Source organism: Dermacentor silvarum, chromosome 1 (genome assembly GCF_013339745.2).
Source record: "Dermacentor silvarum isolate Dsil-2018 chromosome 1, BIME_Dsil_1.4, whole genome shotgun sequence".
Classification (NCBI taxonomy): domain Eukaryota; kingdom Metazoa; phylum Arthropoda; class Arachnida; order Ixodida; family Ixodidae; genus Dermacentor; species Dermacentor silvarum.
In genome coordinates this window covers 117,848,746-117,992,924 of record NC_051154.1, presented here as the reverse complement: position 1 = coordinate 117,992,924, position 144,179 = coordinate 117,848,746, and the positions used below count along the sequence as shown (strand labels likewise).

Sequence of the window (144,179 nt, the reverse complement as noted above, 5' to 3'; positions counted from 1 at the left end):
GTAACGCCGTTCCTCTTTTTTTAAATCGTGCTGCGTGATAGCTGGGACACCCTGTATAGTGTGTGTGTGAGTGTATGATGGTGTACAGTAAGCTAACGCTGAGCAGACTCTGCGAAAAATCTACAACATAGCGGGGAGATGGCGTGGCAATTTCAAAGTGAGCTTCGCAGTGTTTTTTTTTTTTTTTTTTTTTCTGAATCATTTCCGACTTAGCAAGCCGTGGCAATTGTGGCATATTCTGAATTCAATATGTGTAATATGTTGATGATAAATCTTTACTCGAGATAGCTTGGCTTGAAGGCCTATATATTTGATTGTTTGTTCTAACAGCTTCTTTTTTTTTTAATCGCATAGAGCGTACAACGCAATTGAGCCTCTTCATGTGGATTACCTGGAGAGTGCAGCTTTACTTGAACGACAAATCGTAATGCCCAGGTAGCTCCTTAAAAATATTTACTCACTGTAACTTTCTTATTATTCGCTTTAGGGTGCATGTCGCCATTCTTAATTGAATACGAGCAGCAGGGAAGTCATGTTTGCTTAGCAGAAACTGGCACCAGATTAGAGATAACCGTCCTTAGCGTGTGCTACAAAATAAATTGGCATTCCAGTTAAGTGGTTTCTCAAGAGCTTCCTTCGAACAGTTCGGGATGATTTGAGCCAGTGAATGTTTTAACAGATTTCGGGGACGAATATCTGGAAAGTGGTGCTAGACTTTGATTCCTGCTAAGCAGACATGGCTTCCCCGCCGCCCGGCTTCAATTTAGCAATTGCGACGTGTACTTTAAAGCGAATAAACAGAAAGTTGATTAGTGAATCTTCTTCATTAGCTACCTGAAGATTGCGATTTCGTATGCAGGTAATTTCCGCCTCTCTCAGAAATCCACCTGAAGAGGCACAACCGTGCTCTGTGGAGGTGTCTTTTTTTTTTTCTGTTCGAACTGAAAAAGACGTGATATAGAGATAGCGGGCTTAAGAGGGGAAAAAATAAAGAAAAAAATGCGCATGTAATATATTAATATAGGTTACCTTTATGTTTGTCCTTGGGTACCCTCTAAGCGTTTCAAGTCAGTGAGGTTATTTCTAAAACGAGGGCACTCGTATGTGGATTGCACGCTGAGTGCTAAGTGAAGTCATGGCTCCAAAACAACCTTGGGGGCCCCTTCTAAACGTGTACGCACAACTGCATAAATACGGCGGCGGAAGCGTAGGCGGACTTGAGTGGCAGTTAAGTAGTCTAAAAATATTTACTGTGCCAACTATACCATGCCATTAAACGAGTGGGGTTGCCCCTACAGTCCTACTATCGATGCCCGCGTTCATTCCTTCTTTAATATCCAGCCTTATTCGAAATTCTGGTCGTTTCCTTGTAGCGCGTGGGTCAGACCGCGACCTCAAAGTTCTCGACCTGAACATTCATGACTCGGAAGAGCAGTTCATGAAATCGGATGCCTGCAGGTACATGTCTCGCAGCCAGCTTTGGCCACAAGCCGTGTGGCAGTCTTGCCAAAGGCTGTACCGTCTGCTGCAAAGGAAACTGAGCACGAACGTACAAACGTGATTTTTTTTTTTTTTTTGGGGGGGGGGGGGTGATTGGCCAAGTGGTGACTTTTTACCTTCTTACTGCTGCAGAGCAACACCGCCGCGAAGCTTTTCTCCCTCTCTTGTGCTCGGTACTCGACGTAAGGTATGAAGGCGCTCCGTTAATGTAACCGTCGTTTATCACTTCCAAGCCGCGGTCTAACCTCGCAGTTCAATGCCGGTATTTGTGCACGCTTAGGCATCTCTGTGGCGGTAACTTCGACCTACAACTACACCATGAGCGGTTCTTTACTTGAATGAGTTGAAATGTTGCAACATGATGCAACCGGTTGCACCCATATAGTACATTCGCACTCAGGTGAACAGAGAAGTAAAGTTGGCAACGATAGCTTGCAACTGCGCCGTTTTTAGCACATCGAATGTCTACGCAGTCACGCCATAAAGTAAGGAACCAGTAGAGCGTCGACTGTTTCAGTAGCTGTGCTGTCGAAGGGTGCTTTCGGCGTGGCGGAGGCGAGTGCACTGGTTCTTTTCTCCGTCTTTCGCTGTTCCTTGCTGCAGCCACCACTCTCTCTGAGATGCACCCACCTCCTTTCTCTCTAAGGCGCTGAGGATCGGTTGCCCGGGACACAAGCCCTGCATTTCGTTTATAAGTATATACCACTTCCGATATATCGCACCAGGCAAGAATTATGCAAAAATAAAAATAAATAAACGGCCTGTTGACGAAAATAAGCGGTGGAGCGAGTGGTACGACAGGGGAATCGCAAGTGCATCACAGCGACAGGGGTGGTTGCTGCAAGGAACGGTAAAGTAGAACAGATAGTCTTGTATTTACCGTGCAGAAAAATCCATCCGAAGCTATATACTACTGGAACGGTCGACGAACTCGCTTTAAATTTCATATCACACGTGACCACGTTGCTTACTTTTGCCCAGGCTTGCTGACTCGTGCTCTGAGGAGGAAATCTTTGCAATCTTATGGCGCCTTCCAGTGAGCGAACAGAAGCAGCAATGACTGTTCCGGAAGTGTCTGCTGGTCTCAGCTCCGGCTTCCGCGGTGCTGCCGATACTTGTGCGAGCCTTCGGATAGCGCTTTTTTCGAGCAGTTCTATACGTGTTCCTGCTAGCCCACTGATAAATGCCAATAGGTTAGAAAGCCAGCGCACATATAGGGTCGAAATTGGTTAGCAAAAACATGCTCTCGTGGCGTTGTCAGTAGTTCTCTGATTGTCGTATTTTCGACATGGGAAAGCATACTTGAGCCAACACCGCAGAAACCACGCCAGCTGAGTTCAGAATCCTCGTCACGTCCATTACCGAAACACCTGTTCCCGTGGAATAAATAAACTAAGTCGCGCCAAGAAAAAAAAAAAGGAATGTCGTGTTTTGCCGATAATTTGTCCAGTGGCCACCGCAGAAGTACCTTTTGGACTCTGCGAGAGCGTATGCAAAACTCGCCTTTACAAGGTTACAACAACATGTTGTAGGGGAAGTGACTTTTTCAACAGTGCTCCGGTTAATTCCTCCTAGACGGCTTTACAGTTACACTCTTTGCACGCGTGCTTTATCATGCAGTCTGCACGAGGCGCGTTAGCTGAGCAGCACCGCAAGGGCAAAATGTTCATATACTAAGACAGCCTGGCGCTTTCAACAAAGCGGAGCCTGTTATGGTGCACGCGTGTAGACCAAATTTGCGAAGGGGCGAGACTCCACATCAGAGGAATCGGCACTAACCATGCTGACAGATTAGCGCCGCGGTCGGCCGCTACCTTTTCCGGTGTTTAGTGAACAGCGGAAACACGTGAGCCATCAGAGCGTACCGAATAAAACGTCGTTACATAGAGGAATGGCCCTTGTGACCCGAGAACGCATCTCATACCGACGATTGAGTGCGGGCCGACGCTTATCGATAAAGGAGACGCCTTTTACGGAGCCCGTGAAGCGGGAAAGGGGGCGGGAAAACGACTCGCTGGCTTCATTCTACTTATTGTCTGCGAGGCGCTGCCGACCTTTGAATGGTCCGTTTCCGCGTACCGTTAAGGATTCCCCTATACCTGAATGGCGCAGCATCATCTTGCAAGCGACGTTCATATCGGTGGCTAACCTCCCCTTTCCCCAAATCCCCGAGATGCGTGCATGCGGAGGAACACCTCCCTTGCAGGGTAGCCTATAAATACCGGCGTTTCGCTGATTGTCTGGAATCATATCCGCGTGGCCGCCCCCTCGGAGTAAGTCCCCGCGGCCGGTGCTAGCCGCGATGAAGTAAGCAGGCAGCGGTGGCCCGGCCGCGTCACGCACTTCCTGCTCACGAGACTTGTTGCGCTCGAAAAGAGTCGTGAGTACGATTTCTAAAAACAGACGCCATTGTCCGGTGGGCCGTGTCACTTCCGCGTTTGCGGGAAGCTGGACGGGGCCCGCGAGCGCCGCCTCTCCGCCCGCACTGCACGGGCTCTTGCATAATTACTGGCCAATTTCCTCTTTTGAAGAACACTCGCTAAGAGCCGCCGCCTTGTTCGCGCTCGTATAAGCGGCAACAGGGCCCCCGTCACGTGGTCCGCAATGACTCGGCCACCACGTCGACACCCCGACAGGTTCGCGCGCGACAGACTCAGCGGCCGCTCGACGCGCACGGCAGCGCGCGCGTCCACAGAGTGTCACTGTGCCCGTCGATCAAGCTGGCGTCGGTTCTTTTTGATGGCAGTAAACACGACACACATTTTTGACGTCGTTTCGGCACCGTTTCGACATATCACAATGCAGCCAAGTAAAGCATAAGAACTTTATTTTTGATGTGGAAACAATTATGGTCTGACAGGTTCAATTTGCGATAAGCTTTACATTCGATCTTAATAAAGGAAAATGGAAATTAACGTGGAAGAAAACACATACTTGAAGAAAAAAACAGCGCAAGAGAGACGAGGGCGAAAAGAAGACAGGTATAACAGACGGGCGCTACCTGTATCTGTCTTCTTTTCGTCCTCGTCTCTTTTGTGCTGTTTTTTCTTCAAGTATGTTACACCAACTCGCCTACATCAATCTCCTGCTGCTTCAAAAAAAGAAAAAAAAAAGACAACTTGCCGCCTGATTCTTCGGGTTCTATGCATGGCAAGATGCCTTGCGAGATTTTATTGGCTACTTGCTTTTTCCTATATGTATATACCTTATAGTAAGTTCATGTACTGCGTGACGCCTGATGCTCAAAACGAACAGAACATTTTTGTCTCGTTTCTATTACTTTATTAGACAGCCGTCGACCCAGTAATTATGTTATGGAGCTTCGATTCCCTGAATTAAAGCGCGACAAATAATCACTGACATTACCTTCCATTGAGCCCAGTTCAACATGCGCGCCAAGTGCAGTGCGGCTTCGGACGCGAAAAAGGAGACTCACAACGTCACCGAAACCTGTTGACGCGGTCTCGTAGTACTATATCGATACCACTGACGCGTACACGCACACTATGGCCGTGCTGTCGAAAACAGCGTCCATTCGGCACTCGACGGTCTTTCGGCGACAAGGTCAATACGACCTTCAACCGCCACGCTGAGCTGGCTGGTGGACTCTTGTTTGCGATACCATGTAACCGCAACCACCACATTCGGTAAAGTGATGAGTCTCTCTTTTCACGTGCGAAGCCGTGCTGCGCTTGACGCGCGTTTTAAGTTGTGGCGATCTCGAGTAATTGAGGCTTCGTACCGTATATGCAGTCGATAGCTACCTAAAAAATAAATTAAAAAATTGGGTAGGCTGTATCAGGGACGCAGCCGCAGTGGGGTATATATGTGAAACGTCTTGTGCGTGCTGCAGAGCGTGTAATGGCTATAGGGTATAGAAACGACGTAACCAAATACAAAGTTGCATTTATTCACGCATTAGAACTCTTACCTGCCTTACTTATGTTACAGCTAGCGAGGTGCCTTACGGTCTAATGCTGCAATCGTGCTCGCGCCCTATTCGTAGTGGGCCCGTTTGTTTTCCAGAGGGTGTTTGGGCACTACAGGGAAAATAAATGACCCCCCCCCCCCTCCCACCTATGGTTTCCCTGCGCCGCTCGAGCCCACCGCACTCGTAGATGGTTGGGGCTCCTGCGTTCCGCCGTGACGGTCAAAGGGGTTGCATGTCCCCCTGTCTTGCTGCCCGAGTCTCTTCACGCCATTTCTGGAGCCTATACGTGTCGAAAGCAGGGAGGCCATAGCCGAGCAAGCGTGAAATTTCTGCAAGAAATTGCTCACTTGTATGGACTCCTGATCAGCACCAGTATAAGTTTTATAATTAATGCCTACTATGGCTTAGTGAGCTCTCTCAAACGCGACCTTTCCTGCTCAGATGCAGCTCAGACGCTGCTCAGAAGCAGCGCAAACATAACGGCAACGCAAGACAAAGAAGTACATACGTAGAACACGCGCTGAGGTCAGCGCCCGTCCTGTGTACTTCTGTCTTGTGTTGCCCTTATTTTTGCGCTGCTTCTACTATGAAGGTAAACCAACTCGCCCAGTTTTACTCTGAACGACGAGCGCGAGGCTAAATCTTGTTCCGATCGCGTCATGCCTGCGCGACAACAACGCCATCTGTGCACGCGACACATGCATGACTGAGTAAAGGCTTCTCTCCTCTGCACAAGGATACCAAGCAAGTGTGTAGTGCGGTTGCAAAGATATGAGCGGTAATGCTATAACATGTTTTCGTTACATGCGGTTTTAGCTCTGACTGATTCTAAAGACGTTTCAGGTCAACAAAAGAAAAAAAAGTGCAAAAATATTTTCGTGTTAGTAGTCGATCCTTTAATGGCCGTTCCACATCCGCAGCCATGCTCATGAGTTGGCGCTGGCTAACACTCCCATGGCTAGGTTTACATGTGCACAAATACCCAAGAATTAGTACACAACTGGAGCGTCGCGAGCGTTATGCAGAGGTTGTGGATTCGGCTCCCACTGGAGGCACGTCGTCTTTTCTTACGAATGGAACTTGTCCACCTTATTCGATGCCTATTCGATATTGGCGAATGTTCGTTGTTCGTTTCTGTTCATATATCAGAGATAACAGCACTTATTGGAGTTTACGCTCCAATAACTACTGCTATTGCTATAATAACTACTGCTATAACAACTACTGCTACTACTGCTACTGTTGTTGCTGCTATCGTTTTCCCCTGCTTCTGTACTCACATTGTGTTAACTATTTAGCCATCTTCGCAATGCCGAAAAATGCTGAACTCTGTAAGCGAATGGACGAGTTGGAAGCTATATTCAAGCACAGGTTGAAAGAATTAGTCGACCGGCTTGTTGTTAGTATACAAACTAGGCTCCAAGACACAGGCTTAGACATCGGTGGAATGAGAACTGAATTTGGTCGCATGGACGACCGCCTAAAGCTTCTAAACGATGTAGTCGTGTCAGCCCGAACTCAACAGCTTGAGCTGTCTGCGGCAATCCGCGCTCTCAAAGCAGAAAACGAGGCCCTTCAAAGGAAAGTCGCTGACCTTGAGCAATACTCAAGATTAAATAACTTGGAAATAAAGGGGGTGCCCTACACTCAGGGAGAGGATTGTACTGCAATCCTGACTGCCATCGGCAACAAAATCAACTGTACAGTCTCAGCCACTGATGTTGACACAGCGCATCGCGTACCAGCAATGTCTGGTCACAAGAATATAATCGTGCGTTTTTGCTCTCGAACAAAAAAGACTGAATTCATGAAGAAGGCGCGAAGGGCCCGAGTGAATACCCGGAGCGTAGGGTTTTCAGGAGAGAACACGCAGGCGATATTCGTCAATGAGCATCTATCGCCATACAATAAGCGCCTGTTTTCCAAGGCGCTTGCTTTAAAGAAGGACAAAGGTTGGCGGTTCATCTGGACCGAAAATTGTCAGATCAAGGTGCGGAAATCTCCCGACAGTCGGGTATTTTGCATCGCTTCTGATTCTGATCTATCTATTATTACCTAACCTTGCATAAACCTTCTAATTTTCAGTCTTTAAGTTGTATTCAATGGCTTCGTACTTTTTACCTGAAGAACTTGAGCCTTATTTTTCATTGCCCTGTCGTTCACTAATCCATTTCAATGCGCGCAGTCTGCAAAAAAACATGGATGGCATTACAAATTTTTATCTTCTACCCATCATAACCTCTCCGTTATTTGTGTTAGTGAAACCTGGCTCTGCGCATCTCACAATAATTTGTATAGTTTCCCTTCGTACTCTTCTGAATATTGCCACCGTGATAACAGTAATCATGGTGGCGCTGCTATTTTTGTATCCTCCGAGTTGCGTTTCCATAGGCGATTTGATTTGACACTCAATGTGGCGAACTGCGAATCTGTTTCGGTAGAATTTCATGATTCATTTTTTTCACAAGATAAGAAAAACCTAATAGTCGGTTGCATCTATCGTTCACTTTCATCATCTGTAAGCGCGTATTGCTTAGCATTACGCGCATTACACGATTTGCTGCATAAATTAACATTTCAGCAAAAAATGCCATTATCATGGGTGATATTAATATTAATCTTTTAGATACATCCAACTCGCTATGTAATGATTATGTTAGCTGCCTAAGCGGGTTTGGATATGAAAACCTAATTGCTCTTCCAACTCGCTGTCCCACAAATAAACAGGGTACGCTTATCGACCACATATTGTCTAATCTTCTTAGTAACCCTGACTGTGGTGTTGTCCAAGCTTTGATAACCGATCACTACCCAATATTCGTGCGCTTAACTTCTACTCCTGGCACTGCCGATGCAAGCTTCACCAGAAAGAAGTTGAATTCGTTAATATTCATTGAATTAATTACCACTTCAGACTGGTCCCCAGTAATGACATGCGATAATCATGAAACTGCCTATAACACATTTGCAAGAATAATTTCCAATGCTATTACAGATTCCACCGTAGTAACGAACTGTAAAAAAAAACGTTTTCAGCTCCTCGTAACCCGTGGTTATCCACCAGTTTGCTAAATTGTCTACGGAAAAAAGATAACCTTTACAGAAAAACCAAAAAACAGCCATTTAACACTGCACTTCACGAATGGTATAACAAATATTCAAATTTGTTAGGAAAACTGCTCAAGCAGGCTAAAACTTTGTACTATGAAAATGAAATTAAGTGTACCGGTAATGATGTAAAAAACAATGGAAAGTATTAAACAGTTTTTTTAGGGCGATCCAATCGTAATTCCGAAATAAACATCATACAATCGGAAGATCTTCTCCTTGATAATCCCTTGGATATTGCAAACTCGTTCATTAATTTCTTCTGTACAGATAATCAAGGGTGTGACGATCCATTTACCATGACTTACCCCCGTGTGCCTCATAGCTTTTTCCTTCATCCCGCAACGCCTCAAGAAATAATCAGTCATTTCCAATCTAAAAAACACAGGACCTGGTCTTGATAACTTCAGCCCATCTCTCATAAAGATGATAGCGTGCTTAATATCCGGAATATTTTGCCACATAGTCAACCTTATCTTTAAGACCGGAATTTTTCCAAGTTATTTGAAAAAGGCCAAAATAATCCCTGTTTTCAAGAAGGGAGATACACGTCTAATATCTAACTACCGCCCTATTGCCATACTTTCGTTCTTTAGTAAAATTGTCGAAAAACTAATCGTAATGCGCTTATCAAGTTATTTGTCAAAATTTCATATCCTGTCATCAAATCAATTTGGCTTTCGGGAGGGATACTCAACTGATTTAGCATTAATATTTCTAACAGATAAGATTCGGCAGGCAATTGACACTGGCAATTTTGCTGGTGCATTATTTATTGATCTTTCTAAAGCGTTCGACTCACTTGTTCATAACATACTTTTGCTAAATTGGATTCTATTGGTATAACTGGCCCAGCATTGCGATTATTACGGAACTATTTGCGCGATAGAGAGTACACTGTATCAATATCCGGTACTTGCTCACACCCTAAAACAGCTAACATTGGTGTGCCGCAAGAATCTATATTAGGACCTCTCTTGTTTTTAATATATATTAATGATCTCTCACAGTGCCTAAAGTCATCTGAATGTATTCTTTACGCCGACGACACCACTATCTTCTCCTCAGACAAAAGCCTTGATTTATTAATGTGCAAGCTTAACCACGACGCAGCAAACATTGTAACTTGGTGCCGACTAAACAGATTACACATTAATACTGCAAAATCTACCTTCGTCATTTTCACAGCTAAGCAAAAGCTTATCTCGGGGTCTCCATCGCTAACCTTTGCTTCCAGCAAACTTTATCCTACTGACAGTGTAGTGTTTCTTGGCGTCACATTAGATAAACACCTAAAATTTGATGAGCATGTTTTATCCTTAACCAAGAAGGCAGCTTATGGAATTAGAATATTAATTAAAGTTCGCAATTTCTTTAATCTGAAGACACTCATCTCTCTTTAATACGCTTTCATTCATACGTATATTAATTATTGCATATCCTCATGGGGAAACACGTATCCCGCTCATTTATCCCCACTGCAGCATACCCAAAATCACACGTAGCAGTTACACATCAGAAGCATCTTCATTGCTCAGTTCTAATGACATTTTATCAGTACAGAAACTAAATAAATACTCCCTTGGAATACTTGTCCATAAATCTGTAAACGGAAAGCTCCCGTTCCCGATAATTACTAACAGCCAATATCCTCAATTCCTCACTCCACATCTACCCGATTCGCTTCTACTAACAGCTATCTATTACCAAAACCTAGAAGTAGTAGATTACGGTAAATTCACTACTAATTTTTCAGCCACACAACTTTGGAACTCATTACCGTGTCATATTAAGATGATCTTTCATTTTTACACATTCAAATCAAGCCTCCGTGAATTTTTGCACTCAATGTAATCATTTCATGACTACCGTTTTATTATTAACTGATTTGTGTTATTAAAATTGTTTACGATGTTAGCTAATGACTTATTTAATACGGTGTTTGGTATGTTTGCATATAGCTGCTTGTATTCACATATCTACTCATTTTTAATGGGAGGTCCCCTGTACAATCTGTTGACTATGGGACCTCCCTCTGTATGTTTCTATAATCTCCATTTGTAACCTTACTATCATGCACAATAAAGAACTCTCAAGAAAGATCGATGCAAGTGACTGTGCTGCTGGAGAGCCCCGGGTGTTGTGCAGGTTCTTGTGTTCAATAATTCCCAATTATTCAACAAGGATACCGCAGCTTTTACACAGCCTCTGAATTTATTGTCTGTATTTATGAAAAGTAATAAATTATTTAGCCACTCTGGACCATGTTTACGTCCCTTAAAAACGGCGTGCGGTGCTGTAGTATTACATTCAGCTTCTTAAGAGAACACAACATTCCACGTGCATCTGGTGAATTGCTATCACTTTGTTTCATTACACTCAGGGCCGTGGTGCATCACATACGATCGCCTTTCAATTGTTACGTCATTTACACGCTTCTCAGTTGACAGGATGACCTGTTGTGAACGGCATTACATATGTATCAATTAATGTAACTACGTAAGCCTTCTGTTTTTTTTTACCAAACGCGCTCCACGCAATTTTATATTTCACTTTGATTAAAAATAAGAAAATATTTGATAATCGAATCTGCAGGCCATCTTTCGTACTCGATTCAATTCGGAAATTTCGCTATTCCAACACTCCTGCTTTTCTTTCACTTTTACTTCTTTTTTCCTTTATTAATAATGAGAGGTTTATCTCAGCTTCAATACTCATTCATTCATAATTAATTCTGAACTTTTTACCCCCCCCCCCCCCCAAAAAAAAATGTACAGTCGATTTCTCTGTGCCTCCCTTGGCTTCATTGTCTGTAGGCTTCATATGGCTGTAACATTTTGTCCGCCATTATACATTGCGCAACGTACGATGAAAACGTTGAAATATGTGGTCGCGACGCCACGTCAAAAATGCGCCACGTCGCAGCAAATGAATTCCATGGCGTTTCCACTTTAATGCGCTGATTACGTCCCTATTGCGCATCCGTGTATCATTGCCTCGGAACGAAAATACGGCATTGGACTACTTCTATAGTGCAAAACCGAATTTTGTAACTTATGCTCGAACGTATTATAAATGTTAGGTTACAAGGAATGCACCATCAACGGAATGCTTCGTCGGTGCTATCACGGTTTTTAAAATAAATCTTTGGAGAAAGGAGACGTAGATTGCTTGAAGAACAACGAGCGCTGCGTAAAACAAGTTTGCAGGTAGCGTATCGAAACTAGGACTGTGGATATCGGCGCTAGCGGCAAGCGTGTTGGAAGAAGGACTTGCGTACGTGTTGCTGCTGTATATCAGTGCCGCTTCATCTCGTTCCCCCCACGTGCAAGCTCAGATCTTGCGGAGATCCCTGACGACGGTAATCTAAATGTCACACATCACGCGGTGTATCTCGCGTGGCGACATTCTACTTTCATTCTTCCGTTCGGCCATATCAGTCTGCTAACCGATCGCCGAGACTTCTGGGTGAAAGGCAGGGGAAAAGACTCAGCTCCTGCAGTTTCCCAACGTGAACGTATACGGGTTTGCCCTCACTTTTACGATTTACAATTTCAGTGTATACAGTATACAAGAGAAATAAAATAATACGGCTCATATGCTTGTACAGAATTACACACGTCAGTTGGTATTAAAAGCTATCGTGCTCGCATTTGGGCAAGTCGTTGAAAAGTGTCATGCCGCATTTGCTTTTCCCTTGCTTTCTTCTTCTTTACCGATGCCGTCAAATTGGCATTAGTATGGATAAGAAAACATTTCGTGAAAAGGCCCGCCTCAGAGGTTTACAGCGCCGGTACATTCTCAATCTGCCTTCGCCCTGAGAGAACTGCATCGATGAAGGGAAAACGACGTGAGTGGAGGATATGTGTTTATTGATTCAACGGGTGGCTCACCCTCATTCGGGGGATGCAGTGAATATTTGATGCCGTTATGACGGCGGACAGACTGGCGTCGTGAATGAAGTCAAGGAAGGTCGCCATTGGTAGGCAACCTTCCGCCTTGACGCGCTGCCAGGAGAGGACACTGAATCAATAATGGGGCGGGGTTTGTGAGGTCTCATGTGTACAAAGGCAGCATTTCGTCTGGAAGGGCCCGGAATGTGACGGGGAAAGAATGACAGGGCATGGTTGACAACCTGTAGAAGAGAGTTCTTCCCCACTCCGTAGGAGTCCTGGACGGAGGACCCCTCCCCTTGACGCAAGCAGAAAGACAGACGCCAGCTTGCGTTCTTTTCTTTCGCTGAAATAAAAGTTAATTCCCCCTCCTCCTCCCCACGTGAGCTTCTAGTAGTTTCCTGAAGGCCCCAAGGTGTTGAGAAAACAAGTCCTAAGCGCCTGCTGCTTTCTATACCTTGATGGACACTTGTCGAACCTCCTCTGTTGTCAACCTCGGAGATTATCAGGCGGAAACCCTTGCCGGCTCAGGTAATCAGCTGTAGGCTTACAATATAGGCTCAAAGGGAGCCTACATAGTAACTCTGATCAGCTCTTTATAGCAACGCCAGCTGTCGAGCAAAATGTCGATTCCAAAAGGAAATACAAAGGTTCGCTTCTATCGAAGGTTGTTTATCGGCTCAGCCCATGTTCGGGCCATTACGTACCTGCGAGTATTGTTGTGGGTGCAAGATTGACCGACGGTGGCTCATATATGTTCCGTGCCTTTCAAACGCTTCACGTTACGTACTCGGCGCACAAAAAGCAAACGGAAGACGAAATTTTTTCGGGGGGGGCGACGCACTTGACCGAGGACGGATAGAGGGTGGCGGAGTGGGGCTGGGCAGGCCGCGTATGAACAAAGAAATTTCGAGAGTGGGGCACGTGCTCGGTATGCCCCTCCCCCTAGCTACGCCACTGTCCCTTCGATTTGGCTGCACTTTCCGAACCAGTTCTCGAGAGTAGTGTCGTGAGTGGTGCCGCACAATTTTACGGCGTGCGAGTGCAGCGCAGCAGCTCCTCGTGGGCTTGCGAATCAAGGAGTCAGTGCCGCCATGGCCTGCCGTCTTGTGCGGGCGGTTAAGCCTTTCGACATAGGAGTGCCAAGGGTATTTTCTTTTCGTTGTAACTTTAATCTCGACATGGCAGTACGTGGTGGCAACGAAGTGGTGACCATGATGCTAGTTTTTCGCCAGGAAACGCAACCCACGAGAAAGCCACTTGAACGAAATGAAGTTCACCAATTAATGTGTCCTGACAACTGTCTAGGTTTCGTGTAAATCTCCTCGCTATACCAGCTATCGGCTGACTGCTGTATTCAAAACGCGGGATACACTTCGGTGAAATCGCCGTCGCGCTGTCAAATCGAGGACGATACCCTCCCTGGATACCTAAACTAGTGCAGAAAGAGCAGCCAAATGAAAAGTTCTTGTGAGAAGTGAATTCGATTGGACTATATTTCGTGAACTAGTCCAGGATGTGCTATTTGTTTCGCCGCCTCCACGTCGTCATATCTGTTTCACACGTTGCAAAAAGTTTCGTGTAGAACGAATTCACCGCATTCCCATGCACTTGAAGGCGAGGCAGAGTAGACCTCGTGCAGGAGGCGCCTGGATCACTGTGAACGAGCACAGTACTAAATTTAATGAACTAAATGCAAGATAATTTGAATGGACTTCTAGTTCTATGCCATTACTAAATGTCACGAGCGAATGGGGCATTTAGTAATCGTATAACATTAGAACAGGCGCGATATGCATTTACAACACGTACCAATGTTTATTCCTGTGTGCAAAGTATAAATCTACGGGTCCAGTTATTTGCGAAGTTGCCGAGCCTGGTGGAATACTCCACAATAACTGATAACAATGAGTTTGAAGACTCCTGGCGAACGTTCAGGTGCGTCATGCGTGCCATTTTAGTGCCGTCTGATCGAAGTCAACGGAGAAAGCTTCATCGACGATAACAAGTTACCCACGGCAAAGACAGCCGACTCAGGCCACACATTTCGTTTATATATGAGCAGGTTTTGCAGGTGTGCGTTGCATTCGCGATTAGACAAAGTACCTACAATGTCACCAGAGAAAAGTACGCGGATGTAAACCCGTGTCACGCGCCTTAGCCTGCGACGATCAATCAGTATACAGTCACGCCCACTATAGAACTCCTTCGTGGCGCCAGTTCCCGCCACAAGAGAAGTGCGTTGTAATTGGACTTTATCTGAGAACAATCTTAAGTATCAGTGCATTTGCCATGGCGCTCTTTGGCCATACCTGGCCCCCCTTGCGCCACAAAACACCACACATCATCGACTATAAAGTGAGCAAGGTGCAGGATCATGCAGCGCTTGACTCACAAATAATGTGCATGGCGTTTTTGCCAGAAATCGTTATTTGAGATGTGCAACATCAGCGCTGTCCCAATGACTCATCAAGATAATAAGGCTGGCCACAATAGCTAAGCTGGTTGCATAATCGCTGTGCATAACATATACGAAAATAACTTGTTCTTGGGCAAGTTGTGCTTAAGGCTTGCTAAACATATTGTTCCTGGCGCAAAGTAGAAGCGCCATGAGGATGGCGCCTTTCTGTCTTTTTCCTTTTTCTTGCTCCCCTGCTTCATGTTCTACTTTGCGCCGGGAACAGTGTATTATATGCAAAATATACCGGGTGTTTCAGCGAACACTTTCAAACATTTTTAAAGGTTGCCTGTGGCAGATAGCACAATTCTAGTTCACGAGCTGGTCTGCTCGAAGTGGCGAACATTACTTGCACAAAAAAAATTTAATGCATAATCGACCAATTAACAAAAACTCACTAATAAAGTTTTTAACGAATTACCTTATGGCTCATATTGCAATTTACAAATTCTAGCGATTTCAGTCGGAAAGACAAACATGATCTATCGCATTGCGGCGACTGGATGATCGGCCGTTGTCCGTGCAGGTGCTACTTGAAGACCGTCCCCGTCGCTCGTCGGCCCACAAAGCTGTGAAGGCACGGTTGTCTTTCTTGAGGACGACTGGCCTATGTGAACGCCTTTGAATTGCTCAGGCCCTCCGCGTGCGAGCTTACCGCGTCCTTCCTCTCCCCCCTCTCTCTCTAGCTCATCTTTCTATTCCTTCTTTTCCATCCCCCAGAGTAGGGTAGCCAACCAGACGCATTTATAGTTCACATCCCTGCCTTCTCTCTTTATCCCCTCCTCCTCCTCCTACAAATTGAAGTTATACTTCAATGCATAAAACGAAGTTTTGTTAAGAAACTAACTGGAACGCCAATGTATTTCTCCGCAAATTTCGGGATTTCATATCTCGAAAGTGGTGTCATCCTGAAATTCGTTGCAAGTGGATCCACCTTGCGAACTCCACGGCTAGAATTTGTAAATTGCAATACGGGCCATAATATAATTAGTTAACAACTTAATTAGTGATTTTTGTTAATTAGCCGATTGTGCGTTTAAATTTTTTTTGCAAGAAATGTCCACCCCTTCGAGTAGACCAGCTCACGAACTAGAATTCTGCTATCTGCCACAGGCAACCTTTACAAATGTTTGGAAGTGTTCGCTGAAACACCCTGCATGTATATAGTCAAGCGCGACAACATGTGGCGGAGTGGTGCGATTGCATGCCGCTAGAAAATCGCAAGTTTCGTCGTATAAAGCTTCGCTCCATGAATTTCGTACCTTTTCTACTTCTATAAAGAAGAGGCTATACGTGCGACGCCATAAATTTGATGCCAATTAAGAAAACTTTCGCCGCCAATTGCTGGCGGTCACAATAAACCGATTCTTCAAAAAACAGCGACAAGGAAGGACACGACTCGACAGGCTGCCTGGCAGCCGGAGACAAAATAAAAGCTGAAAAAGAAATTGAGCCACGCGCAGATGGCCACGTGTACGGTTCCTATGTGGTGACGCTTGGCGCTGAAACGTCCCGCGCACAAGGTAGGTCACTTTTTAAAATTTGACACAGTGCCCAAGATATAGCGGCTAGCGCTCGCCATGTGCACTGAGCATTATATCTGCAGCCAGCTTCCGGGTGTGTATACGCCAGTTCTAATGGAATTGCCACGGCGACCTGGCTGGTCGTTGTGAAAGGCTCTTCGTAGGTTTCTTGCAAGATTTTCTAGACGACGATAAAGGGTTCGCACAAAGCGAGACTTCGCTTTAAGGAGGTGCGTCGAAACTGGGGCCGCTTATTCTGATTCCCATCTCCGCGGAGGCAATCGCTGAAGAACCCGGTCTGATTGGCCGCGGCAGTGGAAGCGGCAGAGTCTACTTTCTCGACAGAAAGTGCAAGCATGCACATCGCCGGCGCCCTTTCTCATAACATGACGATTGGCTGGGATCTTGCTTTTACGAGCAGTTCTAGCTTATGAACCCTTTTTTTGTGAATACGGGCGATGGCTTTCACTGTGGCCGCGAAGCAGAGCAGGTAGCTTCTACAAACCACTACACGGTCTCGAAGAGGAGCAGTTGGCATAACAAAATGCCACAATAATTCCGCTAGCATCACCCGCGAGGCAGCTGGGAACAGTCACAATTTAAACCGGACCGTTTGGGCACGATCGATGAAATCTTCCGGAGTCTCCCATGAAGTTATTTTATCCTCATTAATACGAACGTAATCCGTCGTGAGCATCGCCTCTTCGCATCAATAATCGTCATTCTTGTATTGGGAGCCGTCAATGCCGACATATCTGCAGAGTCGATTCCGATTGGTCTCATAGCAGGACCAATCAGCCAATAACTACACAGATGGGTGTGATTGTCATTGTATCACCCAATACGGCCACATTAATAATTTCCTATCATAATAATTCCCAGTCATTCAATAAGGCTTCCTCGCTTTTAGACAGCCTAGGGATTTATTGTCTCTATGTATAGGTGAAGCAATTCCATTTGACCGACGTTGCTATAAACCGACGTGAGGTGCCATAGTATTACACTTCGCCCCTTCAACGAACGGAGCATTTCATGTCCTGTGCCTCACCTATCTGCTCTGGGAGCAGCGTGAATTTTCAATTCACGGGACGAGGACCCTTACTGCGCTATACTCTCGTGCGCTGCTCTGGCTTCTCTGAAACACAGCACTTTGTGTGCATCTGGTCAGTATGTCGATATAATGAGTGGATATATTCACTCCAACTCACATGCCAATATTTCTCCACGCTATGTACTCATTCGCGTACCTGCTCGCGCCCACTCATACTCACCAAACCGCTCACACACATTGTCGCCTCCATCCACACTGGCCCCGCTCATACGCGCATCCACTCACCGGCACTCGCTCACTGTCAACTCACGTTCGCTCACACTCGCCGACAGTCACTCATGTTCATATTTATTTATTTATTTATTTATTTATTTATTTATTTATTTATTTATTTATTTATTTATTTATTTATTTATTTATTTATTTATTTATTTATTTATTTATTTATTTATTTATTTATTTATTTATTTATTTATTTATTTATTTATTTTAAAAGTCCTTACAGGCCTCGTGAGAGGTATTGGGTAAGGGGGGCATCACAAAAAAAGGAAAACAGCATGCATAATTGGTACATAATATACATACACGATTAATTGGCCTAATAATAATGAATGTTCATGAATTCCTGCGTACGCTGGATGATTACAGAAAAATAATTGTAGAGGTGACGGGCTTATTAGAGTATAAAATAAAAGGTACAGTTCGCATAAGAATAGGCAATTCAACGTCGTATACATAAGAATACAAAAATAGCAACCACAACAAAAAATAACAATATACCCATAAACGGAAGGATTACATCAGTATTGCATAAAAAATGTATTGGACTGGTGACGTTCTAATCAGAAAAAAAAGAAACATAGTAATACAAGAAAAAGAGCAAAGTGATCCCATAAACGAGAAAGCTAACAGAAGGCATATCACGAGGAAACATAAGAAGAAGGGGACACGCATTTTTGTCGAGATTACGCAATGAAATACGAGATGATGAGCTGGCGAAATTTGTCAGGATTTTTTTTTTTTTTGGAGACGATGGAATCAGCTCCAGTCACTCATGCTCATATCAGTCACTCATGCTCATATACTCACGTCCCCGTTCAGGCTCACGTCCACTCCCGCCCTTCCTCGCTCACTAACGCTTCATCTCACGCCTGTGGAATCAGTGTGGAGCGAGTATAAATACTCGTAAGTGAGTACCTATGATCTGGCCATCTGCTTGTTGCGTTACTGTCAATGTCATGGTGTGCCAGACATGATCACCTTCCAGTTGTCTCTCATGTACAAACTGGCTCACTCGATCGTCCAGTTGTGAATGTCGTTGTGTAAATCAAATAAAGTAAATAAGATGTTTAAAGCGAAGCTTTCTTTCCCTTGAGTCGCCATCTTTCTTCGCCCATCTACGAAAAGCAGGATTCCCTACGTAGACAACAATTATCAGACGACGTTGTTGAGAAATGTCCCGCACATGTAAGAACAATCTCCACACCCAAGTATCACATTCAGGAAACCAAGTCCTTGTAGGATCCGTGCGGGGCCTACTTAACCCCAAGCGGAACATGCACGAGTCCCGCTTGCTATAGAAGTGCTATACGTGAGACACGGTAACCGAAATGCCGCACAGATGACAGCAAGTCACTCGTCCTCTAGCGCATTCATTTGTTTTATTTTATTTATTTACAAGGTGACTATGTTATCAAATGGCTGCACAATTTGGGAGTACAAATTACACAGTTTCAAACGTCTCACACAACAAGGAATGATATGTTATACATAAATAGATAAGCAAGCATGAAACTCGAGCTACAGAAAAAAAGGTGCGAAACGAAGCTTATGCATGCTACACAGTTTCTATAGTTCACTCAATTCGAATCTCTAGCACAAGCCCCGATAACCCATGTGTGCGGTACAGGAGATAAAAATTTAAAAAAAAAATCGTCGGCATTTCCACTCCGGGAAGGTGGATGATAAGCGAAGCTTATCACAACAAATGGAGGGTATACGTTCTTCTTTCTGAGTTTTTACGTGCCAAAACCAGTTCTGATTATGAGGCACGCTGTAGTGGACGGCTCCGGATTAATTTTGACCACCTGGGGTTCTTTAACGTGCTCCACAACGCAAGCACACGGACATTTTTGCATTTCGCCTCCATCGAAAGGCGGCCGCCGCGGCCGGGATTCGATCCCGCGACCTCGTGCTCAGCTAGCAGCGCAACACCTTAGCTAACTGAGCCACCGCAGCGCTGAACGCAGGCAGTTTTTCCTTGATTAAAGATTCCTTACACGTTCCGCAAACTCTAAATTAACCAAGGTATTGTCCACTAGTAGCGTAATGTTCATGCAACACTTCCAAAGCATTGTGTCGCTGTTGGTCGGAGCCGATCACACTGATGAGGGACGAGTTGTTGTCGGACCACAAACGCTTGCGTTCGATTTCCCGAGTTTGCTCGGTGGCGTGGTTAGCAGCATCCGCTCGCCATTGCCGCTTGCGATTCTTCAAAATGAAATTGCTCGAAAATTAAATCTCCGTCACGTAAGACAATGAATGGCTCATAACCCCTTAAGCAGTGGCTCATGCCACAGTAAACGCGGCCTCCCCTTTACGACAGAAAAGTGAAATTCTACACAGTGCCCGGATTGTGGGGAGGTGTTTAGCACTCTAGCACATATATATGCTCTGGAAGTGTCCTGCGTTACGGGATACGTCACTCACCAGCGAACAGGACTGGGACGAGGCCATCTCAAGTACGGAACTCAAGTTCCAGTCCATGGCCGTCCAGAGGGCCCGTGAAAGAGCGGAGAGGCTTGGCCTCCCGATTCCGACATGGGAGCAGCCAGCGGCGAGCCGGAGGCCCCAGCGGGTCTCCACCGGCTAGTCCCTCAGGACCTCAATAAAAGTTCATTGTCTGTCTGTCTACGCTGGAATGATGAGCGGCAACGGAGCCAGCTGTGGAAGACGACGAACGCGGGAGCAGTGGCACGAGCGCGTTCGCGCGGTTGCGCCGAGGGGCGCCAACGTGCCAGCTGTCGAAGAAGACGACGCGATCAAGCGATGGCTGATGATGATAGTTTCTGCGAACAGACACGGACGTTCAGGCTAGACATAAACAAAAAGAAAAAGCACGTACTAATAAAAAGCACAAAACCACAGAAAGAGCTGAAAACTATAGGTAAGCAACAACACAGGGCAAGAATGATACGTGCGCTTCAAATTACAGAAGAAAGAGACATAAAGAAAGAAGCTGCCGGCCACGATGAAGGAAGATTACATACTTTGAAGCTGTGACACGAATGATGATACATGTGGTTGCTCAGCAATGTTTGCCGGAAATAAATTAAATTATGGGATTTTACGTGCCAAAACCACCATCTGATTATGAGGCACGCCGTAGTGGGGGGACTCCGGAATAATTTAGACCACCAGGGGTTACTTAACGTGCACCAAAATCTAAGTACACGGGTGTTCTCGCATTTCACCCCCATCGAATTGCGGCCGCCATGGCCGGGATTCGATCCCGCGACCTCGTGCTTAGCAGCCCAACACCGTATCTATAGCCACTAAGCAACCACGGCGCGTGATGTTTGCCGGAAGGCTGTTCCATTCGCGCACGCTTCATGGAAAAAAAAAAGTTCTGATAGGTCTTAGTCCGACATGCAAACTCTTTCAATTTTGTAGCGTTAGCTACACTGGCCTAGTCAAGCCCGTTTCGCGCGGCACATCAAGAGCCGTGCTGCGCATGCGCAAGGATCAGTGATGTCACACGGCTTGCGCACCGGAGCCACCGGAGCCGGCACCTCTCGCGCACTCCGCCGCCGCCGCGCGCGACTCACCGCCGCCGGTCTGCGCATTCCAGAGGAGTGACGTCGTAGCCGTGGTAGACGCACTGGCGCCGGCGCGCGCTCGCTGTGCAGTCGCTGTCTGACACTGCGCTGGAGCCGCTGCGCTTCTGTCTGGCGTTTGCCAGTGTGGTATAGCCATGGAGAAGGAGAGCGCAAATGCTGCTCAACAGCGCAGAAGAACGGAGAAGCTTGACTCATCGGATCCCGAAGTAGTTGCCTGGTAATTAGCGGTTGAGCGTAGGAGACAACCAGGAAAGCTAAGAATAATCAGCTGAACCTTTGCTAACGCTACGTATATCCTGGCATAGCCGAGCTAAGCCACTGCAACCTTTTTTAGAATGATATATAAGCACGCGTGTTCCGATGCATGGCGTCATCTTTGTATGAACGACTGTTTATACCAAGCTTATTATGGTAAAGAAGCAAATGCGTGTATTTGATTCTTTCACAGTATCGCCTATGCTGTGAAGAAGCAAGGTTCGCTTTTCTAATAAGGCGCTAGCTTACCGACGTTTGCCAGCTTTAAGACCTATAAATAACATGGACCAATTCCCTTTGAACTGCGTCTAGTTTCTCGATATTTGTGCGGGTGTTTGGATTCCAGATGACGGAGGCATATACTAAAACGGGGCGAATGAAGGTTTTATATGCCAACAGCTTTATTTATTGTGTCGACTGACGAAGCAATCTTTTCAATTGTCCTAGTTTCCGCGTAGGCTTACTTGTTATGAAGGTAATATGGTCATTCCACCGCAGATCGGACGTAATAATCAAGCATATATACCTATAACTGCTAACCTTTCAGAGGTATTTACCATTTATTGAATATGGAAAATACAATGGTACCTTTTATCTAATCATTGTCATAGTAACAGATTTCTTAGTATTTATAGTCATTTGCCATGTTGACCACCATTCTTGCATTTTAGTTAACGCCGAGCTTAATGAAGCCTGATCGTTAGAAGTCTGTATTTCCTGGTAGAGGATCCAGTCGTCAGCACATGTAGCTTAATTTTTGCGACTGTTTCCTGAAAAATATTATTATTGAATAATATGAAAAGTTGTGGCTCCAGGACTGAGCCCTACGGAATACCTGATTTGGCTGGTGCTGGCCGCGAGCTCGTGCTCCGGATAGACACATATTGGCAACGAGACGTTATAGATAAGCCTTTACCCATTAGAGTAGTGAAATGTTTTTCAATATGGGCCGTAGTGTTAGGTGTAAAACATGATCAAACTAGTTTTTCAAAATCTAAAAATATGATATCAATTTAACTTTGGTTCTCTATGACGGCAGAAAAGTCATGAATCGTCTCAAGTAGTTGGGTAACTGTCGAGAAGGTCTTACGGAAACCGTGCTGTCGCGGATCAATCTCGTCGTTCAACTGCAAGAAGCTGGACACATGTTTAAATACTATATGTTGTAGCAATGTTGAGAAAATGCACAGTAAAGATGTAGGAAGAAATAAGGACGGGTTTTCTGTTTTTGGTGTCGGAATAACTTCGGAGTGCTTCTAATCCAGCGGAAGTTCCGAACATTTCAATACGCGAGTTCAATTTACATCGTCAAATGGGAGTACTCAAGAGTTGTTATCGTGTTGACTGGAGTTTTTGAAGAATACACAAGAGCAACAACTTACGCCCGTGAGCAACTCAGAGTTCTGCACTTGGAACGGTGCAGTGTTTTATACGGCAGTTTTATGCGGTGCAATGCGTGCACGCCGCATACACTCCGCGCGTCGCCCGCGAGTTATGCATGGACAATACGACAGTATTATGCGTATATCCCTGTCACGCCTAGAATAAGCCTTACTGCAGAAAGGTCACGAGAAAACTAATGCATTATACATTACTTTAAAAAACAATAACCAATCGCCACTGAGCTTCATATACAAGGGTGTTCCAGCGAACACTTTCAAAATTTATTTAAGGTTGCCTGTGGCAGATAGCCCAATTCTACTTAATGAGGTGGTCTACTCGAAGAGGCGGACATTACTTGCTCAAAAAATTGAAATGCATAATCGACTCATCAACAAAAATTCACTAATTAAGTTTTTAACTAATTACCTGATGACCCATATTGCAATTAACTAATTGTAGCCGTGGAGTACGCAAGGCGGATCCACTTGGAATGAATTCTCAGGATGACACCAGTTTCGAGATATTAATTCCCGAACTTTGCGGAGAAATGCATTGGCGTTCCAGTTAATTGTGTGCTTCAATGCATAAAGCGAAGTTTTGTGAGCAACTAACTGGAAAGCCAATGCATTTCTCCGCAAAGTTTTTGAATTAATATCTCAAAACTGGTGTCATCCCGAGAATTCATTCCAAGTGGATCCGTCTTGCGAACTCCACGGCTACAATTTGTAAATTGCAATATGGGCCATCAGGTAATTAGTTAAAAACTTAATTAGTGAATTTATGTTAATTAATTATGCATTTCAATTTCTTGTGCAAGTAATGTCCGCCTCTTGGAGTAGACCAGCTCATGAACTAAAATTGTGCTATCTGCCACAGGCTATACCTTTAAGAATTTTTGAAAGTGTTCGCTGAAACACCCAGTGTAGCTTATAGTACCCATTCGGTTTCTCTATTCGTTTCACAAGTGCAGCATGCCGGCATCTGCACGTCACCTCTTGTGCGGACTTAGTGCAGAACGAGTTCACATGCAGCATTCCCTGCACTCGTGGGAAATGCAATGCAGAATTTCTGCAGGAACTGACAAGACTTTTTGCACGTTTATAAAACTATTTAAAATTATTTTAACTATTTTAAACTATTTTATTTGTGAACTATTTTAAAAAAGGCAAGGCGAATTGAGCTAGCAAGGACGATTATTGTTGTTGTGGGAGACAATGACAGCTCAAGAGGGTTTAACACATTCAGCAATATACTATATAGAGGCCGCGCGGCGGTGCACCTGGGGCCGAATTCGCAAAGATATTCGTTGTTGATGTTTGCCATTGGCAGGCCACCTTCGCTATGACAGCACGTCCAACACCACGATTGGCTGTCACCTGCTATTACGAACACATTTGGCGTAAGAACCTTTGTAAATACGGGCCCTGAATCGAGGGCAGACCAGAATTCCGTTTCGAGCACGTGGTGCGGAAGCCCGCGCGTTCATATGCGCCGAACGATAGAACCTTTGTGCGATATTGCTGACAGAAACGCTCAGCCTTGACAATATTACAGCCTTCAGGCTATTATTTTGTCCCAAAACAGCATCCGCCATCGTTCTTTGGTGCACTTCCTTTAAATATATAACGCATTGTGCATAGAGTCCTGGTGCTTTCCTGTCATGAAATTCTATGGTAGCCCTTAGCGTGCCTGACAGAAAATACACCCGGCCTGCAAGCAGATTCAGAAAAAGGAATTAAATGTCCACAAGAATAATGTCGAGTTGTGTGCGACGGAATTACACACGCACATCTACGAGTGCAGGCTTTCTTCGCAGAGGTGTTGCGAGAACAACCCCGCGGTCTTTTCGACGGTGCACAAAGTGGTTAACGAAATGACATTCATGGTGTTTCATGCCACCTGAAACCAAATTATTCTGTGCCCTCTGTGTGCTTGACGCGTCCCATACACAGTTACGTAAACATCGCCATTGGGTATCTTGAGTTGGGTTGGTACTGCATTGCGCAAACACGTGAATGTGCATATTTCCGACAAGTGTAAAGCACAGGCGGCAGTGATGACTTACAAACCATATCATTCAACTCATGACTTTCCATTCGAAGTTCAACACCCCTGATATAATCACTCACTACGCCAGTTATCCAATGAAACGACCAATACATATCTCGTGCACAGGATGGGCAGCCACTTCACTTTATTACCTTAACGACCCCTTGATAGGGGTATTACCTGAGGAGTGGGAATACATCAGTACATAATTTGCATATAACATAATTGAACATGCAAACAAGAACAGCAGATCGAAAGAAATGGGAAAAAACTACATGAACTTAAGTGTTAAATACCTAAGTACAAATACATAGACCCAAATAATACAAACTAAAATTGCACGAGCCAATAAGTGCATTAACACAAGTCAATTTCATAGTGAAAAGTGCGCAGTGACACTCTCCACAAACGTACAAGGGCAAATGATTCGACCACGCACGCCTCAACGGACAGCGGCGACAGACACGTGCGCTAAACCAAACAAAAGGAATCCCGTCAGGTCGCGGAAGACCGCCGTAAATAAAGACAGAGCGCCGACCAAGTTAAACTTGTTTAAGAACAAATGTTCAGGCTGTCCAACGGAGCCGAAACCTCTGCTATTGGCAAGCGCTGTTCTCGTTTTACTCAAACTGCACCTCTTGCATGTAGCACTCGCTTTCGAGACGCGAAAACAGCTGCCGTCGAAGGTATTTTGTGACCAGTCTCGAAAGCCTGGCTCGCATGTATCAATCTAGGCGTCGAGCATATCTATTGCTGCCTTCACCGTCGTGAGGCGGGACAAGAAAGGCAGCCGCCGTTCCGTCTCCCCAAGGGTGTCCGCTTTCTTCGTGATCGCACACTTGCATCTCTTGCGCCCATTGTGAAGTTGGCCGGAGCGGCGCGTGAGGTGTGTCGAGACAGCGTGGACGCGTTTCTCTTTTCTGCCCGCGGAATGTGCCTCGAGTGTTCGCCGCGATTCTGCAGCAAGGAGCCACTGCTGTCCGTCCACGTTTGTAGCGGGCCATCGAACGTTCCGCCACAGTTGTCGCGAACTGGCTCGTTCGGCCCACAGGCCGCCGCTGCGATGGAGTTCAAGCGAGAAAGGCGTTTCACATATCACCGTTAAGTATACGCTATGGCAACCGCATTGAGGCGAAAACGCTCCGCTATTGTGCATTTTTGTACTTTGAGAATGGAAGCAATCGTCACACACACACACACACACACACACACACACACACACACACACACACACACACACACACACACACACACACACACACACACACACACACACACACACACACACACATATATATATATATATATATATATATATATATATATATATTGCGAGACAGCTGTTCAATCTCGACGGTTTATTATGCCGGCCACGCGCTGAAGCGAATGCCGCTGGCCATGATGATGAGTATATACAGATGAAGAAGATGAAGGGCTAATATAATGCTCACAATATATATATATATATATATATATATATATATATATATATATTGTTACGATACCATCAACAGATACTCAAGAGACGAGCCGCCGAGAAATATGATCAAGTGTCTGGGCTCTTGGCGCGAGCGCGTCTGCCTGGCGGTCTGGCTCCAGTGTAAATACAGTGTAAATAGTCTCTTTTGTCTCTGTCGTTCCACACGTAACAATATATTAACCAATGTAAGCGTCTCCATCTTTCTCTCTCTATCTCTCTCTCTATAGAGGGCACACGTCGCAATACGTCATGTGCTTGCGATCGAAAGCGTCAAAAGTTTTGACGACAGTTCAGTGGACATAATAATGTCTCTTTTCCTACAGCGCACTACTATACAGTGGCAACGGGCATCAGTAAACTGTGATAATCACTGACTAAGTAATTATTTATTAGGTGCTAATAACTTCCTAATCATTATTTTGGGCACTTGTTTCAATTGCAGAAATGAAGTCGGTCAGTGATCGAGGCATGTCCTCTGAGACCAGTTCCGAGATATTCGTCCTCAATATCTGTCACAAAATGCATTAGTGTTCTACTTAGCTTTGTCTCGCATTGCTCGAGGGTAGCTTTTGAAAAAATATGAACTGGAATTCCAATGGAGATCTCAGTAAGTTTGGTTACTTCTTTGTTTCAATGCATAAAACGACGTCTTGTCAAGAAACGTTAATGCATTTCTCCGCAAAGTTCGGGAATTAATATCTTGAAACTGGTGTCATCCTGAGAATTCGTTCCAAGTGGATCCGATCCGCTTTGCGAACTCAACGGCTAAAATTTGTAAATTGCAATATGGGTCATAATGTAATTAGTTAAAAGCTTAATTAGTTCATTTTGTTAATTAGTCGATTATGAATTTCAATTTTTTGAGCAAGTAATGTCCGCCTCTTCGAATAGAACAGCACTGTCTAAGTTAGTTTAGTCCGGTGAACTATTTTTCAAGACTCGACTTGCATTTATTTGGGAAGGGGTATCATTTATTTGCGGAGAAAATAAAGGGCATAGTTACCCCTTTCTTCAATTCCGCGCCCCAACCGCAGCATCGGTACGTACGTTGTATGACGACACGAACTTCAGATTATTTTTACGTGTTTGGGCTGCTTTTCTTCAGAGAAAAAGTTCTCAAAACTAGCTAGGTTGAGTCGCTGCTTCCTTTAGACTACATGTAATAGAGCTAACTACGGTCCCGAACATACCCTCTCCAAATCGCGTGATGTCGCGAGCAGCCAGCGCGGGGACTTGAAACCGTACGTTTCGGCCCTTGTCTGGTTTACCAACACTGCGCTTACTGTAACGTTGACGTTCCTGCTATTCCGGTAGTACAATTTACCAAAGAAACTTAACTTAAAATTTCTCTTTAGTGTCTCTTGAACAGTTGTCCCCTCTATAATGTATACCACGACCACTCGATCAAAACGCACAGCGTGCGTTTTGGTTGAGCGATCGTGATCAGACGCAGTCATGCCCTTTATTGCAGCGTAACTATGTCGCAGCACCATTGAGTGCAGATGGCGGCGGCTTCCACGTTATCAAAATATGTCGTGCATATCACACGGTAGGACGAAGTGGGAGATCGAAACTGATCAAAAGCAAACTTGATGACAACTTGTATATGTTTTGTTTTTAACGAGAACACAGCACTTTTCAAAATCGCTTGTGACAGATAGCACACTTCAGGCCCTCACTTGAAAGGCAGACATTATACGTAAGCGACGGACCACAATATTCAGTTAGCTAATTAACAAAATTTACTTCATTACCCTTACTTAATTAGTTTGAAGCATATGTTTATTCAACATAGCGTTTAGGCTCAAACACTTTCCAAGGTACTTGACATTTATGCGAAATTCTAACACAGCTGTGCGCGAAGTTATATACACTGTATAAATTTTGATTTAAATCATTGACTCCTGCAATCTGAAATAGCGAAGCGAGCTACGCTGCTCAATTGGATTGATGCTCGGGCATCAGCTACGGAGCCCGGCAACACGCTTCCTCAATGCGCCACTTACTGTAATGGAACCGTCTGACTGCTATTTTCTGCGACTGGTATTCTGACATCCAGCAGCGTTAGTAAGGTCTTGCGCAATGGAATGTCACGGAAGGATGAAAGGCTTCGGATATGCAACATAAATGTATGACCTAAACGCAGTAATTAACTGTTGATTATTGGTTTTTGTTAATTAGCTAAATTATAATTACAATTTCTCGCACAGGATATGTCTGCCTTTCTATATTACGGAGCTGAAAAAAAAAAAGAATTGAGCTATCTGCCACAAACTGTTTATAGAATACTGCGTCTGATCTGAGAGAGAATGAGAAAACAGGCGGTATAAATATCACATAATACCAAAATATATAGGTCGGCACATTCACTCATAAATACACCCACTCGCACACATTTTTTGAGCGTGAGTATATGAGTGAGCGCCGACGACGTGAGTGTGAGTCGACGTGAACGTGAGCACAAGTGTATGCAAGTAAGCAACGTGAATGAATTCATGCATACTTCCCAAAAAAATATTGGTGAGTGAGCGTTCACTAATGTTGCGGGAGTCGGTTCAACTGACAAGATACGAACGTGCGACTGGGCGATAGCCCGGGAAGCAACGTACCGCGCCTGGAAGGCCGCGTACGTGGTGGGTGCGAGCCCACCTGCAGGCACCTGCAAGCACCAAAAGTTGGACAACACGGCGTTGCCACTATGATCGGCGTCTAGTTCAGGTTTATCGGCGACAGCCTCATGGGCTTCAGCAAGAACACCTTAAATGTACATTCACACAACTGATCATGTTTATTATTCATTCCGTGAACCGACGGGGCTTGGCGGTACCGAATCGCGGCACGTATAGCATGCCTCTCGCACGGTGCGACTCCGTGCCTTTGAGTCACGCGGTTCATGTTGGTTCCACGTAGTGAATCGGTCTTGCGTGTGAATCCACCTTCTACAGACACGCTTAATCCAGGGACAAACAATGGTGGCATGTGCGTAGCGATGCTCAGCATCACATGAGTGCCTTCAGACAGTCGCGAAACAGCTCGAACCTCCGAACGGTAGCATACCACTGGCGGAACAAAGGCCGCGGCACGGCTAGTCGTGTGTGAGGTGTCCAAAATCTCGGCCGGTGAGGCGGCGAGTCACCTTGACCCTGAAAGCCAGCGGCCTCCGCAGCCCAAGCGGAGCACCGAAAGGGAGCAGCCGATAGTCCGGCGCGCCCAGTTGGGAGGAGAGCGGCGAGGAAAACGCGCGGCCAGCACTGGGCGCCGCTTACAACTTGCACTTCCTTGTTACACGGGATTCCTTCGGGAGCTTTGCTTAGGCCGGGCCTGTAATGCGGACCTCGTCATTTCGTTTCTAAATTTATGACCGGCAGTGCACGCGGCCAGCCGAGCGGCCTAACCAAAATAGCTTCGGAAGTGCGCGCCGAAATATCCTCGAGGAACAAAACAACTTGTACTCTACTGCGCGCGCACGCTGCGGGGGACCTTTCGTGCATCGCGTCGGGGTGGCGCGTCGCGACCGGCACGTGCGAGGTGATCGCTGTTTCAGCGTTCACCTCGCTCGGTGGTCGCCGCGGAGCGAATGAGGAGTGCACAGTGCCTTTTGTCGTCCGTGAGGGGCGCCGCCGCTCCCACTTATCTTGGGCCGTCTGCCGGTGGCGCCAGAATCGAGAGCTCGGCGAGCAGAGCACCAGGCGCGTCGCGAGTTGAATGACCAAGTCGACCGGCGTTTTGCGTTTGTTTCCCGCGCGACGCGGTTTGCAGAGAACACTGTACGGCTTCCTGTATAGGGCCAGAAGTGGGTCACTGCTGGCGGTTCAACGGCACTAAACAAGGTTAACCCCTACGCGCGGCTGCCATACCCGCCCCGCCGCCCACACGGTTTCACTTTCGTGGCCTCCCAAGGCGCACCCTCGCGCAGGAAGCACCAGGGCTGCACGCGCCTTCCGACGTGCACGTGCAGAGCGGCACCTGAGGCAGACACGGCGAGCGCCACCCCCAGCACTCGTCAACGCTTTCTCGCTCCACGGGCTTCGCGAAGGCGTTATTGGAGAGTTTTAGAACTATCAGCGGAACTTAAGAGTAGCGTCAGCGATACGCTGCCTGCATATGCAGAACCCAAAGTGGGCTTCGATTGTTTTGTACGCAGGGCAGATTGGTTACGCTAACTTAAGGTATACCATATTCCTAAGTATATCTATCAACTGTGAATGAAAAACGCGGTACCGTGCTCATATCAGGGATAGTACTTTCTGTAAATGCAGAACGTACAAGTCGAAAACAAAAGTAGTCGTCCCTTTTGTTGCAGCTGGCGCATCTCCTAGGAGCGCACACATCTCCCACACAGAAAGAAACCCCGCTCCCACAGCTCTCGACGATAAAAGCCAAGCACAATGAACGCAGCCGTAAAACTTCATCCCTTGGATTTAGAAAAAAAATGGCCACCATTGAGAGTATCAACTTCTAATTTGTTGTAGCGCAGGGACAACGACACGGACATAGAAGGCGCACGAGAGAACACATAGCGCTAACTTCCAACAACAGATTTATTTCCAGTTGTCACAACCGTACTTATGCCGCTCAAAAAGTCTTAGGACATGTGTACATTGTTAGGTAGTAGGTAAGCACAAACAAAACCACAGAAACCACAAGAAGACACCTTTGAGGACACACTGATCATTACAAGGTGTCTAGTTTAACGCGTGTGTCAGACGCCACGTTCTTTACTTTGTTAATGTGCTCCCGTAGCTTATCATTTATGCATCTACCGGTACGACCAATGTAGTTCTTTCCACAATTGAGGGGAATGCGATATACGACAGAAGCGGTGCATGCAACGTATTTGTTCGTAAGCATTTTTCATTCTTTTTATGAATGCAGAGCAAGTGCTTCCTTCTGGCCTTTTCTTGCTGCATAGGCTCACAACCAATTAGTCGCCGAATTAACGAGGTTGACGTTACTTCTTCGAGCAGTCTTTTTTAGTCGGTGGGAGAAACCATGTATGTAGGTGATAACGGCAACTGGCATTCCTCTTGTCAATGACGATGCTTGTACCATTAAGTTGCTCGGAACCTATTTCTTGTAGTGTTTCGGCGACTGACACGAGCACTGGGCTAGAGTATCCAGCCTCACCTAAACGTGCGACTTGTCGCATGAGATGCTGACATACCTTCTTGACTGCTTCACTAAAGCACATCTTTGCTATTCCCCTCTTTAGAAGTTTTGTGTGCGCGGAATAAAAGGGCTCAAGAGAGAGAGGAAATGCAGGGAAGTTAACCAGAGGCGAGTTTCCGGTTTACTACCCTGCACTGGAGTGGGGTATATAGGGTTTGGAAAGAGGGCAAAGAGAGCAAGTGGCTCACTTGCCCTATAGGGGTGGTGCTGGTGGTGCCCTACTTGCACCACCAGCCCGTTTTGTTATCGGCGAGCACAAAATTAATGGTAAGGAATCTAATTCTCCCGTCACATGACATTTCAAAGGTTACTTAATTCTAATGAGTTAGGACAATCGCGAATAGCAATAAAAACGAAAGCACAGTTATTAGAAAACAATCAGTACAGACAACAAAAACTAAAAAGTCGTCAACGTGCCTAAATTTTTTTATGACATATCGACCCGTCAAGGTGCTCAGACAGGTCCCCTGTCGAGCTTAGCTAAAAACAGATTGCTCAACTTTAAGTGCTAGTCAAGAACCTATACATACACCTTGTTTCTGCAAGTACAGAACACTTTTGTTTCGTATAAATGTTGATGACAAATAAAAGCTAAGCCATTCTAAAAAGCTTTCAACGGCTGTACCCGCTTTCATACTAAACCGAAAGGCGCCATACGCATCAATACATCTGTCAACACAGGTTAGTGATTTTGACTGCGGAAAAGATTATATTAAATCTTTAAAATCTGCGGAAAAAGGTTTTAAACCTTAATTCTCATGAGCTAGCTCTTCCAAAACCTAAAGATTATGAAATTCGTTATACAGGGTGTCGCAACTATCATGTACCAAGATTTAAAAATGTGCAAATACCACGTAGCTGTACAGAACCAAGGTAATGTTTGCCGTTACTTGGACATACTCAGATTATTTTTTGCATTCCGCCTAATTACATAATTAGTCTTAATTAATAAACTTCTCAAATATTATAATCAGATGAAAAGTGTCAATGCGAAAATTGTAGAGCAACAGAAAGCTGTATTGGGAGTTCATGTTGCTCTACCATTTTCTCATTCACATTTTTCATCTAATTAATAATATTTGATAAGTTTATTAATTAATTAATTAAGACTAATTATGTAATCACGTGGAATGCGAGAAATAATCTGAGTACCTCCAAGCGACGGCAAACAACATTACCTTGGTTCTGTCCAGCTACGTGGTATTTGCACATTTTTAAATATTGGTGCATGATAGTTGGGACAACCTTTTGAATGTATTGCAAGATAAATGTGTACTGTGAATCAAAGTACGCATGCAAGTGTTTTTTTTTTTTTTTGTATATATAACACCGTTAGACCTCACAGAAAATGTATTGTGTGCGATGAAACGTTCTTTCCAAGGGAACATTATTCACAGTATTATACTTCTGGCAATGCTATTTTTAGGGGTCATATGACACAATATACGACATTATTACAAGAATCGCCTGAAACGTTAGGTTTGTACCTAACGCCCTGAGACATTAACGTACCGTTTACACCGACTTATTAATAAGTAGACATGTAAAAATACAAGGGATATGTGCAATTATTTCTTGTATACCAGGCACATGTATACTTTCGTGCTATAGGAACGCAATGAAGGACACACATATATACTTGGTCACACACAGCAGTGAATACAGCTAGCGCGGCCTTGGAAACATGCACATAAAAAAAAAAACGTTTAAACACGTACGCAACAAATATTCATAGCTGCCTTTGGGTGTGATACATGTAAAACTAAAAAAAATAGCCATTACTGATGCAGTGTTTTGAATTAAATACCTCACTCTCTAATTCTTTCTTTTTCTTATTATTCCAGGTGCAGGCAAAGAAAAGGTCCACACAGTCAGGGTGAAGTCCACTGAATGTCACGTAAGCGTCACTCGTTTCTCAGCCTGACTAGAAAACTCGAAACCCAAACCTACCGCTATTATCGTATCATTACTTTATTATAAAGCGCCATGTGTCTTCACTAACCATTCTTACAGTGTCCATATTTGCGGGTCTAGACAATGCAGTGCTGAGAAAATTGGGAGCTACATTTACCAACGACCAAACCCAAGATCCAGCTGGTTCCGACAAGCGACGAACCAGCGGATGCATGCGCCGGGAAGAGCATGAGCCAACGCAACCGACTGCCCTCATCCACCCACCGCCAGTTCCAAGCAGGCCGAGCGGCCGGATCTCCAACTCCGGCTGGTGACCTGGGCAGAGGACGTCGCGACTAGGCACGGCCTGGACGCCACAACCGGCAGCCTGAAGGCCGCCCACAACGCTGCTTTTTAATTTTCATTACTTCGGGCCTTCTCAATAAAAGTTTTCCACCACCACCACTGTGGAGCGCATGCAACGAGAAGTTGTAAGAGCAGCGATAATCAATATCGACACGGTGCTCAGTGAGACACCAACGCTTCAATTTCGCCCAGGGAGCAACCTCCTTGAATTTATTTAAAGCATACCACTTAAATTGTTAGGTTTAACGTCCCGAAGCTTATCAGTGACACCGTAATGGAGAGTCCCGGATTAATTTTGACCGCCTGTGGTTCTTGAACTTGCACTTCAATCAAAGTACACGAGCGTTTTCCCATTTCGCTTCCATACGAAATGCGGCTGCCGGGGACCGAAGCGACGACCTCGTTCTCTGCAACAGAACGCCAGAGCCACCGCGCGGTGAGTGAACTTTGTTTACTTGATGAAAAAAAAAAAATACCTCATTCGCGTAGATTACAAAGTTAAAATTACCTGCAAATCTAAAATCAACGTTGCTATTGAGAGGAGGCAAATGGTAAACAATGAAGACGTATCGCAAGACTCTGGAAGTCAAATGACCAGCCTACTGTTCATTTGCCTTGAAGCATTGATAAAAACTGAACAATATAGGAGAATAGAATGCAAAGGGGAAGCTTCCGGGCACGACCGGAAGCAGACGCAAGAACGACTGGCAAAAAGTTAAATTTCTTCAAGTACAGCTCACGGGAGCGTCGACCGACACGACGGTCAGAGCCGTGTCGCGGGGCGCATCTACAAATGTATAGCGACGCTAGCCGAGTGCATGCGCACAGAGCACACTCTTGTCCGAGCATCTGTTCCGTTAAGCTCCATGTAAACCCTGCTGCTTAACCGCTTCACATGCAAACATAAATGCGCACACGCGCTCCAGCGCGCACAGTGGTTACAATAAGCGGTTGCAAACGATACAGATGTGCTGATAAACATCAGGGGCTATGTTTATCAGCACATCTGTATCGTTTGCAACCGCTTATTGTAACCACTGTGCGCGCTGGAGCGCGTGTGCACATTTATGTTTACACGTGAAGCGGTTAAGCAGCAGGGTTTACATGGGGCTTAACGCAACGGTTTCGTTGGAATAGCCTAGCACACGATGGTCGCACTCAAGGACAATCTGCGCGTCATGATACCCTCGCTGTTTTCGCAGGTGCACGCCGTCGCAGGTGCACGCCGTGACACGGCGCTGACCGACGCGCCGGTCGACGCTCCCGTGAAATTATTAAAATATTGGAGAGCTAGCTGTGCACGCTCGACCTACCGAAAACGAAGGTGCCACGTCTAAAACCCACAATAACATCTTTACTTTAACGACTTGTCGACGTCATTAAAGATCAATAGCCACCAGCTGGTTATCGCGTTTGGCTTTAGAGCCGCTTCCGAAGCAGAAAAAGGACCAACTCGAAGCAGCTCTTATTGTAGCCTATACTGATGATCCTCAAGAGCATTTTTACTGTGTGCATGAACATGCTAGTGGTGAACCTTACACACACGATTCAACGATGTGTCCACGAAGAATCTTTATCAAATAATCGCGACGCTTTTAAGGTAATTAAAACAAAGCGTACTTTTGGCGGCTGATGACTGCGAACACCGTCCGCGTCAACTGGAGAAGATAACTTCGTCGCTCGGCCGCTGTTGTCATTGCTTCATTAGTCAATTAACGCACCATGTTTGTTCAATTAATGTTCTTCCGGTGTGTTCCTTCATGGGTTATGTACAATAACATCGCATAATCACTGCTCTAACTCACTTGGCTTGATAACCGTTCTTTGGGGAATGAAAGAAGTTTGGGAATGTGCAGATGTAGTTAGCAAAAGCGCGATTAACCGATTCATATAGTTTAACGTCCCAAATTAGGCGTGACAGTGGAGGGCGCCATATTAATCATGTCCACCTGCAGTTATTTAGCGAGCATTTTTGCACTCCACCCCATCTAAATGCGGCCACAGCAGCTGGGACTCGAACCCAGGATCTCGTATATACTCAGCATATAGCAAAACGCTTTAACTGAGGCACGCAGCAGGCATGGGGATTGAACTTGACTGACGAAATCGTTTTAAAGCTGTATTAGTATAAATTACGCTTTTACAATACCAAGAAAGACACTCTTACCGTGAGAGCAGGCTTGAATTAAAAGCCAAAAAAGGCGCAAAAACGAAAGACGGGTGGCGACGCCGTTTCGAAGTTTCCGCGCCCCGTATAATAGATTGTGAGGGCGTCGGCTAGTTATTTTTCTATAAGTAAAGATTGTCTAGATTACGGTCTAAATGAGCCAGAGACTGAAGTTACCAAGTTTCGGGAACTTTCAATGAGCCACAATAACAGAAAGTACTTTGAAATCGTCGGCGTCACAGTGACGTATATACCGGGGTTGGTGTTAAGCAAAGAAATGAAATTTTCTATTCTAATAGTCAACCTATTTCGGCGAAATGAATTAAAAGGGAATTCTCAAATCATACTTCGTCAGCCTACACGGATTCAGTGTTTCTCTTTAGTGTAACGTAACTCACGAAATTCAGATTTTGTTCTCAGGGAATAAATAAGCATGTCATTGTTTATTCATCTCACGTTTTCTGTATTTAGGGCTAATGCTAGCCCTAAAGTTCGAATGCTAAGAAATAACTGCTAATGAAAAGCGCAGCATATACTTGACAGCGACTAATGCGTAGACGCGCATTTATGCAAGGTCACGTGGCCCGTAAACCTATTTCACAACAATGTGAAATAGGCCTTGCGTAAGAGAGGCATGCTCATTTGAATCATTATAAGACATGATATTTCCATGGGCACCATGCCACCGAAGATTAGTCCGCCTTTTCCATTATTTATCATTGTTTTGTTTATATGTGTATGCAAATGGTTTCTTTCGCGTTATTATCCGTTGGATCCCCCTGCAAGAATGCCTTTCATTAGGCGCTGCAGGTAATTTGCATAAATAAATAAATAAATAAATAAATAAATAAATAATCTCAAAACAAGTTCCGAACGAAAACATTGTCCCGAATATTTATCTTGCAGATATTCGCTTTTTATTGTAACTGCTGTATCGTGATAAGGTGACTCATAACAAACTTATCTGTACTAATGAAGGCTGGGTATAATGAATTAACATCCACCTCCAAATTTCTTTCTGATAATAAATCCCGTATTCCAAACTTCCGTGCATTAAATTTTCGATATATATATTCAACTGCAGGTATTTTGTATAATTTTGTAGCTATTTAATTGTGGCATATTTTGCCATAAGCGCTTATCTAGTGCTTTTTTTTTTTTTGCTCTTTTTCTTGCCGCTCCGTCAAAATGTTCCATTCAGGCTAAGCAATGAATGCGTTAATGGCGGTGAAAAATTATTAGAAGGAAATAATAGAATTGCGTAGTTCCTGAACGGGAACTGAATGTAATTAAAGTGGGTCTAAATTCAGTCCGAATCAGTTAATTGGGATCAAGTGAGTCTAGAAGACCGATTCGGTCGATTCAGATTGAAAATTATACCTATTCTATCCAGTTTATTTGTTTCATCGCCATTGAAAAGGTCACGGCTCAGTCTCGATGTTAATTTTTCGCTGGGTCTGCTTGAAAATGAAGCCGCACTGTTTATGATTCCAAGGGCGCGTCTGGACTGTGCCGCAGCGGAGCACGTCCACGATTTCTTCGAAAAATGGAGGTGACGAAGAGATTGACTACTCCAACAAGAAGCGCGCGCATGCTTTAATTCCAAATTTCTGGTTTTCCGGCGTTCGCTGATGAAACGTTTTGCGCAGGCGATCGTGACCGCGTGATCCACGCACCACACTTCTTTGTTCGCGATGTAAAACGTAATTAATGTCGTCACATTTTTCTCTTTTTTTTTTTTTTTTTGCAAGCACATATCAATTTTGCTGCTGCCTTCACTGCATTCATCTGGCAGGCAGCTGAATGGTTCTGTGCTGCAACATAAAAAGTATGCCGCGTTGTATAAACACCATTCCTTCTCGCGACTGCGCCCGCGTTGATCAATGGCGTTTTCAGAGCAATCTTATACAAAGTGTAACATGAATTTATTTTCAACAGAGCAATACTTCCGCTGCTGAGCACGAGGCCGCGGGTTCAGTTCCCCTCCGCGTTCCGATGATGGAAACGGTTCGTGTACCCTGATTCGGGCGCACGGTAAAGAACCCCAGGTGGTCAAAATTAATCCGGAGCCCTCCACTTATACGGCGCGCCTCATAACCCACTCTAATTTTAATACTTTTGTCTGTTTTTTTTTCTTGGTCGGAAAACCAATATTATTGAAACAAAAGTGCACGCGTGAAAGTAATGAACTCTAGAAAAGAAGACGAGGGGTCATTTGTAGAAGTAAAATAATAATCTTATAATCGCTAAAGGAATAAACTCCGAAACTTTGAAACCTAAATAAATTTCCAAACGGACAACCCCCTAAGCAACTACCAGAAGAAAATTCCGCACGCTTCCTTATTAATGGAATCGAATAGCATGCATCGAATGGAATAGCCACATTCACGATTCCGGTATAAGCATTTTACATTGGCTTGAAATAATATGCAGATCCAACGAACATATTGGGGAGCGAAGCTTTATTGAAGATATAGAACTAAGGGCGGTGCGTACCATTGCGTTTATTTTCATCCTTTGCAGCATGCAATCTCATGCAACAACTGCAAGCTCTTGCGTTTATGCACTACACCGTTCACAGGCTACGCGGAAATTCAAAAGCTAAGTCAGGCGGATGCACAGTGTGAGACGCATAGGCAGCGATATCACGAGGACCAAGGAGGTATGTGATGCTTATCGAGGGAAGAATGGTGATGACTGTTGCATGCACAAAGAAGTACGACAAATATCTAAATATATTTAAAAATTCTAATAGCTCATGTGTCACAGTACCCCATATACCCTTTCTGGAGGCCAAAAATGGGCCCATAACCAGTGGCACTTAATTTTCCAAAGGCTAAATCAAAGAAAATCAAGTTAAGGAAATCAATGAAACAGTTCAATACCACGCTATATTCCGTTAATAGTGTGTGTGCATTAGAGATACCTATGAGCCGACATTATAAGTTTATGGCGTGATTTATTTGTTTGATTACGTAGAACAGAGGTGCGTTCACTTGCTGGCACTACTTTGTCGGCCAGTGCACAGGGCTAGTAGGCGGAATTTGGGACTTACAGCCAGCCCTGCCAATACTTGAATGCATAATAAGGAGCAACTGCTGTTATTTTCTGGCTCTTGGCGTGTGCTGAAAGAAAAAGACATTGCATTCGGTACCAGTGGATACCCATGGACACCGCGGAGTGCATGAAAATGACCTTGCAGTTGCAGATGAAGCTGCAAGATGACGGAGCTACACACTCTTGCTGAAAGAAAAGGACATTGCATTCGGTACCAGCGGATAGCTGAACACTGGTCACAACCGGATATTCGCCATAGCCGCGCCTTCACAGGCTTGACTGTACTATGTATTCTGGAATGCCGCATGGTCTCCAGCGAAGTTCCCAGACTACGATTAGGTGTAAAATTTACCAAACGTTATATATGCTTCTACTTCAACATGCCGGCTCTCCCAACTGTGGTTGCTGTGACGCACCAAAAAAACAACGCACTACGTCCTTTCTGTTTGTTCCCACTACGCGCGTGAATAAAAGGCACTGGCTGTTTCTTTATCCACATCAGCAATCGACTATACAGGGACCTTGGTGAGAAAGCAAATCTAGTTGCAGGTCCATTTGTGCATTGCATTTCTGCACAGCACCGCGCTTAATTGCCTCGCGGCTGTGAAAATACATCTGAAGCACTGTTTATTCACTCCTTCTGTCCCCATCATCACCACTCATAACCCTTTCTCTTCCCCTATTAATTTCATTTCATTTATTTGCTCTCAAGGCCGTACAGGCATTACATAGAGGAGTGGCAAAAGCGAAAAAGAAAAGTAAAGAAAAAATGGCTAATGAGGCAGCATATGATCATAGATGGCCAACTTGAACACATCATGATCTGTGGTACTGTTAGCTTAGTTAATAACATGGTGGATATGTTTCTGCCATGGCAGGTTATTAGTGATATGGACGCCTAGATACTAGTAGCTGTCGACGAACTGAAGAGGGCGTTAGCAACCGTTGAGAAATGGACTGGTCAATTTTTCTAGACACCCTCATTGCTTTACATATGTTAATGTTTAGTTTCATAAGCCACGTGTCACACCGAAAGGAAATTTTATTGAGCTAGGTCAGATTGAAGAACGCGTAGAAGTCAGACTCATTAGAAATTGCGCGGTATAGAACCCAGTCGTCTGCAAAGAGAATTATATTAGAAGTAACAGAATCACGCAGGTCAATAATACAAATTAGAAAAATAAGAGGCCAAAGAACTGACCCCTGAGGAACACAGGATGTTACATAGCATGATTTAGAGTCATGATCATTAACAGAAACATACTCTGTTCTATTCTGCAAGAAACATTCAGACCATTTAAGCAAGCTACAATCAAGATGGAGTTGGAGTGCGCTAAGTTTCAGTAATAGTAGTCGATGTGAGACGGTGCCAAAGCTTTCGGGAAGTCAACGAAGATGCAGTCAATAACTGAAGCTCGATCTAAAGCGGAAGCCAAATCATTAGTAAAGGTTAATAATTCAGTCTCACAAGAATAATGTTTACGAAAACCATGCTGCTGTGACGCAAAAAAGTTGTTAGACTCGAGAAAACTAATAAGGTTGCAGTAGATTATCTGCTTTAATAACTTGCATGGAATAGAAGTTAAGGCGATCGGCCGGTAGTTTAAAGGATTATGAATATCACCAGACAATTGTGGACTGGAATCACCTTCGCCGTCTTCCAGTCATCCGGCAGTGTTGAACTCTGCAAAGATTCAGTAAAAATATATGACAAGAAAGCAGATGAACACGCTATACAGGAACAAGGTGATAGCAGGAGCCAAGTTTTCGACAAGTGGGCTTGTCTTCTTTAAGTCAAGTCCACTTGTCGAAGAAGACAAGTCCACTTGTCGAAACGTTGGCTCCTGCTCTCACCTTGTTCTCGTGTTGCTCATCGTCTTGAATTTCCATCTCCCGCATTGTCCGTGTTTCCTCTTAAGGAATTTGTAATTTATGTTATCAACACCTGCAGATGAGGAAACTTTAGCTTTTTTAATCAATTTGCATATGCCATCAACGTCGATCGATATCGGCTCCATCTCAAGGTACGTAAAGGCACGTGTGGACAGTGAAGTATCTGTTAGAGCGTCAGAAAAAGATAGCGAAAATGTGCTGTTCAAAGTCGTTGAGCGAAGCTCACGGGGGACAGAAAATACAGCGTCAGTTTTCAGAACCATTTCTTTAGGTTTGCGTACGTTGATAACGTTCCAAAACTTCTTAGTATTAGTTGTGAGCAGGTGTGGTAGTGTTTCAGAAAAAAAGTAATTCTTGGCTGAGCGGATGGCCATTTTATATTCAGATGCGATAGCTACGTAGGCAGCTTTTGCTTTGGTTTCCCCAGTCAGCTTGAAGCGTCGAAAAATGCGTTTTTTTCTTGTTAATAAGCCGTTTTAAACTCAAGTTAAACCAAGGAGCCCGATTGCATGGAGATAATAGGCGAGTCGGAATATATTTTTCAATTAGTGTTTCAACCGTGTTTTTGAAAAGGAGCCAGTTTTCTGCGATAGACCTTCCCCAGAACTGTGGAAAAAGAAATCGGCACAACTTCGTAACTCGTTATTGATCGAGGAAAAATCTGCTCTACTGTAGTCAAAAATTATCTTACAGTATTTCAGAAGCTGGCGCGAGCGTAAGGAAATAGCAAAATGAATCACGGAACGATCGCTTAAACCAGGTATAATTGATAATGAAGAAATTGAATCAAGAGATGTGGTGAAGACGAGGTCAAGGATATTGGCAGAAATTGCGGTGACACGGGTAGGCTCTTTAACAAACTGGGTGAGGCCAAAGGTCGAACATATATCAAAAGAGATTGAACATTGGGATGAGAATAGAGTCACTGATGGCAGCCCAGTCAATGCCGGGGAAATTGAAATCACCGAGCAAGAATATTGGTGCTGCTGGTACTGGAACGATTTGGTTAATACAGTCAAATATAGTTCATTGCAAAATGTGGATGTACTATCGGGTGGTCGATAGCAAGCAGCAAATATCACGTATTTGTTATTTATGTGAATACAATAGCACAAGAATTCAATCTGCGAAGGCACGTGTATATCAAAAGAGGTGATATCAGATGAGACAGCGATCAAGGTCCCATCGCCACATCGTCCTATTCGGTCATTTCTATAAATATTGTAAGCCTTACTGCACGCGAAAAGTTCCGAATTTTCAATTTTGCCTGAAAGCCAAGTGTCGACTAAAACAACAATATCTGCATTACACGTGCCGATCAGCGCAGACAGGGCATCGCACTTATTCATGATGGAGCGGATGTTAGTGAACAGTACAGCTTACAACAAATGCTTACAACAACAACAATGCTTGCAGAATAAGCATTGTCATGCTTATTCTGTAAGGCCGCGAGATGCTAACTCGAAACAGGGGAGGGAGTATTCGCAGGGAAATTTATTGCGCTGCTGCCTACATTACCACTGACAGTAGCAATACTGTTCTGCTGAAGTTCATAAACAGTATCGGTTAGTGAGCAATACACGTAGCACGTTTTGTTGATGAATAATTTGTTGTACCTGAGATGATACAATTGACCGGAGGACTTCCCAAATTCAATTACCTTATTCCAGGGGCGTAGCCAGGGGGGGGGGGGTTGGGGGGGTTCAAACCCCCCCCCCCCCGAAATTTTTTCCGCAAGCCCCCCCCCCCCCCCCCCCCGCCCCACTTACCCACCCTTTGTTCACGTCGCTTCGCGCTGACATAATTCAAGGAACCGGTGCTACTATATCACAATTTCATTCCTGGGCGCTTGCGTTTGGGTTGGTAATTTACAGAGAATCATTTCTGCATATGAAAAAAAAAACTGTCACGGTGTTTGTCAAGGCTTTGACGCTCTCTGAGGTTTTGGGCGATAATGTGGCGGCCGCATTCTGAAGCAACAAATGCGGCAGACGCATTTTAGATGAAGGCGAAAATGCTCGAGGCCCATTTACTTAAATTTAGGTGCACGTTAAAGACCCCAGGTGGTCAAAATTTCCGTATACATTTCCGCCGCTTCCCTTCAGGTGCCGGTTAGGCCGCGCTCGCGCAGGATCTTAGGCTACGTTCACACTTGGTCTCGGAGCTGTCGGAAGCGGCAAAATCTGCAAAAATCCACCCGCTATAGACGGCAAAACGCAGAAAAACAAGCGGCGAGCCAAATCGGTCTCGGACCGATTTTTTCGCTATGGCTAAGCGGAAACGCGGCGGAAAGCCGTTCTGCTCGACCGGAAGCTACACTAGCATGCAAACAACCGGTCGTAAAATTGAACATGGCACCAAAAGTGTAGGCTGCAATGCTGATCGACGCGATCAAGAACCACCCCTTGCTCTACAAGAGTGGTACTAAAACGTACTGTCAGCAATACTCGCGATATAGTATGTCGCGCGACCGGAGGTGCGGCAACGAAGCCTTGGCGTGACCCAACTTCTCACGCTTTTGCGAAGCCAGGCGAACCCACCACCACCGTTTCCAAGGTGTCCGCGTCTTCCGTTTATTCATTGTCCATTTGTAGAAAACAAGTAGGTAGAAGTATAAAAGCCATTTCTTCTTCCACTTCCATGACAGACAATAGTTGGGCAGATTCCTCGTTGGCGCTCCATAATTCGTGCACGTGCACGGTATGTTGGAGAGGAGAAGTCGCGGGGTGCTTTTCTCGTCGCGACGATAGATTGGGAGCGTAGGTCTCACGTACGTAGGACGCGCAGGCTTTGGCGAGCCCCAACACAAGGGCCAGCCCGGGTTTTAGCTTTGGTGTTCCCGTTGCCGCTTTGGTGTCCTGGAGGCGCCGACAATAATACGAAATGATGAAATGTTATTACAACTTGTAAATAAAAGCTATTAAAGAAATATAATCACGCCTAGGCACCAACCTGTGACTCAGTGCTACCGCGCCCGTGTGAGGGGAATCACGGAACGCCAACGAGGAATTTACCGAAGGTCGCAAATGACACGCGAAGTTGCACAAAATGATCACTTTTGATGACGGGTGGGTCAATGAATGAACATACCGCTCGAAATAATGCGATAATGAGCGCCACCACGCCGACAAACGTACGCAGACTAGATGGATGTGGACGAAAGCGGCAGCGGCGGTAGCAAAACAAATGTGAACAACTTGGACATGCGCGGAAAAGATTTTCCGGCCGCTTTGGCCTTTCCGCCCGCTTGCCGCTTTCCAAGTGTGAACGTAGCCAGTCTGCGCGCGAAACGTCTCTTGTATGCGATTGCGCCCCTACGGAAGGCTGGTTGTTACTGTTGTGTTGTTGAATCCCAAACCAGCAATTGCGCAAGGCTGGTAGTTGCTGTTGTGTTGTGGAATCCCAAACCAGCAATGTACACACGAAGGGGTTGATGCCAACAGTGAAATTCCACCGACTCGCAACAGAATGAACGAAACAGACAGCTGACAAGCATGGATTACTGCTGTGCGCAGTACAGCGTAAGTAAACTCTTGTTGCAGGCGCTGACAGTTCTCGTCGGAGTTCACGCGTCCTGAGAAATTGATTATGTGCACTATGCACTGAACAAGACCGGAGTTCATTCCTGCATCACTAGTAGAGCACTGCACGGGCCGATTTTTTCAGCCCGGGCCTGGCCCGGGCCCGTTTTTACGTTGGGCGGCCCGCCCGAGCCCGATCAAAACTTTTATGGCGAGACCCGGGCCCGGGCCCGGGCCCGGAAATAATCTACGTTACCCGCCTGGCCCGGCCCGCCACCTCTTTACCTTAGGCCCGAGCCCGACTCGAAACCGGCCCGAACCCGGCCCAAGACCGAAAAATAATGTTTTTCAGAGTTGAGACGCCCGAGAATACTCGCTGCACGTTACATGCACACCACCAGAAAGCCCGAGCACGGCCCGGACCCGCGTCAAAAAACCCGAGCCCGGCCCGGGCCCGGGTCAAAAAGCACACGCCGTGCCCGAGCCCGGCCCGAGCCCGTGAAAAAACTTTTCTACCCGGCCCGGCCCGGCCCACGGGCCGGGCCGGGCCCGGGCTTTCGGGTAAGCCCGAGCCCGTGCAGTGCTCTAATCACTAGTACACCAATCAGTCGAGATCCTGTGAGGTACAAGGCCGCTTCCTGTTTGCATCGGCCTAAGTGAAGCAGAAATGAGTTGCACGCACTACTTAAAATGCGTACACATGCCATATCTATGCTGTGCGGAGAAATATTCTGTACAATTCTGAATCTGTTGACGTAAAGGCAAATGACGGCTGCACACTCGCACACAGCGGAAGACACAGTGGCCCATGCACTTGACGCAGGAAATGCAACCCTCTCGTATGAGGGAGCAGGGCGACGAAAGCTTCGAAAAAAAAAAAAAGCCTTCCCCGTTTTTGCGCGTACTTAAGTTTTCTAGCGCAAAGACGCAGCGAACAAGTTATTGCTATGGGAGTATGTATAGCCTGGTCACGCATGCATTTTCACGTGTATAGCCGACCTTGACTTGTGAAACGCACTTCGCCCCGACAAGGACGACGCCATCTACGCTTAACGAAGATTAACAATTAATGATGGCTTCGCCGATCGCGCGGGTCGATTTAATGATGCGTTGTCGAAGACTGGTCCATTCAGTGGCGCGATGAGAGACCGTTGCTCCAAACGCCCACTGTACCTGTCGTGCTTACTGTATTTTACTGAGCTTGCTTTACTTTTTACTTAATTTCTTCACAAGCACACGCGAGGGGGGGGGGTGTCCCATGTCTGTGATATACATGTATAGAGTCTGCTTAAACTACCGATATTTATTACCGATCACGCCACGTAGAGGAAAGCAGACGCTTGCCCCCCTCCCCCCCCCCCGGTCGGACCGGTGAACCCCCCCCGAAAAAAATTTCTGGCTACGCCCCTGCCTTATTCCTAGTTATGCTAGTTACCCGAAGGAAGTATTCTTAAATGGATAGCCCGGATCCTTTTAGTTTCTTCTTTTGTGTCAATATGTTTTCCTTTACTTTAAGTGATGCCAGTTTCACCACCACTGGTCGTCATTTGTTATTTACAAAAGCACCTAAGCGATGCGCACGCTCAATTCCTTCTACGGGTAATTGCAGTGCGAAAGATTACACAAGAATTGATCGAAACTTTTTTTCTGTTTCCGTCCAATTTTCAGAGGCACTATCGGCGATACCATAGAAAATCAAGTTATCTCTCCTTGACCTGTCCTCGAAATCGTCCAGACGAGATTGCGCCGATGCATTCTCACTTTTCATAGTTTCGGTAATGATGCCTTGGATATGAGCAGGTTCCTGCTGAGTTTCAAGTGCAGCAACTTTCTCTTCTACGGACGCTAAACTGGCATTCATGCTTGTAACACGCTCCTCAAGTAATTTTTAGTTTGCTTTCACTTCATTAAGAGTTGAGATTAGCTCAGCGTGACGCACATCCATTTTAGTAGCAAGAGAGTTAATGGCCTCAAAGACCAGGTTAGTGCTACAACTGGGATCAGGTTTAGGAGGGCTAGGGTTAAGTTCAGTGTCTCCGGACATCACAAGCAACTTTGTGACATGTACACAGTCGGTAAATAAACACTACAAAATGTCCGGGCATGGGACGAGTTGCAAAGCGCGATTGCTAGAGCGCTTATACAGTAAAGGGAAGTCGAGTTACCAACCTGGATATAAAAGAAGAACGGTCTCAGCAAGGACTGCGCCATTGCTGCCACCTCATGCCCACTGACGAAGGTCGCCATCGTTGGCCTATTTATATGCGTACCACAGGGTGACGCATGCGTCTATGCCGTTGGTTTGATGAAAAGATCCGGTACGATGATTACGCTGACATTTCCGGCGTGCGCAGACAAGAAGGGAACAGAAAAACGCCGCTTGATGCAAAGGCAGGGTTTTCAGCAATTAAGGTAGGGCGTGGTACAGGCTCCGTTGGATGGGTTCCAGGCGCGGACAGGAAACAGTCCGATTAGCGGTAGTATCTGGATGTAAAAGAAGAACGGTCTCAGCAAGGAGTGTGCCATTGCTGCCATCCCATGCCCACTTTCCGCCAGGCAAATTTAATTTCATTTATCCTGGCGCCGAGTAGCAAACTAGAGGAGTCAACCTCAGGTCTACCACTCAGCCATTTCTTAAATAAACTTCTCCCTCCTCTTAGGGCTAATATAAACGCTTTTGCTGGAGTTTCCATCCGGCGTACATATAACGTTTCTGTAATCCGGTGAAATACCCAGCGACCCAGGAGGAGTCGCCTCGTCAAACCCCAGGAGTAAGCTAAGAAAGCTTCAATTTAAAAATTCCCAGGTGTCCTTAGCTATCGTTAGCCTTGAGTAGCTTTCTGGTCGCCAGTCGCAATCGGTCGCGGGACGTCGTCTAGTTGCAAGTGTGAAGGGCCCTAAGGCTTTCGCGTTAAATAACTCCCAAAAGAAACCCTAAAGTCTATCAGATGGATATGAATACTTCCATAGCTGCCCGTAAAAACTCCCACATGGAAGTATACTCCCATAATTCCATTCAAAGACTCCGATCAGCAGGAGAGTAAACATTTTACTCCAGCTAAGCGGAGTATAATTTCCATCCGGGAATGCGCTATATCACTGCCTCCTGTGGCTATATAGACCCGCCATTTACTCCCATTTCAGCTTTTTTCTTACACTGCGAACACCTCCCTAATTACGCATCGTCAGGCGTGAAGCAAGCGCGCAAACGCAACGGCAAAGTTATGTCGGCGATACGTACCTTGATCAAGGTAGCTGTTAATTAGGTGAAGCACGAAGAAATACAAGTAAAACACAACGCATAGAGCTGAAAAAAAAAATCTGGACAGGTTCCAGATATTTTCACACTCGAATATTTGAGTATCCGAAACAAGGATACTCCTTTGTTACACCCTTCATATTTCTCACGGGTGCAGAAAGGTGCGCTTCCCCCCAGTGCTTGTGCAACTTCTTTATACTATTTTACTCGTTCAGCTTAGTTGCCCTATTTTTACGAAATGATGCTTTTAACAGCGGAGTGAGAGAGAGAGAGAGAGAAATCACTTTATTCTAAGATTTTAAAAAAAATTCATCGATTCCCTCAGTCCAGGGCGCGCGTGTTTAAGCCGAGCGTTAGTCCGTAACGTGCGAACAGAAAATGTGGGCCGATCCTGGCGGTATATAATGCAGAATGGCACAATGGCCCAGCACAATGGCACACACCCCTGTGAACTATCTTTTTTGTGTTCCTAATAAAATTGTAAATGGCGAGAAGAGCATCCCTGTAGCTGAATCCCAGTGAAGACGCCTCAAAAGAGAGAATGGTTGGCGAGGTTAGCAATAGCCCAAGTTTCGGAAATGATACTTCTAAAAGTTTGTTTAGTCTTGAAAACCGGCGGCACGAGAGGAAAAAAATGCTCAATAGGTTCAGGAACACTGCAAAAATAACATAGACGAGACACAGCCAGACCAGACCTGTGCAAGTAAAAATTTAAAGGCGGAACACAGCATCTCAATTTTCTAAAGGAAACTTCAAATTTTCTTGAAGGACACCAATTATTATTCCACAGGAAACAAATATGATGGAATTCAGGAGTCGTTGTTAGAGTGGATTCTGCAGAATTTTGCTATATGAAGAAATTTCTGTACCTAGCCTCGAGAACATAAGCCGATGTCGGCAAAACAAAGATGACAGGGCCATTGAGGGATGCTCGTGCGAGTGAATCAGCCATTTCATTCACGTGCCACCCACAGTGTCCCGATACCCAAAGCAAGTAAACTTGCCGTAAGTACGGAGGAACGATTAAGCAGAATGTTCACAGAATTCTTGATTTTGAGGATGCAGTAAGTGCCGTGCATACAGCGAGTCGGTCACAATAACAGATAATGATACATTTTGGGGAAGTTATCCTAGTGCTAGTATATTCACTAATACGTCTGCCTGAAATATGGGTGTGAAGTCGGGAGGGCGAAGAGTGTGAAACTATTGAAGAGGGGATTCAGAGAAGTTCCCCATTCATGCCTACTCATTGCACAGAGAAGCATCAGTGACTATATTATCTCTCATTGATCTTTTTGCTCTTCATTAAAACTTTACGAGCATCATTAAACCTTGTACGGTTACCTATATGCCTGTAACCGAACCCGGCTCTATAGATGTATTTTCTTCCACCAGTACTCTAAAAGGCTATTGCTTATCTCGACCACTGAACAGTTAATGCTTGGACTCTCAGCGCTTCCGCAAGATGGGCGTGGAGCAGATTTGTACGCAACGAATTACACGTAATTAATTTCTTGTAATACATTATTTTTTTCGTAATTTCATAATTGAACTATTACTTCGTTTAAGTGCATGGTAACGCTCACTGTAATTCAATTACTTTTTTCCAGTAACCAATTACATGTAACCATTTACTTTATTGACGATGACAAGGTGTACCAGATGATGCAGCTTTGAGAACCTAATTCGGCGGGAATAGCAGTAGAACACCCGAGATCGTGCCATGAAGCAGCCTGGCTGATTTTCAGACAGGCAAACCCAGGAGCTCAGAATTTATTTTCTCAACGCTGCACCAAATCTTGGCCGACGAATTGAGCCGGTACAGGTATGTCAACCGGGACCGTCTGCTCCAAGTATCAGCAACAATGAAGCGCTGCGCCTCATAGAGGACCCAGATCCTGAGGAATCGTACCCGTTAGCAAGATCTTTATACTTAACACCGCATTATCCCCCCTCACTCATATCAAGAGAGTTTTCAGTGTCGCTGCTGATGCCTTCACAACAGAAACGGGGGAAGATAAACGAATAAATGTTGAAAAACAATTTAGTGAAAGTAAACAATGTGTGAAAGTGCCAGGCCAGCTGGTTCTGTTTACGTTATCATTTAGTGAAGATAAGCAATGTGTGAAAGTGCCAGGCCAGCTGGTTCTGTTTACGTTATCTGTGCGATGTTAATAAATGTTCGGGGAAAAGTAACGTAAAAATAATCGAATATCTTCAAGTAATTCCGCAATTAACTTCGTGGCACAGTAATTGGTAACTGTAATCAATTACAGTTTCAATGAAGAAATTGTAATTGCAATCTCTCTCTCTCTCTCTCTCTTTTTTTTTTTTCGGTAACGTACACGTCTGGCGTGCCACGCTAGCGTGTGTTGAGGGGGTAGGCGATGAATGCCTCGGGGCCCTCGGCGACGACTCTAGTGAACTCCGGAATGATGCACGGTCCTAATCTTTCTAATCGTAGTTGGAGTGCTTGTGATGAGAGCAGTTAGCAGTTGTTAAAGATCTAGAATTTAGACATGAGAGACTCATAGTGATCAAAGTAGTAAAGCAGTAGCTGTTGCTGAAAACATTACAACTCAAATGTGGCGCCATTAAATCACAGACATTCATCGACTGACCAGTGGCGTCCTCTAAGCGAACTCGACGAAACCAACGAATCCAAGAAGACTGGAAGCCCGCCACTTGACACGACCATCAGCTGACTACGAAGGGGTTTCGACAGGTTTCGATAACGCATTAGCGAAGTGCAGCAAATCATATAGTTAGTGGACGCTGGTCCATTGCCTGGTCGTGGCACATATAGTGTATGCTCCTATTTTCTCGCCGAACTGTTTAAAGGTATGTTCACTCCTTGCCGTTAATGCTAGTTTGCTCTTTCAACAACGCTTTACAGCTCTATCTCGTCTGTCGCATCCGAGCAAGTTACGCGCAGGAACGCGGGTGTTACAGGGCGTCTATTAGTTACGCAGGCGCATTATGATAACAAGCTTGTATTTAACATATTACAAATTTTCTAATGCTTGGCTAAGCCTCTTCTACACACATGCGACGACGGCAAGTAAACAAAGTGCGCTGACGCGCTCAGCTGTTTCTTCCCTAGATTCCCTACACGGAGATACCTTGATAAAAAAAAAAAGGAAAAAAAAAAACAGAATTGTAGTTTTGTTCGCAGTTCGAAGCAGTAACGCGTAACGCGACGCTGTTTCTGTCCGACGTTGCCATCTGACGGCTGTCAAACAATGAGTCGGCGAGTCCTTGTTTTTTTTTTCCCTGTCCTTTCACGACGCAGACTTCGTGACGTTCTCTGTTCTCACTCTCTCTCAAGCGTGTGTGTGCGTAAAAGCTCTAGTAAAAGCTCCCTAAACAAATAGATGCATGGATGGATGCTATGAGCGTCCCCTTTGAAACGGGGCGGTGGATTGCGCCACCAAGCTTATTATTTGCCTAATGCCCTACCTATATTAAATCGCAGTTTCGCCCGATAGGCGAAGCATCGAGTGCGATAGCAATTTAGTGAACAGCTATACGAAGTAAGGATGGTAGTTTTATCGTCGGCCGTATGAACTTGTAAACATAGGCATACTAACTAAATTAACAAGCATGGTGTCATGCGCGCACAAGCAAACATGAACGCACCTCACTCGATGACCGCGGTAACCGCGGAAACTCGTTTTCAAAACGCTGGAGTGTGAAAGCGCGGCCACAGCAGCGAGCGAATTGACCTTCATGCTGCATCTCGCTTCAACGCAAATTAAGAGGCGAAAACACAGCACAGGGAAAACTCTGTCGCCGCCGCAGATGGTTTTCAAGATACAGCGACCCAGGCGGACGCGCGCGCCGTTGAACCTAGCGGCCGCGGCCACTCGGACAGAGAGCAAGCGAGAGAGGAAAGGCAGGGAGGTTAACTGGAAGGGAGTTTCCGGTTTGCTACCCTACACTGGGGTGGGGGATAAAGGGGTTGGAGAGAGTGCAAAGAGAGAGAGAGAGAGCAAAAAAAAAACACACAAAATAAAGAGACACAGGCATAGGTAACAGAAGAGGCATTCAAATCACAGACGTTCACACAGGCCAGTGGACTTCTGGAAGCGCAGGAGCACTTGTCTGATGCGATGTTGAGTCGCGTCGATGTTGCTGAATTCGTTCTTCCGATAAAGGCTGGTCGTCCAACTGGTTCAGCACGACGGAAAGCAATTGTCTCTGCACACTGTATTGTGGGCACTGACAAAGAACATGACGAATCATTTCCGCGTCTCCCCAATTGTCACATGCTGCACTGTCGGCCATCCCTATGTGGAACGCGTAGGCATTGGTGAATGCGACGCCCAACCATAGCCTACACAGAAGGGTCGCATCTCTTCGGGGAAGTCTTGGTGGAAGTCGAAGGCTTATGGTTGGATCCAAGGTGTATAATTGGACGTGCATAAAATGTGGTTTATTCCAGTCTGATGAAGTGCATTGGCATGCAAGTAGGTGGAGCATCCTTGCAGCATCTGTCCTAGACAGCGGGATCGATAGGCGGTTGTCTTCTTCATGAGCTGAACGAGCAGCTTGATCGGCACGTTCATTGCCAATGATTCCACAGTGACTTGGCAGCCACTGAAAGATTATTTCGTGTCCTTTCTCAGTCAGGTGGTGTATGGCCTCTGTGATTTCGAAAACCAATTGTTCCTGTGGACCGCACCGTAAGACTGACAGTAAACTCTGCAGTGCCGCCTTCGAGTCGCAGAAAATGGACCATTTGTGTGTTGGTTCATTATTAATAAAATGTAGTGCGACTCGAAGCGCTGCGAGTTTGCTGCCGTCGACGTTGTCAAGTGAGATGTTTTCATCTTGATAGTGGTGGCTTTTTCTGGAATAACGACAGCGGCGGTAAAGCTGTTCTGCAAGACGGAGCCGTCGGTGTATATGTGGGTGTAATTCCGGTACTTTTCATATAATAGTAGTAAGGTAAGCTGTTTAAGAGCCGGTGATGACATATCTAGTTTTTTCCGGACTCCAGGTACTGTCAGGTTGCTCATTGGCTGAATGAGGCACCAAGGAGGAGGCACCACTCGGACAGATTTTAACATGCACCCAAGTATAAGTACACGAGTGTTTTTCCATTTCGTCCCCATAGAATTCCTCGCGGCCTGGGTTGAAACCGTGAGGTCCAGTTTAGAAGCGCAACTGCGCCGGCTTGTATTTTTTTTAAAGCATGAAATGCTTCTAGCTCCCATTTCTGGTGACCGTCAAGAGACCTTGAGCCAAAATCCAGAGCCGTTATCCGGGCACTCAACATGAGAAGGGGGCGAGAACGAAACGAGAACATCCGGGCATCGTTGCGAGGGCAAAATGAGATCATCCGGGCAACCAGTCAAAACTTTAAGGGGCCCTGAAACACTTTTTGTCGTAGTGGAGAAAAACATTTGAGGTGAAAATAGGCTATTTCAGAAATACTTTGCTGCAAAAAGTACTTCAATGCTTTCAGCAGAAGCGGAGTTACTGGCAATCAAACACAGCCTCCGCTGTGCTCCCCCTCCCTTCTTCAATGCCTTGCACTACCACGGCCGGACTCGACTCTCCGAGCATGGAGGGTGGAGTCGAGTCCGGCTGTGGCATTACGAAGACTACTGCAGAGTGGGGCGGGGCCACAACGCTCCACCTTCAAAACTGTGGCGCGCTGTTCAAGTTTCCGATTTTGGTGTCTACGCCCCGCTAAATGTAAGCCAAACGCGGTTGTCCTCAGCGAGCCGCAGTGCACTTAGCCAGTGGACTCGTGGTGGCACCACGCGGCGGCCGCGGTGTAACTGACCGCAGCTACGAATAGCAGCCGTGTATTGGAATGTGCTTTATTGCACAATAAAGCACACAGAAGAGAGTGAGGATCATGGCTCTGTTGAAATGAGGGCGTTTGAGAGGAAGGTGACTTCGCGCTCCGCTAGCAAGCTCCACGCACCGCGTACGACAGCAAAACTTGGCTGAGATGTTCACAGCAGCGTATGCTACCCGCGGACTATGTTATTTCACCAAGCCCGAGGGTTGGTTCAGGGCCCCTTTAAGAAAAATGCGGTCTCTGGCCCCGAACCACTCGTACAGGACTGCATTACATATGCTAGTTACTGCCCAAACAGGTTACAAAAAAATATTGCTCCTGATTTCTTCCTAATGTCTGTTCACAATATCACTCAAACTGTAACTTCTAGTACGCTGAAGTTTAATTTGTAATTTACAATAGCGACGTTCAAAAGGCAGATACAGTGCACCATACACTTGTCACCTTTTAGCGCTGCGACAGGATTGCCTGTGCTCTGTTCAATGCCAGCGGTCCGTGAGTTTTGTGGCACGGGTTTTGCGCCTCCTTCGAGAGATGGCGCCACGCTGCATGACCAGGCCGGCAGCGTATGGCGCGCCGTGGATGGTTGTTTGGCCGAGACGCGGCTTGCAAGGTTAAAAGGGCATGGCACATATCACACATGAGGCATGCGAACCCACAACTCATCACTCCCCAGTAGAACCATTAAAGCTTGCAACGAGGTTCAGTTCAAAGCAGGTTCATTTAGGCTCAATAAGCTTTCAGGCCTGCGTCACGGCCCCAATCTGCTTTGCCGGTAGCCATTTCATGCTTACATACTGTCGATTACGGGAGAGCCAGCATTTTTTTAAGCATGGATTGGAAAAAAAATTGAGCATGGCTTGCGGGCCAAAGATTAGTATATAGAATAGTTAAATAAGTCTGTTTTCGGTGCCTGAGGTCAGACCCAATAAAAGACCCGTACCAATTACTCCGCATTCTGTTACACGAGGAAGACACAACAAACATGAACAGAATGTTGTGCTGGATTTAAAAATTTTTTTTCTCTAAGTATACTTCACGTAAATCTGAGAACAGAACAGGGCGCTGGATATATGGGGCAGATATGTTTTTTGTTGAAGCAGCAAGCATAGTTTTTTTTTTCTTCTTTTCTTTTTATCTGTGTTTCGCACAGCCTACTACTGGAAACTTTATGTGCAAGAATACACACGAGAGACACATGCTGCTTGACTGCTTGAAGAACAAGCAAAATATTTATTCTTCAAGGCAACTACAATAACATAGTTGAATGAAAGTCGACACTGCAGCCGCAATGCACGCACAATCACCGCGTGACGTAAAAAAAACGCATTTATTTTTAAGACATAAATACACATCATATGTAATTAGGAACACCATTTTGGCATTCTGATCGCAAATAGCAGCGCGCGAAGCACTATGAACGACCCTGCTGAGCAGAATCGCTAGCAGTTTCCATTGGCGCGACCTTGATGCGGCCCAATCCACTTTGATCGCAGCGCCGCCAAAGTATGTTTCATCGTGGGGCACCTCATTGCAAAGCATGCGTTGCTTCAGCCGCTCGTCCCACTCAACCTTATTCTATTACACTCTACCCAGAACATGTGCGGATTGCATGCCATGAGCTAGCTAGGGTGCCTCGATGAGTGGCGGTTGAGGAGTACATCTAGGCATATTACCATGTGCTAAAGCTTTAGCATGTGCGGAGCTTGCGCGCCATCGAGGGAGCCCAGTGTGGGACAGGACACCTGCGCGGCGAAGGGAGCGTGGAGTGGAGCACAGAGTTTTCTACAAAGGTTGCATGGAGTCAAGAATGTACGACTGGCTCTGAGGTAGCACTTGATCGACTCACACGGCAGACCCAAGTTCAAATCCTAAAGAATCCATTGCCCATTCAGGCTGTGGCGTGATTTGCTTATATATGTACAAAGTATTTGTGAGCACACTGTGAAGAGCTCACAACATCTATTGCGGTAAAGCCTTACGTAGTTGCTGTCCCTCTCGCTGCCTTTCATATGAGCACAAGTGAAACCATGAGGAAATTGCCCCCCCCCCCCCCCCCTCAGAAAAAGAAAAGATCATGTGACCAGGAGTTTACACAGAGCCCATATACTAGCTTTTTCCAAAATGTATCGTAGATTAAATTAAAAAATAAAAGTTTCCTGTTGGCTGCTAAACCACTTATTTTGGCTGAATGTAGACATAGTGGCAGACAGTAAAATTTATCAGAAGGTTTTATTTTTTGCTGGAAAAGTGGTTACACAAAGAGCATGCAGGGTTGCCTGTTGACTTGTTACATAATACTAGAAGGTGTTGGTGTAGCACACCCGACACAGAACAACAGAGCGACACACACACGGCACTTTCTACATCTTCATTTGCAGGATATAAGATATACATTATACCTTTTACCAAGTGCGTCACTAAACATGTGCTCAGAGTGAGAATATAACAAAATAATATGCAAAACCCATTGTTTATACCGCAATTTACAATCGCAGCATGTGAAAAATTCTCCACTAAAGATTGATTGTAAATCTTAGTATACTAAGATTGTTCTTACTAAGTAAGTATACTTACTTAGTATACGAAGATTAGTATACTAAGTCGCGTGTGTTATATTGTTGCCCGTTGCATTGTTTCTCTGAGTGCGTGTTCAGTGACACACTTGGTGAAAGCTTATGTATATAGCTTTGTTCTTGGGAATAAAGATATTGAAAGTTAGTGCCATGTGTCTGTGCCTATTTTGCTCTTGTCCCCCAGGTAAGGTGAGCTACACCCAAGCCCTCTTTTTTTCCTGAGGGAGACCTAGCTGCAAATTTTCTTTTCAATTTTAGCAGAATTGGTTAGTGATATAGAATAACAAAGATTTACGTGTACTGTGAAGAACCCATAATGGCAATCACTATAAAGTGTGTTTAAATATGGTTGCATGGTTTAGCAGGCACTCTGTGCAAAAATTACTTGAAGTGTTTTGTCCAATGTGTCTCTAAGAAATAAACACCACTGATAACATAAATTGCACTTTAAGAATGGTGGGGTTTAGATTGAAGTGCACATTCAACAAAGTTTTAAAGACTTAGCAAACAATTGCTTGTGAAAAGTTGCTGTCACAAGCATCACTTGTGCTCTCAAACTAAAGTTTTCAGATAAAGTGATACATCCATGAAGTGAAATTAAAGCCCACACTTGCCAGTGGCAAAAGAGAGCAAGGCCTCTGCACTGAGCATTGGAAAGATACCCTAGTCAGTAGTGTCAATGCCTGTGATCAGTTCTAGTGGTTGTGTATGGATGTTTGTATGAATGAGTGTGAATGGAAGCAAGTGTGTATGCAAATGAGCCACAGGTTGCACCACACGCTCATTCACTGTTTCACTGCACAGCCATGATGTGGTTGAAAGTAAATGTGAATGCAAGTGAGTGTTCCGAGAATATGAATCGAGTGCGAGTGAGCATGGAGCTGAATAATATATCAAGTATGAGCAAATGTTAAAATTGTATGTAGATGTTTTTACGCATAAGAGTAGAATGTCTCGGCATAGCTTATTAAGTAAAAACACTTAAACATTTAAAATGAAGGTGCAATCTTTAACCTACATCCCTTCTGTTAAAATTTACAAACCTGACTTAAATTATTGCATTGCAGAATATTCTTTCACTTTTGCAATAGAACTGCTTACCAGTTTCTATCAGTGACATTGATGCCTGACATACCACTTCCATTTCTGAACCTTGGTTTAGCTTATGCAACACCGTGAACAACAAGCCACCTACATCGCAATGAGTTAAATGTGTTAGATTATAAAGCTTTTTGACTTAAAGCGTATAAAAATTTTTCACATCTTGTGCAGATGACTGAACATCAAAGCCAAGTGGGGAGGATGCAACGTACGAGAGTGGTAGTGATTGGGGCTGGTGTCATTGGCCTTTCAACAGCCTTGTGCATCCAGAACAACATTCCAGGCACTTCTGTTACAGTCATTGCTGATCGTTTCATTCAAGACACACTAAGCTTTGGTGCTGCTGGGTTCTTCCGTCCAGATGAAAATATAGGACCAACACTTGACATTACGAGGTGTGGCTTAATGCATATTATATCGCATTAAATTTTGAAGTAGTGATATTTTCATCAAGTCAAACTTGCCCACTGGCTCTTTCAGTTAAACTTTTAAAGGAAAACTCCAGCAATATTTTCTTGGTCCACAGACCAACAGAATTTAATTTGGAGTGTTCTCCTGGTCGGTGTGGTCATAAACCGAATGGCTTGGCTGAGAGTTCTGTACATTTGTTTAAATTAAAGGCTGGAATATGCACTCCTGATCTGTGCCATTGGACAAATTGATATGATGTCAGCACAGAAGCAGCCGTTCTGGTTCTAGCATTTTGTAAAGCTTCTTTACACGAGGTGTAGGATTCTTATTGAGCTATGTTCAATTTTTCTGCTGGCATAAAGGTTTTGGCAGCAACATGACGTTCATGAAGTTTTTTTTTTTTTTTTTTGTCTTTTTTTGTCTTTTTTTTTTTTCTAAGGAGTAGTCACGAGACACAAGAACAGTCTCGGCACATGCATGTCTGAAATTCACCACTGGCATCATGCAACGTGGCTCTCTCGGCTGCCCAGTTCAATTTCAGTGTACTGTTTTTTGCTTAATCCACTGGAGCTACCTGAGGTGTGATCTAATAATCTTTAGTACTTAGGCTGTTATATCCTTCACTTTTGACAATGTGTTTACTTTTAATCCGTCCACGCACAGGAATGTTATGACAGTACTTCAAAAACTTTTACATCACTAGCTTATAATTTTTTTGAAAACCCTGAGCTGCCATGACAAATTCTGAAAAACATTTTTAAAGTGCGGAATTTTTTAACCTGGCAAATTTTGTGCTAATGTTTCCTAAAAAATCTGATACCAAGAATGCCTATTGTATTTTTACTGGTCTTGTTGAAAAAACATAGCAAAAATCATTGTGTATTATATATTTGTCAAAATTACAAGAAACTGCGCTTATAGACATGAGCAAAAATTGCGGAAAGTTCACGATAAGTTATCGTCGGCACCAGAGAAAGCTTGTTGTGATGACGAGTTACCTCGTCATTGGCAGTTAAGGGGTTGATTCCTGAATTAGAACATGAAGAGCATGGATGAGCCAAACCTGACACCTGAAACCAGGCAATGTGTAAATGTTAGCAGCTGTGAATATTCATAATTTTCATGCATTGTGAAAAATTTTGGACCAAGTAATTGTAGGGGCTTACATTAGGGTGGTGAAACATGTCTGATTAAGTTTATAGTCTAAAGAATTTATAGTCTAATCTCCTTAACAGAGATTTATACAATCTTTGTGCTACTTCTATATTTTTTTGGGGGGGGAAATCAGTAGACATTCACTTTGATGCACAGGACGAAAGGAAGACGACACATTGTTTACTCTTCTGGTTACTTGTCACGAGCTCACAACGTTCTGATTGTAACCTCCTAGACTGGAAAGTGTCACTCAAACGTCAATTGCAATTGTCTGGCAACAACATATCAACATGACATCATTTCTCATTTGGTGAAGGGGTCTTCGCACATAGTCGGTGAGGCATAACAAAACAAGTGTCGCTGTACCCATTAATGTGCACAAAGCACAAGGTTCACCATTGCAGTGCAAACTGTTTTACAGGTTTCAACAAGATATGAGACATTGTGCACTTCTAGTAAAAAAATGAAGACACTGACAGAATGTAAAGACTTAAAGGCATTTTTCTTGCATTTGATAGCTTATTGCCACTTTTTGAAGCAATTACAAAATATTACCCTAGGGCAGCAAATTGTTTAAGAGCACTTTTGAGCATCCTGACAACATTGAGAAAATTAGATGGAGTCATTTAAGATAGAAATTTTGAAATGTAATCACGTATGGGCTCCAGTATGTTCATCTTCATTGTGGCAATAAAGGGCAAGGGCAATAAAGGCATGGGTTCTGAAATGACCCTTCTGTTTTTCCCTAGGTCATCTTTTTTTCTTTTCTTTCTTTTTTTTTTTTGGGGGGGGGGGGGGGCGAGGGCATCAGTGCTCATTAATTCTGCAACATTCACCCTTCAACTAAGGCAGTCAACCACCTTAGTGAAGGTGACTACCCAGACAACACAAATGCATCCTTAACAAGACTCTGGCATGTCGCTACCAGGACATTCGTACATCCTAAGGATGTCGTGCACTAATCCTAAAAGGCTCCTGATCAGGGGAATTTCTGTCCCAAGTAGAAACTGAGAACATACCAGGTACATAATTGGAGGACCATTTTAGGATGATGTCAGGACGTGTTCCAAGGCACACTGTTTGACAGTGTAATTAGAACATAATTCATTATTAACAAATTGGCTTAATAAATGCATGATGCAGCTTGGATATGAGAACCCATATTGTAGGGCTCCGTTTTGAGATTTGTGTGCTTTCATGTGCAGTGAAATCTAAGAAATTTTGCGTCTGTTTCTTTCCATGATTAAAAAAGCAGTTCGGTATCAAACGAACTAACTCAGGTGCAGCACCACCTATGCACCTACAGTACCATAGCTTTCAAAATCTGCTTTTGTTACTCAAGAGAACCCTTGTTGCAATGAGCGCTTTGGACACCACGGCCAATATTGATAACGTAATAATAATAATAATAATAATAATAATAATAATAATAGTAATAATGCTTAAAACAAAATAGTCCACAAATAAACTTTTTTTTCTTTCTATGTGCCATTTGTGTTTTGTTCTTGGTTATACTCAATTCCGTTCGGGAGAGCATGAAGCTCCCAAATAAACACACCTGAAAGCAACATTCTGAGAATATCCTGCTGAGGATGTTGCCCGGATATATGTCAAGTTAGGTTCACAATACGACTGGCAGTGAATGTTGTGTTTAATATTTATCGTGGGCATGGTGCTGTGGACGTCCTCAGTACGTCCCATAAAAAGCTAGGACGTTCGGATCTTTTAGGGACATCCACAGGATGTTCTGTGTTGTCTGGGTACATTGAACACCCAGGAGCCATATTCTTCACCGCTTACTTTCAGGGACACTTTCACTTTTGTGTGACGTAGCTTCCAGCTTCTGGGTATGACGGCTCACTGTAGTAACACCTCACTAGAGTGACAGGTGTTCTGCCATCTGGCTTGTCCAATCAGTGACTGCTGAAAGTGATATCACTGAAAATGATTGACACAGAATATGGCTGCAGCTCAGTACTAGTTTTCTCTTTGCTCTTTCAACTGTACTTGGTGGCTGCAAGCAACAGGACAGTGGGAGGTGCCTTTGATGAGCTTTTGTCATGTTTCACTTACAAATAAATACATAAAATAGGCCCTGTCTAATATACATTGCATTTTCTTTGATATGGCTCTGTTAACAGTCCTTCTTAAACATTGCTCTTTATTTTAATCCTTTCAGAGAGTGGTTCAGAGCAACATTCAGACATTACGAGATTCTGTTGCATGGCAATACTGCTGAAACAGCTGGAATCAAGAGGCTTTCTGGCTATGCCCTCAGTTCAAGCAACCCGGAGAAACTTGTGGTATAACCAATGAAATTGACAAAGGCTTGGGAGGGAGTTAGGTTGTATTTGTAATAAGTAGATAAAAGCACGAGTGGCAGACAGGGACGACAGGACAGCTCTTGTCCATGTCTGTCCTGTTGTCCCCGTCTTCCACTTGCACTTCAATCTACTCGCAATGAAATGGTCTTCGCATCTCTTACAATGTCACAGAAAGGTGGAATCTACTTACATGAGGCTGACCACGTAACCAACTGACAATATTTCTCACTTCTGCCTCCACTGTTAATGCTTCAAACCTGTTGGAGTCCTAGAACGAAATAAATAATAAGTTAAAGCTAATTCATGCTTATTTTAATGTAGCTGCTATCACTAATATGCAGGTCAGGGTATCAATAAGCATTCTGAAAGAAAAGCCTGAGGTTTTTATGAACAGCAGAAATTAACACTGCTAAAATGCAATGTCAGTCCAGCAGATGTTTTAGTTATTACTTAATGAGTGTCAACACAAAATGTTTCCCTAACTTTTTTATAATGGAGAGTAGTCAACCTAGGTACTAATTGCAATACTAAGCCTTAGTTCCTTAATAGTTGCAACATCAAATTACATCGTAGTGTTTTAAAGGGACACTAAAAAGAAACACTAAGTCAGTTTGGTCTGACAAAGTATTCCTTCAAAACTTTTTGAGCGCAGCTCTTAGGCATCCGTTCCTGCATTGAGCGTCGGAGTCCCTCGGCGTAACCGAGCGAACGAGCACAGCGAAGGATGAAAGGGCGAATGCGGAGTGCACCGGAGGATGAAAGACGGTGATAGGGAAGAGAGTGCAAGGAGGATAGCGGAGGAGGAGGGTATGGTGAAAGCGTGAGAAGAACATTAACCGTAGTGTCGCGCAAGACGTGTTCTGCGGCGACGATTGCTACGAGGTGGCACCAGAGTAGCGCACGTCGTCTGTCCACCAATGATGCCATCGATAAGGCATGTGGCGAGCGCGTCTACCGATACCATATATGGAAACAAAGTGCTGCATGAGCGGAGGTCTCTCTGCGGCGGCTGCTGTGAATCGCACCCACGCCTCGCCCACGTGCTGCCTTTCGTGATCTCCCGATTAGCGAGTCAGTCACGCCACACTTCGATCCGTTTGCAACGTGCCGCACGAGACAGATTGTCTGCACCAGCCAATACATTGTGAAATGAAAGCACGTATAGAGCTGCACACAAATTTTGCATTAGGGAGTAACGTAATCATCGGTGAATTTTTTTGCTAACTTCACTGTAATAGGTTGATTATTAGAAGAGAAAATGAAGGTCACATTTCCGTTTTCTGAATTTCAGGTCAGAACTCCAGTACCACCATGTTAGTGTGCATGATGTCACGTATTTCAAAATATTTTCACATAGTTGTGCCATTGTGGCTCAATAAAGCTTCACAGAAACTTGCTCATTCAGAATACAATGTGACCCATTTTTGCTGACAAAAAAAAAATTACATAAGCCTGAACAGACACTGTCAAAATACATGACATTGAGCTGGTGTATGAATTTCAAGGCGGCGTCGCCATCCGTCTTTGGTTCTTACTTCTTTTCTGGCTTACAAAGCGATTTCTCATGGTAATAATGGCTTTATTTCAATCAGTCAATCATTTATTATTATTAGACATTAATACAATTACAAAGTAATAGTAATACAGAAGGAGGTCTTAAAGTAAAACTGTCAAGGATACCTCCTGTTAGTACATGTATAAAAATGTAGAACATACGATTAGCAACTAAGGTAAAAATAGCGGGAAAATACAAATCAACATAACAGAAGTAAATAAAGACATTGTATCACCTAAGGCTTACGATCAACATATTAGAAGTAATTAAACATCTGGTAGTTGAAGATTACAAAGAAATGAGCAAGAATAATTCTTCTTTGATATACACATGTAAGTACAAACATGACAATAATTGAATAAGAGTATAATGATTATATAACATCAACAGTGCGCAATCCAACACAGCAACAAAATGAAGGTATAAACAGCTAATATAGGAACATAAACCGAGAAAAACAATGAAACATGTATACACCGTAATGCGCACACACACACACACACACATATATATATATATGTGTGTGTGTGTGTGTGTGTGTGTGTGTGTGTGCATTACGCATATATATATATATATATATATATATATATATACATTTGTGTTGTAAAAGGATAACCTACAAATAAAACCAAAATTATTTTTCTCTTTAGTGTCCCTTTAGTGCTACCACTTCAAGACCACACATGCTTGGTGCAGCTTGGTTTCAAGATTTAAGCAGGCTGAAGGGTTAATCATGCAAATTAGAGGTGACATGGCAACTCACTGACATATGAGTCAGTCAGTCAGTCCAGTGCAGTAGGTTGTGGGCTACACTGTGACTGGCACATCTAAAGCTGAGCATCCTGAGCATTTGACAGGATAACGGGAGAGAAAGTCAGAAGGGCACTCAGTGTTCCCAGAGAAGCGATAGCAGAAGGCCAGGATTATTGTCTGCTGAATGTGGATGTGAAGGAGGAAAGAATGGTTGATGTGGTTGAGGGCACCCAGCTTTCAAAAGCAGTCATGGATTAGCTCATGACCGGTGCACCAGGCTGACTGACATGCATGTCAGTGATTTATGGCATCCACCTCCGATATCCATAATGTAAACAGTGGGCCTGCTTCAAGCCCACCAACTGCACTTGGTGCACATTTCAAACCACTCGCATAAAAACGTGCAGCAGACTTATGCAACCTTGCAGAATCATAACCCAATATTCAGCAAAGCCGTTACTTTCGTATGGTTGTATAAATAATTTTCTTCAAAGCCTGCAATTAAACCAAACAGTAAAATTTGCCTACACATCATCCATAATGTGCCCCCATCCTTTCAAATTTAAGCTTAGTGATGCATTTGCTTCTCCTAGGACATTAGGAAAACAATTAAATTGTGCAACGCTTTTGAGCATTCCTGTAAGTAATTTTCTCCAAAGGCCATAATTAATGCACACACTTTAAACTTTGCTTTCACATCATCCATTGCATGCCTCCCATTTATTCCAAGTGTAAACTCCCAGTTCTTCCGGGCCATGGGGCAAAGATTATATGTGCTTCATATAACGCTTCTCAAGAGGGAGAAAACGAGTATTTAGTAATTGTTCCCAAAGCATCTAATTAACTGGCAAACTTTGCCAGTGTATCAACCTTAACATATATACCCCTCATTCGCTTCAACTGTAAACTTGGTGAGGCATTAGTTTTTCCCAATATTTCAGCAAAATGTGTAGTAACACTTGTATGATACTTTGGAGTGCTTCTGTTTGCAATTTTCCTTATTATATTAACCCATACACTTTAAACGTTGCCCACGCATCTCCCATAACATGGCCCAAATCCCCATTCTAATTGAAACTCATTCAGAAAATTTAAACTCTGTGCTGCATTTTGTTCTTCCAGGACTTCATGTGCATATAATGCTTCTTTAATTCTTTCGAGTTCTGTTAGCAATTTTCTCCAAAGCTTGTTATTAATGCACACACTAAACTTTGCTTGCATATCACCCATAATGTGCCCCCCATTTCCTGGAAATTTAAATTCGCTGCCACATTAGTTTTTCTCAGGACAATGGTCAAACATTCTACACACATCATAAAATGCCTTTAAAGAGGGAGAAAACAAGTATTTAGTGATTTCACAAAGTTATAATTACCCACACACTTAACTTTGCCCACACATCCATTCTCTCCAAATTTAAAATCAGTGCAACATGTAGTTCTCCCAGGACATTTGGAAAACCTGTGTGTAATGCTTCTATAACACTTTAGAGTGCTTGTATTAGTAATTTTCTCCAAAGCCCGCAATTAACCTACACACTAAAGTTTGCTTGCACATCACCTGCTGACCATCCTGACCAATTCCCTGGAAATTGAAACTTGTCACATTTATTTCTCCCAGGATAGCACAAAAACACTCATGTGACACTTTTAATCGCTTCTAGTTGCACTAATAGCTTCACTGTAAAAAATTAATAATCAATGATTTGTTGTGCACAATTGAGGCCTTGCATCGTGATTATGGAACTCGCAGCTACCTAAATTGAAAAAAAATGCTGAAAAAAAAAGCAAGAGAAAAGGTTCAAGTACTACTCCGTTTATTGCTCACTTTATTGCGTAGCAACATGCCTGCTGGGAAAGAAATTGAAAGTTATGCTAGCTAAAATATCCCGCTCGTTCTGCACTTTTCTTACTTGTAGCACTCTTTTTTTTCTTTTGACACGTATGTTCACTATTTTATTTATTTTCTGTGTTGGAGAGACATGATCGCTTAAGTGATTTTCTAAAACTGCAACCTTGTATTCTTCGTGGTTTATGCAGCACTGGTTTTTTAAATAGCTGTTGAAGTCTTCATGAAACCTGTAATTTCATATGAAAGTAACCTTTTACAAAAATGTTTACTAGGTACAGATGTTTTCTTGAACTCATGTAAGCAAAAAATAACTGGAAGTGAGTGTACAGTGAGCCAGGAACGGAGGCATATTGTATATAAATGCTTATCACATTGTCATACGTTTTACCCATTATTGATCCATTACACCCCCACCTCTCTCTCTCTCTGTAAAGTATGAATCATATATGGAATATATCTAGAAGTCACTCAACCCTGCAATATCCCTGTAGCCCTTATGAACTGCTGCTCACAGTGCATCATCTTACTGTGCGAAGAGCGCCATGCATCATTTTCCCTGTTTACTTGGTCATGCTCATCATGTGGTATATATTCTGAGGACAGTGAGCTGAACCAGGCTGTTGCTGTCTGTAAGCCATGCTGTTGCTGCTGCTGCAGCAGGAGCAGCAACATTAATCTTAGAGATCTTAAAAGAACAAGTCACCAGTATTGTCTTTGATTATATTGTCACGACTAAAGAAGACAACGAAGTGAGGGATACGAGCGCAAGCATGTTTCTTCCCGAAAAGGATAAAGTGGCGTGGCCAATTATTCTTGGGCCTTGAATATAGAGCTTGTGTTTGTTGTTGCACCATCGTCCTGTGTGCTGTTCTTCGCGTCTTGCGACACTGGTTGAGGTGCTGGGTACTCCCTGATGCTTGGAACTCCTGTGTGGAGTGCAACGCCCAGTTCAAACCCGCAACCTGTTACTACAGTGGACACTCCTATCCACCGCTATAGTCGCCGACTGCGGGGCTTCAGCTTGGAGGTAATCCTCTTGGAAAACTCCCCACCAACCGGACCACCACCTAAAGAGATGGCAACTGCAGGACCTTCTCAGGTGACTCTGCAGCATCCTCAGACTCCCGAGACGTTTCATGGTGATGCTTACGAGGACGTCGAAGATTGGCTCGCGCAATACGAGCGAGTCGCCAAGGCGAATCGGTGGACTGCAGAAGAAAAACTCGCACGCGTGTACTTCGCCCTGGCGGACAGCGCTCGTACGTGGTACGAGAACCGGGAAGCCACAACGACTTCCTGGAATGAGTTTAGACAGCAGCTTTCAACCACCTTCGCAAACAACGATCGTTGCGATTCTGCCCAACAACTAATCAAGTCGCTCATCCAGAAACCAAATGAGAGCGTCGCCATGTTTGCGGATGTTTGCGGAGGACATGACCCGCCTGTTCCGCCGCGCTGACCCAGAGATGCCGGAAGCAAAGAAATTCCGCCATCTGATGCGAGGTGTCAAGGAACAACTGTTCACCAGTCTTCTTTGCAACCCGCCGACAACCGTTGCGGAATTCATCTCGGAGGCTACGTCCGTCGAACGAGCACTGCAACAACGTTGCGGACCCTACGATCGCCCAAACAACGCCTCGAGCAATGTTTCTGCTCTGGCTACCAGCAATGAGTATTCGCTTCGTGAGCTCATCCGGGATGTTGTTTGTTAAGAGATTCGCAACCTCTTGTGACTCCACAGGAGTCAGTCGGGGCTTCTGTAGCAGAAGTTGTACGACAAGAAATCAAGCAGACATTCTCGTTACCCGAATCTCTACCGGACCAACGGTCTGTGAGCTACACATCGGCTGTTCGTTGTCTCCCTCCAGCAGCAGCCTACAACTCATCACCAATGGCTCGTCCTTTCAACTAGCTGCCATCCCTGCCGTACGATGCGCAGCCACTGACCACGCAACCTAGTGTACCTGTGGAATCATCAGCCTACTTCCCTCCGCAGGCAACTGCAGCTTGGCCGCAGAGGACGTCCACAAGTCAACCACTTGTTCGCAAGACGAACATGTGGTGCACCGTCGACCACCGTCCTTTGTGCTTTCATTGTGGCGAAGCCGGCCACATTTACCGTTTTTGCCCGTATCGTGACCCCGGATACCAGAGCTTTCCACCTACCTTCCCTCGAGTTCGCTTCGAAAACAGGCGCTACAATGACGACATTGCTCCACAAGGACATTCATTCACTCGTCGACCTCGCTCTCCTTCACCTGCACCTGGCTCTTCGCCGCAAGATCGCAGTTACACCGATGTAGTCAGGGGCGGCAGGTCCCCTAGCCTTCGTCGGGGAAACTAACAGGAGCAATCTTTGGGGGGGGGGGAGGTTGCCGACCGTCGAAATGCTACAACACCCTCAACACTATCTGTGCGATTGGACAATATGCCTCTGCCGACCCTAAGAGAAGTCGTAAGTGCCGACCTCGCTGTTTTCTTAGACGGACACCCAGTAACCGCGTTAGTAGATACTGGGGCCGATTTCTCGATAATCAGCCAGAAACTCGCCAATAGCCTTAATAAAGTCAAAACACCATGGACCGGTCCCCACATAAGAACGGCGGGAGGTCAATTGATGACCCCAACAGGCAAATGCACAGCCAGAATTGATATCGGTAGCTCGACGTTTGTTGCCATGTTCGTTATCGTGCTGGAGTGCTGCAGAGACGTGATATTGGGAATGGATTTTCTGCACGAATACGGCGCTATTATAAACATTCCGGACAGGTCAGTCACGCTTTGGATGAATGCAGATTTGGTCGTACCCTGTGACGATCAGCGACGTGCGCATTTATGTATCTTCGATCACGATGTGACCATCCCTCTGCACTCAAGCACTCTTGTGCCTGTAACATGCGACTCGCCAAGGTGCTCCAACATGATCGCCGAACAAATTCCTGTTCTGCTGTTTAGTCATGGCGTATCAGTTGCAAGAGGCATAGTTGACATGCCTTGCAGACAGACGGACGTCCTACTAACCAACTTTAGCCCTGAACGCCGGCATCTTACAAGAGGTATGGCAGTCGCATACGTGGAAGAGCTCAATGAGGTTACCGACTGCATGAGTGTTGAACAAAACGATTCTGCCGGCCTACCGACCGTGCCTCTATCCATTGATATCGACCCAAGTTTGCTACCTACACAGAAAGAAAGACTCCTCGAGCTTATTGATGAGTTTCGGAACTGTTTCTCTTCGACGTCCAAAGTTGGCCAAACGCCGCTGACCAAACACCGAATTATTACAGACGAAACGGCCAGACCCATACGACAAAATCCGTACTGGGTGGCAGTGCGAGAACGTGAAGCGATAGAAAACCAGGTGTAGAAAATGCTTCAAGATGACGTTATTCAGCCGTCGAAGAGTCCTTGGGCATCGCCGGTAGTGTTAGTCAAAAAGAAGGATGGCAGCTCGCGCTTCTGCGTCGACTACCGCAAACTCAACCAGGTCACTAAGAAGGACGTTTACCTGCTACCCCGCATAGACGATTCTCTCAATACACTACGGTGTGCACGTTATTTCTCGTCAATGGATCTAAGAAGTGGCTATTGGCAAATAGAAGTAGACTGAAAGAGACCGCGAGAAAACAGCATTCGTGACACCTGATGGCCTCTATGAATTTAGGGTACTTCCCTTCGGCTTATTCTCCGCGCCGGCAACATTTCAGCAGCTAATGGACACCGTTCTATCAGGATTCAAGTGGCAAACATGCTTAGTATATCTAGATGATGTGATTATATTCTCTGCAACATTTGACGAGTACTTGAGGCGACTATGTGCTGTTTTTCAAGCCATACGGTCTGCTGGTCTCACGCTTAAGCCGGAAAAATGCCATTTTCGCTTCGAAGAGCTTCTTTGTATAGGCTATGTTGTCAGTAATGAGGGGGTACGGCCTGATCCGGAAAAGATAGCTTCCATTGAACATTTTCCTGTGCCATCCGGCAAAAAGGCAGTGAGACCATTTTTAGGCTTATGCGCATGTTACCGGCGTTTTATTCAGAACTTTTCACGTATTGCGTCACCGTTGACATGCCTCACCAGAGAAGACGTAGCATTCGTATGGGATGAAGATCAGCAGAAAGCATTCGACGAGCTATGGCAACGCCTTCAAAATCCACCGGTCGGAGGACACTTCGATGAAACAGGCCACGACAGCGGTTCACACCGATGTCAGCAATATTGGCTTAGGAGCTGTACTTGTACCTTGGCAAGACGGCGCTGAAAAAGTAATAGCTTATGCAAGTAGAAGCCTTTCCCGCACGGAAGAAATTTATTCCACCACAGAAAAAGAGTGTCTTGTGGTGGTTTTGGCGATGATCAAATTTCACCCATATTTGTACGGGCGCTCGTTTGATGTTGTCAGTGACCACCACTCACTCTGTTGGCTGACGAACTTAAAAGACCCATCAGAACGATTTGTGCGCTGGAGCCTTAAACTTCAAGAATTCGACATGGCTATTGTGTACAAGTCGGGCAAGTGGCATACGGACGCCGACTGCCTTTCTCGCGCCCCATTCGAACCTGCAAGTGCAGACGATGACGACACTACAGCATTTGTTGCAGTTGTCAACATGACTACGCTCACCCAGCAGCAACACGAAGACCCAGAATTGGAGCCCATTATTAGCTTCCTGGAGGGTCGCACTTCTACTCTGCCAAAACGTTTTGGAAGAGGCCTTCCATCATTTTGCTTACGCAACGACGTCCTCTATAAAGTGAAAAAAAGTGAACTTTTCTCCAAACAGAAGCCCTTACTTGCTCGTCGTCCCACCATCTCTCAGGAATGAAATATTGCAGGCATGCCATGATGAAGCAACATCCGGCCATTTGGGCTTCACACGAACGCTCTGCAGAGTGAGACAAAGGTATTACTGGCCAAGATTGACGGCGACCGTTCAGCAGTACGTCTGGACATGCCTTGATTGCCAGCGGCGGAAAGTGCCAGCCGTCAAACCTGCAGGCTTCCTCCATCCTATCGAAGTACCCAGAACTTCAACTTCTGCTACGGGTCACCGATGGATTATCGTAGCCACGGACTATCTCACGCGCTACGCCGAAACTAAAGCTCTATCCCGTGGAACGGCCAGTGAAGCAACTCGATTTTTTATAGAGGATGTCGTGCTGAGACATGGCGCCCCCACAGTAATAATAACTGACAGAGGAACTGCATTCACAGTCGAGCTATTGGGCACAGTTTTAAGACTTAGTGGCACATCTCATCGGCAAGCAACGGTGTACCATCCGCAAACTAATGGACTCACGGAGCACCTCAATTAGACACTTGCGAATATGCTTTGCATGTATGTTGATGTGGAGCATAAAAACTGGGACGAGATATTGCGTATATCACCTTTGCATAGAATACGGCTCAGCAATAGAGAATGAGGGTGACACTGTTCTGCGTTCTCCACGGTCGCGATGTCACAACCATGCGCGATGCAATGTTGCCGCATGAACATGGATGCGATGGCGTCGAAACTGATGCTGACTACATTACTCAGCGTGCTGAAGAAGCCCGACAACTTGCACGCATACTTATTCGTCGGCAGCAGGAGTACGATGCAGGGCGCTATAACCTTTGCCACCGAAAAGTCTCCTACGAGCCTGGAGAGAGAGCTTGGGTCTGGACTCCTGTTCGCCTTCGTGGCCTTTCAGAGAAACTATTGAGGCAGTACTTTGGTCTGTATAAAGTCATCCGACATCTCTCTGACATAAACTCTGAAGTCGTCTCCGATAGCCCACATTCCTCAAGGCGTCGACGGCATACACCGGAGATTGTGCACGTTGTCCGGATGAAGCCTTATTTTTTCGAATGAAATCACTGCAGCATACGCGTGAACAGATCCTGGCATCGTCACGATAAAGCATCGGGACGATGCTTTCTTGGAAGGGAGGCTGTCACGACTAAAGAAGACAACGAAGTGAGGGACACGAGTGCAAGCATGTCTCTCCTCGAAGAGGATAAAGTTGGCGCGGCCAATTATTCTTGGGCCTTGAATATAGAGCTTGTGTTTGTTGTTGCACCGTTGTCCTGTGTGCTGTTCTTCGCGTCTTGCGACAGTATAGTGGCACCATAGTTGATGGCTTCAATGGGGACAGGTAAATACTGTTTGCCTCGACGCTGTTGTGAAACATTTATGAGGCATCTCAGTTATTAGTCTTCTGGTAAAATTCTTATAGACAATGGGACATTCTCTCCCATTTCTTTGAGAAATTTATGTTTCAGGGGATGGTGATGACTTGGCTTGTTACAGTATGTGTGTTGTTCAGCTGCACTGAAGTCAATGATCTGTGATCATGACTTCAGTGCAGCTGACTGTTGAGTAGCTGAACATTGTGGGTGAAAAATTACAAGCATTCTGCATGCACAACAAGTTTAGCAAGATTAAGCATGAGTACCTGTACTACATTTACTGGTAAATGTAGTACAGGTACTTATGCTTGACACTACATGACATGACAGACAGACAGACTACATGACAGACAAGAGTGCATGCATTGAGGACACAAAACTATGCAATTGTATTCAATCAAATTGATGCATGCAATTATAATAATAAAATAGTAACAACTCTTTATATAACAGAAAAAAAATGAGGACAGATTAAAGTCATTTGACATGTCTCACATTTTTTCTTCACCTTGCAGAATGGAACAATGAAGGAGTTCTGTGCTGGCCTGAGACCAGTTGATGAGCAAGAACTGAGAAACTTTCCACTGAAATACAAGTAATGCCCTTAACTTCAATAAAATAATTGTCATTCAATCTCAAGGAAGGGAATTAAGAAAACAAGGCAGTGCCACCTATTTGTGTCTGTTGCTTTTTATGTGATAGAAATTATAGGGACTATTCATCCACATTTCTGGTGTTGATGTTATGCCCCGGAATGACAGATACGCAATGGCAGAATGCGTCCGCAAAAACGCCATGTTCGCTGCGCTCATTACTGTTTATCACAAATGTGTATTGTCTAAAACACACACACACTGTCCTGGCCACCTGCAGCCCACTACGGGTGGCAAAAGAGAACACATGAGCTGGTGTTCTGCATACACCACATGCAGCCTTCCTTTGTTGAAAAAGATGCACTAGGCTGCAGCACTGGCATGTAAGCACAAGACACAAAAAAGCACTTTGCCGCACAGGCAATGTCTCATGATTCGCTAACCACAGCATATCTGATGGTGTAACCATAGGTGCAGAAAAAAATGAATACTTCAGCATGTCTTTTCGCATAGTAAGTCTGTAGACTACCTACCAAGTGCACTCTGACATGTCCATATGTCACAGCACCCTCATGCCTCGTAGCATTAACCAGTAAAGCTAACCAATAAGTGTCCCTGCAGCATCAAGAAGCTGTTGCCTGACTTTTATAATCATTCTGTGATAGCTTCTGCTCAATTTTTTTACAAGAGCACATCTCTTGATAAGCAAAATTTGCTAAAAAAAATTCGTCCCTGCAAAGAGGAACTGTTGTTAAACTTGCAACTAGCATGCCTGAACTTTGTTTATTCTAGCAGCTCGTAGCACTATTGCCAACATTAAGTTTTATTCATCCAGGTAATAACACTTTTGTTTTGCTTGCAGGGAATAAATCATGCTTGCCAATCAATTTGAGTCTATGAAAACTAGTTGAAATAACAGCATGTTCATTTGGGCTGTTTCGCACATCCTGTTAAACAGCAGAATTTAAACAGCATGACAAAGGACACAGAAAAGAACCAGAGGACAGCGCACTGGATGTAGGAAATGGAGAATGTCACTACAGAAATTAGAGCCTGATGCACGAAAAATGAACATTCATTTCTGCTGTTTAACAAGATGTACCAACCAGCCACCATGACACAGGACACAGAAAAGTACCACAGGTCACAGCACTCTGTCCTGTGGTTATTTTCTGTGCCCTGTGTCATGCTGTTCAAATTCTGCTAGTTGAAGTAACCTTATTCATATATGGAGACAGTGCGTGTGTGACATTTTCTTAGTTTATGGACAAAAGTCGTATGGTTGTTCTGCAACAATGTCGGCACGCACACTGTATCATGAGGAATAAAAGTCATCACTACTAAAACTAGGACGGGAGCTAGGACCAACCAGCCCAGACCAGCACACTACTACAAAAACAGTTGTTCTGCGAAGTTGTAGTTCAGCGAAACCTAGCTGATTTTCACTACAGCTAAATTGCAGAGGTGTTTCATTGCCTAAAAGTTTTCAGATATATTTTTCTGCTATTATGTTTTCTCACATATGTTTCACCCATTAGAACTAGTGATGAACACTGAATATTTCTTTGAACTTTGCGACAATCCTCCCCCCCCCCCCCCCCTCTTCTTGAGGAAAGTTATAACAACATAAGCCCCTGCCTAAAAACTAGGAAGAGTGAAAGTGTGCAGGGCCGTACCAGTGTTGAAAGTTTATGGGGTGCATGATCTGTGAAACAGACGGATTATACATGAAGCTTGCACATAGCCTGGAATTCAGGCTTGCAGTTTGTAGTAGTATGTACAACCAATGCAGTGTTCGATTGATTTAGAATCAGTATGCTTGAACTAAGCAGAAATTTTGCTTTTTGGAGAACTAACACCCCATAAGCTTTTGTCACCAACTATACAGGATGTTTCAGCCAACTTGGACCAAGCTTTAAAAAATCCTTGTGCAGGTTAAAAGAATGCTACCAACTTAATACTGTTCGCTGTCTTCTTGAGCAACTCAAAGTATTTTTTACCATGAGCTTAGGTAATTAGTTAACAATTAATTAACCAACTTTTAAAGCATTCATTTAAACGCAAAATCTTCAATGTAAAAGTTGTAGAGCCTATTGAGAAATATCCAAATAATTTCTTTCCATGATGATAGCCCTGCTGTGGTTTTAATTTTTTCAGGCTGCATAGAAAGCATGCGAGATTTTAAAATACCATGTGACTACGCGCTCACGTGCAGTGACATTGGTGCCCTCAAACATGCTGTGAACGAATGATCAATGCGGCATGCAGACCGAAGACACGAACAGGCCTTGAGCAGCGAAAATGGATCAAATACAATGGTCTACACTTCCACTTTTGCTTAGATATCTTATCAGTTGAAATGATGAGATATGCAATAAATAATGCATGGCATTTCTTGAAGCTTCATTAAGGGCGAGGAGGTTTTGATGGTGGATGGTGATGTGTTGGAGATGACAGGTGTGGCCATCACCTATCATTTTTTTCTTGCGGCCTAGTTATGCCTTTGGTCTGCATGCAGCGTCAATCTTTCATTGGTAGCATGTTTAAAGGCACTAATATATCGCTGCGCGTAAGCGTGTAGTCACATGGTACTTTTTTAATTATTGCGCGCTTTATTTGCAGCTCGGAAAAATTAAAACCACAGTAGCTATCGTCGTGGAAAGAAATTGTTTGGATATTTCTCAATAGGCTCTACCACTTTGCATCTAAATTTTGCATTTTGCGTCTCAATCAGTTCTTTAAAAGTTCCTTTCAGACGCTACGTACACAATTGTGTACACCAAGATAGTGTATCAACAGCAAAAGCATTGATTAAAGTAAGGATATTTAAAGTGTGCCCCATACATCTTGACACACTTCTGATTGAAATAGTGCTGCAAGTTTGAATTACACAGGCAAATTGTTTTAGTAAAACAAGTATGAAGGTAGATGGTAGGGTATTTTGCTTGGTGTGAGTATGTCATTGTGTGTAGCCGGTTCACTTCTTTCATTATTTTTCACAATGTGTTGCACCAGTCATAATTTTAGAGTGGCTGGATAGGGGCTTTTCAAGCCTGGTAGACATAAAATAGTTGATTCTTGCATACTTGATGTTACTGCAGTGAGTTTTTGCGTGGAGTCCACATTCTGTAAACTTGACAAAACTCGCTAAAGAACTGAAAACTCTTAATCTATTCTGCAGCTGTAAGATTTTTATGATTCTGAAGATGTAAGAAATGCGGTGAAAGTAAGTTTTCAATCAGCACAATTAATTGGCATTTGAAAGGAGTAATTAATTGCCTAAATTCATAGTACAAAATACTTTGAGTTGCTCAAGAGGACAGCAAACATTATTAAGTTGGCTGCATTCTTGTAACTCGCACAATGATTTTTTAAAGCTTGGCCCAAGTTAGCTGAAACACCCTATGTAATATGTGTGCATGTTCTTGTGAGCCAAAGCAGAAACTGTCCAAGGTAGTCTGATGCAAGTATGGTCAAGCAGCGCTGCATGTGACACCTTACTTTGATGTTTATTGAAGCTTATCATATGAGGTAGGCTTCAATGGTAGGCATGTGTCATGGTAGACATGAGGCTTACATATGGCCAACATGTCGTAGGCATGTTGTAGTTAGGTCCAACTGGGAACTAAGTGCACTTATTTGTGGTTTATGTTCCATGTCAGCATATTACGTTTTGATGTCTGTGATGCTTAAACTTGGATGTATATGGAACGAAAGCTTCCTCTTCAGGCAACATTCCTGCAGTATTACTTCCAAGTGAATATACACAGCAAAAAAAAAAAAAAAAAAAAGTGGCACAGCATTCGGAAACCATAATAAGATAAGACCATAATATTAGGCTAGTTAGCCTGATTGCATCTTTGAACATGCAGTATACTTTTCAATTCAAAATATGCAAAAAAAAAAAAAGTTGAGGTTTGTTTTTGAGAAAACACTTGGCAGCTAAATTCATTATGTTCAACAAGACACTTTGAAAAAGGATTTGCATGCAGTTGCATTGCTCTTTTATATCAACAGCATGCGGGTGCTCTTACAGGTATGGAATATTCTACAACAGCATTCTGGCAGATCCTAGGAAGTACTTGAAATGGCTGACTGACAAGTAAGTTTATTTCTGTTCATCCTACTCAGAATTTTTTCTTAAGTGTTGCCTTACAGGATACTATGCAATGGCGGGCACATAAAGAACCAAGTTGTCAAGGACCTGCAAGACCTTAAGGATTTCAGTGTTGTAGTGAACTGCAGTGGTCTCAGAGCCAAGGAACTTACAGAGGATCCACTGCTGACTCCTGTCAGAGGACAGGTTATCAAGGTAATGGTTATTAGAAGTTGTTGACGAGTGTGTTTTCTTCTGAAGGACGTCTTCTGAAGATCCCCTGCTTGCAACTGTAAGAGAGAGAATTAACTTTGTTCGTATATTGGAAACCCTAATGTGGGTCACCTAGAATGAAAAGCTGCTCCATATTCAATGACAAAAAGCTTGGTTTTTAAAATGGAAGGCAAGTGCTAGTGGAACTTACAGAAAGATAAGTCTGATATAATAATTGAGACACCTATTAAAATTGTAAACTATTTCTTTCACGCAGGTATTCGCTCCCTGGGTGACTCAGTTTTATTATGCTGATGGCTGCTACATTCTTCCAGGGTAGGCATTGCACTTACTGATTGACACAAAAATCTTTGTGTATGGAGAGTATCAAGTGTTCCAGAAGCACAGTATATTTGCATCAACTACTTTTGACCACCTTCGCTCATTAAGTTGCACAATTTGCAAGCATACTCTTCTTTATCTTTTCTTTCTCAGCTTCTTGGCTGTGAAATCAGCCTCGAGGTGATTATCATCCACCTTTCTTGCCAGCAGCCTATAGTCGTTACTCGAACTTCATTTTTCATCACCTTCATGCTGATAAACCTGTTTTCTCTTCTCGTTTTGTAGCCAAGCAATGTTTGTCCTCTGGTTTGAGCACGGCTGCACTGCCTGTGACTTTGGCTGTCCCGTGGATATGATTGTCGTAAACTTTCTTTCAATATCACTCCATGCTTAATAACTTACAGGGTTTGATAACCCAACACACACACACACATGCACATGTGCATGCGACACATTATTTACATGTTGACTTTAGTGCACTATTAGAAGCCTGCTGCAAATTTAACTCTGGCTTTGCCCCCCTCTCCCCTCAGGTAACCAAGGGATGGGGAAAAACGTTGGAACACGCATGATCATGGTGAATGGTATGACTAACCAGTGCTAGTGCATGCAATATGCTGGCATTACCAGTGGTGATGAAAAACCAGTTGATTTCAAAAATGGTCTATGCTCTTTAATGCTTTAACCCTTCAGCTGTATTGGACAAGCAGCCCTCGCGTCCCCAAAGTCCCGTCCTTGCGGTATTTGTTCTCTTTTCAAGTGTTTTGGACAAGAGACGCTCTAATTAGCAGGTCCATTGGCGTTTCAGCTAGCCGATGTCTTCTTTGTTCTTCTACAACTTGAGCGCGTTTATTGTGTGGCAGCTGGTGTTTTCAAAATTCCGTCCGATGGAGGCGATTTGTGCCTTGCTATTCTCTTCTGGAAGAACAGACATTTCTTCATCTTCTTCTTTTGACGACGATAGTTCAGACATCGAGGTGTACATAGTTTCGGGAAGCAAAGATAAACCTGATGCTGATGAGGTCAGCAGCTCCATGGGTGAAGAAGACAAAGCGGGAAGCTCACAGGACGATATCACAAGTGCGCGTCTGTGGACAAAATTTTCATGAACAGTGTTCCACTGAAGCCTCCACTGTTTTCTTTTTTTTTTGTGCTTTGCAAGAAGTTTTCTGTAAGCTTGCCAGCTGAATTGTTATAGCATATTGAGCGTTTTCTATAGAATGTGCTCGCTCTGATGATAATCGATAAAATCAATTGGAAAGTGACTGTGCATAATCCCTTGTTTTGAGACGTACCACACCCTGCCAAAGCTCTCTTAGTCATATAAACACACTGTTAGCATGCACAGTTAATGTGACAAAGACAAAAATATTTGAATATATTCCTTCCATAATTTTTGTTGATTACTAGCAGGTGGTTGGTGCATTTATATTGTGACGTACAATAAACTTTAGGTGATTTTTTTCTGCTCAAAAACCTGCTTTTTATAACAAGAATATTCACAATCAGCAATTAAAAAAAAACATTCTGGGTAAAAAATTGCTTGAGAAAACAAAATGACTAAGGGGTTAATGGAGATGTGTCAGGATGTGCTTCTGAACTGCTTGATGTATGCTAATAAGTGAACCACATTTCAATATTTAAGAGGTGGATGTGGTTGCGGGGCTGAATTTTGGCAAGCACCTATTGGCTATGCTCCTGTTAGAGTGCATAAAGCAGCAACAAAACCACCCGCCGTGGTTGCTCAGTGGCTATGGTGTTGGGCTGCTGAGCACGAGGTCGCGGGATCGAATCCCGGCCACGGCGGCCGCATTTCGATGGGGGCAAAATGCGAAAACACCCGTGTACTTAGATTTAGGTGCACGTTAAAGAACCCCAGGTGGTCAAAATTTCCGGAGTCCCCCACTACGGCGTGCCTCATAATCAGAACTGGTTTTGGCACGTAAAACCCCATAATTTAATTTTTTCTTTAAGCAACAAAACCATAAGGAAGCAATAAACATTTGTACTACAATATTGAATGCTTAGGTATGTAACATGGCATACATATCCTGTCTTACATTGCTTGCACAACAACCACTTGCAAGAGTTATATGATCTGACAAGTGTGGCGAATGTCTAGATTTCTAGTTTTCCTCTGCTGTCATTAGCACATGTGCATGCCAACTTTTAGTTTTGCTTTGACTTTAAAGAACAATCCAATATGTGTTCACTGGGCCTCACATTCTCTATTAACCATTAAACTTGAAACACTGTTACGACAAAGCCCAATTTTGATTGTGTATACTGTGCTCTTGTTGTCGGTAATTTTCAGGACGGAGTATGTCACACTGGGGGGAACAAAGCAGCTTGGCGATTGGAATATGGAAGTCTCACAGCATGACAGGGACTACATATGGAACACATGTACTGCAGTACTTCCAAGCCTCAAGGTGCTTTTCACTCACATGACTGTTTCAGTTACATTGAAAACTTCTAGCATGTTGTCAATGTTGAGAGTAAATTATCTAGGTTGAAAACATTTAAGTATAAATGCTAACAGCATGCCTATGGATAATCATGCTTTCTGAAAGCTTGCACTAGGCTGACAGATGACTTGGCTTTGATTAGTATCTTGAAGATTTTAAATGGGTACTGACTGTATGTGGCTTTTTTTTTTTTTTCTTTATTAGATAGCTGCCAGCCCTGTAACTACATTGTTGTGCCAGAATTCCTTGAATGCATAAAAAATCGCCAATTATATTCCTTTTATTTTGACCATTTCAACACGCACGCCAAATGGAGTGCAGATTCTTGGGGTATGGTTTGTTTACAAGGGCACCTCTGCATATCATGAAAGTTGGAGGTACTGGTCACATGCTATCACAAACTGCTGATGCAAGCACCAGTCAGACTGGTCCAGTGGTCACACAGTGACCATGTCACCGAAAGCTGTACGCATGCGGCATAATACATTTTTTTCCTTTTTCACTTCATGCTTCCCTGCATTCGACATGACGTACATAATAAGCTTCGTCCCTTGCTGTTGCTTCCGTCAGAACGCATGGCACCCTTTGTCCTTCTAACCTTCTCTCCCCTGTAATTTCATTGTCAAAAGCTTTCAGCAAGATGATTACAATGCGGCTTCGACTGCTACACCGACCCATGCATCAAGGTCAGTGATACCACATGACCCCCTACATTTTCATGATGTACAGAGGTGCCCTTGTTGACACACTGTACACCAAGAAATTTGGCATGCTTTTTGAACTTGTCAGATTAAATGATGTTATAATTCACGATTGGTTGCTTGATCTAGGAATTGAGGCCTCATACTAAGATTACAGAGTGCCGGCTATCTAATAAAAAAGCGAGTGAAATTTCGTGTCAGTGCTCCTTTACAAGTACAATTAATATAAACCTGCCTACCACTGTGAAACCTTAAACCAATGAATGCAAAGCTGCAAATTGATTCCTCATTGTCTTAAGACAAATTTCTTATTGAAAAGAAAGAATATCTTCTTTCAAGTTAACCTCTCGGAAATCACCAGATTGTGTTGTGGTCAAGCAAAATGTCAATTTCACACCTTGAAAGGAAGCACAAACCTTCATTTGATATCTTGGATATGTTTTCCTCAACCCATCCCTGGATAACGTAAAACGATTCCAATCTGTTTTTATTCCTAATCGGTCACTAGCCCTCCCTGATAGGTCAGAATGGTTTGGGCCCCACCCATATGGGCAGAGCCCGAGCCATTCTGACCTATCACGAAGAGCTAATGGCCAATTCAAAATAAATACAGATTGAAATAGTTTACGTTATTACGGCCCTAGTTAGCCTGAAGCGAGATGGCTTGTTAGCCATCTGTCTCTTAACACATTTTAGCATTAAGTTTTCTGATAACAGAAATGAGCATTAAATGCATTTTTCAAGCCATCTCCAGTTAATAAGATTGCTGTGGTGACTGGATAAAATAGGTATTTTAAAGTTAAATCCACTGCACTTAACCAAACACATCAAATTTTAGGTAACTTTCTGTTTTCATTATACGTAGTCTATTAACACAAAACTTTCATTACATAGTTCTTCAAGAAAAGCTTGACTAACATTTCTGTGTGGTTTCCTTATTAAGGATGCTAAAGTGATTGAAGACTGGGTAGGACTGCGCCCTTTTCGTCAGCCAATCAGGATCGAGGCAGAAGTTCTTGGGAGTGGCAGCAACCAGTGCAAGGTATTGCTATATGAGCATGTTTACTGCAACTTAAAACAGCAAAACCTCAGTGATTCAAATATGTCAAAGTGACAGGAAATATTTGTGTTACTGCACGTTTTTTTTATTTTATTTTAATTTATTTAGCAATACTGTAAGCCTTTACAGGCTCTTACAGGAGTGGGTCACAAGCAAAAGAAAACAAAATCTTGTAAGCCAAAACAGGAGAAAGCAATGAAAAGCGATAATTATTACAATGCCAATAAATAAGATGCTAACAGAACGAACAGATCTAAGAAAACAGTGCAAGGCAGATAATACAGGCAAGGGGGAAGAGCTGCAAAATGTGCAGAGGTGGTGATGAAACAATCAAAACAGTTGCGCAGCACAACATTGTAGCAGAGCACTAAACAATCGCAAGCAGACCTACTCATAGAAAAGTGTACATATTTTGGTTTTAAATTGTTTGATAGAGTCAACATGCGCAATTTCTTCTGGCAAATGGTTCCAAGCTTCAATTGCAGAGGAAAAAAATGAATATTTAAATGTGTTGCAGCACGCAGAAAAATGTCTTATGCACTTATCATGATTTGTTCTTTCTGAATGTTCGAAAGGTGGCCTGATGTACTTTTTGTCTATGTTTGTCTATACTTTGTACTTTGTTTTGTGTATGTTTGTCTATATAACACAAAAATTAAATAAACGAGAGAAGGGGGAACCGAGGGGCTCGATTTTGTTAATCATGACCACATAAAGCCAACAGACAATCAAGCCAAGGAAAGCATTGGGGAAATTAAGTGTGGTTGAATGCTAATTATTTTCTACATTCCATAATTTCCTCGATGCTTTCCTTGGCTTCATTGTCTGTTGGCTATATGTGGTCAAAAATGAAATAAGTATGCCAAATCATGGTTTTAAAATTTTTCATATAATCCCACAATTCCTAGCAAAAAATGTTTGTATTGTAAGGAAGAAGAATGGCACTGGAAAGTGCCTTCGGCATCGCGTGATTCGGAGCCAGAAGATCGGCTTGCTAGGAAGCACTGTTGCCATTGCATGTCGCGCGGCCATTTTGGCGATCTGGCTGAGCTGTCATTGCTGCAGCTGTGTTTCTGGCTGCTGCTTGACGAGCCCAATAAACCTCGTCACAGTATCATTTAGATTTTGCAGTCTTTTTTAAATTCTTTTAAGCTCCTAAGATCAGTCTCACTTGCTAAAAAAAATTGCTAGAATTGGCAAGTACGCATCTGACTCATCTGGGTTTTTCCGGACAAGATATCTTGAGAGTGGTTTGAAATTTGAATACATTTTGGCAACTCAAGTACACCTTCAAAGATGTATTTGAGATCAGTGGTTTCAATTCATTTATATAGCAGCAAGGGTTTGAAAAATTACGCCCTCTAGTAGCAGCTAGGTTCCGTACAATCGTAAAAAGTGGCTTTCATATATTATAACCTTTAAAGTCTGTGGGTGGATTGGTAACAGCTTTTAGTATGCAGTGTCTAGATACCAGTGGTACATGATACGCAGTACCTAGCTGATTCTTCTTTTTCTCTTTTTTTTTTAAATTTTCAGTTGTAAAGCTAAACGTGAATTTAGTACCCACACGTTACATAGCAGAACCCTTCCGGTATATTTTTACAGGACTTTGGAAAAAAAAAAAAAACATAGTAGCTGGGAAATATACGAGTATGACACAGACGTGCAGTTAAATATCAAGACAGAGGTACCAGGAAGCTGTGGCATCACTAGGGTCAGCGGCACCCGGGGCAGTGGTCCGCCGCTATACCCCCCTTCCTTGTGTTTCAAGCAATTTGATCCTCATCGACTGCTTCAGCATGGCGGTTTTTTTTTTTTGTATCTTTTTTTTTTGTAGCCAATGACTAATTATTTTTATTTCTCTTTGAAATGTCCAAAGTAACGAGTGCACCACACAACTCCCAATTTAGCACATTACATGAAAAGCTCATATTTACGTGTTTATTTTGTATTAACAGGTAGAAAAACAGGAGTGTGCAATTTTTGTTATTTCAAAAAAAGAACAATTGTAAAAAAATAAACATCACAAATAGTTTTGTCAGATGAATGTCAAAATTACTATTACAAATATAAATGTGCACATCAAACTTAAGAAATGGAAATGTTGAGCATGTAGAAAGACCTGTAGCGATATGTGTATGCACGTGTATGCACAGTGTATGCATAACCATGTACGGTGCACAGTGCATACGTAGCCACGTAGACATATACAAGAATAGATTATCCTCATTTTTAAGTGAACTGGAAAGAATTATACCTCGGAAGGAGGAAACTTGAAAGGATAGCAAATAGAAGACGAGCCAGAAACAGTAGGTGACTAGGCAAAGAATAGTCTCAGTAGAGCATGTGGTATTTTAAAGTGGCTTTCATAAGAAAATTAAAGCACAAATTTATGCTAATCTTGCACTATCTGCTAGTGCAGTCAGCTTGGGGAACCATTTCTACGGCAGTTACAATGAGCGCTAAGCAGGTTTATCTGTGAACTGAATAATAATAACTGAACTAAATAATAACTAACCTATATAACCATATATAACTATAAATAACTGACTTAATTAGCTTAACTAATTAACTGTCTATTTAAAGAACCAAACAAATAATTTCTAAACTATCAAAATAATAAACTAAACTCAATAACTAAGTAATTAACTAACTAAATAAATAAGGTAACTAACAAAACTAACCGAACTAATTAACTAGCAAACTAGTACTATAATTATTTAAGAACATAACTAATCAAACTAACAGGGGGAACTAAAAGGGGGAAGGGGCCACGTCAATCATACAATGGTGCCATGTATAATTTAAGCACAAACACATCACACGCTAAATTATTTTGCCAAAAGTTCCCGTTGCATGTTCACTCTGCAAGAATGCTGAAATAAATGCGGGAGAGGCGCCTTTCCTCGTGAAATATTTGCATGATCGCGCAGCCTGACCATCTAGTGCAACGCCTCCTTTACTAGGATGCCTGGCACGTCAGCGCCGAAGCCCCCGCTCAACCCTCTCCTGTTTACGCGCGCCGCTGCCGCGCAGCCGCGCTGTGTTCTGACACTATCGTGCGCCCCACCAGCACCGCTAGTGCCTGCGCAGTCTCGGTGGTAGCCCATTCGGAGTCAGGATTAACGTTCTAGGTATTAGTTTTTCTCGGTGCCCGACATGCTACTATTTATCGTGTGTCTTGCCGCTTCATTTCTTGACCTAATAACCGCAGTTGAAGCCCAGCCACACGGTATTGCTGCGTGCCCTTTTGCATGTCAAGCCAGCGCAAGAAGCTCCCTGGCTTTTCTGTCTTGTATATCTCACATAGTTAGTGAAAAAATTGCGTGTGAGAACTGTGTGGCTTTAGTTAAGAAGGCAAAGAGAAACTCTGCTATGGATGGGTTGATTTCCCACCAAGATAGGGGTGGCCTCTACTACCCGACAGTAGAACTCATTAGTTCTGTGTGGTCTGAAGAAATATGTGGTATGCTATCAAACCGAAAATCTCTCCTGAAACCTATGGAGCAGTGTTTGTAGCGTAGCATGAGGGTAATCGCAGTCTTGCCTGTGTTGAAATGTGAAAGCTGCAACGATGACCACGGGAGGCTTTTGTACAGCTCATATGAAAAAAATTCATGAAGCCGATATCTGCATCTAATAACATCGATATTGAAACTGCATATAATAACTGTTCTTTGTTTGTTTAGTGAAGTGATTTTATCGGACTGCAGGCATGAAAAACTGTGATAACAGTGTTATGAATTGGGGAACCTTTCTTCCCTATTCCTTGCTTTCAATAATTGTTGGCTTCCTTCATATGTATGGCATAACGAACCCCCTCATTTCCCTAACCTTAATTGTTTGTGATAGCAGTCATTTCCTGTTTTGCACGTCCATTAACTGTAAAAAATCTTTTGCATTTTTCTTCATAGCTGGGACTGCTGCTAATATGCATAAACAGTCTCATACTTATTCCTGCCATAAAATGCTTACATATTCTTTTTTCTTCTTTGTTCATAATTTCCTTAGCATTATGTGCATGAACCCATATTTGATCTTGCTCTGCATTCATGCTTTTTTGTCTTTTTTCATATTGAATCAATTATTACCGTTCTGTGATATTGCGCATTATCTGCAACATGCCCTTTTAGCAAAGAATATTTAGCCTGCACTTCTGCTGCAGTAAATAAACAGTTATTTTTATTTTACTTCATTTACTTTCTCGTTTCGTCTTCAAAACTACATAATTTCACTCTGCTGAGCTTTGCAAATATTGAAGCACAAAATTTTTTCACAGTTCAGCGCTGCAAACCTTCGGAGAGGGACTGGAGCAGTGACTTTCTATTGCGGAGCAAGCGGTGCGTAGTGTCAGAAGTTAGCGCCACCTCGTGGAAAGCCGGAGAAACACTGCGGTCCCGGACGAACAATAAGAGCGCGGCCGACATGCCAGGCATCTCAGAGTAGAGGAGGCGCTGTCTAGTGTCGCAGGTTGTTCCCTCGGTGACGATAATAATTTATTGGCATCCCCTTTGAAACGAGGCAGTGATTAATAGTCACCTAGCCTGCTTGAGTTAATCAAGTATGCTATATACATGGTTTTTATTCTAGCATTCTTGAATGCATCTCCTTAACCTTTCTTCTCTTCCTCAAAGCTTCTTTATCTACCTTGTACCACTACCTATGCCTGTAATGGATCCGGTTGTATCAATCTCTTCTATGCTCTTTTTCCACTAATACTCTAAACATCTCTTGCTTATCTCGACTGCTGACCGGTTGATGCTTCCATCCACTTTAAATCCAAGCGCTTCTGGAAGGTGTACATTACCTACGGCTCTCACAGAGTGAATCCCTTTGTATTCCATTAGGATGTTCCGAGTGCTCTCTGGATTTTTGCTGCAGCATACACATGCCTCATGTCATTGTATTTGCTCCAGTATGTTTTTATCCTCAGGCAACCAGCTCAAGCCTCAAATAGAAATTAAGGCACTGCCCTTTGTGTTATCGTGCAGATTTTCCCTTCTAATTTCTTTCTTCCCATTCTTGTAAATCTCCATGGTCTTTTTTGTTTCCATTCTTTGCATCCATTTCAATGTCTCTGTTGACTTCTGGTTGTCTATTTACACTTTCAATTACTCCGTACTTGGTTGCCAACTTTCTTGACCTCTTCCCCCATTCTGTGTCTACGCTTTTCAGGTACAGATACTTGTGCACTTTAGTCACCCATTTATTTTGATCCATGTTCCTGAGTCTTTCTTCAAAACTATTTTAGCTCTGCGCTTCTCTAACTTAAAAAAACACCAACCCATGTCAGCCTGCACTGCCTCATTTGTGCTTTTACCGTGGGCTCCCAAAGCCAACCGGCCTACCGATCTTTGGTAAACTCCCAACCCCCGACAAGATATTCGATTTTAAGCACAGAATGGCATTCGTGAACATTAGCGCTGGCACCACTAATCCTCTCCAGATTCCACGCACCACCTTATATTTCTTGGGGCCCCAAAGTGCTGTATGTGGGACTAGAAGCCTCCCTTTCTACACACCAGTGCCTCTGGTGCCATCTTCTGTGCCTATATGAAACTTTTGGGGACGTTTCATGACCAGATGGAAAGTATGGAAGGACCCTGGTAATACTCTGGAAAACATACAAATGGGCAGCATATCAGCAAGGTTCTTCTGTGCATATTTGGAATCTATCCAATAAATGTTTTAAAAATTACGCCAGGAACCATTTCAGGATGACTGTCGACATTAATGCGATTCGCATAGAAGCAATGTAGCGACACAATGTATTGCCACCACCAAAACACGTCATGTATGAGGTATGTACTGCAACCCTGCCATGAAACCCATACGTGGCGCATGTCAGACAAGATTGTCTGAATTATAGACGCACATACAGTGGTACATACCCTGTGGCCCAAGTTGGTGTCAGAGGTTCATTGAAGAACAGCACATAGCCTGTTGGTGTGAAATAGGTTTATTGAAGAGTGGCACATAACCAGTGGCACGAACCCAGTGATGCAAGTTGGCATAAAAAAGATTCATTGAAGAGCAGCACACACCCAGTGACCCAATTTAGTTGATCCGACGCTTGGTTTCGAACCCGGTTCCTTTAGCACAGCAGCCCGATGCTGTACCTATTAGACCAAGGACTACCCAATGACCCAAGTGGGTGTGAAAGAGGTTAAATCTAAGCAGACAGACTGACAGAAAGAATACCGCAAACTGGGTGAAGTTGTAGTAAAAAAGTTCTAAGATGGAAAGTTATCACTACAGTTGAGTTTATTACACCTTTAAAAAAAAAAGTTTCTTTGCCTACCTTCCCAGGGTTTGGAGTGGGTCGGTCGGTCGGGTTGTTGCCAAGTAGGCTCAGTGGGAGTTTAACACACTGTTCCTCGATAAAAAGAAATATGCAGATCCCTCGTACTGTGGAAATCGAAGTCATGCGAAGCATTTTGCAGGCTATGGCATCGACCCTGCAGCGGCGTACCTCGACCGCTCTTTGACTCTCTCAGTGACTTCAAGCAGGCACTCATTGTGGAGCTCGGACATGCTGAGGGTCAGAGAAAGAATGTGGCCTTGCCTAGCTGCCTTCCAAGAGCTTCTTTGTGAGCGTCAGGAGCTAGTTAGTGTGCACGGAGTGGGGAACTTGCTTTTGAATCACTGTTCATAAGGAGGCAACCACCACCCGGTGTTCCACAGCAGAGATACCTGAATCTTCTTACGCACCGACGTGCAAAGAGAGAGAGTTGGGAAAGGTACATTTCCAGTATAAATTCATACACCGACGAAACAAAAGTCTGGAATAGGGTAAATAAACTAATAGGCCGGCAGTCACATCCTCTACCCTTAGTAAGTAGCCAAGGTGATAGCCTGGAAGACCAGGCGGATTGTCTAGGTGAACACTTTCAATATGTATCAAGTGAATCGCATTATACAGACACTATCCTGAAGTTCAAAGAACGCGAAGGGCGGCAGCCTCTTAACCGCAAAGGTTCTTCGAGTGAGGCTTACAATCAACCATTTAGCTTAGCCGAACTTAAAGCATCTCTCGCTTGTTGTAACAACTCGGCGCCAGGTGGCGATTGTATCATGTATGAAATGGTTAGATACCTACACCCTGAAACACTGAAAACACTCTTATCTCTGTTTAATGCCATGTGGGCGGCTGGGTGTATCCCGTCCTCATGGAAAGAAGCCATAGTCATCCCTATACTTAAACAAGGCAAAGACCCGTCCTTAGCCAGCAGCTACAGGCCAATAGCTCTAACGAGCTGCCTGTGCAAGCTGTATGAAAAAATGATAAACCGGCGTTTAATCAGTTGCCTAGAAAATAACAAAATACTAGACCCCTTCCAGTGTGGCTTCCGAGAAGGTAGGTCGACAATAGACCACCTTGTTCGCATCAAGGCAAACATCAGAGATGCATTTATTCATAAACAGCTTTTACTTTCTGTATTTATAGATTTAGAGAAAGCGTACGACACGACATGGCGCTTCGGAATTCTGCGAGATCTTTCTGCGATGGGGGTCCGCGGAAATATGTTAAACACAGTCGAAAGCTACTTGTCTAACCGCACGTTTCGCGTAAGAGTGGGCAATGTTTTATCTAGAACATTCACCCAGGAGGCTGGCGTGCCGCAAGGGGGTGTACTTAGTTGCACACTCTTCATTGTAAAAATGAACTCCCTGCATACAGTGATTCCACGCAGCATGTTTTATTCTGTGTACGTCGATGATGTACAGATAGGTTTCAAATCATGTAACATCGCTATCTGTGAACGACAGGTGCAGCTTGGATTAAACACATTGTCTAAATGGGCGGATGTAAATGGGTTCAAAATAAACGCACAGAAAAGTGCATGCATACTCTTGTCAAACAAAAGAGGCGTGACACCGGTACCAAATCTCACGATCAATCGAGAGGAACTATCCATGAGCAGTGAACACAAATTCCTGGGCATAATTCTGGACTCTAAGCTTACCTTCATCCCCCAGCTTAAATATCTGAAGACAAAGTGTCTGAAGACTATGAACCTTTTAAAAATTCTCTCGCACACAACATGGGGTAGTGATCGAAAATGCCTCCTAAACTTGTACAACAGTCTTGTCCGCTCGCGCCTTGATTACGGAGCTATAGTTTATAACTCCGCAACGCCAAGTGCACTAAAAATACTAGACCCCATTCACCATTTGGGTATCCGCCTCGCGACCGGTGCTTTCCGAACAAGCCCGATCCAGAGTCTCTATGTAGAGTCGAACCAGTGGTCACTCCATCTGCAGCGTTCATATAGCAGTTTCGTATATTTTCTGACAGTACAAGCAAACAACGAACATCCTTCTTATTCCACCATAAACGATATGACAGCTGCTGCACTTTTCCATAACCGACCTGCAGCGAGGAAACCGTTCTCTTTACGTGTAAGGAATCTTAGTGAGCAAATGGGTGTTCCAGTGCTTGAACATCGTCCTATGGCTCCTGCTAAATTGTTACCGCAGTGGCAGTGGCAGATCATAGAGTGCGACACATCATTCGTAGAGGTCACGAAAGACGCTCCAGAGGCGCACATTAAAATGCATTTCCTAGAGCTTCAATCCAAGTACTCGTGTACAGAGTTTTACACAGACGCTTCTAGGTCACATGCCGGGGTTTATTATGCAGCCGTCGGGCCATCTTTCTCGGAATCCGGTGTACTCCACCCGGAAACAAGTATCTTTACGGCTGAGGCCTATGCACTATTGTCAACTGTGAAGCATATAACGAAAACAAAACTTCAAAAAACAGTTATATTTACAGACTCTCTAAGCGTTGTGAAAGCCCTGATGTCACTCTGCAAACACAAAAATCCTGTACTCATTGAGCTCTATTCCACTCTATGCAGAGCGTATATATCCTACCAGCATGTCATTATATGCTGGGTGCCGGGCCATAGAGGCATTGAGGGTAATGTGCGAGCTGACCAAATGGCCACATCAGCTGCATTGCACACTAGTAATCATACAGTAGCTGTTCCTGCAACAGACTTGAAGCCTTTCTTGCGAAAGAAGCTACGAAGCCACTGGCAACACTTGTGGGACGCTGAAACAAATAATAAACTTCATATGATTAAACCACAGTTAGGTTACTGGCCCTCAGCTACGAAAACACGACGAATTGATGTCCTATTCTGTCGTCTCAGAATAGGACACACGTACGGCACCCACAATTTTTTGCTCACTGGTGATGAACCACCAACCTGTGGTAGATGTGGTGAGAGGCTGACCGTCCTCCACGTCCTGCTGGAGTGTCGGGAAGCCGAATTGGAGAGAAGAAAATATTTTCCTGTAGCATACCGCTATCATATCCCTCTTCATCCCATGATGTTTATTGGTGAAGAACCACTTTTTAACGCCAAAGCAATCCTCGGCTTTTTGAACGATGTTGTGCTACATGTTATTAGCCCAATCAGTTCGTAGCGCATCCTCTCTCTAGAGAATGCCGCTGTGATAGTTTTTTATAGCACATGCCTCCAGGCCTTTGTTGTTCAAGGGCTGTGTTTAGGCAGTAGTGCTTCCTGCCAATTACTGCATCTTAAATATTTTAAATATAGTATTGTTCTTTCTCAATGCATCCTTCATTTCATAGTACACCTCATTAGTCATTGCCATGATCTTAGTACATTTATATTTTACGCACTTTACAGCGATAATTGTTAGGCCCCTTTACAGCCACGTTTCATCTACTTCTCAGAATTCACCGCTCCACTGCACACTCACAAACACTGGCATGGCGCTCTTTGGCCATAACTGGCCCTTGCGCCATAAAACACCACACATCATCATGCCAGAATCAAAGGCGAGAGTCAGATGATGGAGTTCGAATGGCAACGATGTCACGACCATGCCGGCAACACAAACACGAGCATAGTATACCTAGCGACTCAAGTTGGTAGGCACCGCCAGCCCCACCAGCGTAGGAGGCCAGATAGAGAGGCAGACAGACAGACAGACAAACGTCCATTTGGGCCGGGCGGACAGGTGACCTGCCCAGCCACCTGTCCGCCTGTCTTTCTATCTAGCCTCCTATGCCGGCAGGGTTGGCAATGCCTACCAGCTTGAGTTGCTGGGTGTATGCTCATGCTCATGTTCGCATTGCCGGCGTGGTTGAGGCATCGTCATCATTCGACGGACAGACAGACAGACAGATTCAAAGTGCCTGAAGTTCGCAAAGGATGCCTTGCATTTAATAAAGAAAATGTGCATTTGAAGGTGGATTCGAACTAGGGTCCCTAGGCGCAATAGCGTGATGGTCTAACCATTCAACCACAGGTGCAAGCTTCTAATGCATGCTTAATTCTCAGCTTCACCACTCTCCACTCATGGCATCTAGTGCTTTGGGATGATTGAAGGGTGCATTGACACTTAGAAATGCATAAACATGTCTAAAAGGACTTATATATAAATCATCTCGACTCATGAACACACATTGAAGAATCACAGGGTAAAAACGTGTCATAATTACCACCATTGCCACTCTTCACTCGTGACGTCTAGTGCTTGGAAACAATTTCATTTGTGCTTGTGAAGCAATAAATAAATGAAAAGCTTAGCGCGAGTTTGGAACCCAAAAATTCTTCACTTAGACCGATTCCCACAGTCCATGGGATATGCATGCATTATTTTCTTTTTTGTACCAGATGATATATGGTGGCACAGCAGAGATTTATGTACCAAATATACAGTGCTGAAAAAGGTGTTCACATTAGCACTTAAGCTTGAATGTAGCAGCATGAAATGTGACATGCTCACAAAAGAAGTGAAAAAGACACAATGTATCTATGTCCCTTTCCATGCTGCAACATTAAAAATTATGTAACACCAACTAGTCCAATCAATCACGTTGCTTTAGCTTGTTAGCTTCAATATGATCAGTGGCACACTCATTTGAATCTGTACTTTTTTTTATCTGTCTTGAAGGTTGTTCACAACTATGGCCATGGAGCACATGGAATCAATACATCCTGGGGTACAGCGCTCCATGCAACACGCCTTGTTAGTGACATGCTGCAAGATGAAACGGCCAGCATGCTTGCAAAATTGTAGATGTGGCAACTGTTCTTTTGTAGATGTCATGCTACAGTTGAATAATATGAAGCCTGTTTGGGAGAGTGATTGAAATAAAAGCAGACATTGAAAGAAAAAAAATTATGTAGGTAATTTCTTGGCGCCACAGAGCCACTTGTAGTGACAGCATTTGTGCACATCTGCCCCTCCTTTTTTGTTACACCTCTCTGCTAGTGATCATCTGCCAAGATTTCAAATGACACTTTTCTACAAAATTTATCTTTGCCAGTGCGCTTGATCTGGCTACGCAACCACTCATCTTGTTGCCACTGAACATATATTCTGCTTATGCTGCTCTTCTGACAACACACTGGTTCGCTGCTGTAGCTGTGCGCCTTCTCCTTTTGCTGCCATGCCTTCTATATTCCACTGAAGCCATCCCTCCAAAGATAAATGTTGTTGAGAATGGCTAGGGCAATTTCCCTTGCATTGTGCAAGCTGTGTGAAACGGTGAGTTGCCTCATGTTTGCATGTTCATCAGTGCTATGTCTATTGTGCGAGCCGCACCGCCAATGGCATCTTAACTGTGGTCCTTTGTCTGTAATCTTGGACAATCATTTGAAGTATCACCTTATGAGTCAAAAGCGAGCTGTTGTCTAAAAAATAATTAAAAAAAGGAAAAGAAAATGTAAAAATTTTTAAATGAGGACACCAGAAGATACATTGAATGCGCATACAAAGTGCCCTCAAGTCTTCTAATGTCCTCGTGATTTTTCTTGCACTATACCTTGCTCTGACATGAACCACCTACTAGACCATATCGCAATGCTCATTTCCTTATATGGCTAGCCAACACTGAAGAACTAACACATCTTTTTCTGCTGCTTCCTTGTTTAAAAACTTTATTAATGTTTTAACGTGGATGCAGTGCAATTGGTTAACATTTGTTTGGCCACAAATTTATGAGAGAAAGATAAAGAAATAGAAACATGAAGAAAAGACTGGTGTATTCTCCCATATTCCTAAGCAAAATAACGTACCATACCCACCATTTATTAGGTATGGCTGTTCTTAGTGTACTGCACCGTGGCCATATGAAGCCTATGTATGCTCTTTTATTTTGCAAATGAAGTATTCTGCAAATATTTGCGGAAGGTATTTGGCAAATTAAGTATTAGGAATCAGAACCTGAAGCATTTTAATCCTGCATTCTTTTGTAATAAATAGTGTGGAACCAGCAAGCACAGTTAACAAAACTGGGGCTTTATTTGTACCTCTCTTCACTTGTTGTTGCCTCAAAACATGGCTCTTACCCACAGGGGGGATTGGCCACATTAGATTGTTTGAAATGTGTATCAAACAAAACACAAAATGGGGGAAAGGCAAACATTTAACACAAAGCAATAGTCAACTCCATGCCAACAGAAATTTTGAGAGGGCATATTCATAAATTTAGGAAACAAAAATCACTTGATCTATTCCATCGGTTAACTTCCTCTTCTTCACCTCACTAAGCTGTCTCCCGCTACTCACTCATGTCTAAACCGGCAACGCGCCAGAAGAAGTTTGCCACAACAGCAACAAAATATACTGGAGGAGGTCCCAAAGCTCTGGGCTGTAATAAAACACTATGCTGCTTGGCCTGAGCTGCTATTTGCACCAGTGATTATACCCAGTGTTTCACCCAACTAAAAAAAGCTTTAAAAAAAAGTGACACATCTTAAACAAATGATACCAACAGCATGTTGTCTGTAGTTGACGTGAGTTATTCAGACTATTTTTTGAAGTACTTAATTACATGGCCAATTATCTAAGTTCAATTATGCAAAATTCTAAATATTGATTTTTGAGCATAAGCTTGATCGGAAAAGGTATAGAACGCACCCAGAAACACCCAGTGACGTTGTTTCCATGGTGTCATCGTCTATGTGGCTTATTTTTTCAGGCTCTAATGAAATCCTGCGAAATATAGGGAACAGGATTCAGCAGCGATTTAGCGGTAAATATGAGAGAAATGCATTAGGCATTACATCGCACCTCTTTGAGGTCCCGGATCCATGATTTAAACCGCATTCACCACATTGCAAAGTGTTGTTCAGGAGCTTTCAACGCACGTCCTGCCTCTTCGAGGAGTGAAATGCAACTGACTGTGGTAAGGAACAGACCACCATCAGTTGCACTACACACACACGCGCACGCTCTATTTTAAGCTCCCCCATCCCTTCGCTACCACGTGACCGGCCTTCCACATTTCACACACACACACTTATTTCCACTTTGACAATCCTAATGCTAACACATTAAAAAATGACTTCACTGCATGCGGGCATGTCTGGTTTGCAGTGCTCTCAATTGTTTCGAAAGGAAGAAGCCCATATGCCCACTGCTTGTCTTGGGGAGAGATGCAAGTTTTTATGGGAGCAATCATAAAAAATTATGAAATGCACCAATACAAATCTTGCAAAAGAGTATAACCAACTAACCTTCAATTGAAGTCAGAAGTTGGCTACATAACATGAACATTTATATTTAGAATTCCCATTAACCCTTTCAGTCATGAGTTTTTTCGGAGGTGATGCACCCCCAGCGTCTTTTCTTTTTTTTTGTTAAGCATGTTATAAAATGAACACAATTTATTTTTGCTTGTGCAGAAATGAAAAATGACACAGATAAAGGCAAATGCTCTCTTAGTGTGGTCCTCACATTCCTATCTGACAAAAGGAATGTTAAAAGGAACATGGTGGAACAGAAACGCGGGAATGTACTGGTATGTCAGTGACGCTGAAAGGGTTAAAGTAGGTGGTTTTAACACTCAAGGCTGGCAGCAAAGGATTGCAATAAACGCAATACAATTGCATTTATTTTTCCTTAAAAGTCCAGGCTCAGACTGATAACTAGGAGGGTGCAATAACTCGAAATAATTGGGCTGGAGAAAAATCATGAGCCATTCTTTATCACAACGAAATAAAAACTCCACTCTGAATTCATTGAGCCCATCTTTAAAATTTCAAACAACAGAGCTGAGTGATCTAGATGACAAATGAGAGATTAAACTTAATTATACATGGAATTCCTGAAATTCCTGGAGAAACAGAATCGGACCTAAAGAATAATGCAGTTACTGGTATTTTTTTTTTTTTAGTATACACTGACAGCACTGTGTGTCAGCAGCGCATATTCATAGACTTGGCAAACAGCATGGTAAACAACCTGTAATTGTTTACCTCCAAGATTTTAATGAAAAAAAAGGTCACATTCAATAACATTAGAAAACTCCAAGGATCTTCTATATTTATTAAAAATGATTACTTGCAAGCTACATAAAGTGAAAACTATTCTGGGAAAGTGCTTAAGCTGAAAAAAAAACAGAGCAAAAGGGTAATTGCTTCGTAATAAGCTTAAAGTCGATAGGGAAATCTTTGTGTGAGATGAGGCTAGTGGGAAACATGGGAAAATATCATAAAATCACACTAACGAATCGCCAACTTGATGCAAATACTCACCATCGGTAAAACTGCACATGATCAACATAAATGTGCATAGTCTATGCAGTAAAACCCTGAATCATTAGAAACTGCTTTACGTCAACACGATCTGCCTCTCACAAATATTGACACATGCATAGCTGCGTGATGAAATAAATGACACTTTTCATCCCGAGCGGAAAATTTACTGTAAAGATAGGTTTCCTAGAGGAGAGTGTGTTGCTGTTCACATAGAAGCACCACTGAATGTACTTTAGTGGATGAAATTACTTGTATTGAGGATTTATGCATTAAGCTCTCATGTTGAGGTCATCAGTTTATCTTGTGTTATATAGACCTCCTGGTGTATTGCCAGAGTACTTAAGCAAACTAGACACTCATATATCCCAATACAGAAATGTAAAATTTGTATCATAGGTGATTTTAACCTACCCAGTGTCCATTCGGACAGTCTACAAGCCCTTGAAAGTTATAACACATTAGCATAACTTAATGCAAGTTGTTTGTAAACCAATAAAGGAGCAAGGATCATGTTGATTCACGATTTATTATACCTTGCAAAAATGTTTTTCTAATTGTACTGTTTCTATAGAGCAGGGACTGTCCGACAATTGTCACATTAGTGTTTCTTTGTCATTTAATACTCGGAATAATTGCGACGAAAGCCTTGTTTGGTTGAGGATTATTCACTAGTTAATGACGCATTATAAAACAAGGTGTGGATTATGCCTGCAGTGGCCAGCATCAAATACAACATGCTTGGGTAACTAGTGCATAAGGACACATTTAAACCACTGTCCGAATGTATGTATGGCGGAAAAATCTGCTCATATTCAGCACTCATGGGTTAGTAATAAAACCTTAGATGTTCTCTTCTTACCTGTATGTGTTTCAATTTCTGACGTTTTATTTATTTGAGTACATGAAAGAGATGAAATGGGCAAATTAATTTAGCTAAACTTGAATTAAAACAAGATGAATGTAACACAAGTACACTTTCTCACACAGAATGTTGATTATCAGTAGTTTATTCGTAATGTCAGCTTATATACATGTGCATCAAAAGCATGCGTGAGGTGTATGACGACTACAACCAGCTTGAATGAATTATTTACATATATACAAGGTACTTACATTATGTTTCTGTTGGTAAGATGAAATAGTCAAAATTCAATAACAGCAACTGCAAAAGGCACCTCTGCAAATATAACTGAAATCTTTTGTTGGAGCTCTTTCTTGGTTGCAATAAAAACAAATTTCTACATATGTACAAGATTGAAAAGACAAAACTTGTTCAAGAAATTTTCTACATTCTAAAGCGACCAAATACAAACAAGACAAGAATTTAACTTGTTACAAAACTAACTGTGGATGCCTGGACATAAATTTATGTGCATAAGCCCTAATTACTCTTGAAAAGAAAAAAAAAAAATGCCCCATACAGTATTGTTGTAGGGTTCAAGAGATCCCAGCTGTGCATAAAAGAAAATCGTACGTATACAGTTTCAAACCTGCCTTCACTGAGAAGATATGTAAGAGACATTAATGTTCTAGGGCAAAATGTTGGTACATCTTACATGACATCTGAAATGACTGTACACAATGTTGTGATTCAAATTGTTTGGTGCTACATGTACTTTCCAGTTACTATTACAACAACAATAGCACAACACATTTTTACTTACTGCTGAACTCAAGCCTAAGGTGGCAACAGAAAAAAAAAGAGCCGTAAAGCACAATTTCTTTCTGTATGTGAAATAATCAGACCACAAGACCACGCCAAAACTTGCATGCTCCTGCTACACAATGTCTCTTTCATAAGCCAAATTTCAGGAAAGTGACATGGTATTAATTATCTAATGAATTACGGTAATTCTAACTTTGCAAGTCTACAGGAGCAAACTATATCAGTACTCAAAAGTAGTAAGTACTGATCTAGTTTGCTTCTTATAATTTATAACTTATAATTTAAAACAATTTTCTCGTGTTGTGAAATTATTCTGTACATATGTATAGAATAATTTCATAAGTAAGCAAATACAGCAAGATGCCTGCCAAAAGCAAAAGGCAAATTTGCAGTTTACAATGACTGCAACGAGTGACAACCGAGGTACATGTTGTGGGTGCTGTTCTCATGTAAAGTGAGCACCTTTTATAAATTAGAATAGTGCCCATGGGATATGTTTCTTTTCCAAGAAGCAAACACATTTGCTCTTCCAACTGGGAAAACCAATAAGTTTTTTTTCCCCCACATCGTCTACCAAACTGGGACATTTTCAAAAATACCTGCCAATTAGCAGGTGGCAAACAAAACTGCTAAAAACTGGTAGAATTAAAGATGCACAGTTAAGTGCTATCACAGCTACTGCACAAAAATGGCTGATTTAGATGTTTAAACTTTAATAACAAATTTATTAAAAACGGTAGCACATACATGCACAATGCAGAAACATAAGAATTACAACCTTCAGTAATAAAATGATCTGGGTGGACAAGGCTAGTGTTTTGATCGATTACATTATTTACATAAAAGGAACTTTCTTGTGGACTGTCTGTGCCCATTTGCGGCCTATGCCAATTTGCGGTTTGTGCCTGGTGCCAAAACGAGATGGACCCTCTACCACTTCCCCTCCCCACCCCCTTTATGTAAAATTTATTAAGCAAGGCATAAAGCTTGGGGTTCCAGCCTAAACATGCACATTTCATGCCATACATTGAAATACTGAAATTTTACATGGTTATTACATTTGTGCCAAAACAATCCAACCTTACTCCTAGCTCTGCTTTCTTTGCATACAGAGCCTTGAAAATTAGGAGCCTAAGAAAAGTGTGCAACAGCTACAGCAACTAAGCAAAGCTACATTTGGGCAGCTCTTATTTGGACAGGCAAACACAACGTGCTGATATAAACTTCACTAAGGTGCACTTAATGAGTAGGATCTTGGTAACAACAAACCATATAGTACAGCTTGTAAATAAACAGGAAACCAGCGAAAAAGACTTGTACACAAGGGAAGAAGTAGACAGGATAAGCACTGGGCTTACAATTACAACAGTACTCGCCCTGTCCACTTCTTTCTTTTTTGCATCTTTTTTGCTGGTTTTCTGCTGTTGTAAGTCCAGCTTAGTTGCAAGTTTAACGCTTGTTCTGTCCACTTTTTCTCTTGTGTAAGGGTCTTTTTCACTGGTTTCCTGTTCATTTACAGGTATGTACCAACTCACCTAGCTTGGGTTGAGCTTGTGTAGTGCGAATAATGTTTTTCCATAAGCTGATTACAAGCAGAAAAACAAAGACCAAACTTTCATTTTTGAATTTTCTGCCAGATTCATGGTGCCAATATTGTGATGTCACTGTTTCGTGCTATATTCATGTGTTTAGCACATCTTTATGGAGGAAAAGTTCCCAGAAGTTTCCAAATTGTGTTTTTGCTTATTTCAAATTCAATGTAAAGTTTTTCTACATTAACAAACAATTAACTAGTCCTGAGCAGACACTATCAAAACCAATGATGTCACGCGAAGCTGGTGCAAGAATTCCAAGGTGCCATCACTGCCTGCCGTTTGCATCTTTTGTGCCCAGCCCCCTTTATCATTAGAAGCACAATGAATAGATCACAACCATCCTGAAGTTAACTCAAAAGCATTCTTACCAAAACAATTATGCAGAAAGCTCTTGTCTCTATTCTTGAATCAACTGTTTCTCACTTGCCTCAGTATTCTCTCAAATGAGGCAGTGGTTTCTGTCAAATATTATGTATGCTGGCATCTTGCCACTTAAATTTTGTTGAAATAAGTGAGAACTACAGGCCATAGCAACACTGGAAAACAAACTGACTGACTCAAAAGCCGCCATTTCTCTGACTCTATGAATTGCAAAAGGAACCTCTTGCAAGGAGCTGAAATAAATTCATAGATGACTTAGCTGTCGAACAATGTTCAATGTGGCACTTTCTAAACACACATCATCCATGACTTGAATAGTGTTGAAGCACAGAACTGGTAATAAATGATTATTACAAACATATTAAAACATATGTAAGTGGTTACTTACAACACAACAGTTGCACATCAATGAAATACTAATGCACTTTTTTTTAGAATACCATTAACTTGTATGCCAATAAACATAAAAGCACCCAAATTGTGATAACCAATTTGAATACCAGAGCCATTGCCAAAGTTAGCACAATTTTTTTTTATCCCTTCTTTTACTTCCTCCATCAAGCAATGTGGCTAGCGTTTTGTCTGGTCTCGTGCATAAAAACAAAGCTTCATCTTCCAGACCAGCATCCACATTTATTTAAGAAATATTCAGTGTGACTTTGGTTTCCTGCATACTTTGGCCAGCCATAACTAAAGTAATCATACACTAGACCTTATGCCTGTTCTGACTGCATGGTTATCATGCGCCTGCACAGTGTATGTGCTCTTGCAATACTGAAGATGTGTACACATATGATATACAGCTCCCTCAATTGCTGCCTTCAGCTTCTTGAAGCAGCTACAGAAAGAATTTCAGAAGCAGAATTTCATGTAAGATCAACTTAGATTGAGAATATTATTAAGACTGGGGCTACGAGACATCATGTGACAAATTTCCCGACATGTGGGAGCCTCCAACTCATTTGAAATATAAATATATGAAAAAAAAAAAAAAAGCAAGACGACACAGCATTGCACAAACAAAAGTTGAAAATCAGTTGCAGACTTGAGCACTTATTTCAGTGTCCACACACTAACCATAAAAAAAAAACTGCTTTTAAAGAACAACTGGCACATTTTTGCCACCACTTTGCCCGGCCACTACAAGGTTCTCTTTTGTGTGTGTGTGTGAACTACCAAATTCAGTCTCAACATCACATCTGAATGCAAAAAAGTGAGCCTGAATAACCGGTTGAGTTGGTGGAAAATAGGTTATCCAAACTGGGTGCATTAGAAAAGCCAAGTGCAACTCTCAAAAGCCATAGCACAGCACTGCCAAAATTGCAAAGCGTGCGATTAGGGTACTAAGTTTACTGCTCACACCCACTACCTTTTCTATGATTAGTTACATTTGTCACATTGCTGCCTTGCTTTCAACTCAGGTTGCACAGGAATGAAAATTGGGCTGTTTTGCCACTTGACATTAACTTATATATTACAGTGGCAACTGCTCAAGAGGGCTCAGAAAAATATTACTGAAAGGAAAGGATTCCAATTGGCCAGTACTGTGGCATTATCAATTTATTAATGAATGTAGTTGTGACATGAAGTGTTGTCCAGCCTGTTTAAAAAGCAATTTCAGCCTGCAGCATTGCTGTCGTGCTATATCGGCTGCCACAATAAACAGAACGACTATTCCATACTTAATTCTACTCTCAGCACTATGGCAGGCAAATATTAAGTGTTAATTACAGTGAAAATTGCACATAAATATTTCATTGCTCGCATCTGCTTTCAATAATGGCCACATGGCTACATCAGTGTAATCTTGGATGTTTTTTAAACATGTGCTATCTATTTGCCAGTAGTAATCTCACCAATGCAATTGAAACAGTATTTTTCTTGTGCTACATCAACTTTTCTACTTCATTTTTATGTGCAGAGTTTGTTCACTTGTAGCACACAGCAAATATTAGTTTTCTGAGCACAGAAGTTGCTTCAAAATATGGTAGGCAGCTGCCATCAGTGAATCAGAAAAGGAGTTAAGTTGCTGGTAAACTTGCGAGCTCCGAGTACAGAGCTACACAGGAACGTTTGGCTCAAAGGTTCACAGCCATACACTGCCACCACAAGGCCCTGTTTACTCATGACAATAGGAAGCTGAATCAGGTTATTTTTAAGTAAAATTTGTGGAGTAGTGAAACTTTGGTCACACTATCCAGAAGCTCCACTTAAGGAAAAGAAATGTTGGCTAAGATAAGCCAAAGGCAATAAGAATGATATGCCTACTAGCTAAAAATGAGATATTCCAAGATAAACACCTCAACCTAAAAAGCATCACTAATACTTGGACAAGATGAAACTGTAACCAGATGAGATACAAAAAAAATTGCTTTGCCTTCTCAATTCACAGTTACTTTTTCAAAAGCCTTCAATACACAAATTTCAGGCCTTTGCAACTATGTATAGCTGGTTTTATTTATCAAAAGGGAACATATCAAATGGAAGTCTTCTGTAACTCATGTAGGAGAGTGGCCTGTATCGTGGAGCGAGTTGCATCCATCACAAAAGTTCACTGTAGTGTTTAACTGAAAGCTGCAGTGACTGCTGTCCCAGCCAATTGACAGACGAGGTAATTCCTGTTCCAACAGGTAGCTACTGTCCCGATGCATCATAGTGGTACTCTTTAATTTTCAATATACATTACAGTGGCTGAAATGCACCTTACTGTATTTCTCGTCTGCATCAAGTGAACCTTCTCTAACAGAAGTGTCTTCTCTAATAACATTCAGCATGAGTTCAAACTTGGGACTTCTTACATGACCACCACAACACTACATGTGCTGTAGCATGAATGCTGAAGCAATGTTTGCTTGGTGCTTTGTTGCATGGAGAAAATAATGGCATCTCTTTTACACCAACAATTTTGAGTAGAACCTATCCGACTTCCAAGAAAAAACAGCTTCAGTAGCAACCATGCTGCACACCTGTCGCAGTAGATTAGTGGCTATGGCGTTGCGCTGCTGAGCTCAAGGTTGCGGGTTCGATCCCAGCCACCATGGCTGCATTTGTTCGCTCACGTACTTTACGCGCACATTAGAGAACCCCAGGTGGTCAAAATTAATCCCCCACTACTGCATGCCTCATAATCAGACTGTGGTTCTGGCACATAAAACCCCAGAATGTAATTTCTAATTTAACCGTGTTAGTCAGCACACCTGAAGCCATAATGACAATCATAAAATCTCTCTTTTTTTCAGTACTTTTCGAAGGATGCACATAATGTACGCACTAGATTGCACACATTTTTACAGCATTAATCAGCAAAGCAATAAAGGTTGACGCAAGGAAGACTTGCAATAACAACAAAAATTAATTGAATTTGCTACCTTGAAGCAACATCTGGACCGAGAAAAATAACAAAAACAAGAGCAGTAAACTGTACAGCTGTCCAGATCATTTTCAGATCTTCAGCACAGATCGTAATATTAGACTGTCTTTCATTTCAACACTTCAGACCTGCCTGGTGCTACTGGGACAGTGGCACACCGACGGGGGGGGGTCGGGGGTTGTAACCTCCCCCTGAGGCCGAGTTAACCCCCCCTTTTGTTTAACCCCTTTTCTTTCGTTGAGCCTTTGAGTACTGCAACTAAGATGTAAGACGCGCAATCGTCTGCACACTCACAAACTTGTGCAAAAAAGCACATTTTTTTACAATTTCCTGTGAAGAAATTGGAATTAGTGCTGTTTAGATGGTATTGGCAAACTAAGGCAAACTGTCAACCCCCCCCCCCCCCCCCTGGCAGAGATCCTGGGTGCGCTACTGTACTGGGACATGGAATGCGCCGTCCAATGATCAGCAGCATGGTACGTTTCTAAAATTTGTTACTCAGGCAAGTGAAAAGCTTAACTGACATTTTGTAGAAAATAAATGAAAATCGTTACATTCCTTTGAAGAAAGTAATCAGGTGAATAATTCAAAACTATACCAAAGCAGCAAACAACTGTGCGCAAGGAAAACTACTGTAGCATACAGCGGTTAAGGATTTTTTTTCTGATCAAAAGGTGTAGCTGTCGTTAAGACAAAATTGTAGTTTCTTGCAAATATTTTGAGTGAACATCTGTATAATCATACAGCTAAGCACATAGCTAATGGTTTTTTGTGGTCTACTCAAGGGTGATGTCCCCACACATCAATGGAGACATTTTTCTGGTAGTAAGGCTATTACGCCATCACAGTCAATATGTATACTTGTGCAGCAATTCATGTAAATTCACTTAAATGGCACTAAGAGGTTGTATTCACAGAATTTAACAATAGGCCAGTGGCAATGCACTATTGGTCCACCTCATGAAAAAGATGCATGAGAAGATTTATGAGCATGACACAAAAGTACTTCAACATTCTTTCCAGAAAATAAACAGCAGTGGCTCACATTTATAAAAACCAATGGCAAAAGATTTATCAATCTGCTTTGCGTACCATTTTTTGAAGTTTATAATATACCTTTTGATATAAGTTTTGCTGTCGATCAAGATGTGCTCAAAGCTCAGCTTAAACACTCCCTCTCTTGCATTTGTACAAGACAGCTGAAACTAGGAATAAGCAGTGTCAACAATGCACTCACATTTTTTTCATAACTGAGCTTCGATTTAAAAATGCAGTACAAAGAGGGATAGCAATAATTGAAGACATGGTGGCTGTCTTTTTTTTGCATAGTGTAATGGCCACTAGCAGCTCTTTTGTGTAATGTACATTTAATTTCTATAATACAAGCAGATAAGTTTTTTTTTTGTTTCCTTAAAAGTTGCTTTTACATTGTGAAGAACAGCACTATCAGCTGCCATTTTCAAGACATCAAAGTCACCAAACTTATTAAAAAACATTAAGCATGTTGGTAATATTACAGAAATGGAGTGAAAAAAAAAACTTCATGAACACGTGTGAGTTCACGAGCAGGCAGCTAGACAGTAGACCTATACGCGTGGCCTAGACAACATGTCTGCTTCAACATTCCTATACTGCCATAGCAGAAAAATGACATTTGTTTATCGTGCTCATAAATTTTTGAGTGCCTTCGATACAGCTAAGAAAACCATGCTGATGAATTTTAAACAGCATCCCAAGCCAATAGTACTGGCTCAATGACAGCTTGCCATCATTCTATAGAAGCAGCTTATGAGAGGCCCCCCATGAACTTCATAACTAGTATCTTTTTCGCTTAATGCTGTTTTCGATTTTGGGGGAAATTCTCACAACTGCTTTTTACCAGACAGCAGGGGCTTGTATGGGCTGCTCTTGCTACCAAAGTTTGGTGTCATTAGAAAGCACAAGAGAACTGGGCTCATATATTCAGTCGTTCGTATGCTGGAGCAAATGTGCTGGTTTATCATGATAGTGCACACAATACTAGTGAAGTTAGTCAGCCAGTGACAGTGTCATGAAGGAAGATTGTAGTGAATGTCACAGACCCCTAGTTCTCTTCCACTAATCTTTAGCGTTGGTGAGAAGCCAACCAAATATTCGAACAAAGTTCAGCATATTCAAGAATATGGCTTCACAGATGTCCACTGTCCACAGATGTGGACCTTAACTCCTTTCTTGTCCTCCTGGGCAGCAGTTAAAAAAAAAAAATCGAGTGCAAATTTGAGCATTTACCATTAATTCTGCTATACACATGCCCTTTGGTCCTGTACCGGCAAGACTAAAAAAAAGACTCAATGTGCACATACCTACACTGTAGGCTATAGCTCAGCAGAACCTATAGAACTGTTCAGTAACACACTGCCTAGTACACTAGGTTTTCTCAAGAGGCCACGTAGGCACAACAAAAAAGGATCCTATAATTATGGAACATGCACATTGAGGAATTAAGACAGGCAATTCAAAATGCATTAACATAACTGTTCACAGTATGAACTTTAAAAGTGAAGACAACAAATACTTGTTCAGCACAAATGTTTAGCCAATTACTTACCATGCAGCTTTCTCAGTCTCTCTTTACCTTTAAATAAAATGCATTAACTGTTTCAGACGTCAATGAATTCTGTTGACTGAAAACTTACTTTCACTGCATTTCTTGCATATTCAGAATCATAAAAAGCATACAGCTGCAGAATAGATTAAGAATTTTCAATTCTTTAGTGAGTTTTGTCAAGTTTACAGAACATGGACTCCACGCGAGAACTCACTACAGGAACATTACATATGAGAACATCAACTATTTCATGTCTAGCAGGCTTGAAAAGCACCCATCCAGGCACTTGAAAATTATGCCTGATGCAACACACTGTGAAAAACAATGAAAGGAGTACACCCACTACATATGACGACATACTCGCACCAAGCAAGTACACACAACAGTCTACCTTCCCACTCGTTTTACTAAAACATTTTGAACCTGTTATTCAACTTGCGACACGATTCCAATCAGAACAGTATCAAGATGACCCGCCGTGGTTGCTTAGTGGCTATGGTGTTGGGCTGCTAAGCACGAGGTCACGAGATCGAATCCCGGCCACGGCGGCCGCATTTCGATGGGGGCGAAATGCGAAAACACCAGTGTACTTAGATTTAGGTGCACGTTAAAGAACCCCAGGGAGCCGAACTTTTCCGGAGTCCCCCACTACGGCGTGCCTCATAATCAGATCGTGGTTTTGGCACATAAAACCCCATAATTTAATTATGTTTTTTAGTATCAAGATGTATGCAACACATTTTAAGTACCATTACGTTGATTAATGCTATTGCTGTTGACACACTTTCTTGGCGTACACAGCGTCTTAAAGGTTAACATAACTGTTCACAGTATGAACTTTAAAAAAGAGGACAACAAATATTTGTTCAGCACAAATGTTTAGCCAATTACTTACATGCAGCTTTCTCAATCTCTTTTCCTCTCACAGGAATACAAAGCAGCAGTGAAAAGACAATGCATCAGTGCAATGTAGCAACAAGATGAAGCAGACAAATGAACTATTCACAGCTACAAAGAAGTAAAACAAAACGTCATACAAATTCATTATTAATGTAGCCAGGCTACTTACATGCACTTATGATATAAAGTTATTTTCATGTGATACTTTATAAAAGCTGCTTGCTGTGAAGTTTGACACAATGATTAAACGAAATTGCACACTGAAATGCATGACAAACAGCAAGTATGTAATGATAAACCATGCAATAACACCAATATGAGCTGCACATTTGAAGCCACAGTAACTGCAGCATGGTCCATTGTACAGCCACTGTCACAAGTGTACAGGGTACTTACTACATGACTGCAATGGCAGCCAAAGCAAGGTGTGGGTCTCCTGCAGCACTTTTGATGCTTCAAAACTTTGTAGAGGTAAGCATGGTCTTTTTCCTTCTTTCAAGCTCTGTAGCTCCAAGAATGCTACAGAAACTGCATTACATTACCCAGAATTCCTTCTGGTCACACTCACAGTGGCCTGCAAATTTTGTATAAAGACTGCACACCCCCGTAAGGTTCATTAAGAAGTGTTTTCCTCAAATGCAAATGTTTATCTGCATCACAAATAGGTTGAATTATCAAGCAGCTTTAAAAGCAGACATAAGGGTAGTGAAAATATGCCTGAAAAATTGAGCTTTTCTGTCAAATGCTCTGCCAGCTCACAAAATGAATGTCCCATTTTCCTTCACATTTTGCGTACCTCTGACACATAGCTCGAACAAGACCATTTCAATTACGACACTTGAGGTGATGCAGCACGAGCCAACCATGCTACCGTACTGTTCTTGCAATGACAAGGCTACGGCCAACCTTGTAGTCTTTGATGTGGTAGCGGCGTCGCTCCTGGGAACATGGTGTGGTGGCATGCTTGCGCTGATAGTGCCGCTCACGCGAAAATGCTGTGGCAAACTTCTTGGTGCATCCCTGGCATTCAAAGCCTTTCAGCGGTGTTTCTGAGTATTGACCATCGGTGTCCTCCTCGTCGAGTGCATATGACCGATCCCCAGCTGCACAGCCATCTGGTGATGTCTGGCCACAGTGGTGCTGACTGGTGTGGGATCGATATTCAGAAAGCACGCTGAACTTGAGTGCACACAGCTCACACTCAAAGGCTTCAGGAGGAGGGCTGCCTGTGGAGTGTGTGCGCTGGTGTTCCTCCAGGCTCTTTAGAAAAGCAAAGCGCTTTCCACATGCACCACACTTGTGCCAAGCCATGCCACGAGGACTCACAACCTGCAAATGGCAACATTAACAATTGTTTTGAAAAACAAGCATGATGAAAGGATATCTTTTCTTATGCAACCCTCAAATTTTGCAAGGATGTCTGTGTTCACAAAAATGTAATGCGCCCGACCAAAGCAACACCAAGAAATGGTTCCAGTCACAGTGTACAATCCTGCAACAGTAGGCTAGAAACATTCTCCTGTATATTGAGTTTATCCTCATATGGTACAGAAGACCGGTCAACACAGCAGCAAGAATGCACTGTGAAGTTGAATTTGATGACATACTCTGCATTGATCTGAGGGCTGGTCACTAAATCTCACAGCACAACAGAAACATGTCATATCACTGGCACAGCAAACTTTCTGCCTTTTAGGGATGCTTTAAGGTGATACCACCAATCCAAGTAAACCAAGTCAACACCATGCTGTCATACGCAAATGTAGTGCATGTTGAACATTGACACGAGCTGAAAACGGACACCAGAAAGCAGCACTGGTCAAAGTAGGAGTGCTTCACTGTAGGAACACCAAAGACTGTGACTTGGGGCTTGTGGAACCTTCACGGGAACATACTTTGCAGCACCAAACTCAGTGTTCAAGTGTCATAATTAAAGTGCAGAAATAAAGAGTTGTGACAAGTCATGTAATTATGTGAGTTTGCCATCATCCTTGCTCTATCAGGATTCCCTACTGCAAGTACCCTCATACTTGCATTTTCTTGTTAGTCACATGTATATTTTTAACTTTCAGTAGGACAATGTCTTCACCCACTCACCCCCTCCCCTAGAAGCCACATGGTTGCCAGGGCTTGTTGATTGTCTTATAGCTACCTTACATACTCGTGTAAGCACACCCAACTTGGCAGCCTAAAATTTGGAGAAAAAAAAAATGCTAACGGAGAAGCAATCGCATTCGGTTCTCCGATGTCGCACATGTGCATCGGTGAATTTTCGTACACTGTGTACTTCCGCATGCCGCTACTAGATGGCAAGAGCTGCGCATTGATTTTTGATGCAATGGTACATCCAAAAGAAAAAGGTTCAGTACCGTGTAAGGCACCTCGTCAAAATTGTGAAAAAAAGATGTGGCCCTTACATATACCACAACTGCCTACGAAAATTGCATTAATGAGTCCTAGCATGTCACAATACAGTAAGTATTGCACAAGTACAGCTTAAGTACAGTTCAATGCGGTGAAGCTCAGATTGGCAAGCTGCATGTAAAGAAAGCATATTTTTTTTAGGCTCTAGCATGCAGTGTCAGAATAGTGAATGCATATGCAGGCACCCACAGATGCTTTTTTTTTTTATCAATTAAATTTTTATTAATTCACAAAAAGGTTTTGCAGATAGAAGTATACAGAAGGAGGTCCCATAGTAAAAACTGAATTGGGACCTCCTGTTCATGGTTAACATAAAAGTTACAATGGCAAGAACGGTAGCTGAATGAGTACAATTGCAAAAATGATAAATAATAATACAGACATAAGTGAATAACAATATTAATAGTCAATAGTGTATCGGCAGTAAGTAATATAATAAAACTAGGTAAAACTAACATATAAGTGGAGGGAAAAGAAATGGGAAAAAAAAAGAAAAATTAAAGAACAACTTAAGCAACATGTTGACGTACATAAGAACGGCAGGTCTAAAACGAAAGCGGGTTATACAGTACACTATGTCACATACATATCACATAACAAAAAATTTTTCAATTCATGGCAAAACCTATGGGCTTTCTGTAGTTTTATGACAAATGGTAATGTATTCCATGATGATATGGCTGCAAAGTGAACGGTCTGTTTGCCATAATTAGTACGTACTTTGGGTAGAATGAAGTTATTATGAAGCGCGAAACGTGTTGGATTGGTGTTCGTTAGAGATGACATAGGAAATAGCGACAATGTGATCTTGTCATTTATTAGTTTGAAAAGAAAAGTGGCAAGGTTGAACTTGACAAGGGCGGCAACGTCAAGAATGTTATTTTCTTGTAGTAGCTGTTTAGCATTGGCGTTGTGTGGATTCGACGTGATTACTCTAATAGCCTGGTTCTGGATAGTTTGTAAGGGTTTTAGGTGAGTACTGTACGTGTTACCCCAGGAGGTTATGCAGTAATTAATGTGAGAGTGTACAAACGCGAAATAGAGTGAGAGCAACACAGGTCGTGAAAAGAACGGACGTGACCTAATGAGAATTCGTATTCCATATGATAACTTTTTTTTATATGAGTTATATGGTGCTGAAGTTTTAGGTTACAGTCAATAATAACACCTAAGTAAGTGCATTCTTCACTTGCTGATAATAAATGGTTACCTATGGAAATGGGCGGAATGCATAGTGATGATTTATTTTGGGATGAGAAGAGAAGAAATTTTGTTTTAGTGGGATTAATGGTAAGTCTATTCATTTTGCACCATCCTAACAAGTTATGAAGATCAGTATTAAGCCTCGTTACTACCGTTGACAGACATTCATCAGAATTAATAATTGTTGTGTCATCGGCATATAGTATACACCTAGAAGACGTGAGGCAATTAGGTAGATCGTTAATATATAGTAAAAAGAGTAACGAGCCCAAAATGGATCCTTGTGGTACACCTAAATTAGTCATTTTTGGTTTAGAATAAGCATCGGAAACACTAACAACCTGATATCTGTCTCGTAAGTAGTTGCGCAATAGTAGTAATGGAGGACCTGTTATACCTATTGAATCTAGTTTAACACTAAGAATCTCGTGGTCAATGCTGTCAAATGCCTTTGAAAAGTCTATAAATAATGATCCTGCAAATTTACCGTCATCAATGGCTTTCTTTAGTTGGTCAGTGAGGGATACAAGCGCTAGGTCAGTAGAATACCCGGAACGAAATCCAAACTGGTCAGGTGAAAGAATATTAAATTTGTTTAAGTACTTTATTAATCGCTTTTCGATGATTTTCTCGATGACCTTGCTGAAGAATGGTAAAACACAGATAGGTCTGTAGTTAGATGGTAATGATCGATCCCCTTTCTTAAAAACCGGAGTAACCCTACCTCGTTTAAGCTCGCGAGGAAAAGTGCCTGTTTTAAACATGAGGTTAATAATTTCAGACAGCACAAATGATATTGATTTGGAAATTAATTTAACGTGACCAGGATGAATGTTATCCAGCCCAGCGCTTGTTATTTTTAAATTGTTAATTACTGATACCACCTCATCAGGAGTGGTTGAAAACATATAAAATGATTGTGCAAGGCGCTTTGGTGAATATAAATACTGTTTAGCTTGAGTAGAGATATTAGGAAAGAAAGAATCGCTGAAAGTATCGGCAATCTTAAGTGGCTCTAAATAAATACTGCCATCGTGGGATATTTTGGCTATGTTATCAGTTCCCTGTATCCTATTCAAAAACGAATTCACTATTTGCCATTTTTTCTTTACATCAGAACCGCATTTAAGTATTTTTTCTTCGTAATATAAGGTTTTTCGCTTTTTTAAGCCGAGCAGAAAGTGAGTTGCAGAATTTTTTGTACCGCGCGCGCAGGTTTATATTGAATGGTTGTCTTTTTGTTTTTTTATAAAGGTTTTCTCGTGTGCGCATGGCTTTTAACAGACTATCGGTGAGCCATGGGTTTTGAGGTGACGCCACTTTCTTTTTGCATTTGCGCATCTGAGAGTGGGAATGATAGTGTGATAACAACTTTGTTAGAAATCGCGAGAAGGCTACCTGTGCATCGCTGGTGTCAAAAACAAAAGACCAGTCAGTATGAGATACAGCTTCTGAGAATAACTTTTTATCGAAAACAAGTTTGGTGTAAGTGTTAGGACAAGAATAGTGCGCAGATGTAGTGCGGATAAAGACGGGAAAATGGTCAGTAATGTCAGTTTCAAGTACTCCTGCATCGGGTGGATTCAAAAGGTTAGACAACGCATGATCGATTAGAGTGCTGGAACCGTCAAGAACTGAACGAGTAGGGACATTGACAAGACATTCGTAACCAAAACCATGAAAACAAGATGAATAACTGACAGAGCTCGGGGATGACTCCATTAAGTTTATGTAAAGGAAGCAAAAATAAGAAAACTCTACTTCCTTCAGGGCACAGAGCCTAGAATTGCGGGAGGCATTGTTTTGTTTGCACAAGCAGGTATATACCAGAAGTTTTATTTTTGGCTATACAAAAATTTTAAATATTGCCTGTAAAAGGTAACAATTTTTGTCCTTGAGTAGAACTATGCAGGGGTAAACATTACTTGCATGAGAAATTGAAATGCATAATCAATAAATTATCAAATTTTAGCTAATTAAGCTATAACCTATTAACTTGCAGCACATATTGCAATTTACAAATTGCAGCCAGTAAGTTAAGAAGGCATATCCACTTGGAACGAATTCTCAGGATGACACCAGTTTCAAGATATTAATTCCCAAAGTGTGCACTGAAACACACTGGTGTTCCTGTTATTTTTGTGCTCCAATGTATAAAACGGCATTTCGTTGAAAATGTAAGTGGAACAAATGAATTTTTACCGAAAGTGTGAAAGCGCATATCTCAAACTGGTGTCATCCTCAGAATTTGTTCCAAGTGGATTCACTTTGCGAATTCACAGGCTACAATTTGTAAATTACAACACGTGCCATGAAGTAATTAGTTCAAACATAATTAGTGACCTTTTGTTAATTAAATAAGTGACACATGGTGCACCTTCCATAGCGATCAAGCCCGATCCGGATCTAATTTCTTGATTGCAATTGGCTCAAAAGCACAAGCTGCGGATGGAAGCCAATTACAATCCATAAATTTGATCCAGATCGGGCTCGATCGTGATTGAAAATGCCCCCTGTGGGCGGAATATTATTAAATTATGCATTTCAATTTATTGTGCCTGTGATGTCCACCTCTTTGAGCAATCCAGTTCAAGGATTTAGAAGTGTGGTATCTGCCTCAGGCAATTTATAAAAAAATTCTGTATAGTCTTAAAAAATTTAAGAGAGTGAAAGAAAGAATGAAAAAACACCTGGTATATCTATTCCCCTCAATTTGTTGCTGCATGTTCCGGCAGCAAAGAAATTTTGACCCCCCCCCCCCCCCCCCCAGTCTGTGCATTCTCAAAACTTTTATAGGAAAGTGTAACTCGTAACCACCTCTGGTGCCTTTCTATGGGTCATCAACAAATAAACTTTTTAGGTAATGATCACAACAAATTTTTAATCCAAAAATGATAATGTGCCACTAGCCAATACAAATAAAAAAAAAAATGCTCAAAGCTTCAGATCTACTACTACTGCTTTGATGTACCTCGGACTGAAAAGTTCATAGCACTACAATTTTGTGTTTGCTTGCTTTAAATGACTGTCATGAAACACAAACGGTCTACAAGTCCAATATGTAAGTTCGAGGCACTGAGAGTTATGCAGTTAATTAAAACAGCTTAATGAGCTCAAGCACCTCTCTCTTTAAAGAACCCCACTTGCTAACTTTGGCAGTTGTCTGAACATAAATACTCAGTAGTGCCGAACCGTTACAAATTCAGATCTACATAGTAAATAAAAAGGGTGGTTAAAGAACAGCTGCATAACTTAAACCAAGATTTTGCTTTATGCAGTGTCTGTTTACATTCAGAAGTCGGGCGTCAATCCCACGATACATCACTAAAAACATTTGTTCTTTCGTAAAAGCATTGCGTTACACGCGCAGTTAGACAACGTTAAACAAAGTGATTGCCGCCAGATTAACAATTCGACTCCCAACTACAAATGCATCCGCTTAGTTACAGAGTTCAAAGATCTATTTAGAGGTGCGGTTACTTTACGGTGTCAACGGATAATTAATTAACCGTGACACTGTCGGCACACATCAGCTGGCCCACAAAACATGGCCTTCACAGATTTACCACTACGCTCGATTCTAATCGATCACAGTAGTGCCATATATCACAATAAAGTCATCTCTAGCATTAAACAGAAACGAAACTGTCAAAACGATTAGACACAGTACACGCGCCATGCTTCCGCTTTTCATATTGATAAGCTGGGATGAAAGCAAGCCAGTAGCAGCGTTTCGACGCACGCGACCATCACAGCTGAGGCAGCGACAACCCCAAAGCGAAGAATGCACGCCGCCGTTTACGAGCAACAAGCAGTGCAAACTAGCAAAACAGATGAACGAGACATGCTTTTTCTCAAGTGGTACAAAGCTCTCTTCGACTAAAAGTGAAAGCCGACGAGCACAAGCTGTGCTGCGTCCAAGTTTGTTTTACGATTCGAATACTCGAGCGGGCAACATGCTAGTAGATTAAAAAAGCTACAGCAGCAATACGCTTAAAACGTATGCAGTCGATTGAGGGAAATTTTGTAAAGAATTCTCATTACACCAACATGACCTAGAAGAAATAACGTGATCTACTTGCTTTAAAAAAAAATTAAAAAAAGAAAAAGATACAGTGGAGGGAATTAATATCAGAGCACAGACGAAACAGGTGCAGCTGCGCAAGCGGAGACCAATGTGCGTGCATCGAAATACCTCACGGACTAGAAAAAAAATGACGCGCACCAACCTTGCTGTTGTCCTAGTAGGCTATAACGTTTGATATTTTCACAATTGGCTCATACTATGAAAAAAGGGCATCTTCGACATTCATGCCACAACACAGACATGGTTGCCGAGCTGAAATATCAACAAACGTATGTTTCTGCCTTCGTAAAGGAAGGATGAAAAGAGATGCCCCGAGATGCCATACCCCACTTGCTCAACAAATCGTGTCGGAAGTCGTGTTACGTCACGAGAAAAGCTGCCCAATCGCACGTTGGACGGCGGAGAGCAGACGACAAGTTTGTTTCGCTTTTTAGGGATCCGTACAGTTCTAGTTCCATGTAATTGTACAGTTGTAGTGTAGCTGTCGAAGTGATGCCAAGTATTACACAGCAGAATAAAATGATATATTTGGTTTCTAACTGGATATAAGGCCAATAAGACAGTGACGTTACTTGCGCACTGGATACCATGAATGCAAAAGCAGACGTCCCTAGCTATCTGCCGTATGCGAACATTACATGGGTGATCGCTAAAACACAAGAACTTGAGCAATATTCTGCATATTTACTGAGAAAAAGCAACCTATGTAACTCGCAGGAAAGGCGCAATGTCAGTTGTACTTATGTCATGAACGCAATGACAAAACACATGCAACTTATCATTTGATCGAGTTAACTGTCGTCAGGTAGAATCTGAATTCTACGGTGTAAAACACCGCTGTTTCCCATTCTTTGCAGTCTAGCGGGAAATCACGAAGACGAAAGTTGTCTGTCGCCTATGTTTGAAACAGAACTCAATTGAAACTTTCGTTAAAACCACTCAATCCAGATATATGATTCAGACGCTTCATATGCATCAGAGTAGCAGATATGTGTAGCCAATTGGCGTAGCTTACCAGGATTAAACAGCGGGTAATAAAACCGTTTCATGCGTCATTTTTTAAAATAAATTGTAAACAATAAGAAGAAGAAGAAAAAGAAGTTATCGATTCGTGCAGCTAAGTTATGCGATTTTGTATTCACCGCGTTTAATCGTGGTGAGGTCGCGAGGTGACCAGAAAAACGTGCGTGGGCTGTCCATCTAATAAGTTCTGACAGTTCTGATGACGGGAAAGGAAGACGACGATACCGCCGACCATTATAGAGTTTCTCAATATAGTGTGAAACTCTATGCCGCCGACAATAATCACATAGTGGGTACGAGCCACTCGCGAAGGCAAGCAAGCAAGCACTCGCGCATCCAGGTGCAGACGCCTAGCGCCCTAGCTGAGGCCGACCGGGTCGACCGGGTCTAGCGCCTCTGCCTGCTGCTGCTCTGCGACCCATAGAGTTTGCTGCGACCGAGCAAGGTAGTACCACAGAACACCCATACAAACTTGTAGTACGACGAGCGAGCTGTGGTTGGCTGTGGCCCATTGTGGCTGCGGCCTTGTCGTTTTCGCGTCATTTTCATATCCGGAGTGCAAGTGAACGACCCACTGGCTGTGACGCAGAGTCCTTCGGAAACGTATAGATATGTGCCGATAACGCAGTTCCTTTCTGATGCGTTTTCCGTTCGTCCCTGTTCGGCAGTTGTTCCTTGTTTCTGAGCGGCTCAGCGAGGTATGTATGCCCGCTGTTTCGGCGCCGTAGTGTGGACGTAACGCGAGTTGGCAGTTTCTGTTGCCAAACTTGCCTGCGCTGTAGGAATCTGGTCGTTTTGGCCTTGAGTCATACGCAGTGGCGTTCGTTTCTTTTCTGTGCGTGGAAGCTGGATTTCGCAGTAATGGGCGAGGCTCATTCGTGTCATGAGGTAGGAAATACTTTTAAAGAATCGCGTCGCATGATATTTGCCAATTTCAGCCCCTATTGCCGTAACTCCGTAAAACATGTTCATATACCCACGATCTCGTTAACGAATGACTGGTTCGATGTGTCTCTTATGTGCTGATATGCTCTATTGCAGATGCCGTTCTACGAACCAAACGTGCCAGTCAAGAAAGCAACCTTAGCATTATCATGATTCTGGTTCCCCGAGGCGCAGTACGGCTGCGCCCCGGGGGTGGTTCGCACCCGCGTCGGGTACACTGGTGGAACTACGAAGGACCCAACCTACCGAAGCCTGTAAGTGAATCACAGAATGGCATTCAGTGCGCTACGGATAGCGTCTTTTCTGCTTGATTATATGGTAACAAATATAAAGGACCCAGCCTGCTAGAGCGATGCCGTTCTTTGAGGGAAAAAAAAAAAAAAAAAACATGCATATTCAACGCACATGTTGGAATCGATGTGGAGCGAAGATTTAGTGAAGCGGTTAATTAAATGCTGTACAAGTAAATGCGATGCATGATATTGTATTTATTTTCATCCTACGCAACGCGTTTAACCTCATAAAATGTTTGTGTTTATGTACTACACCGTTCACAAGCTATGCCAAAATGCAAATGCATCCTCAGAGGTGAATGAATGCACTAGGACGTCGATGCAGCAAATTCACGAGGACAAAGGCAATGGAGGAAGAATGGTTATGAGAGGTGCATACTCAGAGAAGTATGACACATACATTCAAGGATTCTAACGCCTTGGGTAACGAAATGCGAAAACACCCGTGTACTTAGATTTAGGTGCACGTTAAAGAACCCCAGGTGGTCCAAATTTTCGGAGTCCCCCACTACGGCGTGCCTCATAATCAGATTGTGGTTTTGGCACGTAAAACCCCATAATTTAATTTTTTCTTTAACCTTGGGTAACAGTGGTGCATACCCATTCTGGAGGATTGGCCAAGAATGGGCACATACCCAAAGGCCCAAGAATGGGGAGCTAAACTATAAAAAAAATTTTCAACATCAAAGCGGTTGAATATCATGCACTGTTCTATTAAGAGGTTCGTGTGCTTCATCAATATACCTGAGCCAACATTATGCACAAGTTGTATGTTGTGATTTATTGTTCTGTTACGCAGAACATTGGTGTGCTCACTGGCATTATTTTGTGGGTCACTTCTGTGCTATGTGAGTCAGTTTGTTGTGTTCTATCATGACGTGATACCTACCAACCATCTGATGTGAGACTAGAGGGGTAGGCAAAGAAAGGTTCATTTAGAAAAAAAAAAAAAAAAGAAAGATCAATGAGACTTGTTTTTAGAGTACACCAGATATAATGGCGATAGCTGAAGGGAACCTACATTTCCTCTGATAAATGCTTTTACACACATCCCAGTTGTGTTATTTACAATGTCTTGATGCTATATCTATAAGAACCTTGTGTCTTTAAAGTGAACGAGATGTAATGGTGAGAGCCGAAAGGAATCTGTTCCCTCTGATAAATGCATTTACGTACACCACATTTGCATCATTTACAGTGTTGAGACCATATTATGATGTGCAGGGAGTGCTCATTTACTGATATTTCCTCTGACAAGTGTGCGCAGTTTTTTATTCATCGCACAAGGAATTGTACTGTATACAAAGAAATCTGCCTTTTCACTATATTGTTCTAAAGCTTTCACTGTCATGGTTTACTTCTCAGCAAAGCATGTGGCATACCTCATATTGCATCTGCCTTCTCACTGTCGTGCATAGCATTCCAACGCTTGCAGTGCCAAGGTCTGTTCCTCTGCGAATTACGTGCTAAATCATGTCTCATTGCCTCATCACACATGCTTCGAGCTGCATAATGCATTCCTATTATTTAGTCATGTCAACGGAACTACCATGGTGCAGTGCCATGGTTAGAAAACATGGCTTGTAGCTGAGCATTTGGGGAAATTGATTTTATTATCCAAAACTGAAGGTCTTTTTTTGACAGATGGCCTTGCAAAGATGGTATTGCAAAGACACATTTGTGATCTGTATAAAAAGTGGTGGAACAGCCATTTCACCTTTTGGCGTATACCATGGCGCCTGCAAAAATACTGATTTGGTGCAGCGATAAGCATTTTTGGCACAGTATTGAATGTACTATCGACCAAAAAAGTTTACGGACCATGGGATCTCAGAAAACGCTAAATATCCGAGCAGCCTTTAAAAGTATCCAGTAAAACCATACATCAGAATGTTGTTTGCACATACCAGTAGAGGCTGGAAATGGGAATACCAGGCTGCGCTTTCAGGCTGCAGAGATGTTCAGTTTTTTTCAGATCCCTTGGTCTGTAAACTTTTTTGGACGATAGTACATCTATACACCGTATGGTCCCAATATTATTTGAATTATAAATATAATGGTGCTGACTTCATGTGCATCATTGCAGCATAAAATTTACAAAACTTGTTTCATCATTTTTAATAGAAAGGCTTTGCCTTGGTGTATATCGTGGTATAAAGCCACTTCTACCATTTTGACTTGCAACAGGCGTTTGTATGTTTCCTGCACCTCAAGCGTGTAAAAAGATTGTGGAACAAGGGCTTGAAAGGAAGACTACACCCTGCAGAGCCTGAATGTGCGTCTAAACCGAAGTTACAATGAAGATGTCTTGACGCTTCTTTACTCATAATGTGCAAAATATCTCTTGCATAATTGTGCATTGGATCATGTGAAAGCTGTTTAACTTACAACCACAGAGTCTGCTCTTCCAATCTTGGAGGGTTGCAAGTTACATACCCACTAATAGCAAATTATGTGCCAGCAGCAATTGAATACGTATATTCCACGATAATTCTAAATTGGCATGGTGGAAGCGTCAACAACCATGGTAAATAATTGTGCAATCGGATATTATCCGAGGCTTTTTTTTTTTTTAATCCGACAGCTTTCTTGAGTGAGCTCCAGGCCACACTCGTACGAGAAATACAGAACTGCAGCACAAACAAGACCACACAGCAGAAGTGCAAAAGAACCTCCATTGGACAGAAATGCTTCTAAGGAGCGAAAGCAGCTAACAGAGGACTGACAGCACTGGCAATATCTGTGGCTACGGCCGTTTTTGCTGATCTCCAGGATGATGATGATAGTGCTCTTTACATTCTGGTTGCAGTTCTATTATTAAAAAAAAGACAAAAAATCCATGAAGAGAATGACACTTTCGTTCTTATTTAGCGCAAGTGAGACTGCAATTTTCCAGTAAAACGCCGTTTTGAGGCAGGATGGCGCAGAGGATCTCTTGGCGTAATTTGGCGCAGCTGTTCCACCACTGGGAAAGGGTGTCACATTAAAAGTTATTTAGAACGCAGCTCTTAGGCGTCCGTTCCTGTGGCAAGCGTTGGCGTTGTCCTATGTAACCGAGCGAACGAACACAGTGAAGGATGAAAGCGAACGTGAGGCGGAGGAGGAGGGTATAACGAAAGTGTGAGAAGAAAATCGTAGTGCCACACAAGACGGGCTTTGCGGTGACGATGGCTACGAGATGGCGCCAGAGTAGCGTGCGTTGTCTGAAACCAAAGTGCTGCATGAGCAGAGGTCTGTTCGCGGCTGCTGTGAATCGCGCCCACACGTCACCCACGCGCTGCCTCTTGCGATTTCCCGATTAGCAAGGTAGTTGCGCCACAGTTCGCTCAGTTTTCAACGTGCCGCACGAGACATATTGTCTGCGCCAGTCAATATATCGCGAAATGAAAACACGTATACAGCTGCGCTCAAATTTCGCATTACGGAGTATCGTAATTGTCGGTGAATTTTTTTCTTTAGTGGCATTACATGTATTATGAATAAAACATACGTGACAGCAGACTGCTCTTCATCACTTGAGCAGTAGAATGCAAAAATGGTTTCGCTAGTTAATAGCTCAATTTGACATGCACCATGCAAGGTCCAGTGCATGTAGGCTTATCTTGTTTTTTTAAATAGTAGTGCCAAATGCTTCGGCTACGCTTTTTGCTTTTGATCTTTTAAAAGCGTGAAGTGATTCAAATTTGCTAGATCTTGGACATGGTCTTTTACAAAGCATGTATGGTGGTACAGTTAAAGGGATGCTAAAGTGAATTTTAATTTTGGGTGTATGTTGTAGACTACGTGTAGCTCGCTAATGCACCATTTTAACGCAATAGCGTTAAGGGCCCCATGTCACAGAAAGTTGGTGTCGGCATCCCGTGAGCGAAAATTGCCGTATATATTCTATAGGGCACTAAAGTTCTTCTGTCACTAAAGTTGCTCATAACTTGTCTTACGTTCTTACAAAGTTATTCCTTGGAATTTTGAGAATGACAGCCCACAAACGTCATGAAACAAAACATTGACAGTGCATGTCTTTTATATTAAATCTTCTCAGACTGAAATATTGAAAGTATGAAACAATAACAGAAGATCAGCCCACGCAAGAGGCCGCGTTTCTACCAGAAAGCTCGCCTTCATGCCTAGCGTTCGCCGCCAGCGTTTCCCAGTAAACAGTACAGTTACATCAGCTGCAGTTGCCAGGAAGCGTGAGCAGCAGTCAGGGATCTTTGTATGCTATCGCGTTCCACTCTTAAAGGCAAAGCTTAAGCGTCCTCCAAGTTTTTGCTGGAGTCGAAGGGCTGTGCGCACAGGTAGCCTATCGCTTATCAGGGACGACGGCACTTCCTTTCCCGTGTGCCACCTTCAAAAATTCTGATGCACTGTGAAGCCGATGCCTAGAGCCGCGGCCGCTCACTTCGCCATGATCCACTCGCACGGTTCTTTTGCCTGAAGCATGGTTGAGTGCACTGCAATACGATAATGCATGAGTGCAGTCATGTGGTTTTATTTCATATTTCGTGGGCTTTCTTTAAATGCCGGAAAAAGAAAAAAAAAAAAAAACGCCACGCATGTACGTTGCCACAAAAAATTGGATGTACAGCCTCTCACATTTTTAGCTATATCGTGCGAGCGACCATCACGCGTCATTTTAGCTCCTTTAAGCGGCGTTAATCAGCGAGACCAGCAGGAGTACTCTCAAGTACACTAAGCACTTTCCTGTGCAAGTCGTCTAATGCGATGTTCCCTTCAGGACGTCGTACGACCTTATTGTAGTGTTCTTGCACGATATAGCTAAAAATGCGGGAGGCTGTACACACAATCATGAGAGACTTACCATTGCCAGTTTTGGAAATGGTAGCTAGCTAAGCCTAACCAAATACACTTTGTGACTCCAGTGGCAGCTACTGTAATCTCACCAGCACCTTCTTTACAATTGGCTTCTATGCAAATGCCATTGGGAGCATGAAAAGTACAAGTGTACTTCTTTCCAGCTTGTTCTTTTAGAGAAACAAACAGATAAATGAGCATAGAATCTGTAAAATCTGTAGGGAATCTATATGCAAATTTAGGAAGTGAATTAACAAAGTATAAAAAAGTGTTCCTTTAAGTCGTGCTTTAAGCGGGCCCAGAGTAAGAAAGAACTCAGACAAAATACTGTGGACACGGTGAAATATTTTGATTTCCATTACAAAATCGGTGCTTGGTGAATACACCATTTCTCACAGTATACTTGATATTTCACAGCTGGAAAACATTCTTGCTAAATTTCCTTTAGCAAATAGCTTCATCGGCATAATGCTTGTCACATTGTCATTGGACTTGCTGTTGAACTTGTGGAATAGAATGGGTTACTTACCCCTAGGAGCAACTCAACAAATATTTCACATCTTGATGTAGCTGCAACTATGTTTCAATGTGAATAGGCCTCAGCAAGACAAGTGACAACAGCACTTAATGGCTACTGAGACAAAGGTGTAAGAGCAGAAAAAAATATATCTGTTACTGAGCTGTCACCTGTGCATACTACTTTAGCCATGGGTGAAGTTGATAACAATGCCATGGGGTACTTGCACGGATAGCTAAGCAAGTGTGTTCGGACAATTGTAAAATAAAATTCTATTACATGATGCATGATGTTTCTTTTTGGCAATGTGTAGGCAGAGTTTCAGTAGGACTACATGCATAATGTTCTCTCTAAACTGCCCTATTTTTTGTGAAAGTGATGTTTTTTTTTTTTTCTTTTAAATTTCAACAATTCTGTAATTACACTGCTCAACTGGGAATGAATATGGGCTCCCCCCTCTACTGACTGTGCATGATACTATGTGTTACCGAGTAAAAAATTCTCACTAGCTGCATAAACCATATCCACTGTTGAAATATAGAAGGTATGCATTTGTGTTTACTTGAAACAACTCAATTTTTTGGCAATACTTGAAAGAAACAAAAAAGGGGGGAGGAGGAGACTAAGAAAAAAAACTTGAACTTGCATGTATATGCATACGTAATGTGGTTGACAATATCAAACTGCCTGTTTGTCACTATTAAGGCTGTACTGCTCATTCCTCCGTTAGCCACAAAACTCAAGATATTCCAGTGGAAGCATGGTTCTTGGCAATGTTTGTTCCGATAGCTTGTACCAAGCCAGCTCTACCTAAGGTATTTTCTTACCACTGCTACAATAACCACTGGGTGTGGTTTCCTTTTTTTTCTTACTAAGACATGAAATTGGAGGTCCACATCTTATGGTGGAATGGTCATTGTTGAACATTTTAAGGGTTTTCAAGGAATACTAAGAATTCTAGAAATCTCACGTACTTTATATTTGTACCGTTTTGTAATCTAATAGTTTCAATATCATCTACCGTCTTTAATAGAAGAGAGCACTAAGATGTCGGACTAATAAGTTGTTGCACTTTGCCTTTGTTTGCAATGTGCTATATCTGGAATGAATAAAGACTCGAAACTTTAGTTGCCCTCTCTTCCTTGCAGCTATTTGTGATCCTCTCATGATGTAAAATTGCGTGTCTTTTGCTCCTTCAGTGGTGACCATACAGAGACTGTTCAGCTGGAATATGACCCTACCAAGACAGATTACAAGACTCTTCTGAACATGTTTTGGGGATTTCATGATGCAACTGCCTGCCACAAGCGACAGTATATGTCTGCTATTTTTTACCATGACAAGGAACAAAAAGCTGCTGCTGAGGAGAGCTTGAAGCAACACCAGAACAAGTTAGGCAAGCAAGTTGCTACAAAGATCTTGGCTGCTGGAACATTCTATGATGCTGAAGAGTATGTATGGTTTTGGATCTGTTCTTTACATTGGTAGATGTGTCACAAGCTCCATATCCATGCTTTTAAAGTACCTTGCTCAGCTTTAACTGCTGTATTGGTGCACAGCACACTTTTCATTGTTGTGCTCCAAATATTGCTGGATGCATGTGGTGTTACAACTTCAAAGGCTAGCATTAATATGCTTGCTTAAAATGAGTGTGGAACCTATAACAGTGACAAGTGCTCAATGAATTTTACATGCTCTTTGTTCTCCCCAGTTACCACCAGAAGTACCTGCTTCGACGTAATGCAGCTCTTTGTGAAAGCCTGAAGAAGGCAGGTCTGAAGAATTTCAAGGAGAGTCATGTTGCGGCCCGGTTAAATGGCTACTGCTGTGGTGGTGGCAGTCTAGCTAATTTTGAAGCTGAACGTGAAAAGCTAGGGCTCACAGATGTGCAGGCTGTACTGGTTCGGCAGTGCATGAAGTAGTAGTCGGACTCTGCTTCACAAATAGGCTACAGTGCCGACTATTGCTTGACATATGCTACAAAATTGCATTACTCCGACACCTATGCTCCCTATGCTTATTAGGATTGTAATGCAGACAGTGCACATATGACATTCATCGAGGCAAGGCATCAGTCTCTCGTTGAGTTGATGTTTGACGTTGGCTGCAGTACCCTGTGGGCTTTGTGGGATTTGCAATAAAGGTGTTTCCTTAGTTTTTTTTTTTTTTTCTTGGTGTCAATTGACGTAGCAAATGCAGTTATAGACCGTGCATTTGCTTGGGACACATTTTGCACATGCATTTAAATACTCGCCGTGGTTGCGCAGTGGTGTTGGGCTGCTGAGCACGAGGTCGCGGGATCGAATCCCGGCCACGGCGGCCGCATTTCAATGGGGGCGAAATGCGAAAACACCCGTGTACTTAGATTTAGGTGCACGTTAAAGAACCCCAGGTGGTCCAAATTTCCGGAGTCCCCCACTATGGCATGCCTCATAATCAGATTGTGGTTTTGGCACGTTAAACCCCATAAAAAAAAAAAAAAAAATCCCTTAAATGAGCATTTGGTGAAGTGACTAGTACACATAATGAAATTAACCAATGATCATAACATTCTTGTAGACAAAGCCCTTTAACTCACTGAGCAAGCTTTTCCCAGAATTCTGGACAGGACATAATCCAATTTTGTATAATTTGCTAACTCTTGCAGATGGCATGTCCATAAACTTTCAAGTCTTGTTTCTTCCTAGCAAAATATGAACAGATTTTTGAGAAGCTGGCAGACACAACCAAATTTCTAGCAAAGGCTGTTTCTACTTTGGACTCCCCATATCTGTCATTTAGCAACTCCCTTCACGACCCTTGCTGCAAGCTGTGGGTGGATCATGAGACAGTCATTTCTCTGCTGCCATCAGCTCTGAATGGTGCACCCATATCAATGTCTCAACTCGCAAAGCCACGTCTTGCCTACATGTGTGCAGTTTCAGCTACCATGGCACTTTAATTTCATTGCTCCATGAAAATGGAACTTCTAGGTATGTATTGTATTCCTACACATTTTCAACCCATCTGCGCCGTACTTCCGTGGCACTTTGGTATGCCACTGGCTACTCGTCTTCGTATTGTTTCAAACATCCGGTGGGCTACAAATAGTACGAGGCAGTGATGCCTCTGCAGTAGTATGCAAGAAAACGAACACTGTCTAGGATGTAGTGAAGTTTATTATAATCAATACCTGGACCTTGAAAAAGCAATGTGTGCAAGACAGTGTGCACTATGGTAGTGGCTAAAATCAGAATGGCTAAGTGACCAGTCAGAATAAGCATTTGTTGAACTACTACTACAGAACAAAATATACCACCAGTACAGAACGAGCACTGCAATCTTCCAGGAATCTTCCAGGGCTACTGATGCCAGAGTACATTTACTGTGCTCCTAAAGTTCCACTTTCACTAATTTTACTGGCATACACACTGTGCTTGGGAAATTATAGTTGGAACCAGGGCTTAAAAGTAGTGGGCCATCCCATCAGAATTTACAAGGGGGGAGGGGGGTGCACTGCAACCCCTCGCCTGCAAAAATAAGCCATATCTATAGTCGAGTAAAACTTTAAAAGGCTGCGGTATATGCCCCTCAAAGGTGCATTCACACGAGCCTCAACCAATGGGCGCACTCTAGACATCGTGGGCCTGACAGTCTGACAACACACATTTTTAACACAAAGCGCACACCTCTGAGTAAAGGCTCCTGGGATATGTTATGCCTGGGCAACTTATGCTGTCTCTTTTGCCTAGCTAAAACAAGAAATTACTTAGATATGACATGTGTCACTCCAGGGCGAGTCTTTCCACCAAGTTTCCATCTCGGAATGTGAAATTAGCTACACTGGAGTCTCAAACTTCGGGATAAATATCCTGGAACACGAGCCATACAATAAAATAAATGCAAATGAACTTGCCTTAGCATACAACTGTCTGTACATTTCCAACATAAATGAACTTAACAGCAGAATTTACAATGTTAATGAATTGTAGTTGCACATTTCCAGACTAAATTCCTTAGAACAGTGTGCCTACAAAGGGGCATTAAGTATTTGTGCAAACTGAATTTGCATAGCATATTAGAATTAGTGAAAGCTTAACTTTATAGGCACTGTACGGATTTGCAACAGTAAAGTGTCGGACATGTGCGACATATTTTAAATTAGTGGTGCTTAAGGCAGTGTTGTAGGATTGGAGTACAATGTGACCTCTTCAAACGCATAACCCACACAGGCAAAGTGCTGAAAAGCTTTCCTTCCTTCAGGCTTGGAGGAGAATGTTTCTTGATGCCTCTGAACCCTTTATAGATTAGTGAGTAAGCCTACAGGCAACAGACCAGACAAAAATTTCTATCTTGCAGAGTTTTGGTACGGAGTTCCTGGCTAAATGTTTTTAGCCAACACTGAACGACAGGCTGAACGACAACACAGGACAAGGAGGAAGTTTGGCAAGCGACTCGCTTTTTTAAAAGCACGGTCGGAGGGGACATCGATGCAAGATCCCTGTCTGCAGTGGTATCACACAGATAATGTAAAGCAAATGCAATTTACACCTATGTTTCGCATCTGACGAGAACTTTCTGTGAAAGTCCATAATGATGGCTTGGGGTGGAGCTTGCTTCTAGGGTTCTGCCTGGTGTAGCCTTCCCCATTATCGAAAAAGTTTCTGCAAAATATTTTCCTTGAATATGCGTATTCTTGGTGCATTTTGCACATTTTGATGAAAAATAAACATTTCCTTTAGGTATTGATGTTGTCCTTAAAGAGTAAGAAGTACCGAAACATATTTTCAGAGCTGTAGAAACTCTGCCACATGCTTCTAGCATGTAAGAAATTACACTTGGCAAGTATGAATGTAGGGAAACAAAATATTTTAATACTAAAGTTGGTCTCGATGCTGGACTTTGCATCATCAACACTATCGTGATGTGCTGACAAAGAACAAAGTTTGCTGATGTCATGTAAGCAGTAAGGCTGGGTACAACACTGCTCACAAAAAATAAGAGTGCAGCATGCATTTCTTCTGGCAACACTCATATGTGGCAGCTTCAGTGATGGCAAGAATGGATCTAGTCAGTGTATTGTGATGTCATGACAGCCACCTCTTGGATACTGAAACTGGTTCATAGAAATATGCATTATAGCAAATTATTTGAGGCACTCTAATGCTTTCCAGTAATTTTTCTAGGGTTTAGAAGGCTTGGACTTTACATTAACGCAAGAAAAAGAAAATGGTGTCAGAAATGTCATGTATCACGACATGGCACTCCTTTAAAGGGTCCCTCACCAGGCTACATAAAAAATTTGTTATACACAGAAAGCCATGAAACATCATCCAAGTAGGGCTCTACTGCAAGAATTTTCAAAAGGATTTAGCAAGACTGAAGATTGAAGCAACATGCTGTGGTGATTTAGAGGCTATGGGGTTGTGCTGCACAAGAACGATGTCGAGAGTTCAATGCCTGGCCACAGCAGCTGCATTTTTATGGGTGCAAAATGCAATACACGCTCGTGTACTATGCACTGGGTGTACGTTAAGGTGGTCAAAATTAACTCAGAATTCCCCACTACGGCGTGCCTCATAATCAGATTATGGCTTTGGCACATAAAACCACAGAATTATTTAAAAATAGAAGCAAATTTGTGCTTCTGCTTACTATTTGCACACAAACAGCCAGCAGTTTTTCCACACACAATTAGTGCAATGTGGAAAAAACTGGCTGCAACATGTCACTGCTGGCAGGAAAGTGGCTCCTCCGAGAAGGGTGCACAAGCTTGAGCTTCAATATTCAGCTGATTTTGTGGTGCACATCGGAGTAATATAGGTATTGCAGACACCATCATCACTACAAGATCTATTATGCACTGTGCTTGTCTGTTAGTGATGCACAAATGTGGTCAGGGGCACTTTAATCTAGATTACTTACATAGAATAACAAAGCTGCTTAATCTCAATCTTTATGGTGCACCCTTAGTTCAGTGCAATGGTACTGAGGTCCCAAATACTGGTTCATTGGCTAGAGTACATGGTTATGGAGCCACTGAAATAAGTCAGTAAAGCTGAAAACCGCATAATAACTGTCACTTACCTAGATTGGCTGTCAAATGCAGCATGTGCGCTGTTGCAGTAAATTGCCTGCATCGCCCTTCAGTGTGTCGTAGTCACTGCAGTGTCATGGCTATAGATAGGATCTTTCAGGCGCTCGAACAACATATCATTTAACATATGTGGCTTTTATTAAGACTTCAAAATTATGACCTAACATCTACATACTTGAAGCAAGGACAGCTCATTGTAAAACACCCAAAAAAACTTCAGTACACAAGCACAATTCTCATTAAAACCTTCCAACGATGTGTGACTCAACGCATAGCAGTCGCACTGGAGGGGTAAAGGTGAGGGCCAGAAATGAAAGGTTTCCTGTATAATACATACATGCAATAAACCTGACAAGTAGGGATGAGAAGAGGAGGGGTAACAAAAAAACAACTATATCCTAGTGTCATGTGAACAAAGGTGCTGCACAATACTTCCTGTGAGCTATTGCAACACTACTTGAAGTACCACACGCACGCAAAGCAGCACCCAGAGTCTGCAAGCACAGATGGGGGAATGAGTGAGGTCACTAGGCACTTCATCAACACAGTCTCCAGAATTAGACAAGGAACTCAACCATCTCTTCTACCACTGCTCAGGGGACACACATACACAGCACATGCCAGAAAGGCAAACGACAGAGAATATGACCTCTGTGCTCGCAGAAACAGAGTGCTTACCCTGCAAAACATAATGCAGAAGTAGTGGAAAAATTTGTATGATGAAATGAAACTGAAGCTCGGCACTGCTGTTCTCTAAAAATAAAAAATAAAAAGCAGGACATACAAACACACACACGCACGCACACACCAACATTATAATCCCTACCTGCACTCTTCCTCTCTCTCTTATATATAATATACATTATATATATATATATATATATATATATATATATATGATTCCACTACAAGTTGTGGTGGTACTACATGCTTGATGGCTTTGCTTTTCTGCTGGTAGTTGCTTCAAGAGTGCGTGCACAGCTTTGTTCAGCTTTTTTTTTTTTTTTTTGCAGCTGCAGCTAACTCACTCACAGCAGGGGGGACAAACAAAAGCATGACTGCAGCTCATTTGTGCAGCTGCAGCTAACAAACACCACAGTACTGAGGGCAGAAGGGCAACAACTTTGAATAGGACCTGAAGAATATACGCACAAAAAGAAACTGCACACCATGTTGGGTGCACGTCACATCACTTAATAGCAGGAGATGTGTACCTAAGAACCACAAGGCCAGTGCGTTCTGTTAGAAGTTTTCTGTAATCAGGTGTGACTAGCACAATGTGACAATTGTTAAAAATTAAAATATGGAGGACAAAGATGAAATTGGTGATGACATTCCACACAATACAAGGATTCGTTTTAACTAAAAATACAACATAATGTGCTGAAACACACCTGGAATGAATGGCATGTTCAGCCTAGCACGTAGACCATGCTGATATGATACGGAAAAAAAGCCAAGCAAATATCAGAAAGAATAAAAGTGCCCAGAAGGCTCATGTCCCAACAAATTCTCATAAAGGTCCCTAAAAGCATCACAATACATGAGCACCAATAAATTGACAATTTCTATGTCCATCTGTTCGAAGCTGCACGTCAAAAACTAAAGCTAATAATATATTTTACCTATTAAGTTCAGCCTCTCACCAAGTCAAAAACACAACCTTATTTTCAAACAGGAGCTTTCTACAGACTGTGGTATAGTTGCAGCACTGTCACAATGAGCATTTTTGTTGCATGTTTACATTAAGTGGAAAAACATTTGCTTAGACTTGAGCATCTTGGCTTCCTCTGAACAAAAAATGAGCTGCTGCTGACAAATGCAAGACACATACAAAGCTAAGATGCATGCTTTTTTTTAAATACACCCACACAGCCAGACACACTTGCACTGGGTGAACACGCTTCAAGTATAATGTGCATGTTGTATACAGTAACGTGTAGAAAAACACTGCACCTTCCACTGTGTCACACACGAAAGGCAGGGAACCGCAATGGGTGTATGCTCTCTCCCTCCTATGTGTATACAACTCTGACATAATAATAAATAACCCCTTTGTCTCACTTCCTGGGTAACAAAGGAACCAGCTGCTCACTTTGTTTCAGTGGAAGCTGCGAGTTTCTGGATGGTAGTGTTGTGAGAGGAGCAACGCGATGACAGAGGGCCCCTGAAAACAGACTCTCTTGTGCGCTGCAAGCAGGACCCAGATGTCCTGACTGGCAAAGCGACATTCGAGGCATGAAGCAGCACTGCCGCCTTAAAAAATGGAATGCACCTTGGAGTATGCGCACGTACCAAAGGCTGCCTGGCACCTGTGCAGCACAAGTTAATCGCTCACGACTTGTTCTCTAGCGATCTCTTCTGCCCTGACCTAAGCACGGCCAGAAAGAATGTACCGTGAGAAGTGTTCGGCAGAACGTCGAGGGACGATCGAGAGTGTGTTAAGACGTTCGCGAGGATTAGTTCAGGACATAAAAATGGGCAGGATGGGTTCCACTATAAAAAAGGGCACATGCGAGTCACCATCTGCATGAACAGATAAAACTCCATGCCAACATGTGGTGTGTTACAAAAGGAACTGCCTAAAACTGAGACCTTGAATCCATAGCTGCCACATCAGAACATAATTTACAGTCGTACACTTGAATTACCTAAAACATACTATACTATACATACTTTTGGACATGTAACTTTACAACAAACAATTTCACACACAAAAAAAAAAAGCTGCACAAAAATTTGGGCAGTTTTTGAATTTCATTCGAGCCGTAAGACAGACAAAAATGCTGGCTCAATCACAAGTTGTAAAAAACTGGCATCTGTAACAAGCACACAGCTTGAAAACACCTTGTGTTCTAAACAAGTAAATATCAATATGGCAAAAGCATACCCGCAAAGTGTTTCAATTAAAGTATGCGTCAACATCATGTAAACATAAATCAAGGGCAGTGGGGATTTCTTCAAGCCATGTGCATGTTTGTGATGGCACTTGGCAACAAAACACAACCTTAAGCTTGCGTTATTTCTCCATCAACAAATGAGAATGGTAAAGCTTACTCTATATGGCCACACTGAAGTGCGTAAGAAGCAATATAAACACTAAAAAGGAAAATATAACAATGCTAATGGGAGAAAAATACTGCTGGTTTCTGGAGAAGATAGTGTCACGGAAGACGGGAGCAACCCAGCTCACTTGTATAATGTCCTTTTTAAATGGCACCACACTGCCACAGAAACATTAGAGAAAACAAGCACTCTCTTTTGCACTTGTGAATACGATGACTGTCAGAATAGGTTTAAAACAGAACTATACAAATAATGAAGCAGGAAACACTTGGGATGATTCAATGACCAGCCTCAAGGAAGGCACGAGGCAGATTTGGGCATCCAAGTCGCCAAACACAGGGCACGATGTAGGGGCAGCTTTAACTCACTCATGACAAACCAAGTCAGCAGACTTTATCATAAAGATATTCAGATGGCAAACCAGTATTAAGTCAGTATGGCATGTGCATACATATTGAAATATTCCTGAAATGCTGAATACAGCATGTGTTGTCCGGTCTCCACCAAGACACAAATGATACACTGCAGCGAAGAGAATCTGTTGTGATGATCAAGCAGAGATGGTAATTATGGTAAAACGGCAATATATAATAAGCCTGCCACATCAAGAATGAGCATATTTTTTATGGTATATAACCTCTCTGACATTTTTTATGTTGAAGGAGCAAATATTAAAAAAAAAGTAAAGCGAGGTGCCCCTATCTGCCGTGAGCTGTGCGACTTGAGTGTGTGGGTGAGTGGCTAATGTGAGTGGACACGAGAGCAGGTCAAACTGAACGAAATCAATGACTAAGGGTCAATGAAATGGGGAACAAAGGGACATTTGTGCGAATGACGCCTAGTCCTCCTCGCTCTCGCCCTGTCCGTACATGTCGGCCAGCTTCTGGAAGCGGGGCCCCCAGCCATTGAGGTAGTCGAAGCGCTGCTCATGGTCATCCGTCTCCGAGGCCAGGGAGCTGAGTGAGCCTGCTGTGGAGCCGCCTCCTTCGTAGGCATAATTGCGTAAGTCATCCACTGGTGGAGCCCCAGGGTCTTGGTCAGCTTTGTCCAGATGGTCCCGAATGAAGTCGCCCACATCTGGATGGGCCCCCGTGGGTGCTGCTGAAACACATGACAGAAACCATGGGTCACATACTTTCTGCTGCAGCTGCTCAAAAAAGTCAGTCAAAAGGTATGCAACCATTACTGACCGTACCATGCATAAGACTTCTGGGGAAAGCTTGCAGAAGACACCAAGTACTATAAGCCACATATATACATAATGTTGAATAAGATAAGAACTCCGCTTGCAATCTTTCGTCAGCAATCCTGAGAAAGAAGCCTAGTCGGCTCTGAAATGTTGGGTTATGAGACACTGTCTTGTTACGAGACACTGTTGACTTTGTAGTAGTAGTAGCAGCAGCAGCAGCAGTAGTAGTAATTTACCATGAGAGAGTACACACAATTAGAAGCGACTGGTTCCATAAGAATTGACCCAGGTTAGCGTTCATCATAATACTCCTGCAATTTGACACCAAATGACTGTCTGATTCATTAACAGGCTGATTCTTAAATTTATTTCTTGATTATGCGTGCATATATAGTACAAATTAGTATTTAAATTTCCCTTAAGTGGAAATACCCAAGGAAAACTGGTCTAGGCAGCTTGACCAGACCTCTGCCTCTGTACCAAACGATGCTGCAATTGAGAGTTTTATATCACTTGCTTTTGGAACATGGGCTACCTGCGGAATGAAGGTACTAGTACTAGATTTTTTGTGAACCCATTTTTTTTCGCATTCATGATTATTCCAGGTTTCTGACAACTCCTGCCAAGGCTTGTCTCAAGGCCCTGAAAACGTGGTTTTCAAATTCAAGGTTTACAAGGACATGCAGCTATGAACGCTGCAATGACTTATTTTCGTGCACACGAAGTAGATGCACATTAACTCTTTCGTTACCGTGCCTATTTAAATCAATTACGGATGATCACCCTTTTAAGCACATTGAAATTGTTTTTTAGATACATAGTGCTATCCATTAGGTAGCCCTGGGAAACAGCTTCTAGAATCAGTTTCTTGTTTTTCTGTGACTAAATTGTGATTTTGGTGCAACTTATTTTAAAGTAGGCACAAAAATGTCTGCTCCGCTAATTTTTGTTACGCTATTTTTAAACATTTTTTTTTGCAACCCATATATTTAAAAACACCAATTAGTTTTCTCCAAGTTGCAATGCTACATTATATGCTAGATCGTTGTCTATGGTGACAAAACTGTTTTTCGGAGATCCCCAAAAAAGGTAATTTTCCTACAGTGATGAAATGGTTCATTGCCAAGCCAGGTCCTGTCTCGGCAAGTGCTTTATAGGGAAGCACATGCGCCCTCCACAACTGTTACTGTCCAGCGATACCTACAGGACTGTCACAAGGTTTCAATATGTCACAAAAAAATTACAGGGGATACTTTCACTGCTTTTTCTTGCCTTCCTCAAATGCACTCAACAAAATTTAGTTATTTCAAAAATGAACGTCATAATAAAAAAAAGCTTCAAAAAGAAAGAAGAGAAGCAGCAATATACAGAAATCTAAAGGTCGCAAACAGCACCTCTGTTCTTTGAAATCGCTGTCGAGAATAGAAAAAAGAAACATTTGAGAGAAGCACAGAAACTGCCACTCACGTTCGCGTACGCGAACTTCTTTCTGCAAAGGCGGTGCCTTTTCTGGACCAGGCTTAGCGCCAATCTGCATACCAGACGCATCAACTGGTATTCGCAGGGGTGTTATGTCGTAAGCATTCATGTCATCTTCTCCACCACCTTCGTCATCATAGCTGATGATGTTTTCTCGCACATCATCATCCACTCCACCATGGCCAAACTTCTGATCTGAGCGCCGGCTTCGCGTGTATGCCACAATCACCAGGACCAAAACTGCAAATTAAAAAATTAGTTGCAGAAAAAAATGCTTCTAGGAATTTTAATGCAATTGATATCCTCAAATGAAACCTCAAACCTTGATCACTTCAAATTAGACATTTCCTCCTACATTTGAAAGGAAGAAAAATTTACTATGAAAGCAATCTTTTGAAATGGGAGCATTACATGACAACCTTGATGCGTGAAATTACTGCACACCAAAGTAGCACAAAGTCTGACAGAAAGGCTTCTGCATTTTGCAACTAATGCAGGCAACAGGTGAAAACTCAACCTATCATGCTTAATCTTTTCTATGCTTTCTATAAGCCTTTTCTAGCTAGGCCTTGCAATGCTAATGATATTTGAGTGAAACCCCAAAAACTGTAGGTAGCTAGTTAGGTAGTACACAATTCAGGAAAGAGAGAAATAAAGTGTTTTGCTATGGCACATATAGCTGTGTCTAGAATAGTACACAAAATGAAGCTGATGTTACAAATGAAAACGAATATCTTTAAAATATTTGTAGTTGCAGGAGCCACAACCTGTAACATTCAAGAAGATTGATTCAATAGCATACCTAAAGGGAAGTGGCCATTATGTGAAGAGCAGGTCCAGCTGCTTACTACATTTATGACCTTGTTCAATGCAAGTGGCATACATAGTATACAGATCAGAGTAGCTGCCATTTATGCTAGGTATGTTATTAGAAAAAGTGTTACTAGTATTAGTAAACAATACCATTACCATTATGTACTACTTTTGTTATAATTACACATAAAACAACAGCACTATTTTGACAAGCTTCACTACTGAAACTGAAAATTATGCCTCTTCTTTATAAGACGGCATGTCAACAAGCAACACAGAGAACTTGATTTAAACTGTCCTTGTAAATAGCCTCTGCAACACACTTTACATAACTCTCTTGCAAAAAACCATGGTAAAAGGCACATGCAGCAAGCCGCTTGTGACAGCTGTCATCGTTAGTGACCAGAATGCACCAAAAAAGTCTCGCTTACGCAGGTACACCACTAGACAGGCCAGGATAATGAGCAGGGCTTCCAGCCCAAGGGCGAGGGATGTGTTGGTCATGCGTGCGCCAGCGCCCACGTCGAAGCAGCTGCAGTTGTGGCACTCGAGGCTTTCATGGCAGAGGCATGTGTGGCCTTGGCCATGGGGCAGATTGGTGCACTGACCCGTGTAGCCGCACGGCTCGTCCAGGCACTCGTCCTTGTCCTCGCAGTCAAGTCGGTCTTCCGTTGGTGTGAAACCTTCCACACACCTAATGCGCACCATGCATGCCAGCGACCAGACTGAGTCACATGCTTCTATCAGGCCGCAGCAGTCAGGCTCTTACCACAAGACTTTTCTGCTGCCTGGACTGACTTTCCAAAAACAGATGCCTCGACGGTTCCTTTCAAGGGCCACTCGCCTCAAATTACATTTACCGAAGGCTCACTAGTGGCCACCAATGTATTCGATAGCATGTTGCAATTGGAACGCAAGTGTCTTTGGAAACCCAGGTAAACAGTGTAAAGCAGAGTGGCTTAGGGATCTTCAAAGTTTAACTCTGAAAGGATCCCCATGTAAGCAAGAAAGAGTGGAGCCAGGAGGAGCCACTCACTGAGGATGTTGAGCAGACAGACCAGGATGGCAGCCAAGGCAGCCATACTGAGACGCATTATCTTCTCCTGCCGTAAAGCGCCACACAGGTCGCCCCCAAAACCGTCCGGGCATAGGCAGTAGAAGCCCTCGCCATGTGGCCGGTTCATGCAGGTGCCCCCGTTGAGACATGGCTCCGTCAGGCACTCATCCGCATCCGTGCAGTTCTTGCCATTTTCCGTTACAGCAAAGCCAGGGGAACACCTACCCACCACCAAACAGCCAGGCAGAAGGGCAAACAAGCAAGCCAGGAGAGAGAGAGGGGTGGGGGGGAGAATGGGAGCAACCAATGAAGGATTAAAGAGGAGGCAGAAGTAAGACAAGAAAGTGGGAGAATAGTACAGAACAAAACAGCAAAGATGCAGGCACACAGAAAGAGAAAGTGAACAGAATGACAGGATGAACAAAAAGTTTTTTTCATTGCACAGAGGGAAGAAACAGATAATGAATAAAGGATGGGGAAGAGGAAATGGCCAGAGCAGAAGAAAAAAAGTGGTAGTTGTTAGTGACCAATGTTAGAGGTTGGAAAAATACAAAGCTGACCATCCTTGCCTAGAGCACTAGTTACTTGCACTGGCACAAGCATGTGCTTTTCCACATGCTTAGCACAATACATTCACAAAAAAAAAAAAAAAAACCCTTAAAATCTTTTAAAAAGAGAGAACATTTCCCTTCAGCAGTCATGTGCCACAATTTACAAATTGTGCTCTAAACAAGTCTGAGTCAAGGCATTAAAAGGCAATATGTATAAGCTACACATCCAATAAACAAATAATATTGTTAGCTGGGTTTAGGTGGACAGACCTAAGTAGGTGCTAAACTGCGTTAAAAAAAAGAAAGGAATAAGAAAAATGTTTAAAACTTTTTGTTTGCATAAGAGCATCATATTTTGTTTTGTATAAATTTAAACAGAATGTGAATAACTTGTGGTGGATAACACAACTTTAGTGCCTGATGCACATTACTTGAGGAGGTGTACATTATTTTGCATGAGAAATCACAGCACATTTAGCACATTAGCAAAATTTAACTTTTAGCTAACCAACTTATGCCACATGTTGCAATTGATAAAGTGAAACTTGTGAGTTATGAAGCCACAGAAGTAAACAAAGCATGCTGTAGACAAGGACAAATTGAGAAGGAACAAGACACACTTAGCATTATATGTGCCTGGTACCTTCTTTGTCCTTGCCAGAAAAGCATGTTTAGTGACATTATAAATCACCAACAAGCCCATATAGCAACTTTCTCAAGGCATGTCCCCTTGGAAAGAATTTTGAAATTAGCACAAGTTTTGAGATAAGCACACTCAAACTTGTGGCAAAATGCACCGTACCACTTACGTGTTTTGACAAAAGCCTTTTAAGCAGTACAAGACAACTTTAACTAAAACAGCAATGCATTTTGTCGCACATTTGAGAACGGAGATTTTAAAACTGGTGCCAGTCTCAGAAAACCTATGAAGCGTATTTGCCTTGCAAACATCGGCTCTAATTCATAATTTGTAACATGCACCCTAAAGTGCTTACTTAAAATGATTTGTGAAAATGACCTTGATTAGCCAGTTTACAAAGTTTGATTTCTCAAGCGAGCAATGCCTGCCTTTTCAAGCAATCCAACTCAAGGAATAGAATTGTGCTGTCTGCAACAGGCTAGTTTTTAAAATTCTCCTCAGATGAAAAAAAAAAAAAAAAAGACCTCCTGGTACAAGACAATGATGCTTTAATTAACCTGTCATGGTATGGCAATTAAAATGAAGATTTAATTTATGCTACGTACAGTTGAACATCTATATAATGACCCTCGGTTTAACAAACCCATGGCACAATGAAGTTTATCATTTCCCAGTCCTGATACTATAAAACATTTTTTTCTATGCTTTAGCAAATTCAGTTTTGCAGTTACATTTAACTCAAGTCCACATTAATTGCATGCATGTGGACTGAAGCTTTTGTGACAAACAAAATAAAATAAAAACATTGCTGAATATCAAATTCATAATTCGCACATGTACTTTTGTGCACATACATTACTCACAAGTGGCAATAAAACACCGACACAACAAGTGGTGGACAGAATGCACCACTCTGCGCGATCTGCCATGTAAATACGAAATCCATGTTGGGCGCACTATTTGTGCTCACAGATATGCTCTGAAGCGTGCCAGCAGGAACAGGAAAACGCTAACTGGAAGGGAGATAACAGGCGCCTAAGCAACGATCAAAGGTACGAGTGCTGTCTTGGTACCATCATGTGTTGTTGCCCACTTTGCTATTGCAAATCAATATTACGAATAACATTATGGTGATTTTGGCCTTGGTAATCATCACACCACTGAAACAAAATGGTGGTCTAGCATTGACAGGCCATGATGATGGTTGCTAGCACCAGGTGCACTCTGCACTGAAGCTTTGCTCTCAATGTGACCTATACTGCATGTTGCACTACTTCTAAGCACAAAATTATTGCTCCAATTTCTTGTGGGATTTTGTTCATAAATGCTTACTCAGAATATGCTATCCACCAGGACAGTTCTAGGAACCTATGAAGGAATTTTTATTGCTGAAGCAGAAGCGTGGCTCTAACGAAAAAGTAAATTTATTGAAATTTTCTACTGCAAGTACAACTTCACTTTATCTAGGTTCGACCGTACTAAAACACCAATTCTGAACGAGTCAACATAATACATCTGAAATATTGTCGTTAAATTTGCATGATTGCTATTGTGATGACCTAAACAGACTCAATTGGAAGGAAAGAAATCTCGAAATTAGAGAGTTCTAGATTTGGGGGCGTAAGTGGCTTGTGTACGCCTTGCATATGCAAGCTACTTTAACTCCAAGAAGACCCAAGCAGAGTGTTTGGATTCATGCACAGACAAGGCACTTTCGTCCCCTAATTTAGAACTCACTATAAAGAACAAGCTCAAGCACAATAGTACTGTATGGTGAAAACTCAAGAAGCTGTGATTTCTGAAAATTCCTTCACTGACTACAGAGTAAAAACATCACAATAGCTTAAACACAGCATAACCTTATGTTGAAAATGTACACACAAAGAATGCCTTGGTTAAAGAATCAGGAAATTAGTGACACCACCACCAAATGCAGGCAGATTGTCAGTGGTTAAAAGGGTTTTGAAGGTTTGTTAAAAGCGAGTACAAATAAATTTTGAAATCAATGCATTTGTTGTTTTCAGACCCCATTCAAGCCGTGCGATTAAAAGAAACACCAAAGGATACTATCAACTTAAGCTGGACTGGTAGGCTGGGGGGAGCTTGGTGTGGAAGAGTATGACGTAATGTTCTAGTGGCAACACCAGATGAAAATTTTCACAAAACCTCCCCACAACCTCATAGTAGAACTTGAAGTCACAATGTACTAGTTTAAACTACCAACTGCAACTTATGGTCTGCCTGCTCAATGCAGTCCTCTAAAAACAGCGTGAACTAAAGGCTGCAACTCATGGCACATGAAGTTTTAAGCTAATTACACACATAAAAACTAGAAAGCAGAAAGAATACAAAAACACCACATCTTTCACAACTGCAGAACAGACACGCAGAAACACACACACACACACACACACACACACACACACACACACACACACACACACACACACACACACACACACACAATGGCTAACAGCATACCTAGTTGCTACTCGCCCAAAATGGATACAGTATCTGAGCTATGATTTTCTCAGCAGTTTACCAAGATGCTATGATTTTCTCAGCAGTTTACCAAGATGCTAACAAAAAATGTAATAAAACATTTTATTGTTATTATGAACATTATACTAACGAGCACTTCTAAAGATGACACTGTTGTAACGCTTCAAGTACCAATGCGTAGAATACTGAAGAATAGTGCAACTCACATCCAAGCTACCTGCATATATTTCTATTGTGCATGATACTCAAACTCCACCACTGCTGGCTACTTAGGACTAAAGGAAGACTGAGGGCTGTGCTCTAAAGTCGACTTCCGCTAATACAACCCTGATGGGACCAACGAAATTAGTAGAATTATCCGGTGAGTCCAATTAAACAAAAGGCAAAAAAAAAAGGCAATAGACACCAGATTCATTGGCAGTTTTTGCTCTGATTATAAAACGTCCCCGAATTTTTATTGGTTCAGAGTAGAAAACTAACATAGAAATGACAGAGCTTCTAAACAACGTAGAACCCGAATGCGCACCCGATATTTAGCAAGACAAACGTAGCATGCGTCCGATTGTGGCAATAAGAAAAAGACGAAACCAGCGAACTTTAACTTCACAGAATGGAAATTTACCTAATGTTCATCGTCATCACTCTCGGACAGCACTTCATCATTGTCTATTGAGAACCAGAACATGTCATCCTTTGTATGGTCTATACTGCATTTTTTAAACGACTTCGCAACAACTGCAAATGGAATTGTGGCCCACGCCTAGACTAACCATTTGGCTAGTTTGTCCTGCGACACATACAATTCTCCGAAACACCAAGAACACATGATGCGGCTTGTTGCTGCTAGCTGAACATGTAAAACAAGTTAAATAACTTATTGTTTGAATGTGCTTTCATAATCAGACTGAAAGCAGCGCTTCATCATTGTCATGCTATGCGAGAAAACCCTGATGTTGTGGAGAAAATTTGTTTCATCGCCATCCACGATTGCCATCTTGTGATGGCAATGATGATGACACTGGCTAGGCTGGCTTTGACAGTGAACGCTGCGAATGCGGCTTTGGTTGTGTATTGGATTGCACCAGCCAAGCAACTTACGAACAAATTTTCTTGGAAGAAAAAGCATGTGTTAGAAGTTGGCGAATACTGTAATAATTATTCGTACGCTACCATTTTCACTTGAAAATATTCCTGGCGTAGACTGAAAATAGGTGTTTTTGACGGGAGATGGGATGTAATTGACGGATTCACTGTACCTTATGCATCGCCAAAATGGACGCTCGCACTAGGGGACTCTCTAACTGCAATCACCATGGGGGTCGAGCGCGTGCGTGAGGACCAGCCAAATTCGAATTATCTGGCGAAAGCTAATTTTAGGATTGTAATAATTATTAGACCTTCAGTCAGGATCAAATTAACCGAAAAATTGAATTAACCAGTTTAACGGAAGTCTATTGTATAAGGTTTTAGGCCTGCCAGACTGTTCTACATGTTGAACATACAGGCACATTTTAATTGAGACTGTCTTTGCCACTAAAATTCAGTTACACCAGTGCAAAATGTTGCAAATAAACCAATGCATTAAATAATGCATAACTATGTCTTGCCTAGTTATAATATTTTAGACAAAGTGATGCGAGCCCACCATGTGTCTGTGATGCAGTTAAAGAAAGGCCTACTTCGTACGAAAAAAGTTCCATTACCTATCCAGTTTTTTCTAACACATAAGTAGAGCTCTCCAAGTTTTTAATAATCTCACGAGAGCACCAACAGGCACAATGGTCAGTGTCGTGACATGGCGTGCACGTGCAAATGCAGCAACAGTAGGCACATGCGCACAGAGCATCCTCCTGTCCATTGTCTGCTACGCCATGGGTTCTCAGAGTGGGTTCCGCGGAACCCCCCTCGGGGGAGTTCTGCAGGCCCCTGCTCTGGATTCCGCAAGCGACTGAAATTTTCCCTGGTTCCGTGCTCGCCAAGTGGCTAAAACGGCGAACATGAGGTACGCTTGATCGAAAGAACCTCCATTACCCATGCCCGAGAGTCAAAAAGCACACCACAGAGCGTAACAGCAACGCGCGAACTGCGCAATAAATCCGCAACCAGCTTGTAGCCACCCAACCTCCGAAAATGGGCAGCACACCTAAGCTTTCACAATTGAATTTCGGAGGCCATAATTTACGACCAATGCGCCTTTCTCCCGTTTGCAGATAGAGTAGGTGCCGATAGAGTGTGCACTTACGTATGTGTCGGAGGAATAAAAAAAAATTAAATGTGCGGAGCACCACAAGTGCGCGCCGCAGCAGAGGAAAAAAGGCGCTGGCATCCAACCGAAACGAAGTGGCGCAATCCGCGTCGCCATATATCTTTAGTGGCAATTGTACGCGATACGTGACTGACAGCAACGCCGGAACGCTTCGTGCCTAATTGTGCCCTTAAAACCTTTATTCTCGCGTTAATCGCTGCGCGTAACACCGTGTTGGCGGCTAGCCTTCATAAGTGCGTAGTCGCCATCCATGATCGCATCGATAGCGGCCGCGGTTTCGTTCGCAGCGGTTGCGGCAAGCAGTAGTATCGCTTTGACTCAGTGCAAAGCTGTCAAAGATAAAGAGCACCGGCTACGTCAAGATGGACCGACAATTTGTTGGCGACCAGCTCACTGGTGAAAAAATTACTGGGATGTGCGCACGGTAGTGAAAAGCGCGTCTCAGATGAAGACGCGTGCTGCGAAGGTGTCGCGAGGCTTTGCCGCTGCCAGCGCTAATTCACAAGATGCAGAGAATTTCAGCTTCCGCACTGCTCTTTTGCAAAATAGAAACAAGATTTGCCAATTCATTCAGTAAATAAAAGCATGTTGACGTAGTAAGCATTTGTTTTCTTGGTACACCCTCCATAATTCAACATTTTGTTAATTAGGACATTTTAATACAGTTAATTCGGGGGAGGGGGCGTCCTGGGCACTCCATGGAGCTTAGTAGGGTTCCCTGGAACGAACGTGCTTGAGAACCCCTGTGCTATGCTATTCCATTCAACCTCCGCCACGTGCCTACCCTCTCTACACTTTGGCAGGTGCAATCTGTGACATGGTGCTGACCATTGTGTTGGTTGATGCTTCTGTGAGCAATTCTGATGTACGTGATGACAATTTGATTTTATTAAGATCTACATATACTAAAAAAACAAAGTGGGGCAGGCATCACAGCTTATTTTCACAGATGACAAAATTGCACAGAGGTAGATGCAAGCAGAAGATTACTTAAATACTAATATTTCTAGTTGCACGATGTGGCAGACTTTTTGGATGATAATGCTGAAAGATCGGTGTTGTGCATCTACTAGTATAATGTATCATGCATGCAATATTATTAATTTTAAAGCAGATAACATATAAAGGCCTCTTGTAAAGACCTAAATGTGTTACTGCATTTACTCGATTCTAACGCGCCCTCGATTGTAATTGTAGTTTTCCGTGAGCAAAAAAAAAAATCCTTCACAGTACCGCGCACCTCATGCCTTCATACAGAAATACAACTTTCTCATTTGGAAAAAACAAAGATTTACTCCCGATGCACTAAAGTTGCGATGAATAAAAAAAAGTAGCAGTTTCACCCAAAAGGCGAAGCATCGATAGCGATAGCAAATTAGTAGACAGCTATGCGAAATAAGGATAGCAGTTTTATCGGCCGTATGAACTTGCAAACATTTGCTTACTAACTAAATTAACAAACACGGTGTCACGCGCGCAGATGCAAACATAAACATCTCGCTCGTTGACCACGGGAACTAGCTGTCAAAACGCGAGTGACGAAGCACGGCGAGCGAATTGACCTTCGTGCTAGCACGCCTCTCGCTTCAACGCGAAATATAAGCGGTGAAAACACAGCGCGCGGTCAACTCTCCCCGTCGCAGATAGCTTTCAAGATAGGGCAAAGGCGATCGTATCGCCGAGTGGATCCCGTCGCACAATACATTCCGTTTCGGTCCACTGAAACACTTCCGCGTTGCTTTGCTGGCGAAAATCCTCTCTCGTTTGTGCCAGTCCAGCACGCTAGCCGAAAGCCCGTGATGCGGCCCGATTTCCATCCGTCTCCGCGCACATGATCACTTTCCTTTTAAATGTGGCATCGTGATGAAGTCGGCAGTTCATGCTGATAGAGCAAGCGCAAAAAACGGGAAGACAGACGGTAGACTAATGCCCAAGCACAAGTACTGCAGCACACGGTGAAAGTTACGGCAGCTAGGCTCGAAGCGCACACGAGGCGGCCATTTTGATATGCCATTGGCTATATGTAGCGCAGATTTAGGGTCGTAATGATTCTTAACGCGCACGCAATTTTTAGACCCGTTTTATGAGGAAAAAAAGTGCGCGTTAGATTAGAGTAATACGGTAACACAACCGTACATAGTGGTTACCCGCTGTAGGTGCTATTATGTGGTTTTGTTCTGTTTAAGGTCACTGACTCCTGTTTTAGGTAGCAATTATCCAATGACACGGGCAGCAGAACTTGGTAAGGAGCTTACAGAGCTCAAAATATTCACTAGCATGTTTTTAACAGATTATACGTCTTTTGAAGCATTCCCTAGAGATATGGCCCTTTGTCATTGTGTCAAATCTAATTTAACCTGATTTTTGCACTCATGTCAAATTTTATAATACTTTCGTTATGACCAATTTCTTCTTTAAAAAAAAATTGCCTTGTCATAAGAACATGGCCATTTAGTAATAGAGTTTCATAAATGAAAGCATGACCGATTATGGGCTAGGGTTATTTACAAAAATGAAACAGTTCACAATTGAACATCTCTTTGCATCTATAGCATGCACACAGAGCTTCAAATTATAATGGTTATCTCCAACAAAAGTAATTTGTGACAAATGAATGGAAAGTTAAACTTGTGAGTTGCAAAACGTTTTCTGGGAGATAGTTTCCTAACATTTTTATGTAATTAAACCTAGCCTGCCAAAAGACAAGTGGTTTTCATGATTACGATACTTCAATAAAAACAGCCCAGAAAAAAGCTCATTTGCCTGCTGCTGTACGCTTGTACAGTAAAACCTCGTTAATTCGAAAAGTCGGTTAATTCAGACCGATTTCTCTGTACCCGGCCAGTGTATGCCATATTGAATGCAATCAAACTCGCGTTAATTCGGACATATTTGGCCGCATATCAGTTAATTCGGACAACTTTCAGAGCCTGGCGAGCGAGGTGCGCCGCAAATGTCTGAAGCAAAAAAGAGCAAAAACGACACTAGCGTCCAACAGAAACGCACTGCGGAGTCCGCGTCGCCATAGACATGAGCAGAAAACGTAAGTGAATGACAGCAACGTCGGAACGCTTCATGCCTATTTGTGCCTTTAAAGCCTTTATTCTTGCGTTTACCGCCTCGCATAACACCGCATTGGCCGCGGGCTTTCATATTGCGTAGTCGCCATCCATGATCGCGCTGAACGCGGCCGTGGTTTCTTCCGCAGCGGTTGTGGCAAACAG

The 144,179-nt window shown here is 42.9% G+C and overlaps 4 protein-coding genes and 1 long non-coding RNA gene across 15 annotated transcripts in view; 3 read left to right on the top strand and 2 right to left on the bottom strand.

Annotated features, from left to right (window-relative positions):
* Nucleotides 1-25,781: 25,781 nt before the first annotated feature.
* On the top strand, nucleotides 25,782-93,227 carry LOC119435737 (D-aspartate oxidase-like). Of its 3 annotated transcripts, none has more exons than XM_049672813.1 (11): nucleotides 25,782-26,090; nucleotides 33,484-33,536; nucleotides 57,459-57,682; nucleotides 61,033-61,156; nucleotides 72,025-72,104; nucleotides 76,139-76,204; nucleotides 76,261-76,414; nucleotides 76,689-76,747; nucleotides 79,068-79,185; nucleotides 80,866-80,964; nucleotides 91,921-93,227. In XM_049672813.1, exons 1-11 carry the CDS (start codon nucleotides 25,922-25,924, stop codon nucleotides 92,044-92,046), a joined length of 1,272 nt encoding a protein of 423 aa, XP_049528770.1. In that variant the 5' UTR covers nucleotides 25,782-25,921; the 3' UTR covers nucleotides 92,047-93,227. The 3 variants fall into 3 exon arrangements, with proteins under 3 accessions (XP_049528770.1, XP_049528779.1, XP_049528776.1); XM_049672822.1 differs by lacking the exons at nucleotides 25,782-26,090; nucleotides 33,484-33,536 and adding exons at nucleotides 50,450-50,636; nucleotides 56,750-56,852 and having other exon boundaries at nucleotides 91,921-93,223; XM_049672819.1 differs by lacking the exons at nucleotides 25,782-26,090; nucleotides 33,484-33,536 and adding an exon at nucleotides 50,450-50,636 and having other exon boundaries at nucleotides 91,921-93,221.
* A 7,582-nt stretch (nucleotides 93,228-100,809) lies between these two features.
* LOC125947647 (uncharacterized) lies at nucleotides 100,810-101,241 on the top strand. Its single transcript, XR_007468473.1, has 2 exons — nucleotides 100,810-101,077; nucleotides 101,128-101,241. It is a non-coding gene; the product is annotated as an uncharacterized LOC125947647 (long non-coding RNA).
* A 5,638-nt stretch (nucleotides 101,242-106,879) lies between these two features.
* LOC119435715 (gastrula zinc finger protein XlCGF17.1) lies at nucleotides 106,880-108,130 on the bottom strand. Its single transcript, XM_049666914.1, has 2 exons — nucleotides 108,110-108,130; nucleotides 106,880-107,341 (listed from the first exon to the last, which is right to left on the bottom strand). The coding sequence occupies exons 1-2, from the start codon at nucleotides 108,128-108,130 to the stop codon at nucleotides 106,880-106,882; spliced, it is 483 nt and encodes a 160-aa protein (XP_049522871.1).
* A 127-nt stretch (nucleotides 108,131-108,257) lies between these two features.
* On the top strand, nucleotides 108,258-123,472 carry LOC119435727 (peptide methionine sulfoxide reductase-like). Its single transcript, XM_037702455.2, is given in 4 exon segments — nucleotides 108,258-108,353; nucleotides 115,791-115,948; nucleotides 122,516-122,767; nucleotides 123,028-123,472. Coding segments are annotated over 4 exon segments (717 nt in total). The 3' UTR covers nucleotides 123,239-123,472.
* Nucleotides 123,473-127,508: 4,036 nt separating this feature from the next.
* LOC119435666 (neural-cadherin) overlaps nucleotides 127,509-144,179 on the bottom strand; it is a 259,627-nt gene continuing 242,956 nt past the window's right edge. For 3 of the 9 annotated variants that reach the window (XM_037702413.2, XM_037702409.2, XM_049672797.1), the window contains 3 exons: nucleotides 134,371-134,633; nucleotides 133,115-133,366; nucleotides 127,509-131,559 (listed from right to left, as the gene is read on the bottom strand). In XM_037702413.2, the coding sequence (XP_037558341.1) occupies nucleotides 131,297-131,559; nucleotides 133,115-133,366; nucleotides 134,371-134,633 (778 nt within the window). In that variant the 3' untranslated portion in view covers nucleotides 127,509-131,296. Of the gene's footprint in view, nucleotides 131,560-133,114; nucleotides 133,367-134,370; nucleotides 134,634-134,975; nucleotides 135,218-144,179 lie in introns of those variants that run through there. The other 6 variants (XM_037702430.2, XM_037702425.2, XM_037702441.2 and 3 more) reach the window with 4 other exon arrangements.

Bases quoted from the DNA above. Each gene is read 5' to 3' on its own strand.
- LOC119435715 (XM_049666914.1), bottom strand. From the start codon at position 108,130: ATGTGGCTTCTAGGGGAGGGG. The intron at 107,342-108,109 runs GTGAGTGGGTGA...TGCCATTTGCAG, and splicing joins TGTGGCTTCTAGGGGAGGGG to GTTGTGAGTCCTCGTGGCAT.
- LOC119435737 (XM_049672813.1), top strand. From the start codon at position 25,922: ATGTGCCTCGAGTGTTCGCCGCGATTCTGCAGCAAGGAGCCACTGCTG. The intron at 57,683-61,032 runs GTGTGGCTTAAT...TAATCCTTTCAG, and splicing joins CCAACACTTGACATTACGAG to AGAGTGGTTCAGAGCAACAT. The intron at 80,965-91,920 runs GTATTGCTATAT...TCTGTCTTGAAG, and splicing joins GTGGCAGCAACCAGTGCAAG to GTTGTTCACAACTATGGCCA.